Here is a 144179-nt window from a genome sequence, read left to right as displayed (position 1 = left end):
CAGCCGATGAGGCGGGATAGCTCACTGTGATGATGTGAAAGCAGACTATGAGTATCCTGCACATCAGCACAAATGAGAGCTGTCCACCTCACCAATCCGGCTTGCAGGGGTAGCACATAATCCCCGATGGCAACACCAGATGGTAAGGGTGGTGTCAGTCCAGGTGTGCCCATCAGCCGACACTGAGTGGTGGGTCTGGGTGGAGGCATCCCAGCATCCAATGGCACAGGGACTAGATTTTGCACAGGCACCTCCACGGTGGCCTACACAGCCTCATGCCCCTGGGTTAGAACTACAGTAGCCACCCCCACCTGACCCCATGGGCTGGGCTGCAATGGCCACCTCCTCTGCCTCCCCCTCAGCCAACTTGGATAAATCTGGGGTGTTTTCCGCCATGGATGGCCCTTGTATGGCTTCACCTGTCCCCACAGCTGCTGAGGGGTCCACTTCCACCTTGACCTTCTTGGACTTACCCCCAGTAGCCATGCCTGATGTCACCGGCGCTGCCAGAGCCAGATCACTCGCCGAAGATGAGCTTACAAGGGGTCGTGACTGAGCCCTGCACCTCTGCCTGGTGGAGGCAACCCTGATGCCAGGCTCCACAGCACTGGTTCCGTCCTCTTCATCAGATGAAACTGTGGAAAAGGAGACACAGAACAGAGACATCAGTATACTGCACCAATTTGCACGGGGATAACACCAACATTCACATGAACATGACTAGTCAAGGGAACAACCATCAACCGCCACACCCACACACATGGACATGCAATCCACATCCATGCAGACACCTGCCTGGCCATCTATCCACACATTCACATCAGGCTACTTAACACTGTCACAACCAATTAATTGCATATGCTACACAAATGCATCATTTGCACATGTACATGTCAGCATGCCACAGCAACAAGCACATACACAGTTCATGCACACACATCAACTGAGAGGCCCCAAGCAGTGTGATGACCAATCACATCAGAGTCCTGTGAACTATAATGCCTCTATGTGCCTAAGCCAGAAATCCAAATGCATGTGATGCATCCAGACGTGAGTGATGCCCAGTCACACATTTGCATCTTTGGTACATACACATGAACATCATGCATGCACGTGACGTGTGCAACACTACCTCAACTGTCACACTTCTCACCCTGCCACATCTCAGACACAAGTAACATTGAATATGCACGGTCTGAAAGACAGCACTACAACACACAATGGAAGTGATAGATCATTCAAAATACATATCGGTCAGAATGCACACATGGAGAGCAATGACATCCATCCCAGAAGCATACTTTCCACAAGGCTAAGGGGGTCACTGGCAACATGCTGCCACATGCACATACCACCTGTACCGTAGAGCATTGCACCACATGTCTACTCACCAGTCGACTCCAGACAATCTCTTAACTCGCAGACATGGGTGGGTAGCGCCAGGTAGAACTTCTCTAGGACCTGCATGTTGTTAGCTGACATCTGGCACCTGTTCTGCACGTAACACAGGGCCTTTATGTGGGTCCTGGATTTCAGGTCCTCCCAGCGTTTGTGCATGGTCTTGAAGGTGCAAGATGCCACCCCCTCCACTTTGATGGCATCTGGTAACCCCTTCCGTATCTGCTGATGTCCTTCTTTTCTGCATCAGAGGGTTGAAGAGGGCATCATAATGCTCCAGGAACTTCTCCACCAGGATGTCTGCTTCCCTGACGGTGAGGTTGACAGCCTTCTGCCTCACTGTCATGGGGTTGACGCTCTGGTCTGATGATGATGGTGCAGACATGGCCACCCGTGAGGCAGTTGTGGGTGGGCAAGGTGGTCCTGGAGCTTGGCTGTGGAGTTGTGGTGGTGGAATGGCACTGTGGGAGTCCAATGAAGCAACTGCGGTGGTCACAGGGCCAAGGACAGGAGCATAGGCAATGGCTGGACAGCAGGCACTCCAAATGCAGTGTAGGTGGGGCAGCAGGCACACACACTGGACAGGCAGCAGCAGATGGCTAAGTAGGAGGCAGCACAGGGCAGTAGGAAGCAGGTAAAATGGCACATAGGCAGGAGCATGGGTCTTCCGTCTATATCTATGATGGCAGCCAGAAACATTATGACGGGACTTTGCGTGTAAAAATGAGCATGGACACGTGAAATCTGAGGAAAGGTCCTCAACACGTAACTTACATGACATGCGCTGCACACAGGCGTTGAGCATGCCATAATTGGGAATACATTAGTATGTGTAGAAGCAACTCCGAACATGCATGTGAAGGGATAGAGATGGACGAGTGGAGTACTGTGTATTTTGGGGTGCCATGCAATCTGTTCACTTCAGGGACTGTACAAACTTCATATTTTGGTGGGGGATTTGCTTCCACGCATACTTGCATCTACTTTTGATTTTTGTGAGGCTAACAGTGAGTCACGTATGCATTTTTCCAACTCTGGGTGCCTCTGAGTATTGCATACCTCTATTCTTACCTTTCGAGTAGCTTCTCTATATTCGCATACGCATGTTTGTGTTGCTGAGTGCCACTGCCTATCGTGTACTGGTTTTTTCTTTTTCCGGAAGCATCCTGGTCTCACATACACATCAATTTTTTTTTTGGGGGGTGCCTGTGCGTTACGCATACCATATGTTTCACACCTGGGGTACTTTTGAGACTTGCTGGACCACAGAAGTGCTTCTTCCTTCACGTACACTGCCCCCTCACTCTAATTGCCCAGGACAATTGCTTGGTGTGCCTTTCATGTTTCCCTTACAGCTGGCACATGAGTGGAAAGGCAACAAGTAGGAAAGGGGGCAGAAGTGGCCGGGGTCAGGGACGTCCTGCGGATGTAGTTGTCCCAGACCCAAGGGTCCAGGGACGTGCAGAGGAAGCAGCTGTCCCTGCCCAAGGGGTTCAGGGACCTCTTGCGGAAGCAGCTGTCCCAGTCCCAAGGGTCCAGGTACGTGCAGTAGAAGCATCTGTCCCAGCCCCAAGGGTCCAGGGACATGCAGCAGAAGCAGCTCTCCCAGCCCCTGGTGATCCGTGGACCTGCAGCTGAAGCAGCCACTCAGCCCGAAAGGGTAAGGGACGTGCAGCAGAAGCAGCTGTCCCATCCCAGAAGGGTAAGGGACGTGCAGCAGAAGCAGCTGTCCCAGCCCAGAAGGGTAAGCGACGTGCAGCAGAAGCAGCTGTCTCAGCCAAGAAGGGTAAGGGACGTGCAGCAGAAGCAGGTGCCCCAGCGCAAAAGGGTAAGGGATGTGGAGCAGTAGCAGCTGCCCCAGCCCCACAGGGTAATGATATGCCCAAGCCACCAGTGGTCCGGCATCTGGACCCCAGAGTGGTCCCAGCCACACAGAGGCAAAACCAACACCTTGTGGCAAGAAGGCAAAGCCTGCACAGCCAGAACAGGCTCAACCCCATGGCACAGCACAGGACACTGGCACATTGAGGAAGAGGAACCTCCAGGATGAAGAAATCCAAATGCTCCTGGACTATGTGACCATGCGCCACTGTGACATGTGCCAGAAACCGGGGAGCACACATACACCTGCTCATCATATGGTGCATTGGCAGCATGTCACAGATGTGATCAATGACCTAGGGTTTGAGACGCGCACTGCTGCACAGGTAGTGACATGCTGGAATGATCTCACCTGTCGCACCAAGTCCAAGCTGGCTGTCAACCTCGCTTCTGCTCTGGCAAACTGGAGGGGGGGTCACCAGTTGGAGGAGCAGCTGACCGAGCATGAAGAGTCTATGAGCCAATTCATTCTACTGGAGCAGGTACAAGGCGTGGGAGGCCTGAAAAATTATGAGGACTTGTCCGGTGAGTCACAAAGATTGTGCATCCTGAGTACTTGTAGTGACGCATCACCAAGATGTATGATTGTGGTGTGCATCTGGCTGCATTTGAATAACTGCCCCTGGTGAACCATGTCATGGTTTACTGACTCCTGTCCAGTGTACATAAGAGTGGATACAACCCATGTGTTGTATGTCAGTTGAACATGGCCGTGTGACAGTGCTCTTCTCACACTAGCATACCCCCCAACATCTGCAACATGATACCCAAACGTGCCTTCTTGTTAGTTGCATCCTTGATGTCAGTGTCTCTGCTCTGCTAGGCATGTGCTTGTGTCTGAAATACGAGTTACTCTTCATGCCCTGCAGGGTACAGATTCTATTTTCACAGGTCTCAGGAGAATAGCTCAGGGGCAACGTGCTCACCTTGGAAGCAAGACAACGCGGAGCAACACAGGTTCGATCCCTGGGTCCACGCTTAGAAACCTCTGGGTATTAAGCACATTATAAATAACAATTACAATTACAATTCAAATTACACATGTACGTAAGTTCTTCAATGCTAGATGGAACATCCAAGAAGACCACCAGCCTGCCTTATGGCATGCCCTGAGTGAGTGTGCATATGTCTAGACTGTGCACATCTCTGCTGCCCCAATGGCGATTGACTCCTGAAGTAAATCATTGTGAATCCTGATCCCTGTTACCCTCCCAAACTCAGCACACACTCAATGGGTCCATGCCCCTCTCCCTTTCGTGGGTCACTGTACCTTGTGCATATTTACAACTTCATTGACTCTTTTTTCACACACTAACGGTATGTTCCCATTGTCTACAGTCCCTGTACCAGGTCAACAATGGTGTGGCATGTGATGGATACAGACTAGGATGTCGATATGTGTGTCTGTCTGTTACCATGTCATGTAATTGCACTTCACAGCGCCACATAGCCATGCACATGTCACTGTTATTAGTCAATAGTTAGCTGTGCCATGGCCATAATGTGCTTGTTAACGACCCTGTTTGTTGTCAATGTGTCCACAGGCAGCATGGCCCAGAGCAGGGAGTGTTGTTGCCAGTCTGCATATGCCATGATCAGATAGCTTCCTGTACATAGTGTGTTGATGCTGTTTTTCTTAAGGGGACATGCCCTGCATTTTGTTACATAACAGCAATGTGATACGCCTGTTTACTGTAGACACGTTGCACATGCCTCCACATGTCTTTTTCTGTCCATGTGCAGGTGAGGAGGCACCAGATGCAGATGAGGAGTAAGAGGAGGAAGAAGAGTCTGTGGTGCGTCACACCACCAGTGGAGGAAATAGGTGTAGGTGTGAGAATCTACTGGTGCTACTGCGCATACTGATCTGTGCTGCAGACAATTCTGACTCTTTGGACACCAGCAGCTCTGATGCTGAACCGGATGTGCAGACCTCAATGCTGGTGGAGGTGAGTGCAGCAATGGGTGGAGCAGTTGGGCCCCAAGTGTCTGCAGAAGGTCGGGTGTCTTCACAAGGCCAGTCAGTGGTGTCACCCCCGTCTGCTGCGGATACGATTGCAAGGCATACTCCCATGTATTGGTTTTTGGTCCTGGGGGTGATGGCCAAGGGAGGGTTGCAGTCCTGCAGCCATAGACAGGGCCAACCTCCCATAGATCAGGCCAGGTACATGTGCAGGCTGGACATACAGTGTGGTAGCAGCCGATGTTGCGTTCCGCACACTGACAGGGTGCTGCCTATGAGAGTTTGGCTGAGGGAATGGATAGGGTGGCCAGTTCTATGATCCCCCTGCAACACAGGTAGAGCAACAGCTGCAGGTAATGCGGTCCATATTCCGCTCCCACAGGCTGCACATGGAGGCTAACATCAGGGGCCGACGGGCAGATCTGGAGTGTCTGCAGGTTACCCTGCTTGCAGAGGGTCGGACACACAGGGAAGCCCTCTGGCTAGAGTTGTTGGCCCACAAAGCTGCAATCCATGAGTAAGAGGCAGTCACCAGAGGACAGTTCAGCCTGGAGATACTATCATTGAGGCAGCTTATTGTAGTGGAACTCTGTGCAACCTGTGAGGTTGTGCATGGTGACCTCCAAGCCCTCAGTCTGCTGGTGCATTCATCAGGTATTCATCTGTGTCACGTATGGCCGATGCTACTAAGGACCAGGCCAGGGCACTGCATGGTGAGTCTCCACCATCACACCTTCGGATTCAACGCAGGATGTTGGTGCAAGCAGAGACATGCCTCCCGGTCCACCGTAGCTGTGTGGTCAGTGAGCCCATGGAGGGGAATTTTATTTTTTTTAACGTCTATCCATGTGGAAGAAGACATGCACCCTGCCCCTCCTCCCTCAAGGCTGGATCCCCGCCCCCTAGACATTTTTGATTTTCTTGTTACATTTTTGAAACTTAAGTTGACCCCAGGCCCAGATGTTTGCAGATGTTTGCATGTTATTTTTGAGTTGCCCTTTCCATGTATTATTTTTATTATTTTACTTGTTTTCCTTGAGTTGTGCTGTTAACCTCTGAAGGATATGACATTTGTAGTGGTGGACATGCAGGCATGCACAGTGAGGTCAACTTGCATGTTTGCATGGTGGTGCCATGTTGCAAGGATGGCATGTGCAGATAACCATGGGTTAAGTGTCACAACGAAAACATTTGTGCTGTATGCCCTGATGCCTGCAGACTTTCGGCGGGTAACAAACATAAAGTAAAGTAAAGTAAAGTGTGAATGGTACTTCACTATGTCTGTTGTAATGTCTTCTCCCATGTTGTTTCAGTAATCCGTGATGTGGCGGTGACTGCTGTCTTGGAGGATACATCCTGCACCCTTTGACGTCCATGCTCCCCATGCCCTCCACCAGGCACTGTCCCCCCTGTCCCTAATTTGGAGGCACAGTTCCGGGTGAAGGTGATGCAGGATTCACACCATGCTGGCACTGTCAGCGGGTAAGCACGAGCACTGTCTCGCATGTTGAGAGGGCATCATTGGTCACCATGTTTGATGCATGTGTAACTTAAATTATATATGCTTTACATGCTGCCGTGCAGGTATGGTTATTTAAGTGGTACTCATGCTACTGTGTTACCTCCATCGGTCAATTCATCTATGGCTGCATGTGCTGTGGTGTATTGCATGTCATTGGATATCTCCAATCCAGGCAGTGTACACCTTGATTTGGCTTTTACTTGGCCTTCCCTCTCAGTGTCACTCTCCCGCCCTCTCTCTGTTGTGGTGCGCTGCACTTATGGGCAGATCACAATCTATGTCCTGTCACCCTCTTGTCTTGTCTTGTGGGGCACCAGTAATTCTTCATGGGTACATGTTTCACAGGGTGTGGTTCTGTTGATAGGACTGGACATGGGCTTATTTGTATGGATTGGTGGGGCCACTGGTTTCATGTTCAACATTGTGCGAGTTCAAACTGTGTGGGCCTTTCTTGGGTGTTTGGGTGTGGGTTACAGGGCCTGCTGTTTGTGGCCTGTGACAGGTGTTGATGTTTGTGCTGGTGTGTGTCTCATTGCACTTTGACCATGTGTACCGAGTGACACTTCACATCCCTTGCAATGTTTGTGGTGTTATGAATCGACAGCACGTTTGGCCTCTTTTGCTTAGGGTTCTGCAATTATGGTGTGCAGCACCAGTTAAAAGCCATAACCATGTGAACATTGATGCACATGTTTGGGATGCTATGTTGTGTACCAGCACATTCTGCTCAGTGGTGTTGGTGTTTTCACATGCATTTCCCATGTGTTCTGCACCCTGGTGTTTGCAGCATTAAGTTGACCGTAGCTGGTGCATGGGACTGCTGCATTCAATCAAATGCAGTATTTGACCAATTGCATGTGGTCACAATGAAGTCTGCATTGGCCATGCACTTTTTGTTTGCATCCCACATTTAGCATGCATTTATCCTTGTATTCTGTATAACATTGCATTGTGTTGTCTGCTTATGTCTTCCATGGCAGTTGCCTCATTGTTCAGCCTTCCATTCTGACATCAGTCTCTGTGAATTGATGCGTCAAGCATGATCTTGCCAGGAGTACAAGAGGTGAGTATGTATGTACTTGCATTCTCGTGCTTTGCATCATGGCTGAACACTAGAAAATGTTCAGGGAACTTGCCAACCCATCTGCTGTATCTTCTGCCCCTACTCCTTCACAGTCCCTTCATAAAGCACTTGCCTCTCACTTATTTTAAAAAAACCCTGGGCATACTGAACATCCATGTCGCTCACCCTTCCAACACAACCCTGCCTCTTCTGCCCCACCACCACTCACCCTCCTCCTTCCTCTGAGTACTCCTTTGCTCCTATGTCCTCTGAAGAAGTCACCAGAGCTGTTAACTCCATAAAGGTCTCTTCCATACAGGTTAGTCCATGCTCCTCCAGAACCATCAAAAGGAACCTCTCTTCTCTTGCCCCTGCTCTTGCTGATCTCTGCAACTACATCTTTGCTACTGGTACTTTTCAATCCTCCCTCAAGTACTCCCTTGTGCACCACATCCCCCCATATCATCTTCATACCCTTTCTGCCCAGCCAACTACCACCATATTTCCATCACCCCCTTCCTGGCAAAACTGCATGAGAGGTTGGCCCTCCCCCAACTCAACTCCCATATGGAACTTGTTGGCATTCAACATGACCACCAGTGTGGATTCCAAGCTTCCTGGGCCATGAACACTGCTCTCCTAAACACCCAGAACTGCTTGTATAGCTCAATTCCAAATCCCCTGCTGACCTCATCTTCCTTGATCTCTCTTCTGTATTTGGCACAGTGAACCATTTCATCCTCATAAAAAGGCTTCATGATACACCTGGAATATCGCGGCAGGCACTGGACTGACTTCGCTCAATCCTAACCAACCATTCCTCCAAAACCATTCTAGGCCCGTTCTCCTCCCCTTCTTCCTCCTCCACCCGTGGCATCCCACAGGGCTCCATTCATTTGCCCTGCCTCTTTAACATATGCATTTCTCTGCTGTAACGCGTCTTCGCCTCCTTCTCCCTCAACTTACAGTGTGATGCTAACGACACACAACTCTTCTTCAAACTTTCTACTGATGCCCGTGCACCGTCCTTCATCCCTGACTGCTTCTCCACCATCCAGGCCTGGTGCACTGCAAATGACCTCTGCTTCTATGCTAGCAAAACTGAGAGTCTCCCTATTGGATCCCCTGCACCTTTCTTCTTCCTTTCACTCTGGCCTTTCTCCATGGGCTCTCCCCAGCCCCTCATCTGAAGCCCGGAATCTTGGAGTGATCTTCACCTCCACCCTTTCCTTCATCTCTGATATTAAGGACATTGTGAAGAAGTCCCACATTCAGCTCTTCCTTCTCAAAGTAACTGTACCCTTCCACAACTTCCCCCAGAGACTCAATGTTACCTTGCACTGTTTATCTCCAGACTAGACTACTGCAACAGCTTTCTCCTTAATCTTCCTTCATCCACACTCCGACCCCTCCAGCTTACCCAGAATAGGGCAGCAAGACCTATCCTTGGCCACAGGTCCAGGGATCACATCTCTCCTGCCCTACAAAGCCTTCACTGGCTCATGGTCTCAGAAAAGATTGAATTCAAATCCCTCTATATCATCCACAAGGCTATCTGAGGCCAGGCATTAGTCTATCTTCAATACTTCATGACCAAATACCCCCCCTTCTAGACTCCTGCATTCCTGTGGCACCAACTCCCTTGTGAAGCAGTTTGCTAAACAGAGAGCTGGTGGTCGTTCAGTTTCCTCGGCGGGCTGCCTTCTGTGTAATAGCCTCCCTCTCACTCTGCGTCTTGAGCCGGCCCTCCTTAAGTTCAGAAAAAGCCTCAAGAACTTTCTCTTATCCGATTCCTTCTCCTCCTCTCTTCCCTTCTAATCATACAGTAGTGGGACTGATATGCAGGGCCCTTATTTTACCTCGGTGCCCTGACCCCCAAATTTCTCATTCTTGCCGCAGTCTATATACTGCACTTGCTCAGCCTCACCACGGGAGGTTGCACTTATGTTTTTCTTTTCTTTTCTTAGCACTTCACCCTGTGCACTTCTCCATGTGCATCTAAGCACCTTTTCCCTTACCCCCCTCACTACACTTGTACGTTCTGAACACTCACAAGGCATAGTAGGTTTGTCTCCCCTCCCAGTTATTCTCATGATTTGTTTGTACAATTAATTTAATAATTGATCTGTGTTGTAATTCATTTTCTACCTTTCCCTGTCCCTACCCTGTTGTGCTGTGGGTGCTTTGAAGCCATTTTGATAATTGTATAAGCGCCTGACAAGTGGCCAATACATACATGAATAAATATATATGCTCCCATGACTGTGTTCAGTGAACTGTCCTAATACTACGCAGGTGATGGCATGCCTTGTCATGTCAATGGTAGTCTTCCATGGGTGTGCCTGCTTTTTGTGTGGGCTTAATTATCTGCATATGTGATGTCTTCTCATTTTCATGCAGCATATGCATGAAGCGTGCATTGTGTATGTGCCATTGGCGGTATCCCTACATAATACCCCCACCAAAAATATTGCCATACATATGGTCGTTTGTCTTGTCATAGGCGATCATTTTTGGGGGGATAATTTGTGGGATTGAGGGTTGCGGGGGTGTCCCTTGCACATTAAAAAATAAAGCAGGGGTGTCCCCCGCAGGGTCTATGGCTCAATATCGGCGCAAAAATATGGGATAATTTTGTATTGTGATATTTTTGAGGGGATATTAACACATGGAACCCCATTGTCTAGTGAATGTGGATATGTGACATGCACATTTGCTGCATCTCATTGAGGGGGACAGGCAGTGTGCGGGATGTTGTTGTTTGTCAGTGTGTGTGTTTTGTGTGTTTGATTTGCATGCAGTGTGCAGGTGTTGCTGCCTGTGTGCTGGGACACATGTTGATGGTTGTCTTGTGAGTTGTTGTTTGCATGTGTTGTATGTCACTGAGGGGAGGCCGTGGGTCTTAAAATTTTGGGTGCATGGATGTGTTAGCTGCACTTTGTTTCATTTTGTTTATTGCCTGCAGATCCTCGATGGCTATTTGTTGGGATGAAATTTGACTGTTGTCTGCATGCCAAGGGGAAACGTAAGATGAGCATTTATCTTGATTGTTATGGAATAGCTACTTTAATGTCTGCATGTCTGAATGTGTTAATTCTGTTGGGCCGCACTCTTTGTCACAATTGTCTATCACCTCTCTTTAATAGTTTTTGTGCGGATGTGGTTCATTGTGGTCACGTTGACATGTTGAGTAACGTGTGGGTCAATACTGCACTGCTTTTCTACACCCCAAAATAGGGACTTGCTTGTGCGCATCATACACATTGTAGGACATGTGTGCGCTATGTGCAATTGTGCTTGTTGTATTTTGTGTCCATGTAAATTGTGAGGCCATGTATGGCTTGCAGCTCAGACATGATGTTTCAGGATTTATCGATGTGTTCACATTTGACAGGTATGTTAGTCAGATTCGCCAGAGCGCCAGGGGACCACTACAGTGGTGCTACTGTGCAGTATAAATATCCTTTAACTTTACATGTGAGATGGTTTTGGTGCCAAAGAGGTGATTGAATTGAATGGCTGGTATGGTGGTAGTGGTGTCCTCCCTCCTCAATGTGTTTCTTTTGGAAACACAAAAAGAAACGTCTTTTTTAGTTCTAAGGGAGGCACACTTATTTGAACTTCCAAGAGCACTTTCTCAGGGTGGTGTTGTGGGCACACTGGATTGGCCCATTGTCATCATCCAATGGCACCTGGGATTTGGTTGGATTGTGTGCACTCCACAGGAGAAGGATTTTAGGTTAAATAAGATTGCACAAGCTTGGTACGTGCAGCCTCTCCATGTGCCCTTTGCCCAGCCATACGCAAGCAGTGTGCCTGCGGGTGTGGGTGGGGTTCCAACACCATGTCCACCGGGACGCCACGCTGTGTTGTAAAATTGTGGAGGACATATGCTGTCAAAATTATCCAGCAGACTACTGGTGGTGCATATAGCGACACACCACCGGAGTGGTCAAGGGAGCAAAAAAGTGACTTGAGCACTCCGAATGTGCACTCCACTATGCCCCAAGTTGCAATATGGGCATCAGTGTACTTTACCTCAGCAGGTATATTGGGGTGGTGTATGGGCATCATCATGTATGTGCTCAGAGGGTAGGCACTGTCCCCTTTAGAGGTGAGAACGGTTGTCATTGTCATTTGTTGTGTCTATCGGTCTGTGTGCAACACGCATGCGTGTGCATGGCCATTCGTTCTCACCAATCAGCCATGTTTTGCCATGATTCCAAGCTTCCAGGGCCTGGTGTAGCAGGAACATCCAGAAGATATAACTACAATGGGTGCTGGCAGGATAGTTGGCCTACACTTTAGTAATGATGCTCTTAGCATCACACGCAACCTGAAGATTGATGGAGTGCCAATGATTCTGGTTGTGGTAGATGTGCTCTGTTGCTCGAGGTGGATGTAGAGCGACTTGTTTTTTTTCACTCTTCCTGTGTCTCCCTGGGCTGATACTCCTCTGCAGGGATCCGTCGGACCTTCTCTTCCCCAGCCACATGCTCCGGAGAGCAGACACAATTTGCAGGGTAAGCCCGAAAATTAGCTTACAGATAGTGTGTGTGATGCCCAAATTTCTTGTGCATTGTGCATTTTTATTTTCTACATTTTGGATTTATGTCCCGGCTGATGGCGGACTACATCTCTTAGCAAACAATCAATTGAACTGTACCTATCTAGTGGGTTTGTGCCTTTCAGACTGTGGAAATCCATTAGGCAACACTGTTCTTTGAGGCCCCATATTGCTTCTGTGTCTGATTTCTTCCTGCCTAGCCTGACTCTCACCCCCATTGGTTACCTGGGGATTCATTGCCCAATTGGAGCAACCGGGAGACAGGAGCCGGCACCATCTACAAAGGCCCACTTCTAAGGCCCCTGTCAGCTTCCTGTCTGCTGACAGGCCGCTACCTGAGACTTCTACCATGGCCCAATGCTCCTTGAGGTTGCTACCCCGGTACACCAGTCTACCGTGACTCTCTTACCTCACTCGGCATGGGTTAGTTACTTCCTCATGACTGCCCTTTACTCTCATCTCTGTCAGTACTCTCTGCTCTCCTTGTTATGTACTAAATGAAGTACCTCCTGCACTCACTTTTACCATCTTACCATCTTACTTCCCTTACTGCTTTGCCGTACTTTTAACTTGAAAGTCTAATTTGGGTGTATTCTGCATTTAACTTGAAAGTCTAACTTGGGTGTATTCTGCATTTAACTTTGGCTATTGATTGTAACCCACTAGCCCAGTGACTATTCCTTACCACTGTACTGATTTACTCCTTCCGCTGCCTCCTCTCGCTTCACACCCATGGTGCTTTCTGCTTCTCCCATCTTTTTCAACTGCTTCTCTATCAACTATCCTCACCTTCTCACTAAGTATGGAAAAAAGAAGTTTAAAAAGGATCTCTTGGCCACCAACCCTGGTCTCCCTATCGCTGATACCTCTTCCAGCGCCTCTTCCAGACAGACCCTCACCGACATCCTCTTTGTTGTTCGTTTGCCAGATCTATGGACCCCCCATATGATCTCTGTGCTCTGTCCTGTCTCCTCCTCTCCAATTAATGGAGGCACTCGCTGGGAAGTCCTCGTGGCTTCTTTCGACTCCTACAGAGTCAACCTTATTGTCTACCTAAAAGGCACTGTCATGGTCCAAGGCCCTCAGGCCAATCTCTGCCTCTTCAATAGGTGGTTCCCTCACCTCATCAACTTCCTTTCATCTCCGGCTGTCCCCTCCCCTCATTCCGCGGCTACCTTGCCCACTCTTCCCACCTCCTCTACCCCTCTTCAGGCTACCTCCACAACTCTGCAGGGTGTACCTCTGATTTGTACCCCTCCCCGGATGGTCTTTAAGGCAGGCAACCTTCTTCATCTTGCCACTCTCAACTCTTGCTCTACTGTCAAACATTCTTCTGACACCTGCCACCTCCTTGAAGAACTGGACCTTGATATCCTTGGTCTCACCGAGACATGGTTCACAGTGAGCTCTGTCACAAGCTTTGACACTCTCCTCCCTGATGGCTACATGATCCTCTCCGCACCCAAATCCACTCGACCTGGAGGGGGCGTAGCCCTGATCTTTCCTGAGTGGATTCCTGCCACTATCATTCCCACTCAGATGTACTCCTCTTTTGAATGCCTTGTCTGCAGGCTCTCTTTCTCTCCTAGCCACTCTCTTACTGTTGCTACTCTATAGCAGCCCCTTGGTCAAATCACCTCTTTTCTTTCTGAGTGGGCTGACCTCTCCTCCTCCCTCCTGGCCTCAACCACACAACTCCTCCTCCTTGGTGACCTCAACAACCACCTCGATTCTCCCTGCCCCTCCTCTTTGCTCTTTTGCGAGCTCTGCGTTTCCCTCTACCTCTCTATCCTCCCCTCTCGGCCGACCTATTCTGCAGGACACACACTTGATGTCTTCATCTCCTCTGGCCTCCCTCTCTCTATGCCTCTGACCACTCCCCTCTCCTGGAGTGACCACTGCCTTCTCTCCTCTCATCGCTGACTCTCTTTCCCCTAAGCCAAGCCTACCCCAACACTGCCACCTACCTTCTCGGACATCTGGCCCATGAAGCGTGTGTCACCTGAGGCTTTCGCTGCCATCTTCTCTTCCCCCCTCCTCCTCCAGCTGTCTCACACCCGGACATAGCCCTGTCCCTTCTCTACTCTTCTATTTCTGATACTCTTGATGCTCTTGCCCCTGTCATGAGGATCGGCTTGATGTCCAAAGCCAAGTGCAATTCCTGGTATAACTCTGATCTAGCTACACTTAAATGTAAGTGTAGGGTGTCTGAGAGGAAATGGAGGACTTCTTGTTCATCCTCTGACAAACTGGCAAGTTGCCTGCTGCAAAGGCAATACCGACTCTCTGTCCGCACCAAGAAGAGAGCCCACATTCAAGCCTGTGTCTCTGCGGCATCTAACAACTAGGCCAAACTCTTTTAAATCTGCAAGGAGCTTGCTGCAGTATCGACCCCGCCTCTTGCCTCTCAGGCTCTCTGTAATGCCCTTGCCTCTCACTTTATCTCAAAAAACCAGGACATCCTGTCCACCCGCTCATCCCCTACCGCTCCTATTCCTTCTCAGGCTCAGCTTGCTGACCCTCTTTTAACCACTCCCCCACCTTCTCGTTCTTTCCTCTTTTCTTCCCAGATGAGGTCGCTAGACAAGTCTGATCTATGAAGGCCTCATCAAAACAGGTTCATCCCTGTTCCTCTAAAACCACCAAGGACCACATTGACACCCTTGCTCCGGCCCATGTCAATTTTTGCAACCACTCCTTTGCCTAAGGATCATTCCCCTCCCCCTTGAAGCACTCCCTTGTGCATCCTCTTCTCAAGAAACCTACAGCTGATCCCTCTTGTCCAGCAAACTCTCACCCTATTTCCATTACTCCCTTTCTTGAAAAACTCATGGAAAAGCTGGCCATCTTTCAGCTTAACCTTCATTCCTATTCTGTTGGCTGTCTCCATTACCATCAGTCTGGCTTCAGATCTGCCAGAAGAACGGAAACTGCTCTCTTGAACATCCGTGAAGATCTGCTCTCCAACCTTGACTCTAACATAACCTCTGTCTTCATCCTTCTCGATCTCTCTTCTGCCTTCGACACGGTCAACCATGCCATCCTGCTCAACCGTCTCCGTGATAACCTGGGTATCACTGATCAGGCTCTAGCCTGGCTGTCCTCTTTCCTCTCTGCACGACCCTCGCAGGTTCAACTTGGGTCCTTCCTATCATCTATCTTTCTCTCTAGCTGTTGTGTTCCCCAGGGGTCTAACCTCTCGCCCTGGCTTTTCAGCCAATACCTGGTAACTCTCGCCCACTGCATTGCCATTTTCTGCTCAAACTTCCAGTGCTACGCTGACAACACTCAACTCATTTTCAAGCTTCCCTCAGCCACCTTCTCTCCCTCTCTCATCTCTGATTGCCTAACCGCCATTCAAATTTGGTGTGTCGCCAATGATCTTTGTCTAAATGCCAGCAAGACGGAGATCCTCCTCATAGGCACACTCTCACCATTCTTTCCCCTCACTCTCTGGCCAGCCTCCCTTGGCCCTCCCCCTACCCCCACCTGCGAGGCTAAGAATCTCAGGGTCATCTTTGACTCTACACTTTCCTTCTCCGCCCACATCTCTAAGGTCTCTAAAAAGTCAAATTTCCTACTGCACCTCCTCAGAGGTACTCTGCCTTTCCTCTCCTTCCCCAAGAAGCTCACTGTCTCCAAAGCTCTGGTTCTCTCTAGGCTGGGCTATTGGAACATCCTCTTTCTAAATCTACCTGCCTCTACTCTCTGCCCTCTGCAACTAATCCAGAACAGGACTGCGAGACTTGTCCTTGGCCTCAAGCCCTGGGATAGTATCTCTCCAGCTCTGAAATCTCTCCACTGGCTCCCAGTGGATGCAAGGATTAAATTCTAAACACTCTGCATTGTCCACAAGTTTTCTGGGGCCTGGGCCCAAAATACGTTCAGCTATCCCTCAACAAACACCTCCCCTCTCAAGCTTTTGGCTCGTCTACCACTAACTGCCTCAGAATTAGTAATTTTTCAAAGAAACAAGCTGGGGGTAGATCTCTGTCTTCGGCTGAGATCTCGCTCTGGAACAGCCTCCCTGCCATTCTAAAACTTGAGGAGAACTATCTCCTGTTCCGGAAGCTCCTCAAGGCCTCCTCTTTGCTTCTGCCTTCGCTCCCCCTCTCCCCTGCTGAACTGCTCTCTAGACACCATGCACCTGGCCACCCTCTGTCCCCTGGACCCAGGTTGCAAAGAAGGGGGGTATCCAGCCTGTGGCAGTTTGGTAATTGCAATGCGATTCAATGCAAATTAGTCAATTGTAGTTAAGGACATTAGTAGGCAATTGTTACTTTTACCGTGTAACGTCTAATCGTGCAAAAATACAAACATACACTCAATTTTGGTGATTTATTTCAGCTTTACAGTGTGCTGAACTTAAATACATTTTTAGATTGTTGACTAATAGGGAGAAAAAGTCAATCTGTAGTCAAACGAGGGTGTCGTGGTTAGTTCCCTCTGTACACGTATCAGAATTACTTTGTACAACAAAAAAATGTGAACAAAATAAGCAAGGAGTTCACAACAAGCATTAATTCATGCAGGTCAAATTAGTGCAGAACAATGCAATGTTAAAACAACACTGTGGACCATATTGACAGAGAGAAAAGTCCACAGTAGACATTACTTCATGCAGAAAGGCAAATTAGTGCAAAGCAATGTGACATGTATCAATAAGTACACATATATATTGACCAAATTGGAGCACCTAATACTGCAATGTTGTAACCTATGTAGACACTTATGCTGTATTAATTGGCAACATCCTAGAGAAGGCATAACTGATATGGATAGTCTAGGAAGGAAAAGACCTTGGGAAGGTCTACCAGAGCCAGGCTAAAGGGTGACCTTGTAATGGGTCAACATCAGGAAAACAAATCATAGTCCAAAGTTCATAAAGACACCAAATGGTGCTGGAATTTGCAGCCATTTCGGCTTTAGAGATATGACAGCCTTCTTCTGGAGCCAAGGAGTGGATTCCCCTACAAGAAGCGGAGGGGGAGGAGAGTTATAAAGGGGGATACTCTAATGATATCCTATCAAGTACTAGTTGCAACCTGAGTGGTATGAGAGTGTTTGCAGAGAGTAAAAAAGTTAAAAAGAAAACTCAAATTCGGTCCTTTACTGACCTTAACAATGGTGGCACCCAGCGTAGGCGCCTTCTGGCTAAACAGTGGAGGTAGTGTGGGTAGTCTCCACTATAGATATGGTGTAGTGGTTTCTCCTCTAAGTAAGCTAGAGGTAGGGCACTGGAAACTGAAAAGAGAATAGAATTGTGCCCATGTAAGTATGGATTCTTGGGGCAGTGTTGCGCACATATAGGGTGTGCATATACACAAAGAACATAGGTGTTGAAAGGTAGGCTTAATTTGAGACTTGGTACCTTGACAGCAGATAGATGTAGGTGAGCCTATTCCTGGCTGGTCTCTGAATGATGACACGGTCTGCTGCACTGTAAGTCTGTGATTTCCATGCTGGTCAGGAAATGGCGTGTGGATAAAAATGAAGTAGGTAGTTGTGAGCGTTAGAAGAGCAATGCTAGGGGGCTTAATGCCAAAAATCACAGCAGTGTGGAAAGTGCCGCTGGATGCTCGCAAAGATCTTACCTAATTTGTAGGGCAGTAAGAGGAGAGGACACACTCCCAGCGTGTACGAGCACGAGTGAAGTAATGGGAGGCGCCTATCTCCTGTGATTATATGCTCACATAGAGCTGTGCCGAGTAGAGGGACGGCGCATGTGTGGAGGAGTAAGGTTGCTAGTCTGCAGACATGCACAGTTGCCTGTAAACTTGCCGTTAGCATGGGGACGGGAAACCCAAAGCTGCGCATGTGCAGGATGTGCCATGGCTGCTCTCTGCACATGAGTAGTGCAATATGTACATGCCGTAGGGATGGAAACGAGGGATGCTCTGGGAGCGTAGCTTCCGCAGAGGAATGGAGCGATGGTAGAGCTGGCACTGGGTGATTAGCAAGAGAAGACTGGTTTAAATGGAAAGACAGCGAAAGAGCCAACCAGGAGCATGGAAGCTGTAGGGCAAATGGTTAGATTCCCTAATGGACACAGGCCGTACTTAGCCTGACAGGTATCTGCGTGTTGTTACAATGAGAGGGGGGGGATAGGATGCGTGCGGGGTATTGGTCCGGGGGTTGGAAGTTCCCAGTAGTTAATTCACATAATCTCCCAGAAGTCTAAAGAGTACTTCATTGTTCTGTGTGTCTGGTGGCAGAAACAAAGGCTGCCTGGGGTAAGAATGTTGGAGGAACTCACATATTTGTTTGTTGATTACAGCGCCCCAGAGTGTGGTGCATGGTGGACGAGATACAGAAGGCACTGGGCAGTAGTGGCAATAAAAAATATATAGTGAAGGCCTATGGGTGCCTTATTGGAATGGGCTGCCTAGATGGAGGGAAATTTGTGTGAGGGCCCAGCAGGGTATACTGGGATGTTGGATGTCGAGGGGTAATGTCTGGGCCCAGGTACCTGCTCACCCTGCCACCCTCCTGCACTGCCTTCTGGCCACCCCTTGCACTGGGAACTGTATCTGTACCCAAACAGTTCCCACACCCCATGTCCTTCTTTTTTTCTGCACTTATCAGACTTACCCAGTCTGCTGCCTTAACACAGCACTTGCCACTTGCTGGCTGCACTACCACTTTATATTGCCTGTATCATCTATTTTTTTTATTTACCACTGCTTGCCTTTCTGCTGGTGTTCTGGGCATATAGATATGACGGCGGACAGAAGGACGTGCAGTTATGATTGACAACACCTGGTGACCTACGATGGTGGTGGTATGCTGGCATGAGCCAGTGGCCAAAATATCCAGAACAGTGAGCACCTTTTCCAAGGGACTCAGTGCTTGGGAGTACATGGTGGGTGATGTGAGGTCATCTTCCCACTATAGGGGGGAACCTATACTTCCCCTAGACCTGGTTGTCACTCATCCCAAAAATGCTGGTCCTTGGGTGGAAGATCTGGGCCCTGCCCATCCTTCTCTTCCTGCGGTGTCCCAGGATGATTGCTGCACCAAATGGTGTATTCATTGTGGCTGTATCCATGTGTTTATTGACTGTGTCCATGTGTTTATTGACTGTGCTTGTTCACGTTTACACCTGCTTTCGCGTGGCATAGGTGTTTCTGAATGTACGCATGTTTTTTCGTGTGCCAGCGTTCCCTGTTCAATTCCATGAATACGTTTGTTTTGTGCGTGTATGGGCGGTGCGATTGTTTGACGGTGGAAGGTCTCTTGTAATGCCCACATTTTCACTTGTTCTTCCTCATTCCACATGTTTCGCCGCTTTTTAGGCGGCTGCACAGGCCCGGCCGGCCCTTCCCTTGGAGTCTCAAGCAAGGTGTTTGTCAGCTCGCAATGACTCATTGCAAGACCGGGTAAGCCCCACGCATTGTGTTCCATGAATCGAAGAACGGGGACTTGAATTTGATTTTGCGCACAAGTCCCCTTTTTTCAGCGCAGATTATTCCATGAATCATGCCCACTGGGTATTGTGTGTAAAGTCCCCAGCACAAAGCACAAACTCACAACACTTGCTGCTCATGTTGCAAAACTGCTTCAAGACTTTGCTTCCGACTTCGCACGTGCCTTTGCACATGTCAGGCAATACTTTTGGAACCAGTTACTGCTTGTGGATCAATGAGGACTGCGCAGCTCCCAGGTGTTATTAGATGAATTCTGCAAATTCAGAGCTCAAATGTGGACACAGTGGGTATTGCGTGTAAAGTGCCCAGCACAAAGAACAATCTCCCAACACTTGCTGCTCCCATTGCAAAACTGCTTCAAGACTTTGCTTCCGACTTTCCGCCTTGTTGAATGCCCAAGGATTTAAATCAACATATATTGCTGTTGGGAGCCAGTGCAAGAAGGTTATCAGAGGCATGATTTTGTCAAGTTTCCTGAATCTACATCATAATCTGCATGTTAAATCACTAGTGTCATGATTACAGGCACTCTGAAAGGAAAAGTGAGTAGGGTAATTATAGCCCTTAATCTATGTAACCATTTTATCACTGACAAAACTTGGGTGAACATAGACATTTCAGTGGCCACCTACATTTTTACATTTTGTTGATGGAGCTGCGCAAGGGCCCTGTTTCCTATGAAAAATATGTGAGGAACAGATCTGTGACAGATCCACTCTATGAGACTCTCCTACTATTTTAGTTGGTCGAGTTTCAGTAGGATACTGCCCTTCTGGGAGTTGATGAATGGTAAACATTCAACATAGATCAGAAATGAATCTGATCATTCATGTTTTCTCTGGTTTTAAAAATTAGTTGGGTTTTATCCAGATATAAATATATTTTTTTATTGGATAGTTCATGCATTAGTTTTATCAATAGAGGTAAAACTATGCATTGAACTGTAGTGGAGACTACACAAATGAACTCTGTGGCACACCACACTCCAAATTCAGAAGAGGAAACATGGTGATCGCTACTTTCTTTTGTCTGCTAAAAAGATTTTGATCGAGTCCAAAGCCTTATGTGGCCCTTCATTTTGTAAAGTCGCGAAAGGAGGACCTGGTGATTGTTAGGGTCACATGTTGACAAGTCACATAATGCAAATGCCCTGACATCACAAATCTTCATCAACCAACTGAGGTCTTCAAGCATGGCACTTTTTAAAACTAAGTGACCAGGGAAAAGTCTACTTGAACCAAGGATAATCCCTGTTTTCCTAACTGAAGAGCTGCATGTGTGGATGACTATTCTCTCGAGCAGCTTTGTCTATAAGTGAGATTACAGGTAGCTCTAAAATTAGAAGATTCTGCAGCATCAGCCTGAATTTGTTAAAGTGATGTTACTATAACCCACTTAAAATGTGTAGACACCCTTTCTTTAATCAATGAATTATTTAACACTTTTCAGATGTGTTTAACATTAATCAGTACCCGGCGAGGTCGCAATCAGAATGAGAGAACCTTTCTGATTGGCCCTCGCCGAGGCATTACCCGGCCGTGAATCCCTCGGCCGGGATTCCACGGCCATTGTTCCTGGCGAGGGGCGTGGCAGCCCCTCAGCCAATGCCGCTCCGAGCCTCCACGGCTGAGAATTTGCCTTTGCTCCCCGTCGTCAGGTAAGCTTCTTTTTTCTCCTCCTCCCTGCCCCTTCCCTACACCACTTACCTTTAGCCTGCTTTGTCACTGGTGGGTGTCCACGGCTGGAGGCTTCAATCGTATTTTTTATTTTGTTTCTCTTTCCCCCTCCCCCCCTTCCGCCCTCCTAACCCCAAACCCACTTACCTTCTTGCCTTTATTTTTCGGGAGCAGACGCGCTGGGAACAGAAGTGTTCCCAATGCATCCACTCCCGATGGCCGCCATGGAAACAGAAAATGGACTCTGTTTTCTGTTTCCCGGTGGCCATTTTCTTGTTTTTTTGTTTTTTTCTGTCCCGAAACGTTTCGGGACAGAAAAAAATGCTTTTAGTGCCACGGTCACGCAGATCTTGCGGGCCGGGGTACTAAAAGCAATATGACCCTTGCGGCGGGGCATTTCCGACTCAGGTAATGCCCCGGGACCTTCGTTAACTATGGGCCCCAGGGCATTACCTGAGTCGATAATGTCTCCGTCGCTTGGGTCATATTGCTTAAGTGTTGTTCTTGTTAGTTAAATAAGAGAAATCCTCCCTGTTTATCACTTTTTTTCTCAGAAGGTCATCTTGCACAACATCTAGCAGTTGATAAGAATTCCCTATAGCAGTGCAAAGATTTTGCCAGGGAATGATAATGCAGTTCAAGGCTTTTAGACTGCGATGTTCATTTATAATGTTGAAGCAGAGTTTTTTCGGGTTTTTTCGGGTTTTTTCTTTGAAATTGACGAGCATGCAAACGTGTTGATAATATAAGAATTTGGCTTTCTGATTCTTAAAATATTTTTTCAAAACGTTTGGACAGGTAATATTTAAACCCAAATTCTGTATGTCCATAAAAGCTTAACACATTGTTGTAGGTGATAGTTCTTTCCATTAATAACCCAATTTCTCTAGGGTCCTAGTATGATCCACCAACCAGAGGATCTCTTTGTACATCAAATGATATGGCATAGTGGACCATCCATTCTAAAGGTAGATAGAAATGGGGAGAATACATTCTGCTAAAAACGAAAAAACTGGAGTTTACTCTAAATCAGTGAGATTATATAACAAGTTCCTAGAGCAAAGAAGGCTATCACAGGCATGATGGGATCCATATTCCTGAGTCTAAGTCATTGGCCCTCATTACGACCCTGGCGGAAAGTGACTGACCGGACCGCCACAGCGTAAATAGCGTTTCCGCCATTGCACGAAGGAGCAAAGTGCGGCCCATTCCGACCCATCGGGCACGAGCACCACGGCATGGCGGAAGTGCAAAGTCCGCGATGGCGGAAATGACCCCAAAACGGCCCACACCGCCGCCGTACGGCGCCCTAGGTGCAATACCGCCACCCATCACAGCGGACACCGCAGTGTGCGCCTACCGGAAAGTACGGTGACCGGAAATATACGGAAACGGAAGTTAAAACATGGGCCCGGAACGGGAAACATCCCGCCGTACACCTATAAAACCACTAAAACCACACAACCACTAAAAACACTACCCTGAGACACACCCCAACCCGTCATCCACCCTAGCGAAACCAAGAAAAATGGGAAAAGTAGCGAAGAAAGCGTGCGACCGCAAGCGGCAGGTCCACTTCTCCCGTGAGGAACTCACCGTGCTAACAGAGACCCTCCAGGAGAATGCTGCCGTCGTCTTCTGCACGCAAATGACCAGGACGGCACTTGCAAACAAGAAGGCCATATGGGCTCTGGTGGCACAGCGGGTAAGTGCGGTGGGGACCGCACCCCGCACCCCACAGCAATGCCGAAAGCGATGGGACGACCTGCGGATACGCGTCCGCAGCATACTCTCTGCCAACCGCAACATTGCCACAGCCACCGGGGGAGGTCCTGAATCACCCATCAAGTTGACCCCCTGGGAAGAAATCTGTGCCTCCACCATCGGAATGGAGAGCATAGAGGGAGTCGGAGGGATGGAGAAAGGAGTGCAGACATCCGAAGATTCAGGTAGGTGGGCCAGATAAAACAATGCCAAATCCACAAAGTCCATCCATGTGAAGTACCATGTGTCCACATAGTGCAACAGAAACACATGTCCAGGAGAACGTCCACACACATCGGCCTGATAGCGCACGTTAAAACCCACAATAAATACATAAATAATTAAAAACCCCTAAAACACGCACTACACGTGCAGCAGGCACACCCTAACTGCAGGCTGCCAAACAACTGCACCCTCACTCCACACACAAATGAAAGCACCTCCAAGGCCCCGACCCAAATCACCCTCAGGTACCACCCCAATGCATGTGATACAATGCCATTCCAATTCCCACAGACCCATCAATAACCCTCGCCCTCCTTTACTCCACCACAGGGTCCGATCCAAACGACGAGCATCAGGACACCCCTACCAGCACACCTGCAAAGAGGGCCAAGACCAACGGCCAAAGACCTTCCACCTCAGCTGCACGCATCAAGACACGGCAGCAGCACAAATCAGGTGGCAGCACAGAGGAGGGAACATCAACAGGCACCCCAGCAGCCAGCATGCCCACACCACCACCACCACAGGTCCCCCCAACGGATGCCACAGAAGGCACTGCCTCTGGTGGCAGCAGCACCATAGGTGACACCCCATTGATGGCAGCATGCTCCGACACAGAAGACGGGGATGTCGAAGTCAGATCCATCCATGACCTGTCTCAATCCCCCTGTCTGTTCCATCCCGTACACCATGAGGATACCACGCAGGGGCACCCACAAGACGACGACTGGCCATCCCCCACAAGCCCTGTGGCAAGGCAACATGAGGTCAACAGCCCCTCTGTGACACCCCCGCAAATGGCCATGGCCCAGCAGAGGCAACAGTCCCTCGACCAGTTAATCGTGCAACAGCAGCAACTGGCCACGCTCCTCAAGGACCATGCCGATGAATGTGGGGGCACTAAGGCAGACATAGAAACATCAACTGAGACACTTAGGGCAGAAATGGAGAGAGGTACAGAGACACTAAGGGCACAAATGGAGAGTAGCACCGAGAGCCTGGGAGTCCAAATGGAGAGAAGCACCGAGAGCCTGAGGGGGGAACTGCATGCGACGTCCAAGGACGTATGTGCCGAACTTGCCGCAGTGCGCCGTGTGCTCACTGAGCTCTCGCAAACCCTTAGGGACATGCATGGACGTGAGCAGGCAGAGACATCATCCGTTGCAAGTTCCGTCCAGGGCAGCCCCCAACGTAGATCTGGGAGGAACCTGCGCTCCACAGGCAGGGGTGCCCCTGATACCCGCAGAGGGGGCTTGCAATAGCGACTTTCCACTGACAATGAGCATCTTTGGACACTGGTGTTCGGGGGGGAGGTAGGAGGGTGGAGGGGGTGTGTTGGGCTCACTTGGGTGGCGGGTCGATAGGGTGTACAACATGATATCACATATGCCATAAACAGTGCACGATCAACCAATGAGATGTGTGGACATTGATCTTTGTGTACTAGGCCATCATAGGCGTACAGTCCATATTGTGCATGTCCCAGACACACACAGTGCCACGAGTCCCGTGTCCATGTATCAGCCACCAGGCGTGAGTGCTAGAAGCATACATCAATGAGATGCTGACGAATGTCACGGCCCTCCGGTGCCTCGCAGACTCCTTGAGGTGCTGCCACATCCCCACCCTCATCATGACCATCATCAGGTGCTTGCAGTTCTGCGTCAGGGGGCATGGGCACATTTCTACGTACGCACATGTTGTGGAGCATGACACATGCCATCACCATCTTTGCAACCTTCTCATGGCGGTACAGGAGTGCCCCGCCAGACCTGCTGAGGCAGCGGAAACGACCCTTCAGTAGGCCGAATGCCTGTTCAATGACTACACGGGTACGTGAGTGGGCATGGTTGTAGTCCTCCTCATGCTGGTCCCGTGGGTTCCGGACTGGTGTGAGGAGCCATCTCTTCAGTGGATATCCAGCATCACCTGTATGTGGACGATAAACGTATGATGTGGAATGCCATTGCTACGTACGCACACCCCCCCCCTTCCTGCCAGGTCATTGCCGAATCACATACCCCACATTATCATGCATGTAATGAGACTCACCGAGTAGCCAGGATCTGTTCCCTGCGTGTCGCTCCATGTAGCGTGGTATTGTAGAGTTCCTCAGGACCATAGAATCATGGGTTGATCCAGGGAATCGGGCACAACAATGTGTAATGATCCTGTTGGAGTCACACACCATTTGTACATTCAGAGAATGAAATTGTTTTCGGTTGCGGTACTGGGCCTCCATGGCATGTGGGACGACCAATTCCACATGGGTGCAGTCGATGGCACCAATGCAACCCGGTATGCCGGCAAGTGCATGGAATCCCACTTTTGTGTTGGTAATTTCCTGCTCCGAGCGTGGTAGGGAGATGTAGTCGTCTGCGTGCTGCAGGAGGGCATCGAGCACTTGCAATAGTGTCCGTGAGAACAGTGGCTGAGAAATGCCATGCAACTGTCCGACTGTGTGCTGGTAGGTGCCTGTGGCCAGGAAGTGTAGTACAGACACCACCTTCAGTAGGGGTGGGATGGCGGTTGGGCTATCTATCATGCTGACAAGGTCAGCCTGTGTCATGTCCACAATGGCGGCTATGGTGTCCCGGTCCAGACGGTAGAGGGTGTGGATCTGCTCATCAGTGAGGTTGAACGGATGTGCTCAGAGGCGTGGGATTGCGGGCTGCCTGCGTGGTGGTAGTGGCTGTGCTGGCGGCCCTTGCTGGCCCTGCCTTGCCCTCCTCCTCCTCCTGCGTCTCCTCCGTGCGGCCGGTTGTAGTTGGTGTTCGTCTTCTTCTTGGAGTTGGAGTACTTGCAGTGCTATCATGTCCCCCAGGGCCAACATCGCGAGTCCTGCCGGTAGCATTTCGGTGTGGTTGTGGGAGGAGACTGGGTGTGCAATTTATGTGTTTTCAGGCTGTATGGCCTCCACCTGTGGTGATTCATTCCACCTGTGCAAACTGCTCTCCCCTTTGGCCGAGCACGTCCCGCACACAACGCTGCAATTCGGGGAATGGCATCTTGCTATTGCAATCATGTATTTGTACCCGATGGCCGTGTAACATTGGTTGATATGTTCATTCTGCTGTGGTCCCATTGTTTCACATACTATCTGTGCAGTCGCGAACAGACTTGTGAAGGGTCAGTGGAACGTAGTACTCGAGTAACGGTGGACCCTCATGCATCACTGTACCGAGTTGCAACGACGGGCGGGGCGTCCCATTTGTGGGTGAAGGCAGTTGCCATTTTCACACACAGCCGCACTCGATGGATTTATTAGTGATTTCAAACGGCCACAGATGCCTCTTCGACGTGATGTTGCAAATGAGGAATTCGAAGGGCGGTGCTTTCGGTTTTCAGCTAGCGGCGAGGAAATGCCCACAGGTCTGACTGCAAATATAACGTACTATTGTTCAATGTCCTTGGGACAGGGGCCATGGCGAGGATGCAATGATTGATATGAATGGTTTGGGATGCGCAATAGCGACGTGGGCGATGAGGCCGGACGTTCCCAAATACATGTTACTTCACTACACTGGAATTACGGGCTGGGGCACTGTGGATTTTGCAGGCTGCATAACGCACAGACTCAATGGATATTTCTAATGTTATGTGAGTAAATATTCAGGCGTTTTAATCCCGGGATGAGGGAATGATGAATGGATGCATGGCCAGGTGATTTGATACAGAGTTTGCCATGTACAGGGCTTCTTGGAATCTATCCGCCTCCCCTACGCTATGTGATGCAGGGCTGCCATAGTGGGACCATCGTCTATCTGGCCTTGTTGAGCCCTCCCTGTCTCGACGCGCCCTCAGACACTTGTGTCCATGCACGTTACCAATCCCATCTGATGGATTCTGTTTTGACAGACGCATGCACAGGTACACTCGTTTGTGATGGTGTTTACACCTCGATATAGATAGTTATGAGTCGCAAGTGGTTTTTGGGTGGTGATGAACCTTTGGAGTGGGCTAGCATGCATATGGCTGTGGATTTAGTGTGATCATTGAAGTGAGTTGTTCGAATGTAGTTCTGATGGCCATTCTGTTCTTTTTCTTTTCTTTTGGTTGACAGGTATCTCCTCCCCTTTTGCCACTGCCATCTGTATGCCACTCCTGCAGATGGCTTTTACTCCCGACACCTGCTGCTTCGTGTTAATCAGTGGAGCAGCATTACGATCTTATGGGACGATCGCCAATGGGCCACATGCCCTTACGCAGTACTGGTGGCTCGGAGAAACATTTCGGCCTTTCAGCTGGACTAGTGCCTCCCCATTGGGACGGCCCTGCGGTTCTGTGCGCTTCCATGTTGCCTTTTCGTACGTGAATGTGGCTCTGTGTACCATGATGGAACAGGGCGTCACACAAGTAGTGGCTGGTCATTTCTTGCGGATGCAGCCCACAATGGTGAAATGTGTTTTGGAGTTCATGGCCTGATGGCTGTATGGGCTTGGTGATTTTGTTGTGCATTAAATTTCTATTCTGATTTGGCCCGTGTAGCGTTCTTCTTTGCAAGTGATGTGGCATATTCCTATTTGGGGAGCGATGTATTGTGAGGAGATCTGCATTGGGTTCCAGCTTCGGAGTTTAGTTGCGTGGTACTGTACTGGGCGCGTTTGCCTACGAAGCCCGTGAGGTCAGGGATGGGGGCTGCCAATATGACTGTTTGAATGTTGTCATGCTCAGGGGCGGGGGATTGGGTTTTGTGTAACAGATGCCGGTCAGCCAGGTGGACTGGTGGAATGATGTGATTTTCGGAATATTGCTGGTCACAGGTGCCTGTGTTTGCGTGCGTTTCTTGGTGGGGGACTGTGGTCATGTCCATTGGGATGGCTTCTGTATTCGTGCCATCTGTGCCCTGCAGCTCCCATTGGCCCCTCTTGTGTTTCATTTGTTCGTTGGCATGCATGGGTGACTTGTACATTTCAATGGTTGCATTGTGACTTCATTGCACCTACGGGGAGTTGTACTTTGTGGGCAGGGAGCGGTGTACAGGCACTCAGTGGGGCCGTTTACGGTTGATTCGCGATGCCGTACTTCTCACCATGGCGGAATGGTACATTCCGCCATGCTTGATGGCGTTAGGTACATGTCCGCTAGGGTCGGAATTGGCGTACCCTTGCGCCATGGTGGTGTTTACGGTTTGGCATGGCGCGCGCGCGCGTGCTTGGTGCAGTTAGCGTTGGCGTTCACTACGGTGTCGCTAATGGCTTCGTACTTTGCGGTGACGGGTCATAGTCGCACCGAGCGCTATTCGATGGCGGTATTGCATTTCCGCCATCGTTTTCCGAATTCCGCCAGGGTCGTAATGAGGGCCATTATATGTTACAGTCCATAAGCAACTCAGCTTTTGCTTATTCATTCATAGACTTCCACCCCATGAGACAACAGTCTAAACAGAGATAAACCACAACATACTGACATTTTTCTCTTTATGACCTTGAATTGTGTGATATTATTAAATTTCCATCATCTGCTACCATCCTAAAAAAAATATTAATCTGCATTCATTCAGTTTGACACTATGTGAACACTTACCTCACTTAACACCAATTAAACAATACATCCCCAGGTTGTGTGGTGGTTACATGCTAAAATGAAAATGTTATTTAATATATGCAGGACAGGGACAGTCATGCAAAAGACCGAGCCATCCTATGTTCTAGGCCATCTCGGACATACTTTTTATTGCAAAGAAGAATCAAGTTTACATCAGTTCGTTTTATCATAAATGGTTATCATGTTAACAAAAAAACATGATTAAAACATAAAAGTTCATGAAAACTACGCAGAGATAGTTGAAATGGAGGAAGAGGAGGTCAAATTCAAAACTGAAAAATGTAGAGACGAAAAGAACTATGAACAATTGAAACATTGAGAGAAAGAGCGAAAAACATAGTCCTACTAATCATGCAACCAGTTAATCTAAAGCTTGTTCGAGATTGTTTTGTGCCACTGATTATAAATTCATGAGCCTTAGGAGAGTGGAAATTAGAGGTGCTAGTACAAAGACCTGCTTCATGTCTCAAATTACATTCTGTAGATTTTCAACACAATGTTCACCAAATGGGGTATTACATTATGGTGAACAAAAATAAGGTGTCCCTGCAACCAACAAGGTAGTTGGTTCTCTGTATAAAATCATTTGATTTACTACCCCAGTCATTCATTGAATGATGGGGGCACAGACCCTTCTACCTACTAGGGACATTCTATGGTAATCGCTTTAAAGATTAACTGATTGAGTTGAACTGGCTGTCTATTGAAGTTAGTTGAACACAAACACACACTTATACAGTGATGCCTCTGCACATGTTATTCCAATTAATTGCTTTCAGGAAGAATCACACTAGTCCCTATACATGGTTCAAATTTGGTAATAGATTGATAAACAAGTGGGGCATCGATCTTAACCAAATTAACTCCCCAGCCAAATTGAAAGTCGTTTTTTATGTTGCCTTGTGCCAGAACATCCATGAAATAGGTCCTGTAAGCTCCCTGAAATCCCCAGAGCATAGAAAAATAATGAGAATGGTCTGACTAAACATTCTAAATCACTGATAGCTGAATTAGGGTGTTGAGTGGTCTCCCTATTAGGGGACAAAGCCATGCTAGTCCAGATCAAGCATTTTCTTTATGATCAAAAACAGTCTAGCTGCCGGTAGGTTTTCTGAGGGGATCTTACATTCAGCATTAATCCAGAAAATTGGACATTGCAACAAGGTCTTTCATTTTGTTTGTGAATTCTATGACACTATTTCAGTTTTATCATGTTGTTGTATTTCCCAACCAGGTTTTCTTTGCAAAGCTAGGAACTAATCCCATCTAAAAAAAAAAGAAAACATGAAAAGAAAAAAATGGTACTAATGTGGCAAAGCATGCAGTGGCTTACAGAGTCCTAATGGATTAACACTGCATCAGTTGTTTTAGCTTTTATTTCAGAACAGAAGCGATCATCATGTCAACACTTGCAGTCATATAACCATACATACTGCTGCTCTTTAGTTTGGGCTATTAGGTGGCACTTAAAGTGCTACCTTAAAAGCCGAAACTATTGTCATTAACATAAGAGCTTCAAATATGGGCTTTGAATGAGGGTCTGTAATGCTTTTCCAATGTACACGACATTTGAGGAGGGATACACTGTTGGAATCCCTCCCATTCCCTGCCCCTAGCCAATGTAATGCCTATAGCTAATCGCACTCATTCCTGCCCATCTTGGAGCTCTTTGATTTTGAGTGAGCTCTTGAATGGAGGCAGCCATCATGACTGTGTCTAAGGTAGCTCTCTGGTAATAATCTGGCCATCTTTGAATGGTAAATATACAATGCATCTCACTATCTGTTGAGACTCAAAAAGCAAAATGGTTGGCTTTGTCGATGCTTGTTTAAGGTCTAGTTTAAAAAAAGAGCTGTGTTAGGCATGCCAGGAGCAGCATAAATTTGAGTTTGTATTTTTATTTTCGAGTGTAAGCAGGTCTGGCAGGCACACACAGTGGCTGCCTCCCATACATTCCCAGCCTCCCCCACCTTTCTAATGTTTCCAAAATATTTAATTAAGGCATCCCCCTCAATATAGGGGCTTGCGCTGCTTTCAGGGTTGCTACTACACTTGATTGAGCTCTTTTTCTTAGCAAGACAACACAAGTGCAATCTCCCGGGCTGCACACACACATTGCATCACTTTACGTTACGTTTGGATGGGCTTGTTTGTGATTTGTTTGAAAGTGCAGTTGTGCTTACTTTGCCTGTTTAGTCAGCCAGCACACTGCCTGCTTCTCTGGAAGCCCTTATCTGGCTTTGCCATGTCAGAGGCTCTGCATTTGGGCAGGTCTAGTTGAGCTGTAGCCAGGCTGGGCACCACCTTCCCCGCTAAGACGCCAGACGGAATGCCATTCTTCAACCCCCGGCATCTGCTGTAAATGGATTGGATTAAGAACACAGCAGTGTTCTCGCCACTCATCTTCCCCACTGCGCCCGCTGTGCTGGGTGGGCCACCACTGTAGCTTTTTCAAGGTATTGATCCAGCACTTTCTCTCGCTCTGAATGTTATTGCCACACTCAGAAGGCAGCTTTCCTCTGTGCACCCGGAGTGTCTGAATGCTGCCATCTGCCTACTATCACTGTTCTTTTTAGGGCGTCCCTATGAAATCCAAAGTTCTAGTCCTGCCGCAAAGATTCCATACTGGCTTTCATTTTCAGAGCTCTGCCTCTGATCCCTAATCTACTACCAACAGGATTCATTTGGAGGCAGCCATCCCAATTCCAGCATCACTGACACAGGCTTCTGCTCCACAACAGAACCCAACACACACATTACTGGTGCATGGCTGCATCATGCTCATTCCATGTCTGGTTTCCTCCTGTGTGAGGCCACCTCTCATCTGTATGTGTCCTCTGCTGTGCAGCATTTCCTCTGTGCAAGGTCTAGAACACACACATTAGAGCCCAGCAGTCCACGGAGAGAAGGTTACCTAGAAGGTCTGCAGCAAACACTGCTTGAGATGTCGAATTAGCAGATGAGGTTCATCAAACCACCATTTGCTTCTTGTCAAAGTACACTGAAATAGAGAGTAGTGCAACATCCATCCAATTGCCGGAGCAGAAGAGCGATTGGTGTTTATTAAATAAAGAGAGTGACACAGCACAAGGTTTTAGAGCTGAGGAGAGGCATAGGTTTCTAGGGTTTTTGAAGGTTGGAGTAGGATGACCTTGGGTGTTCAGTAGATAACCATAGGAGGGGCATGAGAAGATTTAATTTTTAGGACGGACCACACAGTAGTATGCTTGATGAAGTCAGCGAAAAGGTCCTTTTTGAAAGAGACGTTAGAAATGTTGCAGACACTTGGGGGAAACATGTTGGAGAAATGTTGCAGAGAAAGGTAGGGAAGAGGTTGGAGAAAGTCTTAACAATGGACAATGGAATGAGGCTGGTGATTGAGTTCTAGAAATAGGAGTCAAATTAGAACAACGTCACTAGTAATGTATTCATCGAGTCTGGGTGCAACCTTAGTGTGTCAGTTTAAGCAATACCATTCCTTACATCTAGAGTTCTGTGGTCAGAAAATGGCAACATTGTTGCACAGACACTGAAGAAGCTTTAGATCCCAAGGCAGGTGGGTGAATAGAGCTTGAGCTGATCAAAATTATCTATTTTTTGCTGTTGCCCTGACATTGATTTCTTTGATATTAGAAGTTTTTCTTGGGGCTGAAAAAAACATATGGTATTGGGATACGTTTTTTTAGTTTGGGCCATTAGGTGTCAATTGCGACTCTTAAAGGGGTAGTTTGGTCAGAAATATTATTTGCTTAATGGATCAGGCATGTATTTCAGAGCATACATTTATAGTTCTTAAAAAATGTACAATGCAATTTACCCGAGTTTTTCTCACTTTTGATGTGTCTACATGGAAATTACAAGACGCCTCAATTAACAAAGTGTAAACAAATTCTTTCAGAGCACACATTGGAGTTTCCCTTTCCTTCGTGCCAGTGCATTTAATTTCGAGCTTCCCTGACTTGTTTCTGCTCTGTTCAGCTCTCTTCCTAGTATGACACACTGAGAACAAGTAATTATACAGCCAGTAGTCGCTTTTCATTTCTTATATTATGTACAGAGGTCTTTACCAAACCATATTTAAACAGTTTGAGATTATTGATCTTTCCTTTTTAAAATGTACTTTTGTGACATTGGTTGTTTCTTTGCTTGTCTTTCTTTAACATTCAATGTTAATGGGAAACCTCTTTTCTTTGCTTTACACAATCAAAAAGGTTTGTATTTGCCTCTCTGTTGATTCTGTGCTTCTCCACTATTCAGGAACTATGGCAACAATTCAGCCTTACATGTATGAGCCTAAATGCTGAGAAGTCTGGGATTTGGCATCCAAAGAGTAATATCTCCCAGTGTGGTTCGAGCCATTTGTGATGAATTTCCCAATGACAGATGACAATTCAGAGGATTTATGCTGCCAATACCTCGACTGCAGCAGTATAGTTTGTAGTGTCATTGACATCCACCTTACCAAACTAAATACAAAACACCATGTGCACCTCAAAGGCATCTTTCGTACTGCGACCATTGTCCAAATGGCCACTGTAAACCTTGTGCCTCCAGACTCCCCTTTGAAAATCCCGTCCCTGCAATCAACATATGTATGTGTCCCTTGAACATTGCTCTGGGCCTATAATGCTCGCCCGGTCCTCATCCCTCCCCCTCCAGTATCAATGGAAGTTCACACCTATGAGGGAGCAGCCCTGGCAAGATTGAGAAGGTCAAACATTGTGATAGAGGTCTGGTGGTTGCGAACGAACACATCAGACATTGACATACTGATCCACTTTAGTATGCCTTTATAAAGACTTTTGAAGTTACCAAGAGAACATCTTTGAAATTGACAGCAGATACCTGCATCTCTCCACTTCTTTCCTTGCTCACGGAATTGATTCATCTGTTGTTTCAAGTGGCGGTTAGTCAACTTTTAGTGTAGTTGTCTGTATTGTCAAAGATCTCCACTAGCACACTTTATATTGCTTTATACTCCAATGTATACCCTATTCTCACTTTATTTTATTTAAAACATCTACACCATTACATATGCATTTTTTTCTCTGAAATTAGCACATAACATTACAGAGTTTTGTTTTTAAATGTCGTTTTTAGTAGTGCATGTTTTCAATGTGCTTTCGGTGCCATTTTCTATAACGACAATTTGATTTTATTATCAGAGGGATGAGATATTTGGTTTGCTCACCGTGATACTTTTTAAAATTCTAATAATTTTGTATACTTATTTAACAGATTTTAAGGGCAATCTAACAATGCTTTCTTGTATCATTTTCGGTTGCAGTAATACCAGCCATGCTAAAAGTGATAGTACAGTCCTTTATGTTTTACCAAATGATTTAAATTTAATAAGAAAATGGCTCCTGAAATGTGGATGTCCAGTGACTGAAATTGAAAGCAGAGCCCAAGGATGTCTTGGATGACGTGAGAGGCAATTGATTCCGTGTGTGCAGTATGCACTTCTTAAAAGATATGTACGCGCAATCACAGTACACCAAACATCATCGCTCCAGTGTACTTTGAAAACTACTGCCCAATGCAGTTCCAACTGAATTTCAGCACACATTGACCCAAGTAGTGGACGCTAAATATTTAAATATATTTGATCAGTTTCTAGGTTTCAATGTATAATAAGTCTTTGAAGTGAACACGCATATGGAACTAGTCTGTGGGCAAGGACCATAAATAACGGTTTTCAGTTTTTGGGGAATAATTTCATTGATATCTCATTGCATGTCTTTCCTTCTTGACACAATATTCTTTGGATTATACATTTCTTACTTTAGATTACTTTAGATTTCTTTGTGAGATATTCAAATAGCTCTGTGTAATGGGATACTTACCAAACACACACTACCATCACGTCTTTTAAAAACAATGTCATCTTTTTGGGTAAATGACCATATCTGTCTTTACTTAGACCGCACAGATGGAAGTATAGACCGTTACCATGGAGGAATCCACAGACACGTCCAACATTCTAATGGTGAGGCCAAGCGACTTTCACACAAACATATTTTTTTGTTTTTATGTGGTCTAAGTTATAATACCAATGTACATTTTCTAACCAACAATGTACTGACTATTTTCATTGATTAAAGGACCAGGATGCTAAATTGACCACTATTCCAGAATCCACAGCGACCTCACTCATCTTTCAAGTACATTTTTTAAAATAATCCTTCCGATGCCACTTCACAAAATATGTATTTGTTCAAGTTCCACCTAAAACATATTGATTATTGTTATGTATAATATTAACTGTTAGGCTTCTTTGTCAATATCGACCTTTTTAATGTCTTTTTAAAAAAAAGAAAATTGCTTTTATGTCGTTCTTATTTCAATAACCATTAAATAAGCAGAGCCTAGAACTTTGACAATGTACTATTCTTCTACTGCAACTGGTCCGGAGGATGAAGTAAGAGAAGTGAAAATATATTGATATATACTAATGATTATAGATGAACAATATATATATTTTTTTACATTTACGTTGCCATGTTGTGTTGATTTGCGATAATGTCAGCAAATTTCGATCTGAATGACACACTGCATAGTAAGATTGTTTCTCTTGTCCTGCCTCTGTATTCCCTTCCTTTCCTTGTTGTGCCTAGAAACACTTGTGTGCAGGCATGTTATAAATTACCTATCATATTGTCATGATGCCTACCTCTAAGGAGCCAGGCCGGGCCCAGCAACCCCAGAGGCAGACATAATTTTCCCCAGGGAAGTCTCAGCGGGCCCAAGTCGGGGCCCTTTGGACTCAGTCCTGGCGCCTTAGGCGCCAGGCTCATAGCGGACCCCAGTCCTGGCGCCTTAGGCGCCAGGCTCATAGAAGAGGATATGTGTTTAAGTGCTTGGGTGCACACTTACCTGATGCAGACCTTGCTGCTTCATCCAGGCCCTCTTGAGGCCTGAATGGGACTACTTAACCTGTAGGACTACTTCACCACCCGGGTGTGGTCGGGGAAGGATACATACCTGATTGGTGGAAGGATACATACCAGGAACTTCTTCCAAGGCTATTTAAACCCCACCCGAACAGCCACACATGCTTCGCGTTGTTCTGCACCTAGCAGCTGGACGCTCACCGTGTCAGCTCCTGCATCCTGACTTCAGCCACGCCTGCCAGCACCCTGGAACACCTGCAAGGGGAGAAAGGAAGAGAATAGGAGAAGAAAAGCCCTTACCTGCTAAATCTGCATCCCGGAGTCATTTCTCCAACGGCCCTGAAAAGGAAGACATCATTTTAAAGGCATTTCGTTTCGATCGCTGCAGCGCTGCATTTTACTCACCTTTGCAAGGCGCTTCCATCTTCAGCAGCGATCTTCCGGATTCAGCTACGCCCCGGCGCCTAGAGGAAAAAAGACAAGAACAAAGGTGAGAGGGAGAAAAGGAATAAGGAAAGCTCAGTTTCCTTTTAAGTCTTACCTGTTGGATTATTCCCACTGCATTTCGGGTCCTGCCGCTTCCTGGCATCTCCGGACCCCGGCCCCTATGGGGAAAAAAGACAAAGACATTGAATGAGCGAATGCAAAGACATTACCTGAGCGCTCATCCAGAACTGTTTCACTTCGGGTCGGCGCCATATCTCCGGCACTCCGAACCCCGGCCCCTAAGGGGAAAAAGACATAAGCATTAGCGCTTGCTGCAATTAGACAACGAACATTATTATTAAGCTTGAACTTTTGAACAGAACTTTTACAGCGCCTTACCTGAACAGTCAAGCTTACCTGAACTCCCATCAATCCTCAATCCAGTGAAGTAACTGGGTTTCAACGCGCCCCTGCATCAGAAGCAGGATGGAGAGCTCATCCTTCCAAACCCTAAGGTGAGGCTTCACGGGGAATCGTGGAGGAGGTATCGTGGAGGGTTGGAAGGGAGTGGGAGGCTTGAGCATTGTTCCACAGTTGGTAATACTCCCTTTTCACGCACAGGAGGGTATCCAACGAGCCAGGGAAGCCAGAATAGAGGGGCCCTTCCTGTCCATCTTCAGAGTTCTGCGCCTTTGACGCCGCGCCTCCGTGGGAACCGGGTGAGCGTTACAGAACGCGAAGCCTTACCACAATTTCCCACCTGGGCGCTATGGAGACTTCCGAGACAGATCAGCTGGCCCATCTTTTAGGGGAATTACGGGCAGAAGTGCATTCAGCCCGCCAGGAGACTAATGCTCTCAGAAGGGAACTAATCCTATCCAAGGAAAGAACTGATGATCTGGCCAAAAGGTTATTGCAGGGCAAGGCAGAGCACACTCCTTTACCTGTTTCCGTAGATATTTCTACAACAATGGGTTCGAATAACCCGGTACAAATCAATCTACCTGGACACATGCCTTTGGCCCCGCCGGAACGTTTTGCGGGGGATCCCAAGAAATATGCCATTTTTATGAACCAATGCCGTTTACACTTTTTATGCAGGCCCGGGGCCTTCCCCAACGACCAGACCAAAGTAGCCTTTGTACTATCTTACCTCAGTGGCTGTGCTGCCGATTGGTCTATTCCATTGGTAAATCAGGATGATCCCATTCTCCGGGATTTCCAGGGCTTCCAGGCCAGCATGGAAAGATTGTTCGCTCGACACTCGCAGGGACAGGCCCTTGACAACGAACTGCTATCCTTACGACAAGGTAATCAGGATCTTTTGTCTTATATCGCCACCTTTAATAGACTAGTTGTGTAAACCGGATGGCCTGAAAATAAAAGGATCACATTGTTTCATCGAGGTCTGCACGGAGAGCTTAAAGATGTTATAGCTCAGATAGTAGATCCACCCCAGGCCTGCGCAGACTACATAGACTTAGTGGTTCAACTTGATCACAGACTTCAAAATAGAAAAGCAGATCGGCTCAAGTATGAAACCAGAGTACCTATCAAGACCCACGTTAACTCCAAGAGTACTGACGTTTCCGAACCTATGCAAATTGGCAGTGTTAAAGGACCATTAACGCAGAAGGAACGAGAGAGAAGGCGACAAATGCAACTTTGTCTGTATTGCGGAACTTCCGGTCACTTTCTTCAAAGCTGTCCAGTTAAACCACCCAAGAAGGTGGTTGGAGCCACTGATAACGAGTTATTGACACCTGGTTCGGGAAACGACCTAGCCCGACAAGCGTAGGGGTCCGCTTGCCGAGCTTGAAAACAAACTCTTTGACCTCGCATTTTGTCATGCCAATGGTGCTTGTGAACCCAAAACAGCCTCAGCAGTTTCATGCTATAAAAGCATACATAGACAGTGGAGCTATTGGAAATTACATAGACCGTGAATTGGTTTCCAGGATTAAGCTTCCTCTCCGCCCGAAAGTAGCCCAAGATGTAATTACTACAGTTGATGGAACCGAAATAGCCTCAGGGCCTGTAACGCATTCCACAGTTGAAATCACTCTGGTGGGTCAGGACGGACATCGGGAAGCAATCGTGTTTGATGTGATCAAGGCCCCACAATTTCAAGTACTTCTTGGAATCCCTTGGTTAGAAACACATAATCCGAGAATAGACTGGCGAGCAAAGAAGATAACTTTTCCTGATTGTGAACCAACCTGTTACCCAAGGAATCCATCTATGGGTCTAGCCTCTGTAACTTCCACCCCTGTACAGCTACCATCTGAATACCAAGAATTCCAAGACGTTTTTCAGAAAGAGCAGGCTAACACCTTACCTCCCCATCGATTTTACGATTGCCAAATCGACTTGGTACCCAATGCACAACTACCTTGTAGTAGGATTTATGCTCTTACTGAACCTGAGAACCTGCATTTGCGCCAGTATTTGGATCAATACCTGGCCAATGGTTTCATTCGCCCATCAAAGTCACCAGTCTCTTCCGCTTTGTTCTTCGTACCTAAAAAGGAAGGAGACCTTAGGGCCTGTATTGACTACCGCGCCCTAAATCAGATAACGATTAAGAATCGTTACCCTTTTCCCCTGATTCCTGAGCTTATCAACCAAGTAAAAGATGCTCGTGTGTACACCAAGCTAGATCTCCGAGGAGCTTACCACCTGGTACGTATAAAAGAGGGCGACGAGTGGAAGACTGCATTCCGCACCAAATTTGGGCTCTTCGAATATCAAGTAATGCCCTTCGGTTTGTGCAACGCACCTGCCGCCTTTCAGTACTTCATGAATGATGTTCTTCGGGAACTTATCGATGTTTGTGTCATCGTTTATATTGACGACATCCTGGTGTATTCCTCCTCAGAATCTGATCACAGAAACCATGTTAGGGCAGTTCTTGAGAAATTGCGCAAGCACAAATTATTTGCCAAGCTCGAAAAATGCATTTTTCATACCACAGAAGTGGAGTTTCTCGGATTCATCCTGACACCTCAAGGAATCCGAATGGACTCGCGGAAAGTGGACGCCATTCTCAAATGGCCATCTCCTAGCTCTGTGAAGGGAGTGCAAAGCATGCTTGGCTTTGCCAATTTCTATCGAAGGTTCATCCCGGAATTTTCTCGAACTGTTCAACCCATCACAGCTCTCCTAAAGAAAAACAAACGCTTTGAATGGACTCTTGAGGCTGAACAAGCCTTTCAGGACCTGAAAACCAAATTCACCTCTGCACCTGTATTGAAGCACCCGCGCCCAGATCTCCCTTACATCGTGGAAACCGATGCATCCAGTTCGGCCATGGGAGCTGTCCTGTCGCAAAGAGACCCAGAAACTAACCAACTACACCCTGTAGCCTTTTGGTCCAGAAAATTCTCTCCACCTGAACTCAATTACGCAATTACCGACAAAGAACTACTGGCTATTAAATCAGCTTTCAAGGCTTGGCGTCACTATCTTCTCGGTGCAAGACACACCATCACCGTAATTACGGACCACAGAAATTTGCAGTATTTAAAGACGGCCAAAGCTCAATCTTCGCGACAACTCCGATGGGCTTTATTCTTTGCGGAATTTGATTTTGTAATTACCTATCGCCCTGGCTGCAAGAATGGTAAGGCAGATGCCTTATCCCGGATAGGCATGGAAGAACCCAATTCGAGTTTAGAACCTGTGCCAATCATACCGGAACAAAGAATTCTGGGCTTGACTTCATTGCAAACCATTGAGGACATCCAAGCTCAAGTAAAACAGCTTTTTGACTCTTCTGCCTTACTGGAATGGAGTCAAAAGGGTCCTCACTACACCGTTAAGGATGATTTACCCTACTTCCAAGAGCGGTTATTTCTGCCAAGTAAAGAATTGCAGGAACTTGTCATTACCCGTCATCATGAATCATTAATGGAAGGACACCCCGGTATCGCGAAAACAGAAGAAAAGATCAAACGCCACTTCTGGTGGCCTTCTTGGAGAAAAGACATAAAGTCATTTGTGTTGTCTTGCGGAATCTGTGCCCAAAATAAGAGTCAAAAGAAAAGGCCAGCCGGCCTACTTCAACCTTTGGACATTCCACCAGCACCTTGGCACACCTTGTCAATGGACTTTATAACTGACCTGCCTCCTTGTGGTGGTTACAACACGATTCTCGTAATAGTGGATCTATTCTCCAAAATGGCCCATTTTATCCCTTTAAAAGGATTGCCGTCAGCTTCCACCTTGGCCAAGGAATTTATGGAAAATATAGTGCGGTTACATGGTTTCCCTTCCATATTAGTCTCAGACCGTGGAAGTCAATTTATCTCCCACTTTTGGAAGAAATGTTGCCAACTAGCACAAATAGACGTGCGGTTATCCACCAGCCACCACCCCCAGACCGACGGACAAACCGAGAGAACCAATCAGACTCTCGAGCAATATCTGCGGTGCATGTTACACCAATCCGAGTTGAATTGGAAGGACATCCTTTGGATTGCAGAATATGCATACAACAATTCAGTGCATTCTGGAACCGGACAGACTCCTTTTTATACCCTGTATGGTCACCATCCTCGGACCTCTGACCTAGATCCACCTCTGACCCTGGAGATGCCTGCAGTAAATCACCTACATTCCACAATAACCCAAGCCTTCAAAAAAGCTACAACCCACTTACAGCAAGCCAAGAAAAAGTATAAAGAAAACGCTGATTTGCACCGAAGTAAAACTCCTCCTTACCAAGTAGGAGATCAGGTATGGCTAGCAACTAAACATCTACCCCTCAAGGGTCAGCGAACTTTTAATCCCAGATTCATTGGGCCTTACCCCATCAAAGCTATTATCAACCCAGTGGCCTTTAAACTCGATTTACCATCCAACATGCGGATTCATCCCGCTTTTCACGCATCTCTTCTAAAACCAGTACAACCTGGAACCAGACTGTCTGAGCCCCCAGGCCCTGTCCAAATTGATGGAGAATTAGAATTCGAAGTGAAAGACATTTTAGATTCCAAGATAGTTAAGTCGAAACTCTTCTATCTTGTTGATTGGAAAGGATATGGACCTCAGGAAAGATCTTGGGAAACCCAGTAACTATGTTCACGCAGCACGATTAATTCAAAGATTCCATCGAAGATTCCCGCACAAACCAAAACCCCCGGAGGAAAAGACCTTGGGAGGGGCCTTGAGGGGGGGTACTGTCATGATGCCTACCTCTAAGGAGCCAGGCCGGGCCCAGCAACCCCAGAGGCAGACATCATTTTCCCCAGGGAAGTCTCAGCGGGCCCAAGTCGGGGCCCTTTGGACTCAGTCCTGGCGCCTTAGGCGCCAGGCTCATAGCGGACCCCAGTCCTGGCGCCTTAGGCGCCAGGCTCATAGAAGAGGATATGTGTTTAAGTGCTTGGGTGCACACTTACCTGATGCAGACCTTGCTGCTTCATCCAGGCCCTCTCGAGGCCTGAATGGGACTACTTAACCTGTAGGACTACTTCACCACCCGGGTGTGGTCGGGGAAGGATACATACCTGATTGGTGGAAGGATACATACCAGGAACTTCTTCCAAGGCTATTTAAACCCCACCCGAACAGCCACACATGCTTCGCGTTGTTCTGCACCTAGCAGCTGGACGCTCACCGTGTCAGCTCCTGCATCCTGACTTCAGCCACGCCTGCCAGCACCCTGGAACACCTGCAAGGGGAGAAAGGAAGAGAATAGGAGAAGAAAAGCCCTTACCTGCTAAATCTGCATCCCGGAGTCATTTCTCCAATGGCCCTGAAAAGGAAGACATCATTTTAAAGGCATTTTGTTTCGATCGCTGCAGCGCTGCATTTTACTCACCTTTGCAAGGCGCTTCCATCTTCAGCAGCGATCTTCCGGATTCAGCTACCCCCCGGCGCCTAGAGGAAAAAAGACAAGAACAAAGGTGAGAGGGAGAAAAGGAATAAGGAAAGCTCAGTTTCCTTTTAAGTCCTACCTGTTGGATTATTCCCACTGCATTTCGGGTCCTGCCGCTTCCTGGCATCTCCGGACCCCGGCCCCTATGGGGAAAAAAGACAAAGACATTGAATGAGCGAATGCAAAGACATTACCTGAGCGCTCATCCAGAACTGTTTCACTTCGGGTCGGCGCCATATCTCCGGCACTCCGAACCCCGGCCCCTAAGGGGAAAAAGACATAAGCATTAGCGCTTGCTGCAATTAGACAACGAACATTATTATTAAGCTTGAACTTTTGAACAGAACTTTTACAGTGCCTTACCTGAACAGTCAAGCTTACCTGAACTCCCATCAATCCTCAATCCAGTGAAGTAACTGGGTTTCAACGCGCCCCTGCATCAGAAGCAGGATGGAGAGCTCATCCTTCCAAACCCTAAGGTGAGGCTTCACGGGGAATCGTGGAGGAGGTATCGTGGAGGGTTGGAAGGGAGTGGGAGGCTTGAGCATTGTTCCACAGTTGCTAATACTCCCTTTTCACGCACAGGAGGGTATCCAACGAGCCAGGGAAGCCAGAATAGAGGGGCCCTTCCTGTCCATCTTCAGAGTTCTGCTCCTTCGACGCCGCGCCTCCGTGGGAACCAGGTGAGCGTTACACATATCATATCATGGAGTTATCGCAGAAACACATGCAACAATGAAAGTACACCTTCAGAAAACTGTAATTTGTTACTGAATAACATAGACTGTTTCACCATATTAATTGTGCTGGTTTTAGTTTGTAAACTTTAGCTTCTTCGTGAAAAATGGAATAGGTGGAAAAAAAATATTACAATGCATTAAAGGGGATACATTTGAATCAATATGTTTTCCAGGGTGAACTCGAACAAACTCCTGGCGACATTTCTGAAGGTCATCAGGTACAGTTTTCATATATGTCTTTTTACACTCATTAAAACCACTTTTTCAAGATGTAGTTTGTGAGAAAGTTTTTAACTTTACATTGTTTAAAAATGTATTCAATGTTCTTTGAATTTATTGTGAACAAGTACTGTACTACTGACCAAAATTGAAGAGACACATGGTCAAGAGGCATATGTAACATATTGTAAAATATCAATTATCCTCCATTTTATTAGTAATATAACATTTAATATGTTTTAGTTGCTTCCGTAGTGACATTTTGGTATATTTGGATATTGGTATATATGATTCTTTAGGTGGAAAAGCTAATTTCAAGATTTATACAATTTAATAATGTGGTTTTTCAGCTTGGTCTGGTGGTCGGCAAATCCAATTTGACAGTTTCAAGGATAATCCGCAAAATAATGGTACATAACATGAAGGTATTTTTTTCAAACAATTTGTTTAGAACTTACTCCATTGATATTACATTTTCCGGTTGTAATAGATCCATTCTGTATGTGTGCTATATAATTAGGCATGCTGCTTTTGTCTTAAATTAGAGGCCTAGGATGAAGAGCAGCATACAGACCCATACAACTACACTAACCAATGATGTGGGTTGCCAAACAGACGTGACCTGGGAGCAGGTACATGTTGAGGCTAAGTATGGTTCATGCAAGATTCAGTGTCGAGATTTTATAGCCGAGTGGCTGGAATTTGAATCAAATGGTATGAGTGACCCATGGAAAATATGCCTGGATAATTTTTATAGCACACAACATCACCCAGAAGATAAAGACAACACAGGAGATGTTTCGGAATTGGTTGCAGAAACGCCCACACAACCATACCCTATAAACAAATTCTTTCTAGGAATCTGAAAAGGTTCCCTTTTTCACTAATACATGTGGACATATCGGAAGTATAACACATACAAATAACTGAAGCATCTTCACCACTAATTGACGATTGTGCTCATGACAAGGACTTCACTGTTCCTAGTGTTGAGGACTTATCCACCTCAACGGAATCGCAATCCACTGTACCTCTGGATGATTGGTTACTAAAGGATCCAACATACATTGCACTTGACTGCTGCCTGATCGAGATCATAAAAAATTGTTAATAATAATAGTTTATTGTGATATATTCCAACATTTGGACATTACACAACATATCCAATTCTTAATAGTATGCGAGACAACACACAGTACAAACACAGTTGACTGAAATGCAGTATAATGTAGCAGCATAACAGCAAAACACAGTGCATCATGTGATTCTATAGTACTATAGTACTAAAGTGCCTCAAAGCACTCAGAATAAACTTAATTCATCATCATACCAATACCAGTATACGATAGAGTAAAATAGTTAGGTAGATAGTTATAAGGTAAAATACTATATGCTTCCATATATTTCGATTCAATAACCAAATTCATCAATCAATTCAATTCGTAATGCAATTAATTAGTTCCCAAATACAAAGGAAAGGAGGGAGGAAGCAGTGGACAAAAGAAAAGGAAAGCATACACTCAGGTACCACTATCTCAGGTACCACTATATATTCAATAACCAAATTCATCAATCAATTCAATTCGTAATGCAATTCATTAGTTCCCAAATACAAAGGAAAGGAGGGAGGAAGGAGTGGACAAAAGAAAAGTAATGCATACACTCAGGTACCACTATCTCAATTTCATTAGTCAGGCAGTAAAGCTTTAACATGCTGCCAGACTCTAAAAAGGGCAAGTTGGGCTGAAATAGAATGCAAATTTAAACAGTAGTCCCAAAAAGAGTCTGCGGTAATTGTCTCATAAGAGTGGACCAAACTGCCTAACATACACTTATACAAAGACCCCAATTTTGGACATTGGGTAAGGACATGTCGGTCTGACTCCAGCTGGTCAGAGTTGCCACATATTCAGCAGGTCTTCAGTTCCACCGATACCTTCATGCGAAGGCCCAGCACAGCCAGTACCAGGAATGTATTTATATGTAGCTTTAGAATAAACTGCCTGACTTCAGGGGCCGGGGCAAAGCTGTAAATAAGGTTGGATCTTTCGATAGCGGTGCACCACGTGTGACACTGCCTCATATCCTTTAACTTTGCCAGATGCATGTAATTCTTGCACCAGTCCCATCTGTTGAACTTATGTTCGAACATTTTTTTCAAATGAAGAAATTGGTACCCTCTTGTTAGGCAGAAACCTGTGCAGTTCCCTTGGGGAACACTGCAAAAGATTTAAGACTACAGGTAGAGCAGTAAACCCCTTTGGTAGCAGTCTGTACCACCCAGATTTACCTGGTAGCTGTGGCTGAGCAGTCAGACTTCCCTCAAGAAGAGTTAGGCAGTATGTAAAGTATACACAATATGTACCAAAACACAATAGCACAAGCAAACACTGACCAGAGCTTGGTTTCAAAAGTATATAGTTATTTATTTAAAATCCACATAAGTTAAAAACACTCTAGCAAAAATATAGTAAAAGCACTTCAACACAGTTATAATGAAAGTAGATTCAATCCTTTCTCCTATCTAGACAACTCTAGGTAAACACCACTTAATTAAAACAGAGGTGAGGGCTTAACGTTAGATGACACTCTAGTAGTTTCCAAGAAAGGGAGAGAAAAAGCAGAAATAGGTTAGACACACCACTCTAAGGTCCAGAACACTTGCAATAGGCTTAAAGAAGAATAAAGTCACAGGTGAGCAAAAGTCACTAGGCAGGGCCCACTCTTAGAGTAGCCGGAGCGAAAATGTGCCCAAGATCACACTGTTAGTTAGAGATTCAAAGTCTTGCAAAGAGTCAAAAAGAGTTTAGAGTGGCTCAGAAAGTTTAGCCAAAGTGTCCCAGGCACTCCCAGGTTCGAAAGCCGGGGACTAAATCTACCCCGTACAGTCGGTAGCAAGGGAAGCCAGGCGGAACACAGTACCTTAAGCGGAAAGGATCCTCCAGCGGTGGCAGATGTTCCAGGCAGTGGCAGCAGGGCTCGACGTCGGTCAGGGGAGAAGAAGTTCTCGCTGAAGAGCAGAAGAAGAGGGTCGTTGCACTGCCCGGGAAGAAACCAGCCGCGGAGTCCTCCGGTTAAAGGGTTGGTACCGACTTTCGCGGTATGGGGGTAAAGTGTGGTATTCCGGTTGCCGGGGTGCTTGGCACAGGCAAGGCGGCCACGAGATACCTCAAAGAACGGAAAGAAGGCGAAAACTGGTTGTCCCCACCAGTCAAGGGAAGGAGCCACTCCGTTAAGAGTTCTCCTCGGTCGTCGGGAAAAAGTGGTGAGACGGTTCAGCAGGGCTCCACCGGGTGGTGTCGTCGAAGCAGGTCGGCTCAGCTCTTCCCTCGTCGGATTCTTGGTCCTGTGGCGACTTCTGAAGTCCCAGTCCCCAAAGCCCTGCTTTTATGCAGCAAACCCCCATTCACCCAGCCTAGCTGTCACTCAAACATGCTAAGTGGTGAGCCGGGCGGCTCACCACTTGGGCCAATCAGGACGGAGTGCGACTTGAGTTACCAAGGTAACTCAGTCCAGGGTGCCTAAATCCCCCTCCACCCCTCCTAAGTACCCCAGACAGAGTGGCACCACTTTGGAGGGCTTCTGTGGAGAAGCCCGCCAAAAGTGGAACAAAGGGCTCCACTTTGGGTCAGAGTTACAGAGGCGAACACCAACGCCATTTTAGAATCAAGTTTTGGCAAAAAGTCCCAACCGGAGTTATAAAAATAAATATATAAACCGGCGGTATGTTTAAGGCTACCGTAAATAAATAATTAAATGTGTTAGCCTAAAACAATGGGAAATCCCATAGGGAAATATTCGCGGTCGAATATAAAAAGTAGTTTCCACTGCCACCAGCCAAAACTCGATCAGGGGGGACGGAGACGTGCCCCCTCGACTAACAGACCCTGGGGCAATCGAATTGCCCCAGCCAGTACGTCCACAATATGATGGTTTGTACTGGTTCTGTTCAGGATTCAAGACTAGCAAAGTCTTTGGTGACTTTACATGCCCTGGGAGACAGTAGTCAGTCCCAGGGTATGGAGTCTATGTTGGGGAGTCCCTAGGACACCCCTGGGTCACGGCACAGAGGGTGCTGTGTGACCCACATCACAAAAATACATGAGGCCCTATGGAGTAAAAGACCCCATAGCCCATTCAACACAAGGTTTAACCAAGAAAACACACTTCAACATGTCCAAGAGTGAGGGTAAAAGAGTCTCACTCTTGGCAGGAGAAAAAAAATTAAACCCCAGAAATCCAGCAAAGCTGCTGGGGGACTCACTAGGTAGGGAAATTCAGCCTAAACAGAGAATTCTCCCTAACACTCGCCCCCCCCAGACTAAGGGACAGGAGGATTTAATCCACTCCTGGATGAACCTCATACCTCTAGTCGATGATATACATCCTAGAGAGTCCATCAGCATTTTGATGGTGACACCCTGACCTATGTTCAATGGAGAACTCAAAGGTTTTCTTTTGCAAGCTAACGGACCTACAGACCCTTTGAGGAACATCAGTCTTTTTGTTATAGGGGATCTGGTTGACCAGTCCCTCAGAAGTTGGTACAACTTCTGAACCTATGTTAGGCTTCTTGAAGGGGTCCTTATAAAGGATTCCCTTAGATCTAGAGGGGCCTCCAAGGTTCCTCACCACCTCTCTTGTGGGAGCAGGTTGGGTCTTAGGCCTCTTGGTTGGAGGGGTTGGGGTTAGGCAATGTACCTGCTTCCCCTTCCTCTTAGATCTACCTTTACCTATTTTAGGAGTTTCCCCCCTAATATTAGGATTGGAGTTGGGGTCTTCAGTAGAAGGTCCAACAGTCCGAAGGTTTTTGGCCTTAGACTTTTCTTTTCTGGTTTTCCACCAGCACTGAGAATTACCAGTTCTCTCAGGTCCAGATAGGGGCCTAGTTGGTCTATCCACCTCTTCCTCAGAAGCAGGGGGGGTCAGAGACTCGGAAACTAGGGGAACAAGGGTGGAGCTTGGTTGGGGCTCCCATGTTCCTAACATACTATCCTGAAATGTGCCTGGGTTAGAGGTCAACTTACTAACACCAGGGCTTGTAGTGGGGTTCTCAGTAGAGGGTCCCACAGGCTTAGAAGGGTCCTTCAAGGTAGCCTTTCTAGCCAATTTGGTTAAGTTCTGCTTCTCCATACTGGGAGGCCTGGGGGTATGTGACACTACTCCTAGAGTTCTTAGGTCATTCCCTAACAGGACCTTCCCGGGTACCTCAGCCTGAACACTGACAGGGATCCTTACTGTCATGTTGTTACATTGAATGAGGGCTGGTAGAATAGGAACCATTTGGACAGGGCCTCCAGACATCTTAGTGGGACCTTTGGGTGCTTTGGCCACATCCTCAGGTTGAAAGAAGCTTTCATCCACTACTGTTCTGCTGGCCCCAGTGTCTCTCCTGGCAGGAGTATCCTGGCCATTGACAAGAACACTGTCCACATAATACACCTTAGAGTTAACAGGTAGGGAGTTATACACAACCCTATTCTGGGGACTAACCAGACCCATAGGCTCTAAGTTTACAGTTGCTTGAAGACCCAAGGGTTCTTCAGCAAAGAGTTCAAAGTGGGCACTAGCCATCTGTACTTCATCCTCAGGAGTGAAGGCTAAGGAGACTGTGCTGATCCCTGCAGGTTTACCCTTGCACTTGGGATCTCCTTTGATATGGTCAGTACCCTGACAGACATAGCATTGTCCAAATGCTCTCTGGAAGGGTGGCTTGTTCTGACCTCCTTCTGGCTTGTGGCCAGAAGGTACAGTAGCCTGACTAGGTTTCCCATGTGGCTTACCCTGGTTATTTTGTGGTTTGGGGCCCTCTTTGGGATAGGAATTATTAGAACTCTCTTTGGAGTCTTTTTTAGGCTGTTTCTCCCCATCCTTCTTCTGAGTTACCCCAGAATCCTTGTGAGTGGCCCTGTTGGCAACCCACAAGTCAGCAGCCTTAGCTAGTTTCCGGGAATCCAATTCCCTGGAATCAGCCAAGTGTTGTCTGAGCTCAGGAGAGCAGGCATCATAAATAGTCTCCAACATAAACAAATTCTTCATACCTTCATAAGTGTTCACCTTGTAACCCTTAATCCATCCCTCTAAGTTTTTCAAACATTCACTCACCCAGGTAGCCCAAGGGGTACCATCATGCTTTTTGAGGTTCCTAAACCTCTTAAGATACTGGGAAGGGGTCTTCCCAAACCTAGCTATCAAAGCTAGTTTCACACATTCATAGTCCTTCCTATCCTCCTCCCCCATCTCCATTACCACATCAGTTGCAACAGGGGGGAGCCTAGAGAACAACCAGGTGAGTAAGTCATTTCCTGTGATGTTCTGGAGCCCATGATTATATTCAAACAGAGACAACCAATCCAACACATCCAACTTAGGCTCATACATACCAATCAATTCTTTAGGCATCCGGGGTCTTTTAGGACTGGAACTTCTAGAGGAGCCAGAGAGAGAAACATTCTCAACAGATAATTTCTTCATTTCTAAGTCATACTTGAGCTCCATTTCCCTTAGCCTTAGTTCTTTGTCAGTTTGAGCATTAAGTTTCTTATACTCCAATTCTAGCTTCATTTTCTCCAGTTCAAAGTACTGAGGACTAAATGTGGGACCTGGTAAAGGTCCAGTAGGCACAGCAGGTAGAGCAGGCAGAGGCCTAGGGGGGACAGTTACAACAGCCTCACCCTCCTCTTCTGACTCTTCCTCAGAATCATCAACATTTTGCTCCATGTTAACTTCAACACTGTCATCTACAGTTGCTGGAGTGGTAGGTTCCTCTGAACCATCACCCAGACTTTGGTTAGCTAACAATCTTTCAATCAGCTCCATTTTCTTGCCCTTAGTCAGGAGATCCTTATGTTTACAGAGCACTCTTAAACAATCAGCAGTTTTGGCTGCAAGGGACTCTTGACTATAGCTTTCTATAACTGACATGTTAGAGGTTTTACTTTTTCAGTGCTAAGCTTTGTGGTTAGTTGCACTAAGGTATCTAAAGCACAATAAAATGTATACTCAATACAAATCCCACCGCTGTACACCAGTGTTAGGCAGAAACCTGTGCAGTTCCCTTGGGGAACACTGCAAAAGATTTAAGACTACAGGTAGAGCAGTAAACCCCTTTGGTAGCAGTCTGTACCACCCAGATTTACCTGGTAGCTGTGGCTGAGCAGTCAGACTTCCCTCAAGAAGAGTTAGGCAGTATGTAAAGTATACACAATATGTACCAAAACACAATAGCACAAGCAAACACTGACCAGAGCTTGGTTTCAAAAGTATATAGTTATTTATTTAAAATCCACATAAGTTAAAAACACTCTAGCAAAAATATAGTAAAAGCACTTCAACACAGTTATAATGAAAGTAGATTCAATCCTTTCTCCTATCTAGACAACTCTAGGTAAACACCACTTAATTAAAACAGAGGTGAGGGCTTAACGTTAGATGACACTCTAGTAGTTTCCAAGAAAGGGAGAGAAAAAGCAGAAATAGGTTAGACACACCACTCTAAGGTCCAGAACACTTGCAATAGGCTTAAAGAAGAATAAAGTCACAGGTGAGCAAAAGTCACTAGGCAGGGCCCACTCTTAGAGTAGCCGGAGCGAAAATGTGCCCAAGATCACACTGTTAGTTAGAGATTCAAAGTCTTGCAAAGAGTCAAAAAGAGTTTAGAGTGGCTCAGAAAGTTTAGCCAAAGTGTCCCAGGCACTCCCAGGTTCGAAAGCCGGGGACTAAATCTACCCCGTACAGTCGGTAGCAAGGGAAGCCAGGCGGAACACAGTACCTTAAGCGGAAAGGATCCTCCAGCGGTGGCAGATGTTCCAGGCAGTGGCAGCAGGGCTCGACGTCGGTCAGGGGAGAAGAAGTTCTCGCTGAAGAGCAGAAGAAGAGGGTCGTTGCACTGCCCGGGAAGAAACCAGCCGCGGAGTCCTCCGGTTAAAGGGTTGGTACCGACTTTCGCGGTATGGGGGTAAAGTGTGGTATTCCGGTTGCCGGGGTGCTTGGCACAGGCAAGGCGGCCACGAGATACCTCAAAGAACGGAAAGAAGGCGAAAACTGGTTGTCCCCACCAGTCAAGGGAAGGAGCCACTCCGTTAAGAGTTCTCCTCGGTCGTCGGGAAAAAGTGGTGAGACGGTTCAGCAGGGCTCCACCGGGTGGTGTCGTCGAAGCAGGTCGGCTCAGCTCTTCCCTCGTCGGATTCTTGGTCCTGTGGCGACTTCTGAAGTCCCAGTCCCCAAAGCCCTGCTTTTATGCAGCAAACCCCCATTCACCCAGCCTAGCTGTCACTCAAACATGCTAAGTGGTGAGCCGGGCGGCTCACCACTTGGGCCAATCAGGACGGAGTGCGACTTGAGTTACCAAGGTAACTCAGTCCAGGGTGCCTAAATCCCCCTCCACCCCTCCTAAGTACCCCAGACAGAGTGGCACCACTTTGGAGGGCTTCTGTGGAGAAGCCCGCCAAAAGTGGAACAAAGGGCTCCACTTTGGGTCAGAGTTACAGAGGCGAACACCAACGCCATTTTAGAATCAAGTTTTGGCAAAAAGTCCCAACCGGAGTTATAAAAATAAATATATAAACCGGCGGTATGTTTAAGGCTACCGTAAATAAATAATTAAATGTGTTAGCCTAAAACAATGGGAAATCCCATAGGGAAATATTCGCGGTCGAATATAAAAAGTAGTTTCCACTGCCACCAGCCAAAACTCGATCAGGGGGGACGGAGACGTGCCCCCTCGACTAACAGACCCTGGGGCAATCGAATTGCCCCAGCCAGTACGTCCACAATATGATGGTTTGTACTGGTTCTGTTCAGGATTCAAGACTAGCAAAGTCTTTGGTGACTTTACATGCCCTGGGAGACAGTAGTCAGTCCCAGGGTATGGAGTCTATGTTGGGGAGTCCCTAGGACACCCCTGGGTCATGGCACAGAGGGTGCTGTGTGACCCACATCACAAAAATACATGAGGCCCTATGGAGTAAAAGACCCCATAGCCCATTCAACACAAGGTTTAACCAAGAAAACACACTTCAACATGTCCAAGAGTGAGGGTAAAAGAGTCTCACTCTTGGCAGGAGAAAAAAAATTAAACCCCAGAAATCCAGCAAAGCTGCTGGGGGACTCACTAGGTAGGGAAATTCAGCCTAAACAGAGAATTCTCCCTAACACCTCTCTTTTTGGCAAAGGGCCAGTCAATCTTTGAAAATAGTGTTTCATTCAAGGTCTTACAATTAGAACATCGAAGGACCCTCTCTGCTTAATAACTGTCCCAAACCATTGATATTAACTTACAGATAGGGTCAGTAAAAGATTTTAGGTAAAAGGACCTCCTGGCTCGAAGGGCCATACCACTTAGTGATTTTAAGCCTAGTTTTAGGCGGAGATATTCCATGGGGCGCGTCAGGCTTAATCCCAACATAGAACACCATTAGTGGCCCTCTAGTTTATTCAGCCAGGACAGATCCTGAATGGCAAGTACTTCAAGGCCATAAAGAATGGGCGGTACAAAACATTGTTGGTAAAGTTTAACAATCCCGGTCACGTTATACCCTGCCAAATCCCTAGCAAACTTACAAGCTTGCAAAGTAAGAATTGTGGCTGATTATAAGATCATAACTAGGCCGGGCCTCAAACTCCAGGCCCAGGTAGGGGTGAAATTGGGTATACTATATACTTCCCAAGGAAGTGTCCATTCCCGTCCGACCAATCTTATTTCTGGCCATCACTATGATGTTAATTTTGCCCAGGTTGATGGACAACCCCAGCTGAGATGCATAGGAGGCCAGCTCATTGAGCATTCTCTTTATCCCAGATATGGTCCTATCAAACAGGATCAAGTCATTAGCATAGAGCATGCCCACAATGGGAGAATTCCCTATTTTAGGGGGGCAGTTTGACTTTATAGCCATACAGGGGAGGAGATCAGAAATATATAGGTTGTAAAGCATGGGGACTGCCACACACCCCTGCTTCACCCCCAATTTTATATCTATGAGATCCAATGTGATCATAAATTGCATGGGAGGATTTGTGGGGAAGCATTGGTGGAGTTTATTCATGTAGTTAAGGGCACCAACATGCAGATCAAGGGTAGCTGTGTAAACCACCATATCTCATTTTCATGGTCTGCTCACCCTATGGTTAGAAAAATGCTTGCTGCAAATGTACTTTATTCATCTGCATTGTTGTTTAGTGGATCAACGTTCAGTACACTTTCAAGTTTTTCTAACTTTGTGGGACTCAAGTTCCTTTCAAAAACCCAACATTACAAATATCAGAAGGATTTCTTCATCCCCGCTATTAGACAGGCATAGACTCAAAACAGTTGGCAATAGAATGCACTCACTGCCAAAAGGCTCTGGCTTGCTGGTGATGCACAGTGTGACAGTCCTCGTTTTTCTGCTAAATACTGCACATAATATTTCCAAGACATGGAAACCAAACTAATAAGGGGTTCAGTGGTTGTGCAGGTTACTAAATGTACATCTTCTGTTGCTATGGAAAAATATGGTTTCATCAAATCCATTCACCGTCTGCAATCGAGAGGAATGCACATAGGCTTGATTTGGAGCTCAAAAACTTGTCAAGGATCTATTGATATTCTGCTTGAAAAATGGCATGCAGTGATGCACCATTGTTGTAATGCACACTCTTGGCAAGAAAATGAACATTTCCTTGAATGTGCACATGGACCATTGAGCAAGGAGCAGGAGCGTAGGAAGAGGTGGTTGGTTACAGGCTCCCCTCCTCACAAAGCACTTTAGAAGATTGATTCCGACAAACAATGCTTTCAAGAGATGCGAGGGGACTCACCGAATTCTGCCACATCAGTGATTTGGAGGTGTTCCACAATATGTGCCTAAATTACAGGCCTAAAAGGTTACATTTCTTGCATAGACGATATGGAGGCCAGAACAACAATGATTGTACTTGCACACAATGAGAACATTGGAAGAGAACAAGCAAAAACTGCAGGAATTTTCGGAATGCCTCAATAAATCTAGGAGTTTACCAAAAGAACCAATCAGTGGGTGGCAAAGCCAATCTACCAGTAGATGGATTTTGAATTCATGAAAGATCGGACATTGAATGTGCTGGCAACATAACCGCATGGAATTGATCTAGATTTTGTTTCTACGTCCCAGACTGTGGAGTGTAAAATTGGAAAAGAGGTTTGCCCTCCCAAACTTGAACTTGTGTAAAGGTTGACTTCGAGATTTAAATGATGTGTGGCTCGATTTACAATGTTTAACAACGGATATTTCAAGCTTTCTCACAGTGCCTGCAAGCTGTTTTCATTGTACAAAAAATTAAATAGAATATGACTTGAGATGTAATTTATAAGAAATGTGTTTTTTTAGTGAATTACTCTTTCTAAAGTAATGTCACTCGATAGGCCTAAAGATTTCTATATTTCATTGTTTTTCTCTTATTAACCATCAAAATAAATGATTTATTTTTCAACAAAAAATGCTGGTCTGATTAGTTCAAGTATTTCACTCAAATGATCTCTGTCTCAATGCCAGCAATACTGAGATCCTTTTTATTAGGACACATGTTCGTTCTTTCCTCAATTCACTTTGGCCAACCTTCCTGGGATCTCCTCCCTCGCCTTCATCTCAAGCTAGAAACTTTGGCGTCATCTTCGACTCCTCTCTCTCTTTCCTTCCTCATATCCTGAACCTTACCAAGAAGGCCATTTACCAACTTCACCTCCTTAGAGGTATCCTCAAATTCCTCACTTTTAACCAGAAGCTCAATGTTTCTAGTGCTCTGGAACAATCTAGGCTGTACTATTGCACCAGCTACCTTAAACTACCTGTTTCCTCTCTCGGCTCCCTCCAGCTAATCCGAAATAGCACTGCAAGACTTTACCTTGGCCTCAAGACTAGGGACCGCATATCTCACCCTGGCTGTCCAACCTTTACTTGGCACCTCTGGCCCGCCTCTTCTCTACATTCTCACCTAACTTTCAGTGTTATGTGGATGAAACTCAGCTTTCCTTCAGGCTCTGTGCTGCCTCCTTTTCTCTTTCACTTATTTCTGACTGTCTATCCATGATTCAGTAATGGTGCCTTAATCTCTGCTTTAATGCCAGTAAGACTGAGACCTTTATCATTGGGACCTCTGATCCCGCTTTCCCTTTTTCACTCCGGCTGCCCTCCTTGGTCCCCCTTCTGGCGAGGCAGAAAACATTGGTGTGATCTTCGACTCCACCTTCTCCTTCTCCCCTTACATCACAGATGTCTCTAAGAAGTCCCACTACCAGCTGCACCTCCTCAGAGGTATTCTTCCTTTTTCTCACTTTCTCCCAGAAGCTCACTGTCTCAAGAGCCCTAGTTCTGTCTAGGATGGACTATTGCAACTGCCTCTTTCTAAATCTTCCGGCCTCTACTCTTCCCCTTCTGCAACTTATCCAGAACATGACTGCAAGACTTGTCCTTGGCCCCAAGCCAAGGGATTGTATCTCTCCAGCCCTGAAATCTCTCCACTGGCTCCCGGTGGCTGCAAGGATCAAGTTCAAGACCTTCTGCATTGTCCACAGGGCTTTCTGAGGCCAAGGATCACACAACATCCAACTCTCTCTTCCTAAGCACGTTCCTTCTCAAGCCCTCCGCTCATCCACCTCCAACTCTCTGAGGGTCAGAGGCTTCTCCAGGCAGAGAGTGGGGTGTAGATCTCTCTCCTCGGCTTCTGCCTCCTCCTGGAACATCATCGCTACCTCTCTCAAACTTGAGCAGGGTCACCTCAGGTCCCGGAAGCAACTGAAAACCTTCCTTTATGCTTCTGTTTAATCTCTCTCTCTCCCCTGCTGATGTTCTCATTACGCTGCACTAACTGGTTACCCGGCCACCCTCCAAACCTTATGGGGACCAGGCTCCCTCATGACCAGTAGCTCCATGCACTACCTCCGTGCCTACCAAGCACTATGGACTGTATCTGCAAACCTACAGCCCCATGCCTGTTTGCATTTACTTAGAGCTGACCACCCCGGCAGCACTTACTCAAGCTTGTTTTTTGCGCTCTATCCTACCCTCCCCTGGTACTTCTCCTCTCACTTATGTGAGAAATCAGAAGGGGTCTCACCCGCTAGTCCCCGTGGATCTCTCCCTCAGGTGGCCAGGGCACGGCCATCACCTTTGGATCCAGTCCCTGGGGGTGGACCAGGTAGGATGCATGGGAACTCTACCCCCACCTTTCCCTACATGAACACTTTCACACTGACAACCCGCTTTGTGAGAAAACAGACTAACACCCGAGCAGTACACCTGACATGTCCCACTACAATGGTCACGCTAGGTCAGGCAATTACTGACGATTGCTCACACCTGACTTCCATTAAACATCCCCACATGGATAAAAGGTGTAGCACAAAGCACACTATGAGCGAGGCAAACCAGGGTGAAGAATCCTGCATTGTGTATCGGCGATATCGGAGACACTTAGGCAGGACTGGCCAAGATGGGGAGGATCAGCAGCCGCTGTCACATCGTCCTTGGCTCCAAGCACAAAGTAGCACCAGAGAGATCAACACAGCCAGTGAGTTGGGGAAACTGATGCAAGACCGGTCTGTGTTGAAGTCAAGGTTGCAAGCAGCAACATTGTATAACGAGTGCAGGAACAAGCATTGTTAAACCCTTGTGATGAAAGACGCGAGTAAAGCTAAACTATTAATGAATGCCTGAACTTGAGAAGGAAAGATATGATACAGATGACAGAGTGGTCCGGCACCGCAAAGGTGCTCAATCGAAAGTCTATGTAAGGTTTACAACCAAGAAGTGAGAAACAAAAGAAAAAGATTGATACAAACATTGTGTGAGTGAATCAAAGTTGTCTTGTGATGGTTTAAGCAAAACCCATTGCACATTCAAAAGTCTTTGATTTTGATATCAAGAGGAAAATGCAGAAAGTAAAATTGTAGGGTCCGAGCAAGGGAGACCAAATGAATATTGTGCTAAAGGCATCTGAGCCCGATTGAGGCAGATCTATGATCCTAGCCCGAACAATAGAGATCCATGATCCAAGCCCGAACAAGGAAGATCCATGGTCTGAGCTGATGGAGGGAGACCAAGAGTAAACATTGTGGTCAAAAGGGGTCCAAGCCTAAAGGAGGGAGGTCCAAGATGAAAATGAAAAGTGAGAAATTGTGCTTGTGAAAATCCTGAGAAGAATGGAACTTTGAAATATGTGTGTTATGACAGGCCCTCTGCAGTAAGAGACAGTTAATTGAAAAGAGGATTTGGCAGAAGGCCCTGAGATCTGTGTTTTTAACTGTTTCCTCGTGACCAAGAAGCCAGAGTGTGTGAATCTCAACGTGCCGCCTTGTCCCGTGCTGAAAACGTGGTGAAGGGAAGCCAACTGCTCAACTATCCTGACATATTATTTCTTGAACACTTTCCTTTTTGCTTACACAATTGTACCACACCATTTTGTATTTAGAAGTAAGGATTGGAAATAGGTTTATTAGTAGAGGTCCTTTTATTTTGACAGACTCAACTAGAACTGCGTTATTATTATTGATTCGCGTAGCTTGCTCCCATCTGTAGATTTAGGTTTAGATAGGAATTCAACCAACCCATTGAAGTTCAATAAACATCCTTGAACTGTGATAAATAGTATCTGTCTTCAATGTTTGATGCCATGGCTTCCTTACACTTTCCCTTGCACTTAAATGATCTGAATTACACTAGGCCTAGTAAGATTATTTGTTCTGTTCCCCTTTGTCTTCCCCTTCCTTGTCTTCTTGCGCCTAGAAATATTGTTGTTTTCTTCCCTGTCACCCCACACTTTTTTGGTCGTGTGGCGACTTGAAACATAATTTTTTGGTTTAGGCGCTTCACAAATAACCAATAAATAAATCAATAAAGTAAATTAAGTCTGAACACGCTAGAAATTAGGAACCATGATAAGTGGCTGCAGATTGCATTTGACCAAAGTTTTATGTGCCACAGTGTTAGCCAACATTGGCATAATGGGCAAAGGAATATATATTGCCAATGTGCATTATGAACATGCGCCTCTGGCCTTTGCTCAATTACATCTTATTGTGCAGGCACACATTTGTAGGACAACCAAGCACACCTGCATCAATGCAGAAATTGATATGATTGGCGGAATAGATCTAAACAGAAGCTAGTAAGCCTACTGACATCTGCCTCCTTCTTGAAGACTTTTATCTCTACGTCATCGCTCTCACAAAGATGTGGTTCAATGCCAGCTCTGTCACTGTTTTTGACATCCTCCTCAATGATGTCTACAAGATCCTCTCCAAGCCTCTGCCCAACCGTTCTGGCAGTGGAGAAGCCCTGATCACCCCTGAGTTGCTCTTTGCCTCCCTAATACCCAACCAGCGCTATTCATCCTTTGAAAGTCTTGTCTGCAAGCTGGATGTTGTCTCCAACTCTCTCTATCCCTTGCCACTATGTGCAGAACCTCTGGCCCGTGCCTGTCTGTCTTTCTGATTGGGATGACTTCACACCCTCTCCTGTGACTTCTGCCTCTGAACTACTCCTTCTTGTTGACTTCAACATACACCTTGATTCCACTGTTCGCACCTCTACACTTGTCCCTCATCCCTGTACCTCTCTCTCCCTCACTATTATCACTTCTGGCCCCAGCCATTCTGCCAGACTAACTTTGATACCTTCATGGTTGCTTCAAGGATCAAATTCAAAACCCTTTGCATCATCCACAAAGCCATCTAGGGCGTGGGAACACACTACCTGCAACTCTCTCGCAGACTACTCTCCTTCACGATACCTTCGATCCACTTGCTCTGACTCTCTGCTGGTCAAATGCTTCAGCATACAGAGAGCTTGGGAAAGATCACTATTGACATATAAGGAAATCTGTGCCTGTGTGGACCACACCTCAGGTGATCTTTGAAAGAAAACATACATGTAGTGGGAACAGTTGCGTTGATACGGTTAAAATGGAAGTAAATATTGTCATATGTGGTTTACTTTAAATATTTTGTTGTTTTTCAGTGCACTGATCACCACTAATATTGTTCATTTTGTGGCATTTGTTATCAAAAAACAAAACGGACCCAGGCACACTGTGAATGCTAGATAAAGGGTCCCATTCTTATGTGTCCTTGAATACACTGAACTAAGAATTTGAAGGACCAAATGTGTCAAAAATATACAAAGAAATTATAGGATTCACTATATTGAAAGCTTATGCTGGAAAATAGAGTTTCTATTTCAGAAAAGTGTCTTTCGAAGTGGTTGGTCATCCACCACATCAGAAGAATGGAATCTCAAAACATAATGTAAGCAAGACTTTAAATAACATTTATGCAATTGTGGATAGAAAGTGTGCTATGTGCTACATGAGTAATGTTGCGACAGATGAATGTTCAATTTGACGCAAAGAATAGGCATTGTGTGTGTTAATTGTAACTTAAATGTATCACCAACATAAGAATGTACTGTGTATATTCAATTATAAAGTGGGCACTCAAATATGTTTTTGCATTCTCGATTTTACATAGTTATATGATCCCAATGTGTGCCTGTCATGGGTACAGCCTACCGGCCGACGGCTTCTTCAACAGTATTTGGACAATAATCATCAACAACGCATCTGCGATAACGATCATCTGGGACGATGACCAGACAAAAATATTTCCTTTTGTGGTTGCAGTAAAAAGGAGCAACATGGCAGCCTACAGGTTCTAGAAATTTGAGGATGTGAAAGTGTTGCATTTACACAAGAAATGAGAATGATGCGAAGTTCGCTATCTATGAACTGAGTCCAAAAATGTTTGTAAAAAGAAACACAAGTTTTGCATTTGTTGTGGATGTGTGTGTTTAAGTTCCTGGTTCTGCTTTAGATAACCTTATGAGGTTGGTGATGACAGGGTACGTTTGGTTACTCTGCCCACTAACCTCATTGAAAAAGGGGGCACTCATCCTGAGCATCTAGTGATGTCAGCGTTAGGGGCGGGTGAACCAAAACAGTGCCGCGAGGGCACTAGAACTTAGGGCGATAGATCAACGGATATGACTAGCACAAGATAGCGGTACCAAGCCGGTTTTTTCGCATGCGCTAAAGTGAGAAAAACTTGGGCGACTCGCATTGGAAATTGTTTTAAGTGCGATTGATGTATGCTCTGAAATACATGCACTATCCATTGGGCCAATAACATTTCTGAGTGAACTAACCCTTTTAAAGCTGAAAATAATGCATCAGTGCACAGTAAATGCATATGAGGAGTGACACACAGCTTTTTGGTGTTTTTTGGGTAATTGCCTACCCTTTGACTGCCCATGCTAATTCCCTATTTACATACCCAGTTTCAGACCTTCCCTGCCCAAAACACATCATAATGCAACTCTTAGAGCTCCCTTGAACCTTGCCATCACACTTTACACTGGAAGTGGCATCCAGTGTTTTTTCAAAGCTGTCTTCTGAGAGTTAATTCATTAATTGGAGTTGTAAACCTACTAGTGGTGTAATACAAATGTCTAAACCAGGTTGCCTCCAGCCACTCCATTTTAAGCACTGTGCATGTCCTTTATTAAAGTCCTGATAAAAATAAACATTGGCAAAGCCAACAGTTTTGGCTTGTGTATAAGTATTCGGCATTTGCCAGGCAATGCTATTAGAAACCCAGTTACTCACACCATTTCGCACCTGCTACCATCAATGGCCAGTTAATGCCACTTCGGCTGTGCCTGGCAAGTGACTTTCCCATGCCTACACAAAAGCCCAAACCCTTGTCATTCCCAATACGTGTTTTATTTTATTTCTGGTGGCTTAGCTGGATGGCCATGATACCAGGATAAAGACCTATTCAAGGCATCCCCTCTTATGTAAATGAGACCAAGAAAGTCAAAGTTCTTGAGTAGATAATTATCAATGTTCGTTTTCAATAGAACGAGGGGCTCATCAAAACATGTAAAGGCCATATACAGAGCATACATGTTTAAAAGAGGTTGCAGCCTTGATTTTCCAGTTGGTGCCTCTATCCAATGTTCTTTCTAGCATGATGTTATGAGCAAGTTTAACATCACTACATATAATAAAGGGCCCCTCCTCCAGCTGGACTTCACCCAAATTCTGGGCACTATCCTCACTGCGTGCATATAATGTGGCTATAGTAAGGGCTGGATGCCTTTAGGCACAGTTGCACCACTCGGCTCTCCTCGTTATCCATTTTAATATTACCTACAGGTATAGTGTTATTGACAGCCAAGACTGCTACTCCCCCAATCCATGCAGTATTAAAGCTATCTGCATGGCCATTCTTGAAAGAGCTCTACTGCCTGTCGTTACTCTTGCGTGTCTCTTGTGATTCACACATCCCTTCACATTTGAAACAAAAGAAAATACATTCTATTGTAATTCTTTCATGAATGTAGCTCGTTCACTCTGAAGCTAGATAGGTTATATTTTCCTGCCATTATGGTTCAGAATTGCAGCCTGGTATGCTGTTCCTGTGTACATTACGTCATTCTGTCCCCTTGCTGTGATGATTCCAGCATGATTATGTACTTCACTCTTGTTCTTAATTCTGAGGCCATTCAGGAGCCTCGTTGTCAATTGGCTTTTCACTGTGTGCTTTTTATGAACTTCTAAGCCTCGGATAATCTCTTTTCACTCTGTCATGAGGCACATCGCTACCTCAGTACCTTCGGCTCAAACTAAGCTCCTTTTTGCCAAGCACTAGAGTCAATTCAGTAAGACACACAGGGTAATTTATCAACTAAAATATCTTCGCCAACCCTTCGCCATTTCATAGCTCCTGGTACATTTGGCAGATGGCCCTGTAAGTCTGCAGGGAATGCTGTCTTGTTCTGTATAAAAGAGCTTCGGTTTGAATCAGATTTTACTGGTTATATGTTTGTGTGTTTGTTGCTTAGCTTCTGCACAAGCGAAACATGTGTTCTCGTGTTTGTGAAAGGATAGCTATGCCCTGCCTGTTCTGTGTGTGATTGTCTTTGTTCATCTGTCTGGTACGTTTGGCTTTGTTCATCTGTCTGGTACGTTTGGCTTTTGGGGAATTTGTGGCAAAATTAACGAAACCATTGTTTCAGAAGAACAAGAGAGGGAATGGGCGCTCTAAACTGAGAACATCTTGTTGGTATTGCAATAGGCGATGCCATGGCATGAAACGGCCAAAACACTAAAAGCTCTTTTTCCAAAGTCCTCTGCCATACTACCCAATGCGAAGTTTCCTAACAATAGTTGCTCCAATCAGAAGCTTTGTAAGAAGCAACTCAGGTCTGGTTTTCCATTTCCCAGTTGTGCAGTGACTTCATATTTGGGCGATTTTAGGGCTAGATTTGTGGGACATTGGGCTACTTCTTGCCTACTTTTGCCAGCATATCTGTTTTGTTGTTGTCCTGATGTTGTTCTCCTGATGCATCCACACCACACCCACAACAACCCAAATCCACCCTCTCTACCCTCACCCACTCTATCCTCTCTCTCAACCACCACCCACTCTAACCCCACCTAGTCGACCACCTCCCACCCTACCCCTACTCTCTCTCTACCCCCACCCACCCTACCCTGCTCACAATATCAATATCAACCATATCCCCACCCACCTACCCTACCCCCACACTCTCAACCCCCTCTCTGTCTGCAGATACACACCCACCCTACTCCCATTAGTCTACCACCACCCACCCACTATAGCCCTACTATGTCTACCACAACCGACCCTAGCCCCACCGTCTCTATCCCCACCCAAACCCCACTCTCTCTACAACCACTGGTCCTACTCCCACTCTCTCTATGACCACCCTCTCTACCCCCTTCCACCATACCCCAACTCTTTCTATCCTTACCCACCATATCCCACTCTCTCTACCCCACCCACCCTACCCTCACTCTCTCTACCCCACCCACTGACACTACCCCCACTCTCTCTATCCCACCCAATGACCCTACTCCCACTCACTACCCTCATCCAATGGCCCAACCCACACTCTCTACAACCACCAATGACCCTACTCCCACAATCTACCCAAACCAACACTAACCACAGTTTGTCTACCCCAACCCACCCATGCTATACCCACTCTGTCTACCTCCACGCATCCACGCTTCACCCATTATGTTTACCACCACCCACCCACCTTAACCTCGCTCCGTCTACCACAACCCATCATACCCTCAATCTGTCTACCCCCTCCTGTGTGTCCTACTCACCCTCTGTCTACCCCCACCCACTCACCCTGCCTGCACCCACTCTACCCCACCCACCATTCCCACAGTCTCTCTACCCCCACCCATCCACCCTACCACCACTCTCTCTACCCCCACCCACTCTATCCCTGTGCTCTTTACCCCACCCACCCTACCACCACTCTCTCTACCCCAACCACCCTTCTACCACCACTATGTCTACCCCACTCTCTACCCACACTCAATCTACCCCACCCATCAACCCTAACCCCACTCTCTCTGCCCCCTCTTTCTCTGCCCCAACTCTCTCTACAGACACCCACCCTAACCCCACTCTCTCAACCACACCTACCCCATCCCACTGTCTCTATCCCCAATCACCCATCCTACCCACACTCTCTCTACCCCCACCCACCCTACCCCCACTCTCTCTACCAACACCCATCCTACCCCCACTCTCTCTACCCTCACCCATCCTATCCCCACTCCCTCTACCCCTATCCACCCACCCAACCTCCACTCTCTCGCCCCACCCACTGCACTACCACTCTCTACTGCCGCCCACCCTAACGCCACACACCTTACACCCACCCTCCCTACCCTCATTCTCTACCTCCACCCACTCTCTTTCCCCACTCACCCTACCACCACTATCTCTACCCTCTTACCCACCCTACCCCACTCTCTTCCCCACCTTTACTTTGAAGGATTGCTATAATGTTTTAAACTGGTCATCTCTGCTAGTAATTGAAACTTTACCTAATTCTATTTTCTATTAGCATGTAATGTAATGCTCTTTTTATTTTCATGTTTGCACAGACTGCTTTCATCTGAAGGGCATTCCACCCCACTGCACTTCAAAGCCATAACAATGGCAGTAGGCGCTATACAAATATCAAATCACATAGCATAATCAGGCCACTGCCCTTGTGGGCCCCTTACCGGGCAGCTGTACATTCCATCCATGGGACTCCCTCGCGGTAGCACTTAGCTGACGGTTCCACCCCTGGCACCTTCGGCACTTCACTCCCGGACTCTCATCTGCACTTGCCCATACCTTGCTCCCCCACTTCTCCTCACAGCACTTGCACGTCCGAATATCACAAGGCCTAGTAGGACCATGATTGTATATTGTCTGTCTTTTGCCATTTTTTTCCCTCCTCTTGTTCCTTCCCCACTATGCCTTGAAACACTATTTTGCTGTACAGGCACCTAACAAATGCTCAATAAATAAATAAATACAGCCTTTCTCAGGGCTATTGACATTGATAATTCCGTGTTCTCTTCCTTTTTCCATCCGTGCCCAGATGAAGACAACATCCTAGTAGTATACGCTATACAAGTACCAATAACATAACATAATTAAATTCAGTCTTCAGCAAGAAATACAATGATTTTGAGCATAGGATGTATGGGCAAAGGACATGCACTAGTTGTTTATTACACTGCATTTTCATATGTACACATATTAATCAACTTCCTCTTTATATATGTGCTGTTGTAATTCATAGTGGTTTTAATGTGCATTCCGTTTGTCACGTCACCATAAGACACTATTTGTGTGTACTGTAACATGCAACTATAAGCATTCCACCCTACACCACTTCGAAGCCATAACAATAGCAGTAGGCACTAAACAAATATCATATCACATAGCAAAACCAGGGCGCTGCCCTTCTGGGCCCCCTACTGAGCGACTGTGCATGCACCCCCATGGGACTCCCCTGCCCTAGCAATTAGCCAGCGGTTCCTCCCCTGGCACCCTCGGCACTTTCTTCCCAGGCTCTCACCAGCACTTGCACATACCTAGATCCCCCTTCCCTGCACTTCTCTTCACAACACTTGCACGTCCGAATATCACAAGGGTTAGTAGGACCACAATTGTATAATTTCTGTCTTTTGCCATTCGTTTTTTTTCTACCCTTGTTCCCTCCCCACATTGCTTAGTGGTGCTTTGAAACCCTATTTTGCTATAGAGGCGCGTAACACATGCTCAATAAATGAATGCATACATACAGCCTTTCTCAGGGCCATTGACATTGATGTTTCCTTGTTCTCTTCTTTTTTCCATCTGTGCCGAGATGCAGACTACATCCGCCCGGCACCCAGTGTTATGCACTACACACGTACCGATAACATAACATAATTAAATGCAGTCTTTAGGAAGACATACAATGGTCAGATTGCGATTTTGAGCATAAGATGCATGGGGGAAGGACATGTACTATGTGTTGGTTATTGCACTGCATTTGCATATGTACACATATTGCTCACCTTCCCCTTTATAGATGTGGTATTGGCATTCATAGTGGTTTTAATGTGCTTTCGCTTTGCCACATCACCATAAAACACTGTCTGTGTGTACTGTGATATGCAACTATTAGTTTTACCCACACACGTGTGGATGTTAATTATCTGACCATATAGTTGTGTCCCCATTTATGGTTAAATGGTAAGCTGATGAGTCAGACTGCGTGAGATGTTGTGCATCGTTGGTTAGCAACAGTGTTCTTGCTGGGACTTGCATCTGTGTGATACATGGCAGGATCATGGTGTCAAGTGTTGATCTTGGCAATCACATACATCAATGGCGTGGTGTATTTTTCTTTTTATGATCGGCTGCTCCCTGGTCGTTTGGTGTGGGGTGCAAAAATAAACGGGTGCAGTCCATAGCTGCAATCAAATTCAAGAATGTGGCTGTTTCATAGAAATTCGCTTTCACATGACTGATGGTCTGTAGTTATAAGAGGGACATGGTTTGTTCTGGCTCAGTCACCTGATATAAAATGGATATTGGTTGCTTTACCTAAAAAACTTGACCTACTGCCCATTTGACCTAATTTTGTTTACCTCATTTCTTTTTTTACCTACTGCAGAGGGAGTCCCATTGCAATCCCACCTAATTCGGGGGAGACCCCTTACATCCCCCTGGACTTCCCCCAACTCAACCTATTCCCTTACCCCACGCCAGAACTATTTTTTTTTGTTAAAGTGTATCATTTAACCTATCAAATTAGGTCAAGCAGACGTGGTCAAATGGGAGTAGGTCAAGTTGGCATTAGATCAGCTATGGCAATACCATATAAATAGCTTGAGAGGCCTGTGTACATATTCTGTAGATATTAATGTCCTTTGGTAGGATTCAAGACAATTTAGCACAGGGAGATATGTAATTTAAGCAGAGGAGTTAGTAGTGTCTGTTTTGACAATTCATTGGTTGGCAACACACTTTTGGTTTTTACCCTTATGACTGCCATCCTCTACTAATGTTTCTTTCTCCTTTGTCTCTGATTCCCCTCTTCCTCCACAAGAGGGGAATGCACTATCAATATTGATGTTTGACTTAAAGCTAGGACATATGTCACCGCTACCTCGACATTGCTATGTGTGTTGTCCAGGATCTCCTGGTGATTGCTCTCTGGTTTTGAGTGTGTTGTCCTTTAGTAACCGATGCAGTATTATCTGCCTGTGCTAATGTTGCCATGCTAAAGATACATGCTGGTGCAGTTTTATGGCACTAATTTATTTTTGTCACATGTTCCTATGTTGTACATTAGTCAGAGTACGTCCGACAGTATTAGATTGGCCTTCTGGGTCAGAACATTGGAAATGAACACAACATTAGAAATAACTCAGAAACAAAACAAAATATAATCAGAACAAAAAACATGTTTAAAAAACAATCTTAAAAAGAGGAACATTGGTGTACTGCGCTTGCTGTTAAAATCCTACCATGGATTTTCTTTTTTTTTTTTTTTTTTAAATCCATCGCCACTAAACATAAATTATGATTCTGCAAGAAGCAATTAATAATAGACGGAGGCACTGGTGAGATCACCGAGTCTTGCAAGGAAGAATATACAGCATCCGGCTCTTTGGACCCAGCCAAACTTCACCCTCCAGACAATGGCTCTGTCTGCTCAGGTCGTAAATCCAATACTAAGAGTGGTTATACTTCATTCGTTTATGCAGGGCGTCTGAAATGCATGTCACAATGAGAGAGCAAGAGCAGTGTCTGAGACTGGCGAACAACAGTCTTGTGAAAAGTAATTACTGGAGCGTACTGATGCACAATTTTAAATGAGTGTGCTGTGTTTGTAAATTGCATGAGTAGCAGCACTTCATCAGCACAAGCTGATTTATGGACTTCAGAATCACCCTTAAAGGCTATTGTTTTTGTCTGAGGTTTACAAGAGGCTCCTCTATTTAGATGTTGTCAAGATAACCAGCAACAACGTCTCTTCCTTTGTTCAGAGAAACAATTCAGGGCTTCTGCGCGCACAATTAGTTATTGATCTTTCTGGGCTGAGCAAGAGAATTGAAATGAGAGGGATTTCTCAATTTGGTTGGCGGTAAGACCGCATTTTAAAAATATTCTTCTGTAACAAAGTTTCGTACCAGTAGCACCTGGTAACTGGTTTCCTCCGCCATCTTTTCAAGCTCCAAATGCCACAAAACTGTAATTCCCTCGTTGTATGAAGCTGGACCTTTATGGTAAAATGTATGCACTCGTGCAAGAGAGAGTGGTAACAGTGAGCCTTCCTACTCTGCGTTTGCAATCTGAACTTAGTGAAAGTTATATCGTGTGCTTTTTCTGTATCAAATATATAGCAGATAGAGTCAGTGCTCTGTGTTGCAATTGAAGTGATACTGCTATCCTTGTTCTGAATTGGGGAAGGAAATGGGTTGCACCTACATGTATACTAGGGGGCAGACCTCACGCAGGATTTTGATGCATTTTGCGGGGAAAGGAAATGTGGTGTGCCCAAATGTATTTTGGGGGAAGGAAATGTGTTACAATAGACTTTTTGGAAAGATTAGCCGTACGTCACATTTAGCTAGATCTGTGAAGAATTGCCTTCGCTCACATTTAGAAAGAATTGTGGAGATTAGACATGTGTCACATTCAGGTAGATTTGTGAAGTTTAGCCACCTAGAAGAACTTTGAGAGTGCCCAGTGTACTAACCACCCTGCTCCTTCTCCCCTCCTACACACCTCCCTTGTACTATAGACACCCATGGGCTAGCCAAACTACACACAAACACACACCCAACATAACTAACACTGCATACATCAATCCAAGGCACTGGACCTTACCCCTAAGGACACAAGATAGCAGTGAACACAAACATAACCTTAAATACCAGCCAACCTACATATAAAACACACAAACACCACCCCAACATAATAGACATTCACATACAACCCAGGCTTTGGGCCTCACCCTTACTGATACAACAAGCCAGTGGACACAAACAACCTATCTGCAACCCAACACCCATAGTTGCCAGTTTCTCCTGGCTCTGGACATGTCCTATCCCCTCTACCGGAACTATCCAACCTGTCCTCTTTTTTGCAGAGCCATTTGAGCACCTGGAGACTGCCCCTGAGTGTTAGCGGTGTGCGTTATAAGTCTACATAACATAACATATTCTATAGATAAAGAAGATGTTAGTCTTACTTCAATAACTAATGAAAGGTAGTAAGAAGCAGCTGGAAAATAAATGCCACAATGAGGCACATGGACTGATGTGCCCCTGAAGGAACTGACCAACTGCAAAATAAAGCCTTTTGCAATACTCTACTGCTGTTTTGAGTTTATAAAGACAAAGTGAAGGTGGATTTCTGCAAGAATTTTCGATCTGCCAACAAACATACTATCTATATATACACGTTGTTATTAAAAAGCAGAATCAGTGGTTACACCTAAACTGACTTCTGCCTCAGGGAGTCAGTAACTTAAAAAAGTCTATCCACATAGTCAATACATGTAAGGCGTTTATATGCACAGTCCAAGACAATATACACCTGCAACTGAAAACTTAAATGGACACATTTCCGTCACATGCAGTTTCAAATTTGCAAATTAACACCTATGAAGCATCATTTTTTTTATGTTATCTTCATTTAAGAGCCGGAAGGCATTAGCAAGAGGGATCTTAATTAGGAAAGTCTGCCAGGGGCCAAACCTGCCAGGCAGCAATGAGTGTTCATCCAATGCATAAGGCCCCATGTTTGTTTATGTATTTATTTACTTATTTATTGTGTCATTTATAAAGCTCACCAATCCCCGGGGCATCTGGGTGCTGGTTTACACGAGGGTAGGGGTTACACATGGTTACAACAGGGTTACAGGCATAGGTAGTACATGAGTTTACAAGTAGTCGTTACAATGGTTATAAGCAAAATGCACAATATCTTACATGTTATCTAGTTCTAAGTTTCTGATCAGGGTGGAGTAGGCAGTGCCCAGGATTTGTCAGGTAGGGTGGGTTCAGTTAAATTTGGAGGTCTTGAGAAAAGAGCCTGCTTTTGAGGCCTTTGCGGAAGGACCAGAAGGAGTCATCAGATCTTAGGTATAGAGGGAGGGCATTCCATAGTTTGCTTCACCCTCCTTCCTGCAACCTGTATCTAGGAATGTTGAGTAAAGGCGAATAGGCAGCCCAGGTAGGTCTGGAGGATTGGGCCTTGTAGAGTTTTCAGGGCAGGTAGGTAGGGACAGTGTTTGAGATCCATTTGTGGGTCAATGCTACCGTTTTGAACATGATGCCTTCTTGGAACGGTAGCCAGTGGATGTTTCGTCTCTCGGTGGAATTGTTCTCTTTTTTAGAGATGTTAGAGCTGCTCTTATGGTGTTATTCTGAATGACCAAAATTTTGTTTTATTTTGCGGGAATTAGTGCTTGCAAAGAGGGAGTTACAGTAGTCAATCCTTGATAGTATGATGGCTCTAACGAATGCAATGCAGCTGTCAGTGGATAGGAATGGCTTGCAGGCATTGATCAATTTTGCAATGTATGCTGCTGCTGCGATAGCATTTACCTGTCTAGTTAGTGATAACATGGAGTCTAAGTATACTCCCAAGGTATTTACCGCTTTGGCAACGGTGATGATGTACGTGTCCATGGAAAAGGATTTGTATGAGTTATTGAGTGTGTTTAGCCGAGATTGTGTGCTGATAAGGTGTAGTTCGGTTATATCATCATTTAGGCATAGTATGTGTTGTGCCATTCACGCCTGGATGGTTTGGTATAACTTGCTTAATGCATTGGAGTCAGTATCCTAGTTGCCGCAAATGGGTAGGAGGATGTGTGTGTTGTCTGCGTAGTTAGTGTAGGTGACCAGACCTCCACCTAAGACTCAAGCACCCCTTGTAAGGATGACATGGTATCAAAGTAGGTAAGACACAAGTGACCACAGTTCAAGGGTGTTTATTGAACCATATCAATGGTGTTATAAATTCCTATCTAAGCCTAAATCTAAGATCAAAGATGGGAGCAAGCTACGAACATCAAATAATAATAATGCAGCCTAAAGGAGTCTTTGTCAAAATAAAAAGGGCCTATACTAAAAATATATTTGCCAAACCTTACAGCTAATTTTACAAATAATGTGGGCAAATGTTCATGAAAAACAAAGAAGTGTTCACAAAATGATAAGTCAGAATGTTTAGGCCGTTGGCCTCCTGTCCGCATGCTTTCAGCATGGGACAAGGTGTTTTCTCGAGCATAGTACAATCTTGGGCTTTTTCTGCACAAGGACACCGTTCTGTTACAAGCATCAGGGCCTTCAATGCCCAAGTCTCTTATGTAAACAAAGTATCTTGATTTAGAGGGCCTTATGTGTCAAACAAACAGAAAGTTACTTTCCAAATATTCACATATGTTGGTGACTCAAGGTTCACCCGGATCTCCCTCAGCCAGGCTCAGAACCCTTTTTCCAATTTGTCTCCCTCAGCCGGGCTCTGACCAATTTCAGTTTGTATACTTCTATTTCTACTGATGTCACATTGTCGAGGCCCCTACAGGGAATTGAAACCAACCATAGGCATGCCCATAATCGAGAAGTGATTGAGCATAAAAGGGAGATGTGGAAGAAGATCAACCAATTGAAAAAATGTAAAACAAAAAGGCCCACCCTATTTATAGAGGAAAGAAGGAGAATTTGTCAAGGGTATCAAACTTGGGTGAGGCAATCCAAAAGCATCATGTGAGCAATGGGGCGGAGAAGCAATGCTCTACTGTCTTAAGGACAAATAATCTAGAGCATTTTGGCTAATAATTTATACCAGTGAAGCTCCCCACTCATTGTTCCAAATAAATGGAGTTTCTGAATCAGATTAGGTTCCTGTTTTGGTCAGGTTTTCTCAACTCTGGGGAACTCAAGAGGGGAAAATGTTCTACCATTATGGGACTCTAGTTCAGTTTTGCAATTAGATTTTGGTGAAGACATGATCCTAAGAGATATTAATTCTATCAGCTCATCAAAAGCCCCGGGACCAAATGGCCTGGCAAACATTGTGCTCAGGTCATATAGGAAATCTTGGGCCAGTGCACCCGCTGTCTTATTTAGAAATACACTTGCTACAGAAACATTTCCATCTAAGTAGTCAACGTCCCATATTGTTCTGATATATGAAAGAGGGGATAGAGCTTACCCGGTGAACTAGCACCCGATAGCATTGCTTGACGTGGACAGTAAAGCATTTGCACCAATTGTACTCTTCCATCTGGAAGCAATGGCTAGTCGAGAAGGTGAAAATCTCTAAATGGCAAACTGGCTTTAGGCGCAATATGGGGACCTCACTTAATGGATTAGTGATCAACACAATACAGGATCTTGCACTGAATGGAAAATTTAGCACCTCTCTCGATTTAACAGCAGCCTTTGATGTGCCTGATCGAGAGCTACTCTGGAAGAAACTGACAAGCTGGGGAATCCCACAGGAATTCTCAACCTATTAATTTCTCTTCATCATAAAACCACTATTCAAGTTCAATTGAATAATCGTGGAATGCTATCAAGAGAGATCCCCACTGCAAGACGGGTCAGACAAGGCTGTATGGTTGCTGCATGCTTATTTCATCTAGCAGATATTATGGAAGCCCAAAAACGACGCTTCACTGATTGCACCAAAAAGTATGAATCTCTGCCTTCAATGGCTCTCCTACCCTGATGATTTCTTTTCATTTGACGTTACTATAATAGGTCGTCAGCGCTTGATTTAACATGTGTAGACTACATGAACAATCATGGGCTTTCTGTTAATACTGCTAAGTCTAAAATAATCAGATTCTTGAATAGTACGAAGCTATGTAAGTTTAAATAGCATATAAGCACCACACATATCCAGTGTGTAGCATCATTTGTTTATATGAGATTCCCAGTGTTTGCAAAACCAACCTTGCGTAACAGCTTGATGTGGTTGAACACTTTAACCTCAAAGTCAATCACTCAAATTAAATGATTGAAGCAAAATTTGGTACATTCTCGCTGAAACCGGCCATTTGGTACTATGAGGTAAGCATTTTGCCTAAATTGCTGTATGGTATTGAGACTCATCCTTTTTCAGCCGGTCAAGTGGCACAGCGAGTAGAGCGCTCACTTTGACATACATGCGGAGCTGCCAAACTCAGCCTTTCATCCTTCCGAGGTCGATAAATGAGTACCACACACTGTCGGTAATAATAAGCAGCGCTCAGATACCTGAGGGTTTGTAGTTCTATATAAATGCCAAATTATTATTATTATTCACTTCTAAAACATTTGCATATTGTGGAGGGAAGAATTTGAAAAACTGTATTCAGACTGCCCTTAAGTTTGCCAGGAGTGGTTGTGCAGTATGAACTAAGTATCTCCTCTATGCAGGTGTGTGTCTATTGGAAAATGATCTCTCTTACGTGGAATATTCTGACTCCAACTGAGAATTCTCTCTTTGAAGACTTTAATCATTTGTACACCTTGCAGGAGGGCTCACATATGAGAGCAATAATAACTTTATGTTCCACGATATTGGAATAAATGCTGTACTGCCCAAGATCTGATCAACACTGCCGAGTAGGTGAAAAAGCTGCTTTACCAGCATGATTGGACCTTGACTATTGATCAACTTCATTCTCATTTTTAATTTTGTATCCTCCTTTTGCACATTTGAAAGCAGATTACAAAAAAGAAAGGAGTCTTAGCTCCATGTCTTAGTATCTATCCCGATAAGGTGACTAGAACTAACTTTACTCACTTCCAATGGAATCTGTTAAAGTCCAAACAAATTCTAGTTAGATATGGCAGGGTTTGGCCAACTGATGGATCTGTAGATTCTGTAAAAATGAAGACATTATTTAATCTACCAAACACTGGGTGCTGGATTGATTGTCACAAGCTAAGGTCTGGGAGGTAACTCTATCTGAATAAACTGATCTGCACCTAAACTAGTGGAGAGAATTTTATTCTGGAACAGGCTGGTCGACTACAAGGCTGGTCGACTACATCTGTCGTAATAGGTATATTTAGCTTTATTTCAGTGCTTAATCTGGATGAGATCCCTCTGATCTGAAGGCAAATATCTGATACTCTTGAAAATGTTTTAAATTGAAAATAGAAATTAAGATACAAAATAAAATGTTCACTTTTTAACTGGTTGTTCTTTAGTATGTATTTGTGGTTGGTTAATGGGTCTTTGAGCCCTTCTCTCCTCCATTAAATTATGTGCAGATGTTTTTATGTAACAATCCAATTGGATCTCCTCCCTTACACTCTATCCGGTCCCATTTGTTTCACTTTCATCTCCGACCGGAGAGGGTGTATTAACCACCCCTGATCACTAGTCTAGGTTGAAAGGTCCAATAAGTTCACTTGCTCATCTAATAGGCCATTTAAGATTTGATGTCTAGTAGAGGATTGAAAATTCTGATCTTGCACAGATTCCTTACCTTCCTCCATTATTACGGCTGGTAGTGCAGTTGTCTTAAATTTGTTACTAGCTGCACCAATGGGCTTGTGATATGTCTTAGAAAACTTCACTGCATTACATATTCTTCTTTTGTTAGAGGGACATGTTTTATTTCTTTTCTGCTCTAGGCCATTATGCTTTTTCTAGGCGGGTTAGATTTGCTTAAGATCAAAATAGGGTGTGTTTCCACTGAGAAGGCCTGTTTCCCCTGTGGGAAGGGCGAGCCTGCACTATTAATAGGTTTTGTTTTAATAGTGATAGGCCAAGTTTCCTGCAACCCTTCCATGGGCTCTTGGGTTATTGGTTCCATTTGGCTCTGCCTGTCTTGCAAGGACTCTATTTCGAGTGCATCCGGATCTTGAGTCCACAATTTCTTCTGATGCCACCCTGGTGTTAATGTTTAGGTTTATCTAGTTCTCTGCTCTTTGATCTTTACTCAAATATAGCAAAGGGAGTTGTTTGTACGTTGAGTCCTGTACAAGTTCTGGTTGAGGTATGTTAGAATAAACTCTTCTTTTCCACTGTGTAATTTCCATCAATGATGCTAGAATCAATTTTTTTCCAGTCGTTCTGCTCCCAAAGTCCTTTGCATCAGTCTTTGAATTTGGCTTGCCGCAGTCGCCTCTTGAACCACCCTTGTCTGAAGGGAGGTAATAAAGGCCTAGATGTAGATTACTTTCGAGTGAATCATAGCAAGAAGAGTGGCTTGGTCGTTGAACCTCTCTTGCATAGGTTCATACAATTTTAAGAACAGTGCAAGAGATATTGTCAGTGCTGACATTAAGCTGTTTTAGATGTTAATGTTTGTAGCATTTAGCGGCTTTGAGTAAGCCTGATCATTTCTTGGGGAAGAGACTGAGTCTTCTAAAGATGTGGTTTAAAGAAGCAATCTAATCCATTCCAACTCTTATATTGGTCTGAAGTTTATGGTGGTAGATGACAGCTGAGCCTACCCTTGAAGGTCATTATTAGATGAGTTTACGTGTAATGTCTTTTCATCCTCACCAATGTCTTTTTTGAGTGTAGAATTGTGTCTATTCACCCGTTCATCTGAGTTTCCAGGAAGGGGTTTCTTGTTCTCTCCTTTCTCTTTTGATCGGAAAGGATCCTTGACCAATAGACAATAATGTATGCTATGTCTTCTGCCAGTATATGGGCCATGGGGGATGAATTTGATTTTAACTCTTGCAATGCCCCTAGCGTAGAGTATTCTTTCAGTGGTGGGTGGGTGAGGGGGTTCCATTTTTTCAGGGATCAGACAGGAGGTTGAGTATAAGGGTAATTTTTTTCCTTTTTAGGACTTTCGCTAGCCCTCCACATTCTGTGCCTTCTGTTTTGTCCTCTTTCCATGTTTGCGCATCTTGGTGACCATTTATGTCTGAATAACGAGGAGGCACATGGGCATGTGCCATCTGGTGTATTTTTGTCAGCCTCAGAGTAGGGGTTTGCTGTGTACTTTTTATGTTAAGTTTCCCTTCTGCAGAGCATTTAGTCTGTCTTCTGGCATGTGCAGGAGTCGGGCATCCCACTCCCTCGTGACCTGACATATTCTGCCGTGCCCTGATGACAGAAATTGCAACTTGAGTTCCCGGATGTCGTCTCCTTATAACCCACAAGAGGTAATGGGCGTTAAAATTCCTGCAACTGTCTCTCGGAACTGGCCACACCTACGGTGGTTTACGGTGGTTTACTGGTACAAACTTGCTTTTTACAGTTATGAGTAGATTAATGTTTCACTTTCTGGTAAGATTACTGTGCACACCAGAATCAATTCGCAGTTGAATTAAATTCTTCTCAACTTCCTCACTGCCATCATGGAACACACAAAGCACTGTCTCACTCTGCGACGCTCCGCATCATGGACAGTCTTTTAAAGTGTTTCAGGAGGCAAGGCAACCAGTGACAATCAGCAAGGAAAGACTGCAGCAGGGTCCCAAACACACAAAACACTCACTCTGCCGTGCTGCTCATAAGAGACAATGTTTTAAAGTGTTTCACAAGGCAAGACAACCACTAACAAGCAGCGAGGAAAGACTTCATCAGGATCCAAACACGCAAAACACTCTGTGTCACTCTGCGACACGCTACATCAGAAACAGTGTTTTAAAACTTTTCTGGAGGCAAGGCAACCAGTAACAAGCAGCGAGGAAAGACTTCAGCAGGGTCCCAAACACACATGTGTATTGTTCAGCTAAGACCTGATGTTTAGATAGCTATATTAAATATGCAAAAGACCTAGAATTAAAATGTGCTCACAAACAGAATCCGGTGTAAGGATTTTGAGACCTAAGAGTTGTTTCTGTAAATTGTACCTAGTCTATTTACCTAATGATATGCCATTTCTCATGCTTATGTACATAAGGAAGGTTAAATTACATGAAATAAGCCAAGTTGTGTTCTGAATTAATGGAAGAGTGGAGCATTTCAGTTATTAAGTGTCAAGTATATTTGGTGATCTGTGAAGGATTGCAATCTAATGATGGTGTAAAAGACTCAACATTGTATTTATAAACAATAAGATGTTGCAGACAATCCATCTCAGACGGATGGTCTGATAACCGGACTCCCCTTTCATTAAACTCCATGGCAACATCATAGAGTGCACTTGTGCCTGATGGATCAGTATCCTGATTTGCTCTGCAGCCCTTGTTCTCCATTGGCACAGAGCAGATATTGAGGTCACGGGTGACCTGTTTGACTGCCATGATAGGAAAATCACCTCAGTGCACTGGTTGCACTTAAATCTATCACAAACCCATGATAACTATGATAAGCTACCAACCTGATGGCAGGAATATCTGGAAATATAAGAAATATCTATGATTTGCAGACTACCAGTGTCATACCTGTGACATTGGAACATGCTATGGGAGGCTTTGTGGATTACAGGCACCTCCCTGTCTGCCTTTTAGTGAAAGGAACAAAGTCCATGACTCAGTTTACTCTTCTGGGGGTAAAGGTAAATCCTCACTTGCCAGGTCTGGGATCTCTCAGCTGGAGATGCCCCAGAGACTGACTTCAAACAGACAAGTCAATAAAAAAAACTGTGGGTTTGTGGAAGGATTCCTCCATCTTATGTTTCTGTGGGCTTTTCTCTCTTTCCTGTCCAGTCCACTTCCTGTGGAAGAAGGCACCATGGGTATGACACCAGAAGGTAAGGGTCACTTGGCACTAAGACGGGAAATGGACCCATTATAGCAGGATTGTGTTGTGGCCTTTGACCTGCAAAAGAGGGGGTTTCCTAGTACTTCTTTGATTCATTCCTGGACTAGAAGAATGAATCTGGATTTATTTTGAGAGAGTTCATTTTTCCAAGGTCCTCAGCTATTATGGTGAAGGAGTTGTCAAAGGCAGTGGAAAACTGTGTTCCCTACCCACTCCCAGGGCAGATTGAGGGTGACTCTTGCTTTGAACAAAAACCTTCATCTCTGCTTGTCAGCCTACTGAGTCTGGGAATGCAGAGACTGAAAAGGACTCATCTCATCCTGGAGTCGCCTGCAGTGGATCTCACAGCATCCTGAGAGTCAGAACAACCAGGATCACTGTTTTCTCAGTTTGAACAGAGTCCAGCCATCTTTGAACTATGTTCAGTATCTTCAAACCAATGGGACAAGCTGATGCTGCATTTGGCACTCACTCCAAACTTCAAAACTTTGCTCAACACCACCTCACCCCAACGGATTCTTGTCACCAGTCTACCTTGACCACCAGAAATCCGTGCAGATGACTTTGAAGCACTAACCCACTGAACTAAGCATTGAAACATCAGGACTTTGCATCACATCTCACCTCAAACCACAGGGTCACATCGACCCAAACCAGTGATAATCATCATTTCGAAGCATGCTCAATTGTTGAACTATTTCTGGTTGCCCATCGACTTGCGTCATTAGATGCCAAATTCTAACCGCACGGAGCACTAACTTGAACCTGACTTGATAAATACTTGATAAATATTTGGTGCCTGGGATCAATGTGCTTCAACAACTTCAAACTTGGTTCGGCCCATAAACACAACTATTTGAAGCCAGTTTCAACACTATCTATCCGACTAGCATTGGAATCAGGTTCTTTCAAGTGAGCTTGTCCCACTGCACCTCCCTTTGGTGTCTAGAGACTGGTTGAGTCCCATTTGCATCTTTTTCCAAAAAAACATATCCTTTTGAATAACATTGTTGCATGTATTGCCTGTTGTCTCTATGGCAAAGTATAAAGATTGCTTATTCTTTGCTTTTACATTCATGTTCTCCTTTTATAGTGGTGGGTTTTTTATAATGTTTTAATAGCTAGATGTATGATTGATTTGTTTAATTAAAGAATGCATATTTGTATAGAACTTGATTGGACATTTCATTTATTTTTAAACGTGCAAACTTGTAGAGAGTGATGTGACCCAACACTCATACGATAAACATAATCCAAGATGACCAAATGACCACTGCACTGCTTTGCAAGGAAAAACAAGGTTTATGATATGCAAAAGTCTCAGACGGTCCCGTAGAACCAAACAGACACAGCATTTCACCACCCAAGAAGTTAAAGTTAATAGTGTGTAAAACCACATATTATCATGCATAGGTCACACAATCATCCCACCACCCTCAATGGCTACCACCTATATGACATGCTAATAGCCCACTATAGTCCCTTGACCGATAGGACTCACCTTATCTAAGCCCATTTACGTATGCATGTGTTCCACTACATCGTCATCATTTATTCCTAGTACATGATTGGCTAACATGTACATTGATTCACTAATACAATTTAACATCGTGTGATGTGCACCCCTGCAACCCAGGAACGTTCAAAGTAAGAATGGCAAGGCCAACTCAACTTGAATAAGACAATAGGCCCTCTCATCAAACCAGATGCTGCAACACACGCAAGCTGCACTCCCGACCTTGGACAAAATTTACTGGAATCACCTCTGCTCTTCCTATCCCAAATCATGCTATGTTCCAGACACAGCTCCCCCTTATCTTATTCAAACACCAGGTGCCCAGTAATTACATGACCAGGACACCACTCTTGGGCTTCAATTTTAGGAATGTATTTAATTTGGTTACTCGTCTACTTGTAGCTCAAATGAGATGACCGCTCCTTGGGTGAGAGCAGTAGTGCTTTAAATCTTCTCCTGGCTTTTTGGAATCACAAAACCTACTGCCCTGTTCTCATGAATTTGGCCTTCAAAGGGTGCATGTATACCTTCCCCCCCATGTAACATTCCATTCCCTCTACCCGCACATTCTGCAGGTGGATACCATTAGCGTTTATCTTTGCTACACGGTGCCTCTGACCTTGGCTTCTCTCTTGGGGGACTTAAAGGGGATTTGTCTCGGAACTGAGCTAACCAGAGCCACAGCCCACACCTCCACATCATCAGGGCCTTTATTCTGTTCATCATGTAATAAGCCTTACAATCCAATATGGCGGCACTCTTGCCATCTCGACCCGCTGACCTTGCTTTTGCCACAATACATTTCTGACTCCATCTTCCAACTACTTGAGCTCCATTCTTGGACCTCACTTCAAAAGTAATGTTGTGTACCATTTCTAAACACAGGTCCTATAGCACCCTGCCCTATCTATAACCTCTGCAACAGCAGCAAGAATACATTTGCTGCTCATTCTGTGTTGCTACATGATGTATCTATTATGTGTCAAAAACTAATTACAATTGACACATGCTCTTTTGGGAGCATAAAACTAAACCTGCACACACTGCCGCAATTACTAATATGTTTTTATCAGCCTAAACCTATTTCCCTGGCTGAGACACTATATGTGCATCCCAACATTCCCCCTTTTAGTTAATACTCTATTAACTAACCCAGATGTTTCCCTTCTCCTGTAATCATCATCTTTGGGTTTCCAGGCACTAAACATGGTGTACACCTTTCTTCTTGAGTGCACCTTATAAAAACAACAACCCCCACCTCCTGCTATGTCAAACCAATGCTCTACATAATTTTCAGTGTCAGGTGGAGGGGAGGTCACTGTATCTGGGGGCCTGAAATCCTGCTCTGCCAACACCAATCTTGGCTTTACAACCATCCCACTTATCGGTCTAGGTGTACATGTGTCTTGTGAGTGGATGAGCTCTTCCCATTGTAATAGACACCATCATAGTCACACTCTCCGGCAGGGTCTTCGAACAGAATCTCAAAATCATCTTGCACGAACAAAAAATCACAAGTAGAAAAAACACAATAGGAACCAGTATATTTACTGCTATTTCCAACCACAAGAGAATTGATGAGTACATTGAAATGAACTAGTCATCAGCATTTACTCCTGCTTCCTTCTCCATGGCAATCCTCTAGTTTTGAAGGTCCTCTATCACACTGGTCAGTGACCCATTATCTGCATCACTTGGGGGCATAAAGGTGTAACAAGATCAGCTAATTTTCTTACACACACCCCCCTTGATAGCTGTGAGCAAATCCATGATTGTCATGAGTCTTATAGCCTGTAATTCAGTCTTAATAGTATTAAGACCCTACTCTGTCTGGTTCACTAACAGAAGCATCTCCTAATTGATGATCTGCAGCCACTTGGAATTTGTTGCAGTCTGGATGCCTGGCACCAGGATGGAGGCAAACATTTTTGGTCCTACTGAAAAGGTAAAACTGGTCTGGGACCACCTTCAATTTAATTGGATCTTTTCTGGTGACAAGGCCCTGGTGAGCGGCTGGTGCTCTTTCCGGGCGGGGTTTAGTTGTTTCTAATTACAGCATGTTTATCACTGTTAGAAGGGAGTCAGGGACTACCTAGGTTGCAGAATAGAAGGTGGTCAGTAAACAGATGCCCCTCCAAGATGGTGGAAGGTGGAGGTGCACATATTGTCCACACACCCAATTCACATCCATCAAAATCCCTGTGCCTTCGACAGATCAGGAATAAATAGGGTTTTGTTGCAATGAGTGTTCAGCCCTACACGTATAGTGACATTTTCTCAGAAGCAAAAGGAATTATTCACTGATATCTGCACTTTTGTCGGCTTCTCACTTAACTCAATCCATGCCAGCTTTGGCACATAATCTCCCCATATTTTGGCACAGTTCTGATTGATGCAAGACACTACATCCTCTGTGATCCTCAGTAAGCCCCTGCTGCACAGCACACTATTTCTGCCCCCCATCTATCGTTGGAAAACAATGTACCTTCCATTTTCAACAATGGTCTTATTTTACATCAGGCTTGTTCTTTTATCTTTTCACACACTTCTTCATCTCTGTGCATTATGACCGCTTGGACTATGTAGCCTTTATAAATACTTAGTACTCTGCATAGGGAAAGGTGTACTAAACTTTGGGCTTTAAGACACATTTGAGGAATACAGCTTGGGTGTACCCGCCACATGAGCTATCAAAGAGCATACATAGCAGCTTGTCACCCTGCCCAACTAATTAATGTTATTATACCACATGTTATATGTCGTGGGGTGGTGCACATCTGCCACAGTATCTAAAATCACTCCCTTACACTGATTTTACTCTATCTCTGTCTCAGTTTCCATCCCGGTCCATGTCATCCCCATCTGTGCCCAAATTCTGTACATCCGTGCCATTCCCAAAGCCCCTTTTATATGTCCCAACCATGTAAAATAAACACAGAGAAAAAATTGAAAGAAACAGAAATAAGACAACAGATGCAATACATCACATATATTACATGACGTTTGAATTCTTGAATCTGCAGAGGAGAGAAAAAACAGAAAACCACGCAGGAAAATCAACATTTTTAATCACCCTATACGGATTGATTGCCTGCAGTGTTGTAATCAAACAGGATGATACATTTACTGTTACATTAGTCAATGGATTCTTCATTTTGCTGAGAAGGTGCAGGGGTACATGGTGCTTTCCTAACATCAGATATGTCAACCCAATATCACAACTCCTTCACACATACTGCAAATGAGGTGGCATAAATAACAGTATACAGGCCCTAAAACCAATGCTCGTGCCACCACATCACAAAGTTCTAACTGTAGACCTGGGTCCTGGGGTACAACTGTGGCACTGGTAGGCTAACGTTATCCATTGATGATGTTTCAGCTATCTCTTCTCGTCTAGGAGAATACGTCGAGATAAGAGCTTAACAATCTTTGTTAGCCCTCTAAAATACCCCTGAAACTCCTCCCCCAATATTGCTACGGCCCTGTGAGCATCTGAGACTGTGCGTGTAGGTTTGAGAGGTGCATGCATTCTTCTCCCTGTCACTATTTCATGCAGGGACATGTGGTTGTCCTTACTTAGCTTCATTCTCAGGCTGAACAGAACCAGAGGGAGACAATGCAGCAAATTCCTTCTTAACATAGTGCAAAGTTTAGATAACCTTGTTTTCAACAGTCTTTCCAGTTACTCCACAATCCCGTTGGCTTGAGGGTGGTAAATCAAACACAACTTGTGATGTATCCCTAGTAGGGATGCAATTTCCTTGAACAAATTGTTAAAAAAGTGGGTCACGTTTTAGAACTTCACATATACAGAAGTGAGGAAAAATCGTGTGTACTAAAAATGTAGCTGCTGATTTAGCATTGGGCAAGGGACAGTCTAAATCCATTGGGAAAATCAGCAACCAAAAGCAATAAGATAACATAAATTACTGCACCTGTTTAACATGTCCACATAGTCAATGTGGAGTTCCAGGAATAGTCCAGTTGGATGGAGCAATGTGCTAACACAACCTCCTGAAGGTGTGTCCAGTACTGTAAAGGTGACAAGTAGTACAATTTTCCACACATTCATTAACATATTCATGCAAGTTGGGGTCAAACCAGTCCTCCTGAACATCAGCAGCAATGTGCTGCTTAGATGTAGTGCTGGTTAATGCAGTTGCTCAGGAGCAACCATGAGCAATTCCTGTGGCATTACTACTTTACCTGCAATGTTTTGTCTCTATACCAAATCAGTTGGTGAAAGGGAGCACCCCCATTTAACTCAGAGGTCCTTCTCATCCTGAGGTGCCTGACCTTGTAGTTCAAATATTTGTGTAAGCAATACTGCTGTAAACGGTATTGCTAACTGTAGCTTTTGAATGGCACATCAGGGTTTGCAGTGAGATCAGATTCTCGTAAATACGCTGCTTCTTTGGCGGCCCTGTCTGCAGCATTATTGGCTAATGAAATGGGGTCTGTATTTTGGTAGTGGGTGTCGTATTTAACAACTGCCACTTGTGTTCAGCGGGACAAGGCATACATGCCATCTGACCCCATAAATCCTCACCTTTTCCATCCAGACAACCCTGAATGTACTGTGGAGGTAATATATGTAGAATCAGAGTATATAGTTGATAAACACATGTGTTATGCTTCTAGTGCTTAAATTAATGCAATCAGTTTTGCTGCCTGTGCTGAATAATGTGTTGGTAACCTCTTTTTAAATAGAAAATTATAATCCCCTTCTACAAGGTGAACCACTGCTGCACCTGTATGCCTCTCTCTCGTCTCCTGATCGATCGTCGATGACCCATCAATGAATGGACCTCCCCTTCTTCAAGTGCATCCTCTATTGCCTGTATTAAATCATCTTCAGGACCTCTATATGCAACACAATCATGCACTTCCTATCTTGGTTGAACAGGTATTACAATAAATGTTGCAGGGTTTACTGTATGACACCTTACAATTTGGATGACAGGCTTGACAAGATAACTTTTTATGCAGGATCCCTTTATGTGGTTAGAGTGGATTTGGATCACTCAAGAATTGCAAACCCTGCAGACTCTACATATACAGGCCGATTCATGGAACAATTGTGTGCCGAATTCAGTGGTGCAAGTGTGAAAAATCCAGTGCACACGTGTGATTCGCACACAAGCGATTCACGGAAGTCTGTGCGCGTGTTAACCTAGGGAGCTGTGCTGAAACCGTGCATGGCGCACAAAGGTGCACACGTCACTGCGACATCCCAACCGCTGTGCGTGACGTGCACAGCCAAAGCGCACAACATGTAGCGCACACACCAAAAAGGGGGTGGAACACGCGGAATGGGGTACAACACATGAAAATGAGGGCATAACAGGGGGAGTACTGCTGGGAAATACACTGAACGCCCACACGCTCGTGAACTACACATATTCATGGAATCGAATAGGGGAAACCCGCACACAACAAAAGACACGCACAGGCGTAAACACGTCCGCCACACGAAGGCAGGCGGAAGCGTCCGCGGGCAATATAAAAGTGCATGCAAACAACAAACACATATATACAGCTACGATGAATGTCCCATTTCTTGCAGCACTGATCATGGGACATCGCAGTAGGAGGAGAATAGCCAGGCCCTGCATTTCTTTGCCCAAGACCAGCTTTTTGGTATGCCTGATGACCAGGTCTATGGCAGGTATAGTTTTCCACCTCATATCATCATAGACCTGCTCCTGAGTAGGAGGACGGCCTCACATCACCCACGTTGTGCTCTCAAGTCCTGCATTTTTTGACCACTAGGTCATTCAGTGGACAACTGCCATAGTTGGGGGTGTCTTACATCCCACGCAGTCACGCTGCCTACACCAGGTGTTGGTAATCATGACTCTGCGCCCCTCAATCCGCAGGCCCATATACATGCCCATAACACCAGCAGAAAGACAGGCCATGGTCTAGGACTTTTACAGGGTGGCACACTTCCCCAAAGTGCGTGGTGCCATAGATTGCACCCATGTGGCCTTACGGCCACCTAGGGAGACTGAGAACATCTACCACAACCGCAAGCACTGGAATTCCATCAATGTACAGGTTGTATGCGATGTCCATGGAATCATCACCTCTGTCTATTCAAACTATCCTGGGTCTATCCATGACAGTTTCATATACAGAATGTCCACCCTGAGCTGGGACCTGGAAGCTGGGAAGCATGGCGACACATGGCTCATTGGTGAGTAAAAATGTCTGTGCACATGCATGCATGTCACACACAGACAAATACACAAACCCAACTAATGACAACCATCCTCACCTCCCCCGGGGACAGTGTCTACCCTCTGAGCAAACACATGATGACGCCAATACGGAACCTCACCACAGCACCCCAGGTAAGATACAATGCAGCCCATATTGCAACCAGGGGCATAGTGGAGCGCACATTTAGTGTGCTCAAGTCACGCTTCCACTCCCTTGACCGCTCTGGCGGGCAGCTACTATATGCACCCCCAGTAGTGTGCAGGATCATTGTGACAGCATGTGTCCTACACAATGTTGCAACACGGCAATGTGTACAGGTGGACATGGTGGTGCCCCCACATCCCCAACCACAGGCACAGGCGCTGCTCATGGGAGGGGAAAGGGCATGTGGCGAGGCAGCCCGTACCCAGCTTGTGGCCACATTTTTCACCTAAACTCCCACCTAGGCAGAGTGCCCACAGGCCTGGGTCATGCCAGGTGACAATCAATGATGACAAAGAGACAGTCAATTGTCACAACCTTACCACCCTGAAAATGTTTCTGTGGAAGTGCTACATTGTGTGCATCCCTAGCTATTAAACATAACCAATCTGGTGTGACCAAAAGGAACACATGCAAGGTGCATATCCCACCTCCCGCCTGCAAAACAGGCCATGTAAATCACTGGTCTGTCAACCAAACCCTCCCAAAACCCATGACTCCTGTCCTCCATGCCATGCCATAGCATGTAACAGCTGAACAGTCAACCAAATGCACAACACATGACACTATCGTCATTAAGTGCAACGTGAGAAATGTAAACAGGCATGAGACATTCACAGCTTACATGGAACCTGATAAACTCACTTGGCAAAAATCTCCGACACATACAAAGGGGGTCATTATGAGTATGGCGGTATGCCATAGACGATGCCGGTACTTCACTGGCACCGTCCATAGCGTACCGCCATATTACAAGTAACCCTGGCAGTTGGCGGGCTGTGTGGTGGTCGCCACAGCTGCACCTGCAGCTACCACTACCGGTGGGCCCGTGTCAGCACATGTTACTTACTGTTGGGTCGCAAGGGTGCCAGGGTCCGATGCAACAACAGCATCAGCTGGTGCCGCAGGGGGTGGTGGCATGGCTGCACCAGCACGTGGCTGGACATCCTGCCCCTGTGGTGCACCCCTGCCTCTTGCACCTCTACGGCCACCCTGGCCACCCTGGACTCCACGTACTCCCTGGTCACCCCGGCCATGTGCCCGACCACTCCCAACACTGGCAGGATGCCCAGCTGAGCGCCCCCTTAACCTTTGGTGGCCTCACAACCATGGCACGGATGTACTAATGCCAATGGGAGCTGCACTGAACAGTTGTCCTGGTCAATTGGGGAGAAGGGACCAGGGTACGTGATGGTAGACACACCTGTGCTCCTGCAAGGCTGCCTGTGGACCCTGGGGATAAATGACGTTCACACAACACTCAGGCACCCCAAAAATACAAGAAAAATGTACATGCAAGCCCTGTAGCCCACGTGTGTGTAAAACAACCTCACACAGCATGCTGTGGCACCCAGGAACACAAAAAGGTGTATGCTATTAACAGGGGGGCTACTATGACCTCAATAAATGGGGTATGTGAAAAACAGGGGCAACTGCAGTGGGAAAAATAGCGTGCAATAGCGTGCGCGACTCCCTGTCTGTGTGGAAAAGAAATACGCATAGGCACTGTAACCGCTGCAAAGTAATCGCGTGTGAACCCCAAAGTAGGAAAAACACACGTGCCGGTCTCCACTGAAAGCACATACAGCGCGCTGCAGACCCGTGCAGACCCTTAACACGTGCAGAAGGAAACGCCTGTGCGCGTTATGTCACTGACATGCTTACGCGCTAAGGCCCTTTCCCCGAATTACACGCTGACTGGCTGTTTTTTCATGTGCCAATTCACTCTGCATCAAGCTGGCTGTGCGACAACAAACAGAAGACCTCGCTCTTGCCCAGAAGGCCATTTTCCCACCCACCAGAGCCCAGGGAGCCTCCTACAAGCCATCTGCTGCTGCCTGCTGCCAACAGTTCCCTGCATTTTGGTGCCTGCTCATCAGCCATCTGCAGTGGTCCAGATGCTGTGACCACCCCTGCTGGAACAGAAGACTCCCGACTGGTATTCCATTGCTCCACAGCCCAGTCCCAGGACCCAGTTGCCCACCCACACCTGCCTCGGGGGTTGCCATGTCCAACGCAACACCATCCGGCACCAGTGGCAACCCCACAGCAGAGGGCTGCCAGCTTCAGTGCTAATGAAGTTGGCATCCTGGTGGAGCAAGTCCTGAGGCATTATGATGCCCTCTTCACACCATTGCGCGCTGACAAGGAAGGACAGAAGAGGATCTGGAAGGACACAGTGGATGCCATCAAGTGGAGGGGGAGGCAACCCGTGACATCAAACACGTCCAGAAGCGCTGGGAGGACTACAAGTCTAGGACCCTCAAGAAGGCCCGGCACCTCTTGGATGCAGCGGATGCAGTGGGGCTTTGGATCCACCTTACCACCCAGCAGATGAGGGTCCAGGAGCGCATTCGCCCAGTGCTTCATCACCAGATCCTCAGGATACAGGCCCATCTGGAGTCGAGTGGTAAGTGCTCATGCATTCCTGTTTAATAAAGTGCATGTTGCAGTGTGGTGGTAGTTAGCTACTTGGCTGTATGTGTGACATGGGTCATGTATGGATGTGTGTGTGCAGGGACATGATGGTGCTGCATGTGAATCAAGTCAGGTGTGACCCACATGGATGGTGTATGTGTTACAAAGCGTCAGGTGGAGCCGCATGCGGAATGCACACATGTATGCATGCCTGTGTCTGTACTTTGACATGTTTGGGGTGTGAGAGATGGGTGCTGCTGTCATGGACGTGCATGGTGTAGTGTGAGTGACTGGTAAACGCCATGGATGCATGACACATGTCCGTGACGATGTGTTGATCCACTGTTACAGCCTAGTCATCCTTGTATCCACAGTGTCTTGGGGTATACAGGGCCAGATGCATGACCCCATGATGCATGTGAGTTTCAGCGCACCCTTGGATGTTTCTACGGTGCCTTGGACATGGATGCAAATGTTTGTTGCATGTGCCGTGCCTGTTCCTGCGTGTGTGTTGCCTGCACTGATCCATGCGTTGTGGAGGGACATGATTGGAGTGACGTGCCACTCATGTACTACTGCTTTGTCTCTAGGGGACTATTGTACAGTACCCTGATACCCTGATACTTGTGTTCAATGTCTCCCTTCTTTACAAAGAGGCGAGTGAAGAAGAGGGCGTAGACGGCGCTGTGGAGGAAAGCGGCTCGGATGCCTCCACCAGACGACAACGAAAGGTCCAGTCACCCTCCCTGGAAATTCCATCATCCGAGAGCGAGGGGACTGCTGCTGCATCCACCACTATGGCTGCAGCAGAAGGGGCGGGTGAGCCCCCACAAGGGCTGGCGACGGCGGAAGATGGTGCGGAGCCATCCATGTTGGTGGTGTATAATGAGGAGGAGGAGGCTGCTTCAGCACCGCACATGAGGCCTGGTGGGGGTGGTAGCACTGGTGCTAGTGGTGCAGTCCAGGGGCAGGAGGCAGCACAGGTCACCGCGGGGGGGCCTGTGCATGTCACTGTCCCTGACACTGTGACTGCATCACCATGCACCAGCAGGGATGTCCCGTCCCAGGCCCATCTGCAGGTAGAGGGGAGGTCCACGTCATCTGGCACTCCTCTACCTGCGGACGTGGGGACCCGTGACAGGATTGAGTCTGTCCTGATTGGTGTTGCGTTGCGCACACGTGTAATTTGTGAGGATGTGCATGCTTCCTGGAGGGACCACGCACGTCATCACGAAGAGATGTGTGCCAATGGGGCCCAGTTGCGAGGGCTCATGGTCGGGGGTTTCCTCCATGTGTCGCACTCTCTTGCGCCCCTCTCACCCTCTGTGCACACTATACGCTCTCTGGGCCATTTTCCGGCCCAGATGCCACCAGGGCCCCTGTGACCTGCCCCAACCAATGTAGCCAGGCTGGTGGAGATCCCATCCCTGCCACAGTCGGGAGTCAGAGCTCCAGCACAGGTGGTCACCCCAGCAACTGGACCCCTGGCAAAGGACGATGTGCAGGCACATACCAGCAGGGCACCTGCACGACGGCCCCGGGTGTTGCCATCTACCCGGAGGCAGTCGTGGTGGCTATGGCAGGCAGCAGAAAGGCGACAGCAGGATCGGCGTAGGAGGCATGTGGCCTCGGGGCCCTCTCCATCATCGGGTCAGGCATCAGCCGGCGGGCAGGAGGACCCAGGATTGGGAGTGTCTTCCGTGTGGCATCGGTTGGCCCAGCGAATATGTGTGGAGCGGCAGCGGGCGGAGAGGGCACCGCTCACAATGGTCATGGCGGAAAACTCCATGCACATGGCTTTGAGGTGGGCTGAGTGCCTTGAGGCAACTCGCAGGGAGTTGGAGGAGGCCATGGCTGGATCCATGTGAGACCTCGAGGTCAGGGAACAGGCCTGCCTCCGGCAGATCGACGTGGAGTTCGATGATGCTTTGGCCCGGGACATCAAAAAGTGAGCCGTCGGACTAGCCCGCCGCCTTTGTATATAGTTATTTAGGTTTAGGTTTCATTTGTTTTTTATTATGATTTGGAGTCCACAGACTTTACTCCACTTTGTGTATATAGTTGTATTTGTGATATGGTTTTTTGTAGGTGTCCTTTTGTTTTGGTATAATGGACCCTTCAGACTTTCATCTACTATTTTTGCAGACATGTACATACTTTCTTTTTATATCTTCACATGGAGTAATGTATTTTATGCTTTTCAGCTTAGGATTTCTTTATATGGACTTTGGTGATGGGCCACTTTTCTATTTTCATGTTTTGGATTTTTATTTTTCCTTGGATTTGACTTTATTTTTCAGATTCAGTATTTCTTCATTTGCATGTGTGGTTTTCATTTTGTCATTTGGTTTTCTTTTTAATACATTTCATAAATCTTCATTATTGGTGTGGTCTACTTTTATTTATTTCCTGCATGTCTCCATGAGCATTGGCTCAGTCATGGGTTGTATGTGCAGGATCATTGTGACAGCATGTGTCCTACACAATGTTGCAACACGGCAATGTGTACTGGTGGACATGGTGGTGCCCCCACATCCCCAACCAGAGGCACAGGCGCTGCTCATGGGAGGGGAAAGGGCATGTGGCGAGGCAGCCCGTACCCAGCTTGTGGCCACATTTTTCACCTAAACTCCCACCTCTGCAGAGTGCCCACAGGCCTGGCACTTGCCAGGTGACAATCAATGATGACAAAGAGACAGTCAACTGTCACAACCTTACCACCCTGAAAATGTTTCTGTGGAAGTGCTACATTGTGTGCATCCCTAGCTATTAAAACATAACCAATCTGGTATGACCAAAAGGAACACATGCAAGGTGCATATCCCACCTCCCGCCTGCAAAACAGGCCATGTAAATCACTGGTCTGTCAACCAAACCCTCCCAACACCCATGACTCCTGTCCTCCATGCCATGCCATAGCATGTAACAGCTGAACAGTCAACCAAATGCACAACACATGACACTATCGACATTAAGTGCAACGTGAGAAATGTAAACAGGCATGAGACATTCACAGCTTACATGGAACCTGATAAACTCACTTGGCAAAAATCTCTGACACATACAAAGGGGGTCATTATGAGTATGGCGGTATGCCATAGACGATGCCGGTACTTCACTGGCACCGTCCATAGCGTACCGCCATATTACAAGTAACCCTGGCGGGTGGCGGGCTGTGTGGTGGTCGCCACAGCTGCACCTGCAGCTACCACTACCGGTGGGCCCGTGTCAGCACATGTTACTTACTGTTGGGTCACAAGGGTGCCAGGGTCCGATGCAACAACAGCATCAGCTGGTGCCGCAGGGGGTGGTGGCATGGCTGCACCAGCACGTGGCTGGACATCCTGCCCCTGTGGTGCACCCCTGCCTCTTGCACCTCTACGGCCACCCTGGCCACCCTGGACTCCACGTACTCCCTGGTCACCCCGGCCATGTGCCCGACCACTCCCAACACTGGCAGGATGCCCAGCTGAGCCCCCCCTTAACCTTTGGTGGCCTCACAACCATGGCACGGATGTACTAATGCCAATGGGAGCTGCACTGAACAGTTGTCCTGGTCAATTGGTGAGAAGGGACCAGGGTACGTGATGGTAGACACACCTGTGCTCCTGCAAGGCTGCCTGTGGACCCTGGGGATAAATGACGTTCACACAACACTCAGGCACCCCAAAAATACAAGAAAAATGTACATGCAAGCCCTGTAGCCCACGTGTGTGTAAAACAACCTCACACAGCATGCTGTGGCACCCAGGAACACAAAAAGGTGTACGCTATTAACAGGGGGGCTACTATGACCTCAATAAATGGGGTATGTGAAAAACAGGGGCAACTGCAGTGGGAAAAATAGCGTGCAATAGCGTGCGCGACTCCCTGTCTGTGTGGAAAAGAAATACGCATAGGCACTGTAACCGCTGCAAAGTAATCGCGTCTGAACCCCAAAGTAGGAAAAACACACGTGCCGGTCTCCACTGAAAGCACATACAGCGCGCTGCAGACCCGTGCAGACCATTAACACGTGCAGAAGGAAACGCCTGTGCGCGTTATGTCACTGACATGCTTACGCACTAAGGCCCTTTCCCCGAATTACACGCTGACTGGCTGTTTTTTCATGTGCCAATTCACTCTGCATTAAGCTGGCTGTGCGACAACACACAGAAGACCTTGCTCTTGCCCAGAAGGCCATTTTCCCACCCACCAGAGCCCAGGGAGCCTCCTACAAGCCATCTGCTGCTGCCTGCCTGCCTGCCTGCTGCCAACAGTTCCCTGCATTTTGGTGCCTGCTCATCAGCCATCTGCAGTGGTCCAGATGCTGTGACCACCCCTGCTGGAACAGAAGACTCCCGACTGGTATTCCATTGCTCCACAGCCCAGTCCCAGGACCCAGTTGCCCACCCACACCTGCCTCGGGGGTTGCCATGTCCAACGCAACACCATCCGGCACCAGTGGCAACCCCACAGCAGAGGGCTGCCAGCTTCAGTGCTAATGAAGTTGGCATCCTGGTGGAGCAAGTCCTGAGGCATTATGATGCCCTCTTCACACCATTGCGCGCTGACAAGGAAGGACAGAAGAGGATCTGGAAGGACACAGTGGATGCCATCAAGTGGAGGGGGAGGCAACCCGTGACATCAAACACGTCCAGAAGCGCTGGGAGGACTACAAGTCTAGGACCCTCAAGAAGGCCCGGCACCTCTTGGATGCAGCGGATGCAGTGGGGCTTTGGATCCACCTTACCACCCAGCAGATGAGGGTCCAGGAGCGCATTCGCCCAGTGCTTCATCACCAGATCCTCAGGATACAGGCCCATCTGAAGTCGAGCGGTAAGTGCTCATGCATTCCTGTTTAATAAAGTGCATGCTGCAGTGTGGTGGTAGTTAGCTACTTGGCTGTATGTGTGACATGGGTCATGTATGGATGTGTGTGTGCAGGGACATGATGGTGCTGTATGTGAATCAAGTCAGGTGTGACCCACATGGATGGTGTATGTGTTACAAAGCGTCAGGTGGAGCCGCATGCGGAATGCACACATGTATGCATGCCTGTGTCTGTACTTTGACATGTTTGGGGTGTGAGAGATGGGTGCTGCTGTCATGGACCTTCCTGGTGTAGTGTGACTGGTAAACGCCATGGATGCATGACACATGTCCGTGACGATGTGTTGATCCACTGTTACAGCCTAGTCATCCTTGTATCCACAGTGTCTTGGGGTATACAGGGCCAGATGCATGACCCTCCGGTGATGTGTGTGCATCTGATCAGCATGTCCCATGATGCATGTGAGTTTCAGCGCACCCTTGGATGTTTCTACGGTGCCTTGGACATGGATGCAAATGTTTGTTGCATGTGCCGTGCCTGTTCCTGCATGTGTGTTGCCTGCACTGATCCATGTGTTGCGGAGGGACATGATTGGAGTGACGTGCCACTCATGTACTACTGCTTTGTGTCTAGGGGACTATTGTACAGTACCCTGATACCCTGATACTTGTGTTCAATGTCTCCCTTCTTTACAAAGAGGCGAGTGAAGAAGAGGGCGTAGACGGCGCTGTGGAGGAAAGCGGCTGGGATGCTTCCACCAGACGACAACGAAAGGTCCAGTCACCCTCCCTGGAAATTCCATCATCCGGGAGCGAGGGGACTGCTGCTGCATCCACCACTATGGCTGCAGCAGAAGGGGCGGGTGAGCCCCCACAAGGGCTGGCGACGGCGGAAGATGGTGCGGAGCCATCCATGTTGTTGGTGTATAATGAGTAGGAGGAGGCTGCTTCAGCACCGCACATGAGGCCTGGTGGGGGTGGTAGCACTGGTGCTAGTGGTGCAGTCCAGGGGCAGGAGGCAGCACAGGTCACCGCGGGGGGGCCTGTGCATGTCACTGTCCCTGACACTGTGACTGCATCACCATGCACCAGCAGGGATGTCCCGTCCCAGGCCCATCTGCAGGTAGAGGGGAGGTCCACGTCATCTGGCACTCCTCTACCTGCGGACGTGGGGACCCATGACAGGATTGAGTCTGTCCTGATTGGTGTTGCGTTGCGCACACGTGTAATTTGTGAGGATGTGCATGCTTCCTGGAGGGACCACGCACGTCATCACGAAGAGATGTGTGCCAATGGGGCCCAGTTGCGAGGGCTCATGGTCAGGGGTTTCCTCCATGTGTCGCACTCTCTTGCGCCCCTCTCACCCTCTGTGCACACTATACGCTCTCTGGGCCATTTTCCGGCCCAGATGCCACCAGGGCCCCCTGTGACCTGCCCCAACCAATGTAGCCAGGCTGGTGGAGATCCCATCCCTGCCACAGTCGGGAGTCAGAGCTCCAGCACAGGTGGTCACCCCAGCAACTGGACCCCTGGCAATAGACGATGTGCAGGCACATACCAGCAGGGCACCTGCACAACGGCCACGGGTGTTGCCATCTACCCGGAGGCAGTCGTGGTGGCTATGGCAGGCAGCAGAAAGGCGGCAGCAGGATCGGCGTAGGAGGCATGTGGCCTCGGGGCCCTCTCCATCATCGGGTCAGGCATCAGCCGGCGGGCAGGAGGACCCAGGATTGGGAGTGTCTTCCGTGTGGCATCGGTTGGCCCAGCGAATATGTGTGGAGCGGCAGCGGGCGGAGAGGGCACGGCTCACAATAGTCATGGCGGAAAACTCCATGCACATGGCTTTGAGGTGGGCTGAGTGCCTTGAGGCAACTCGCAGGGAGTTGGAGGAGGCCATGGCTGGATCCATGTGGGACCTCGAGGTCAGGGAACAGGCCTGCCTCCGGAAGATCGACATGGAGTTCGATGATGCTTTGGCCCGGGACATCAAAAAGTTAGCCGTCGGACTAGCCCGCCGCCTTTGTATATAGTTATTTAGGTTTAGGTTTCATTTGTTTTTTATTATGATTTGGAGTCCACAGACTTTACTCCACTTTGTGTATATAGTTGTATTTTTGATATGGTTTTTTGTAGGTGTCCTTTTGTTTTGGTATAATGGACCCTTCAGACTTTCATCTACTATTTTTGCAGACATGTACATACTTTCTTTTTATATCTTCACATGGAGTAATGTATTTTATGCTTTTCAGTTTAGGATTTCTTTATATGGACTTTGGTGATGGGCCACTTTTCTATTTTCATGTTTTGGATTTTTATTTTTCCTTGGATTTGACTTTATTTTTCAGATTCAGTATTTCTTCATTTGCATGTGTGGTTTTCATTTTGTCATTTGGTTTTCTTTTTAATACATTTCATTAATCTTCATTATTGGTGTGGTCTACTTTTATTTATTTCCTGCATGTCTCCATGAGCATTGGCTCAGTCATGGGTTGCCACTGTGTGGCTCTGTAGGACATTTGTTGATGGGCATGCTGGTTCTTTTCTGACTATCATGGAATGGGTAGTATACAAGGGAGTGGGTGCAGTGGATCGTTGGGTGTTTGTACTGGGGGGTGGGTGTGTGGGATTTGGGTTGGCATTAGGACCATGGGTCTGTATACTCATGACGTGGTGTTTGGGGGGACATGAGTCGGGGTCTGCTGGCAGGTGCCCGTCAATTGGAGGTGGCTGGGGGGACATGAGTCGGGGCCTGCTGGCAGGTGCCTTTCAATTGGGGGGTGGGTGGGGTCCATGATTCAGGGCCTGCTGGCAGGTGCCTGTCAATTGGGGGTGGGTGGGGGGACATGAGTCAGGGCCTGCTGGCATGTGCCTGCCAAATGGGGGCGGGTGGGGGGGACATGAGTCAGGGCCTGCTGGCAGGTGCCTGTCAATTGGGGGTGGGTGGGGGCGACATGAGTCGGGGCCTGCTGGCAGGTGCCTGTCAATTGGGGGTTTGTGGGGGTTACATGAGTCAGGGCTCCCAAGTGCATGGTGCCATGTGGCCTACCTGTGGGGTATGGGGAGGGTGGATGGGCTTCCTGTGGGGCATGGTCAGAGTGAATGGGCTGTCTGCGGGGCATGGTCAGGATGGATGGGCTGCCTGAGGGGCATGGTCAGAGTGGATGGGTTGCCTGCGGGGCATGGGGAGGGTGGATGGGTTGCCTGCGGGGCATGGTCAGAGTGGATGGGCTGCCTGCGGGGCATGGTCAGGGTGGATGGGCAGCCTGCAGGGCATGGTCAGGGTGGATGGGCTGCCTGTGGGGTATGATCAGAGTGGATGGGCTGCCTGTGGGGCATGGTCAGGGTGGATGGCTGCCTGCAGGGTATGGGGAGAGTGGATGGGCTGCCTGCAGGGCATGTCAGGGTGGATGGGCTGGCTGCGGGGCACGGTCAGAGTAGATGGGCTGCCTGCGGGGCATGGGGAGGGGTGTAGGGTGGACCCCTGTGGCGTGGTCTGGCTGCAGGGAGTGCATGTGGCTACTCACCACACTGCTGCGTGAATCAGGGGGTATGGGAGCGAGAATTAGACGCAATTGGAATGGTGCAAGCGGGGTACGCGTATTCCAAGGGGTGCACGGGGAGTTTTACACGTGATTTCACTGGCGCAAGCGGGGTACACGTAATCCGAGGGCTGCATGGGGAGTTTTACATGCAATTTTGCTGGCACGAGCGGGGTACGCGTATTCCAGGGGTGAGTGGGGAGTTTTACACGCGATTTTGCTGGCGTGAGCGGGGTACACGTATTCCATGGGTGCGCGGGGAGTTTTACAAAGGATTTCGCTGGTGTGAGTGGGGTACATGTATTCCGAGGGGTTCGCAGGGAGTTTTAAATGCAATACGCATAATCTGAGGGGTGTGCAGGGAGTTTTACACGTGATTTCGCTGGCACGTGAGGGCTGAGTGGCGTTTTTAGTGTGTTTTCATGGTTGAGGGGCTGTATGCTGGTCCACTGGTTTTGCACCATATAGGGGATTTGTGCGATGTTTTCGGCACATGGGGCGGTGTTGGGGGCATAACTGACACTGCTGCAGGGTCGCTGCACCACTCTGTGCCACGGCTGATTATGGATGTAAGTATCCATTAATATGCTGTGCGTGAACATGGGTTTTGGCCCTACTTCTGCGCTAAATTCTATTAATTACCCCCATAATGTTATTGAGCATCGCATAGTTATTCTGGTTTACTTTTCAGTTGCGAAGATTGCAGAGGCCAGTACTTGTTCACAAGGAGATTAACCCTGCATCAATAAATCTAATAGCCCACTGTTGAATGCCAAAGGCTTGTGTCCCATAGATGTTAACTGGGTCAACATTGCTGTCATGACCGGTTTATTGGAATGCAAACACAAATATAATGATTTCTTATAATCGGGCATTGCTACTATTGGTGCATTGCTTTTGGCATTCTTTAGTTCCTGGAAACATGTAATCAATGTAAGTGTTCCTTTGCCTTTCTGTGCTTCATTCAGTCTCTGCAGCAGAGGCTTTGTGTAACTAGAATATTAGACAATCCATGCCCTACAGTCCCAATGACCCTATGACCCAAGAAAACTGCTGAAATGCCTTAACTGTGGTTGGCTGCCGTGTGTTTTGTACTGCAGCTGCTCTCTGTGGGGTACCTCTTTTTCCTTCAGATGATATAATCCATCCCAAATACACCACTTCTCTCTGACAATATTACATGTTGTACTTGTCTACTTTCTATCCTTTCTCTGCAGTGTCAGCAGTGTCACTGAATCTCCTCTAAACTGATCTTCTGTCATGTTGCAGACTAGAATGGCATCTTCATACTGATTAATAGTGCTCTGTATGTGTATGTTACCCAAGTCCATATGGCGTACTCTGCTGAAAATGCTGGGGTACTCACAGTACTCCTGAGGAAGTCTTGTGTATTAGAATCATTGCAGCAATACGTAAATGCAGTGAGCCATTGAGAATCAGGGTGCAATGGATTGGAAAATAATTAATTTTTCATGTAAATCACAGTGAAATATGTGGCTGCAGTGGTTATGTTGCAAAGATTCCTTGCAGCATTTGGTACTACCGGAAATTCAGCTTCTACAATGTTATTCAATGGGCGGAGGTCCTGTATCATCCTCCAGATCAACCTTTTTGCTTTTTTGACATGATATATTGCTGTGTTGCACGGGACCCTGACGGTACTATGATGCCACAATTGTCTCATGTATTCCCTCATCTGCTTCTCTAGATAATGGATAATAGATACTGTCATACTCTGGGTAACAATGTACCCTGATTCATCTTAATACAGACTACTCCTATGCTCTTCAAGAATCCTACATCATAGGGATTGTCAGTCCATAAAGTGCTGGGTACCTTTACCATATCTTCCTGTGCATATGCAGGCATATATTGGACAATAAGTATAGGATAGGGTATGTGTCTATGTGGGATCATTATTTAACACACCGAATGTATATCTCAAAAAATAATCTCTCCATCATTAGCAACATCTTCAAACAACTGCCCATCTGACAGCCCCCTTGGTGGCTGGGCCAGGTCAATACACAAGATTGTATCCCACTCATCTCCCTCCTCATCAGTCCCTATTAAAACAACTTTGAAGTTTGTAATCATCACTGCTTCTAACTCTAGAGTGATAATGGTACCCGAGCATGGTTTTGGGGAACTGCTGGCTGAAACAAAAATTCAGACAGCACTCTGCATGGTTTGTTTGATGTCAGGCACCCAACCCAACAACACTGTTGCTCCATACAAAAACAAATCAGGGTGCAATGGCATTTCTCTAGTCACTCTGTCACTGTACAATGCTTGTATTACTTCCACAACCCTACATAACAAATTCCTGGTGTGGAACACACTACTCCATCTTCTGTAAATTAAATTGTCATATTTAGCTTGCTTAGCATGTCCCTACCTAACAGGCTCACTGGTGTGTCTATTGAAAATAATAGCAGGGCTGACACCTCTTTTAGAACCTACCTTAATAGGTGCATCTTCTGTAAAGGGAACCAATATGACTGCCCCAGAGGATCCCTGCTTCTCCATTACCTTTCCTGATAAGGCAAAGTGCCCTTCCTTTTTGCATGATTTTGCTGCACCTGTATCAACCATAAAAATGTATGATTTGTTACCTCTAACAGGGGTGCCTCTTCTGAGTCTGCAGTGATGGCAGGTCCATGCTGTCCTAATATGGATAAGTATTCTAACCTGGAAATAAGAAGGGGTTACCTCCTACAACAGTCATCCCTGCATAGTGTGTCACAGTGCTGTTCAGCAGAGCGTTTTTGTCCCATTGTTGGGGTACTGATAGTTGTGCTTTCTGCGGTGCATATGCTTGTGCAGCATTTGGAGATGGGGGTTGCATTTGTTGTGGTGATGATGCCTGATAGTGATATTGCGGGGGGCCTGTGCCTGGGCCATACAGGGTGCTCTGAGGCATCATTCCTGATGGCAGGTGATATGTAAGCAGAACTGCTGGTCTTCTGGGGTAGCCATGGGGATCAGAATAATATGCCCTATTCTTCCACATGACAAACACAGTCCCGGTCCTCCAAAGCTCAACCCCATCCCTCCATGTCCTCCTCCTCCACCTCCTTGAAATCCCCCCTCTCTTGTTGATATCCTCCCTGATAACCTTGGTTATCTAGATAACACTGATGCCCTTCTGTCCACCCTGGTGCCATCCTCACGTCTTCCTTCCCTACAGAGGGACTTGTAATCACTACTCCTTCTATACTCAAGTTTGCCAATTTCTTCTGCACTAACTTAGCATCAGCCTTCTGTGAATAATCAGCCACTTCTTTCTGCTTCTCTTGCCTTTGCCCACAATGGTGTACTATAAATACCCAAATCTCTGACCTTCCATTAGCCTCAATCCCCACCACTTTGTCCAAATCTTTCTGTACATCCTTTGGGAGTTTGTTTTTTAACATGTGAAAACAAATATTGCTATGTTTTTTGTCCCATGGTTCTCCTGTCTCCGCCCTCCATATTTCCTGAATTTGGTTTATATATTGTGCAGGATCTTCAACTGGTTTCATAGTGCACGCCAAATTTATGTCGAGTGTGTTGGGATATGCTGCCCTTAAGACAGCCCATACTTTCACCTGAGAATAATTAAAGTGTGTTCCATCATGACTATCATTGCCCATTTGTACCCCTCAGTATTCTGCTTTCCTCCACATATTGTCTGCTGCTGATAACACATATCCACATGCTTGCTCCTGCTGTGAGCAATGGCAGTGCCTTCATCAAACTGTTTTTATCCATTTAGGCCACGGCACGTATTGTGCTCTTCTGGGGCATTTGTGTAGCAATGAAAGCTGTGTTCCCTTCTGCTTTGCTGATAATGTTCTCCTCCCTCATTTTCCTTTTGCCACCGCCATGCAACCTGATCGCACTCTGAGTCTTGGACCCCATATACTCTCTACTCTTGGTGTCACCCTGGGTGGCATCTACTCCCCCTGCACCTCATCTGTTGTCCATTCCTCCTCTGCTACTGCAGCATCTATGTCTGTTCTAATCAATTCATAATCTAAACTGTCAGCATGCTACAACCCCACTCAATGCTTTCATCATGGGGCTATCATCTGTCATTTCGACATGTACGTTCCTAATCGCTCTATTGTCAATTTGAAATAAAGTATTTCCTACTCTCCATTCATCTGTATCTATTGACGTACTTTGCCCCTCTCCCTGTTCCAGCGTTACTCGCGCAAGCTATGCCTCTGTCCTTGGATGCACTGTTTCTAACTCTCTCTGCACCTCGTTCTCTGTCTCAATAATGAATGGATCTTGGGTCGCATTTATTGTTGAGGACAGTGGGACATTTTGTAGGTGGCAGTGGCTCTCAGTCATGGGGTTTTAGGGGGGACATACTCTGGATTAGTGTATCCTGTGGCTGCTTGCATGGGGTAACATCTCTGTTGGGGTGGCAGGGCTGTGGGGGTCATAGGGGCATTACAGGATGCAGTGGTCACCCAAGGTATAGGGGGTAACATAGGTTGCTGGTGTGGGCATTTTGCCATCCCTTTGGGTTCTTGGGACATCTTTCAAAGCCTCAGCAATCCTCCAGAGCTCATGAATGCCCTGCCTATTTATCAACTTCCTTCTTTTATACTTTGCAACTAAATATGTGTACATTTGGCCCAACACATCCTTATTATTCATTATTTCTTTGGTCCACAGATTATACATCCCTCTTCTCATTTTAGTGACCCACTCGTGATGGTACTTAACTATCTTTTACAGTACGGCGTGATAGCGGTACACACATATTCGAGGGGCGTAGTAGTACTCATAGTTCCTTCTGATTATCCACTTGTTACAATCTTTAAGCAATGGCCCAGCAGTGCTATTATAACCCACCCTCCCAACACTATCCAGACTCCACATTCCTCCTCCCCTTTCCTCTAACCACACACACCACACACTTCTTACACCACACCTCTCCTCATAAACAACCATCAGTCCACACTACAACAATTGCATAAACACCTTGAACCACACAATGGTTTAGACCTTTCTTCAGCCTCCTCTTTGAGATGAGGGAATTTACTTACTCAACCCCTTTATACCGGGTGAAGGGATCCCAGGTCTGCCATATAATGGACCTACACAACAAAACCACACTTGTTTACACAATGGTTTAGACCCACTGTTTGTCCCCTTGCCTCGGGACGAGGGAATTTAGCTTCTTACATCCCCTCATACCGTTTGAAGGGATCCCAGGTATGTCAAATAATGTACTTCTACTCTACTTGCAGTTCTGCCTTTTTCCCATCATAGAGGAAATCATGTCTCCTCCCTCTTCTCTTTTCGTCATACTATACTACTGTGATGTCACCTTTTCTCTCACCAGAGGAGATCCCTCTGGCCACCTCTATTGCTTGTTCTTTTACATTCCACACACACACTACAAACTCACTCCACATGCAGTCTCCTAGTGTTTTCTCCCACAAAGTTGCTCTTATATCTGTGTGTTTTCCAGAGTGCCTCAATACAGGGTCCCCGTAAATTCGCCTAAACAACTGGGCTCAGCACCCCACTCCAAGGAGCAGGCAGGCCTACTGGCAACATGGCACCTGCAAAACTCTTCAAGTCATTCACAGGTGACTGGTCACTTCAGACGGGCACCGCAATCCAGGATGCATGGCTGGGACACCACTGCCCTCACAGCGAGCCTGGGATCACATCGGGGTCAACACATTTTTAGAGAGAGACGTGAGCCAAAAACCCATATGATAAATAAAATCCAAGAAGGCCAAATGACCAGTGCCCCACTTTGCAAGGGATAACAAGGTATGCTATTTGCAAAAGTCTCAGATAGTCCCGTAGAAACAAATTGACATGGAGTTTGTCACATCCCAAGAGGTTACAGGTTATATAGCAGAAAACCGCACATTATCATACATAGGTTACAAAATAATGCCACCACTCTCATTGGAAACCACCTATATGACATGATCATATAGACTATTGGCCCCTCCTTTTTCTTATCATGTGTCACTTTTGTTTGTCTACAATTTCCATGTTGGCACCCTGATGCCCACGGGCTTCGGCACCTTAAAAATATATAAATAAATAAAAATAAATAAATAAATACCTACCTATAGTCCCTTGACTGATTGGCCACACCTTATCTAGGGCCATTCCCTATGCACTACATCGTCACTATTGAATCCTAGTGCATGATTGACTAATATGTATATTGATACACTAATAAATCTTAACTGTCATGTGATGTGCACCCCTCTAACACAGGCATATTCAAAGTAAGACTTGTGAGGCCAACTCTACCTTGTTAAGGCAATGGGTCTTCTCATTATACCAGATGCTGTGACACACACAAGCTGATCCCCAGACCTTGGATTAAATTTACTGGCGTCACCTCTGCTCCTCCTATCCCAAGTCATGGTACATTCCAGACACAGCTCCGCCTTATCTCCTTCAAACCCCAGGTTCCCAGTAATGACATGACCAGGGCACCACTTTTGGGCTTCAATGTCAGGGATTTATTTGCATTGGTTATGCATTGACTTGTGGTTCAAATGGGATAAGCACTCCTTGGGTGAGGGCAGTAGTCCTCTAAATCTTCGCCTGGCTTGTTGGCATCACTAAACCTTGTGCCCTGTTATCATAGATTTAGCCACTACTCACCTCTACACTCCTGCGGAGCAGAAGTCATTTGGTCACAGGATCCTTCTCACAGTAAGAAAACTGAATATAGAGTAAACTAGAAAAGCCTGTACTACTTCTCGCCCTATATATCTGTGTGACTATGTTGGGTTCCAATGGGCCTTATTATGAGTGTGGTGGTTTACAGTAAAGGGTTACAGGAGCAACGTGCTGGCACCCTTTCCAGACCACCACACTACAGGTCTGTGGGCAGAGGCAGTACTGGCACTGTTAGCAAGAGGAAAAGTGCAGTTTTTGAAGTGACACAGCACAAAATCCCATGTGACAGAACTGGACTAAATAGGACCAAATAGGAAACATTGGGGCACAAAGCATTGACTCAATTTTCTTGACTATTTGGGGGAATTCCATCCAGTAGATTTTTAAATATTTGACAGAGACATGGGTGTACCCCCTGTTCCTTAAAACCTTTATATACATCGACCTTCCAACTCGGAAAACAAGAATGCATCACAAAGACCAAACAGTGATGGCCAGGAAAAGGCCAGGGAGGAAATCAGCAATTGAGGGGAGTCAGCGGACTATGGGAAGAGGAAGTGGGCACTTGGTGTTTGTCTGTGTGGAGAGGGAATAGTTTTGATTTTCAAGCATTATCTGTGAAATATCAGGGAAATCCCATGGGGATGGGTAGTTCATTGTCACTGTATGTGTAGTTTGTGGCCACTTAGTGGGTTCAAAAGAAACATATCAGCGGAACATGTATAAAAGACATTGCCACTGGCCTGGTAGTGTTTTAAAATATACGGTGGCTACAGCCGAGGATGTGCTCACTTGTTCGGGCCAAAGGCCCTGACTAGTGACCCTGAAAGGCATGTCTTGGCACTGGCTAGTTGGCCTGAAAACATGTTTAGTGGTCATGGCCAAAGGCCAGCCACCTAGAGGATCCAAAAGAAACATATCAGGGGAAAATGTACAGTAGACATAGCCCACTGACCAGGCTAGTGGTCAGTAGAAAAAGGATGGTATAGAAAATCCTTTAAGTTCACTGAAAAAAACGTTAGTTGCAGGGGGATTAAGGTGAGAAATGAATGCAACAAACCCCCTGAAATTTGGCAGACAATTCAGGCAAAGCCACCTTAATTTCACGCCCCCTGATGCACAACGTATGACCACAATGATGACATAACATATTATATCACTGATGATATCACTGATTACATCCCTTATCATATCATTTATGACATCAGATATAAGATCATTCAGTAGGAATGTTAAAATATTTAGAGGGCCCCTACCTCGGTACATATTTGATTTCAGTATACTTAATGACAATTAGATAAATGTATAAAAAAATGAAACGGCTACACATGTATGATATCAGTACTTCTGACACTTTCATTTGTAATGTTTGGTAAAAGATGGAATTTAAAATATACATAAGTCATTTTTTTTTTACATTTCTTTAAATTCATCGCATAGCAATACATTAAAATTGCTCTTTGCGTAGAATCTGGCTGATTATGGCAAGTATATGTAAGATATGTGTAATATAGTATAATATGTACATATACTAAATAAAAATATATTAATATAGCTACATAGACATAGAAACATGTTGATACCTGATTGTTTGGTACATCTCAAATATACAGATTTAAATATTCGGTTGTGCTTATTATGTAGTAGTTTGTACATGTATCATTTTCTAAATGAGATGAAAAGTATTATAAAACAAAGAGGGTGTACGTAATGGGATATACTTTAAGAGTTCTAAAAATGGATACAACAAAGACATTATTATTACTACAAATGTACATATATCAAGGAAAAAATGATGTTTTGAAATTCAATATTTACTTGTAAATATGTAAGTAGATTTATATTACTTTCAGTTTTTCTTCTCTATATGTTGTATACGTTAATATTAAACTAAAACACTTGCAGGGTAATTCATAGAATTTCGCACAAAAGTGGCGCACGTGGCTGGCGCACAGTGTGCGCGTGCAAATGTCTGCGCCAGCCGCGTGCGCTAAAATTGATTTCTGCGCACAGCGTATTCATGGATTTTAGCCTCCAAAACCAGCCGTGGCGCAGAGTGGCGCAGTGACCCTGCAGCAGAGCCAGTTACGCCCCCAAGAACTCCCTCGCGCAAGGAAAAACCATCAAAATTCCCAATTCAGCGCAAAGGGCTGCGCTAACCCTGGACCAGTTTACAGGGCTGCCAAACAGCAAACGCCAAGCGGGGAACGTATATTACTGGGGTGCGCGTGAAGTTTCACACGCGAAAGGGCCTAGGCGAGTGGGGTACGTGTATTACTGGGGTTCGCGGGAAGTTTCACACGCGATTTCAGCAGGGTATGTGTATTATGGGGTTCACGGGAAGTTTCACACGCGAAAGGGCCTGTGCGAGCGGGGTACGTGTATTACGGGGGTGTGCGGGAAATTTCACAAGCGATTGGCCTGGGTACGTGTATTTCAGGGGTGTGCGGGAAGTTTCACCCGCAATTGGCCTGGGTATGTGTATTTCAGGGGTGTGCGGGAAGTTTCACACGCGATTGGGCTGGTTATGTGTATTTCAGGGGTGCGCGGGAAGTTTCACACGCGATTGGCCTGGGTACGTGTATTTCAGGGGTGCGCGGGAAGATTCACATGTGATTGGCCTGGGTACGTGTATTTCAGGGGTGCACGGGAAGTTTCACACGCGATTGGCCTGGGTACGGGTATTTCAGGGGTGCGCGGGACGTTTCACACGCGATTGGGATGGTTACGTGTATTTCAGGGGTGCGTGGGAAGTTTCACACGCGATTAGCCAGGGTATGTGTATTTCAGGGGTGCGCGGGAAGTTTCACACGCGATTGGCCTGGGTACGTTTATTTCAGGGGTGCGCGGAAGTTTCACACGCGATTGGCATGGGTACGTGTATTTCAGGGGTGCGCGGGAAGTTTCACACACGTTTGGCCTAGGTACTTGTATTCCAGGGGTGCACAGGAAGTTTCACATGCGATTGGCCTGGGTATGTGTATTTCAGGGGTGCGCGGGAAGTTTCACACGCGATTGACCTGGGTATGTGTATTCCAGCGGTGCGTGGGAAGTTTCACACACGATTGGCCTGGGTACATGTATATCAGGGGTGCGCGGGAAGTTTCACATGCGATTGGCCTGGGTACGTGTATTTCAGGGGTACACGGGAAGTTTCACACGCGATTGGCCTGGGTACGTGTATTTCAGGGGTGCGCGGGGAGTCCTACATGTGAATTGGCAGTGTGGGTCCTCCCAGGTGTCCCCTCTACCTCCTCCAAGGCCCCTGCAGGCAGCCCACACCACAGGGGACTACCCTGCACCCCTGGTCATTTCCCGCAGGCAGCCCATCCACCATGGGCATGCCCCCCAGCCAAGCCACATGTCACGTTGCAATATGATCACCAACTCATGTCTCCCAGCACCCCCACCCCCCAGCAGTGCAGGGCACCTGCCAGCAGGCCCCCACTCATGTCCCACACATGTCCCCCAGCACCGCCACCCCCCAGCAGTCAGGGACACCTGCCTGCAGGCCCCCACACATGTCCCCCAGCACCCCCACCCCCCAGCAGTCTGGGGCACCTGCCAGCAGGCCCCCACTCATGTCCCACTCATGTCCCCTTGCACCCCCACCCCCAGTAGTGTGGGGCACTTGCCAGCAGGCCCCCACCATGTCCCACACATGTCCCCCAGCACACCCACCCCCCAGCAGTCTGGGGCACCTTCCAGCAGGCCCCCACTCATGTCCCACTCATGTCCCCTTGCACCCCCACCCCCAGCAGTGTGGGGCACCTGCCAGCAGGCCCCCACTCATGTCCCACACATGTCCCCCAGAACCCCCACCCCCCAGCAGTCAGGGGCACCTGCCAGCAGGCACCCACAAATGTCCCCCAGCACCCCCACCCCCCAGCAGTCAGGGGCACCTGCCAGCAGGCCCCCACAAATGTCCCCCAGCACCCCCACCCCCCAGCAGTCAGGGGCACCTGCCAGCAGGCCCCCACTCATGTCCCCTTGCACCCCACCCCCCAGCAGTGCGGGGCACCTGCCAGCAGGCCCCCATTCATGTCCCACTCATGTCCCCTTGCACCCCCACCTCCCAGCAGTTTGGGGCACCTGCCAGCAGGCCCCCACTCATGTCCCACACATGTCCCTCAGCACCCCCACCCCGCAGCAGTCTGGGGCACCTGCCAACAGGCCCCCACTCATGTCCCACTCATGTCCCCTTGCACCCCCACCCCCAGCAGTGTGGGGCACCTGCTAGCAGGCCACCACTCATGTCCCACACATGTCCCCCAGCACCCCCACCCCCCAGCAGTCAGGGGCACCTGCCAGCAGACACCCACACATGTCTCCTTGCACCCCCACCCCCCAGCAGTGCGGGGCACCTGCCAGCAGGCCCCCACGCATGTCCCACTCATGTCCCCTTGCACCCCCACCCCCAGCAGTGCAGGGCACCGGCCAGCAGGCCCCCACTCATGTCCGACTCATGTCCCCTTGCACCCCCACCCCCCAGCAGTCTAGGGCACCTGCCAGCAGGCCCCAACTCATGTCCCCCAGAACCCCTGCCCCCCAGCAGTCAGGGGCACCTGCCATCAGGCCCCACTCATGTCCCCTTGCACCCCCACCCCCCAGCAGTGCGGGGAACCTGCCAGCAGGCCCCCACACATGTCCCCCAGCAGCCCCACCCCCCCAGCAGTTTGGGGCACCTGCCAGTAGGCCCCCACACATGTCCCACTCATGTCCTCTTGCACCCACACCCCCCAGAAGTGCGGGGCACCTGCCAGCAGGCCCCCAGACATGTCCCCCAGCACCCTCACCCCCCAGCATTCAGGGGCACCTGCCAGCAGGCCCCACTCATGTCCCACTCATGTCCCCTTGCACCCCCACCCCCAGCAGTGCAGGGCAACTGCCAGCAGGCCCCCACTCATGTCCCACTCATGTCCCCTTGCACCCCCACCCCCCAGCAGTGTGGGGCACCTGCCAGCAGGCCCCACTCATGTCCCACACATATCCCCGAGCACCCCCACCCCCCAGCAGTCAGGGGCACCTGCCAGCAGGTCCCCACTCATGTCCCACTCATGTCCCCTTGCACCCCCACCCCCCAGCAGTATGGGGCACCTGCCAGCAGGCCCCACTCATGTCCCACACATATCCCCGAGCACCCCCACCCCCCAGCAGTCATGGGCACCTGCCGGCAGGCCCCCACACATGTCCCCCAGCCCCCACCCCCCCAGAAGTCAGGGGCACCTGCCAGCAGGCCCCCACTCATGTCCCACTCATGTCCCCTTGCACCCCCTCCCCCCAGAAGTCTGGGGCACCTGCCAGCAGGCCCCCACACATGTCCCCCAGCACCCCCACTCCCCAGCAGTCAGGGGCACCTGCCAGCAGGCCCCCACTAATGTCCCCCAGCACCCCCACCCCCAGCAGTCTGGGGCACCTGCCAGCAGGCCCCCACACATGTCCCCCAGCACCCCCACCCCCCAGCAGTCAGGGGTACCTGCCAGCAGGTCCCCACTCATGTCCCTTTGCACCCCCACCCCCCAGCAGTGTGGGGCACCTGCCAGCAGGCCCCCACTCATGTCCCACTCATGTCCCCTGCACTCCCACCACCCAGCAGTGCAGGGCACCTGCCAGCAGGCCCCCACTCATGTCCCACTCATGTCCCCTTGCACCCCCACCCCCCAGCAGTCTGGGGCACCTGCCAGCATGCCCCCACTCATGTCCCACTCATGTCCCCTTGCACCCCCACCCCCCAGCAGTCAGGGGCACCTGCCAGCAAGCCCCCACTCATGTCCCCTTGCACCCCCACCCCCCAGCAGTTCGGGGCACCTGCCAGCCGGCCCCCACACATGTCCCTCAGCACCCCCACCCCCCAGCAGTCAGGGGCACCTGCCAGCAGGCCCCCACACATGTCCCACTCATGTCCCCTTGCACCCCCACCCCCCAGCAGTGTGGGGCACCTGCCAGCAGGCCCCCACACTTGTCCCCCAGCACCCCCACCCCCTAGCAGTCAGGGGAACCTGCAAGCAGCCCCCCACTCATGTCCCACACATGTCCCCAGGCACCCCCACCCACCAGCAGTCAGGGGCACCTGCCAGCAGGCCCCCACTCATGTCCCCTTGCACCCCCACCCCCCAGCAGTGTGGGGCACCTGCCAGCAGGCCCCCACTCATGTCCCACTCATGTCCCATTGCACCCCCACACCCCAGTAGTGGCACCTGCCAGCAGGCCCACGCTCATGTCCCACTCATGTCCCCCTGCCACCAGGTCATGAATATCCTCAATCATGGCCCTTATGGCCAGCCTCCCCAGCCCAAAGACCCAACCAAGTATTGCATCCACCCACATAGAAAAGGCAATTACATGATACAACCCCAATGGCAAGTACATAAATGAACACATGTCCGTCACACACACACAATGTTTGCAAGTGAATGTGAAAACCCATATCATAACATGCATGAAACCAATGAGAGAATACCACACATCGAAGTATGAAGAAATAAATGTATTAAACGCAACATGAATGGAATTAAAATCAAACAAACAATGGGAATAAAAAAAGAAAAGCTGCATGTCTGTAAAATAATGAAAAACAAGAAATCATAAACCAAAGGTAAGGTGTCCAAAGTCACAGTCCAACAAAGCAAATCCAAGGCAAAAACCATTGCTCCATGGGGAAATTCAAAAAAAAGAGATGAATCCAATAGTGAACTATATACAGATGAACAATCCAGGGTCCATGATCCCAACTGAAGAAATGAAACCTATCAAAAATACTACCTAATGAAAAACTATATACAGAAACGTGGTGCATTGTCCAAGCGCAACCAAAATAAAGAAAAAACCAAAGGAAACCTAACACTATCTAACTATTTACAAGGGCAGCGGGCTAGTCCGATGGCTCACTTTTGGATGTCCCGGGTCAGGGCATCATCGAACTCCTGCTCAATGTCCCGGAGGCGGTCCTCTTCCATGGCCCCAAGGGTTCGCAGGGATGACGACATGTTCTCCTCCAACTCCCTGCGAATTGCCTCGAGGCACTCGGCCCGCCTCAGGGCCCTCCGTATGGAGTTCTCCGCCCTGACCATCGTGAGCCGTGCCTCTTCTGCCCGCTGCCGCTCCGCATCTATCGCATGGCCTAACCGCTGCAACACAGAAGACACTTCCCGTTCTGGGTCCTCCTGCCCTCTGTAACGCTCACCTGATTTCCACGGAGGCGCTGGGCTGGACTGAGCTGTCGCTGTGTCTTCTAGTGTGACTCGTAGATCTCGGCCTTCTCCTAGGGCTGGTCCCCTTCTTACGATGTACCGGACGTGTAGAGTGAGGTGTCTGCAGACGGAAGAACAAGGATTTAGGAACTGGATTGACTGAACTTCTCCTTCCTCAGTCCTCTTATTCGAACCAAGGGCGTGGCTTGCTCACCTTAGATATATTAAGGCCGGGCTCTCCATCCTGCGTCTTTGCAGGGGCGCAAGCACCAGTTACTTCACTGGTTCACTGACAATCCTCTTGATTGCAGAGGTTGATGTTGGAAGATACCGCCGTTTACCGAACAAGCGGTTTCTTGATAGTTATTGGAGCACCCTTAATTTAGTCCCTTGCTCAGTCTCAGGGTGTCAAGATTGAAATTGTAGAGGAATGATGCGGCGAGCAGGAGAGTAGGAAAGATGACCGGTTGCTGTCACCCTTTCTAATGTCTCTCTTTGTCCTGCAGGTTTAGGTGCAATGGACGCTGATGAATAAGTGCCCAGGATCGTGCAAGCGCGTATGTACGAAGAAGATGAAGCGCGGTGCACGTAAGTAAAATGACTGCTGTTTGTTTCAAAAGCACGCCTTAATGTCTCTTTTATCCTTGCAGATCGTGGAGGCAGAGAGCGTTGCTAGATGGATGCCGGCGAACGTGCGAGCGCGTAAGTAGAAAGTTTATGGTTGGTTTAGAATGCGCCTTAAAATGTCTCCCTTGTTTTGCAGATGCCGGCATGCAGCGCTTCTTGAAGTTCAGAACGTGCGGAGCGCAGGTAAGCAATTCAAGAATGCAATGCTTAATCAAGTCCTTTTCTTTGCAGATGTCGATGGGGAGCTGAAGAAAGCGGCGGAAGGCTTTGGAAGATGCCGCCGTATTTGGTAAGTAAGAGCGCTGCTCTCGAATTGAATTCTGCTAACCTGTTGTTTTGTCTTGGCAGGTGCAGCTGAGGATCGGATCTCTAGCAGGTAAGGAATTCGTTTTCACAGGAACTGGAGCTGAAGAATCTCAGGAAGACTGGAGCTGACACGGTGAGCGTCCTGCTGCAGATGCAGAATAACGCGAAGCACGTTTCATCAATCGGGTGTGGTTTAAATAGCCTTCTGTAGTGCTTAGGCATCTTCTTCCACAGCCTCGCCCAGGTAAGAAAAGAGTTCCTGTGTTCTGATTCCAGGGAGTGGCTCCTGCCCCACCCAGACAGGAAAAGTAGTTCCAGGCAGAGAAGGATCAGAAGACCATCGAGCTGGTAAGTAAGCAGCATGGTCTGCTGCAGGTAGGTCCACCCAAGCACTCTTAAGCATTATGAGTCCGGTGCTTCCAGCGCTGGGACCGGTCATCTTTATGAGCCTGGTGCCACTGGCGCCAGGACAAGGTCCAAAAGGTCCCGATAGGGACTGGCTGGTACCCAGGATCAAAGTTATGGGCCTGCTTCCAAGGATGTGAGGCAAGTCCTGACCTCTTGGAAGCAGGGATCATGACAGCACCCCCCCTCAAGGCCCCTCCCAAGCTTGACTTCTCCGGGGGTCTTGGTTTGTTAGGAAATGTTCGATGAAATTTCTTGACTAAACGAGGTGCGTGGACATGTTCTGCAGGTTCCCAAGACCTTTCCTGGGGGCCATAACCCTTCCAGTCAATCAGGTAGTATAGCCTTGATTTGGAGATTTTGGAATCTAAGATGTTTTTGATTTCAAACTCGAGTTCTCCATCAACTAGGATAGGTTCTGGAGATTTAGTCAATCGGGTCTCTGGCTGCACAGGTTTTAGTAGCGAGACATGGAAGACTGAGTGCATTTTCATATGAGGGGGCAAGTCCAACTTGACTGCCACTTGGTTTATTATGGTAGTGATTGAGTAGGGTCCCAGGTATCTTGGGTTGAAGGTGCGCGGTCCTTTTAGGGGTAAATGTTTGGTGGATAACCAGACTTGATCTCCTACTTGATATTGAGGGGCCTCCTTCCGATGTTGGTCTGCTCCTTTCTTGTATTGTTCCTTAGCCCTTTGCAGATGAGAAGTGGCTTCCTTAAAGGCTTGGGTGATTGCAGAATGCAGGTGGTCTACTGCTGGTGTCCCTAGATCCTGAGGTGGATCCAGATTAGAGGTTCGAGGATGGCTACCATATAAAAGAAAAAACGGGGTTTTTCCGGTTCCAGAGTGGACTGAATTATTGTAAGCGTACTCGGCTATCCAAAGGATGTCCTTCCAAGTTCTTTCTGTTTGTTGCAGCATGCAGCGTAAGTACTGTTCCAAAGTTTGATTGGTCCTCTCGGTCTGTCCGTCGGTTTGGGGGTGGTGACTGGTTGAAAGCCTTACATCAATTTGAGCCAACCGACAGCAACTCTGCCAAAAGTGGGAGACAAATTGACTTCCTCTATCCGAGATTAAAACTGAAGGAAAGCCGTGCAACCGAACGATGTTTTCGAGAAACTCCCGGGCCAGGATTGCTGCTGACGGTAGACCTTTCAGTGGGATGAAGTGCGCCATCTTGGAGAATAAGTCCACGATTACTAAGATCGTATTATATCCGGAACATGAAGGTAAGTCGGTGATGAAATCCATGGAGAGAGTATGCCAGGGACGAGGTGGGATGTCAAGTGGGCGTAAGAGGCCTGCTGGTTTCTCCTTTTGACTTTTATTTTGAGCGCACACTCCACAGGACATTACAAAGTCTCTGATATCCTTTCTCCAAGACGGCCACCAGAAGTGACGCTTGATCTTTTCCGAGGTCTTGGCCATACCGGGGTGTCCCTCCATTAGGGAGTCGTGATAACAAGAGATGACTTGATTCTGTAAACTAGCACAGGGTAGATATAACCATTCTTGGAAGTACAATAGGTCGTTCTTCACCGTGAAGTCTTTTCCCTGAAGATGCCAATTCTGTATGTCTGCTGGAGTTATAAGTTGTTTAACTTTGGCTTCAACTTCTTCGATGGATTGTGTGCCGATTAGACCTAGGATTCTTTGTTCGGGAATGATAGGTACGGGTTCAGGATTGACCATGTGCTCTTCCACTCCCATCCAGGAAAGGGCATCAGCTTTACCGTTCTTGTTGCCTGGTCGGTAGGTAATGACGAAGTCAAACTCGGCAAAAAATAGTGCCCAGCGGAGTTGTCTGGAGGATTGAGCTTTAGCTGTCTTTAGGTATTGTAAATTGCGGTGGTCTGTAATCACTGTGACTGTGTGTCTGGCACCCAGAAGATAGTGTCGCCAGGCCTTGAAGGCGGACTTAATTGCCAGAAGTTCCTTATCGGTAATGGTTTAGTTGATTTCAGGAGCCGAGAATTTGCGGGACCAAAATGCCACGGGGTGTAACTGGTTTGTTTCTGGATCTCTTTGCGATAGGACTGCACCCATCGCAAGACTGGAGGCGTCGGTTTCTACGATGTAAGGAAGCTCTGGGCGGGGATGTCTCAAAACAGGAGCGGAGATAAACTTGGCTTTTAACTCTTGGAAGGCTTGCTCCGCCTTGGTAGACCACACAAAGCGTTTGTTTTTCCTTAGAAGGGCAGTAATGGGCTGGACTATTCGGGAGAGTTCTGGAATGAATCTACGGTAGAAATTGGCGAAACCCAACATGCTTTGGACTCCTTTCACCGACGTTGGTGATGGCCACTTAATGATAGCGTCTACCTTTCTTGAATCCATGTGGACTCCATTTGGTGACAGAATGAATCCCAGAAATTCGACCTCGGTGACATGGAAAACGCACTTCTCAAGCTTGGCAAAGAGTTTATGTTGGCGAAGCCTCTCAAGAACTGCCCTGACGTGTTTCCGGTGATCGGCCTCAGAGGACGAATATATAAGGATATCGTCGATGTAGACAACTGTACACACGTCAATTAGTTCTCTGAGGACGTCATTCATGAAGTACTGGAAGGCGGCCGGGGTGTTACATAGTCCAAAGGGCATTACTTGATACTCAAATAATCCATACTTGGTGCGGAAGGCCGTCTTCCATTCGTCGCCCGCTTTTATTCGGACCAAGTGGTAAGCTCCTCTGAGATCCAACTTCGTATAAATGCGAGCAATCTTGACTTGGTCTAGAAGTTCAGGGATCAATGGCAAAGGATATCTGTTCTTGACTGTAATCTGATTCAGGGCACGATAATCGATACATGTTCTGAGATCCCCTTCCTTTTTCGGAACGAAGAACAGAGCTGAAGAGGCTGGAGACTTAGAAGGACGAATAAATCCATTGGCCAGGTATTGGTCCAAATACTGCCTAAGGTGGAGATTTTCTGGTTCGGTGAGAGCATAGATCCTACTACATGGAGGAGTGGACCCAGGTACCAGGTCTATCTGACAGTCGTATGACCTGTGCGGGGGTAGGGAGTTGGCTTGTTCTTTCTGGAAGACATCTTGGAACTCTAGATATTCAGGAGGCAGTTGGGGACCCTCGGATGTAATTGCTGCCAGCTTAATGTCGGACTTCAGATAACAAGTGGAGGCACATTCCGGAAACTGAATCGTCTTTGCTCGCCAATCAATTTGAGGATTGTGTTTTTCTAACCAAGGGATCCCCAGGATAATTTGAAACTGAGGGGCCTTGATCACATCAAACACGATCTCCTCACGATGTCCATTTTGGCTTACTAACGTCACTCCCTCGGTGGTATGGGTAACTGGTCCGGAAGCTATTTCCGTACCATCCACTGTTGTAATAACGTCTTTAACCATTTTAGGACAGAGAGGTAGATTCATCCTGGATGCCATCTCGCGATCCACATAATTGCTGATTGCTCCACTGTCAATGTATGCCTTGATGGCATGCAAACGATCTGGCTTCTCGGGGCTTATTAGGACCATGGGCACGATGAAATGCGAGGTCAAAGAACTGGTTTTAACGCTCGGCAAGCGGACCTCTACACTTGTCGGGCGAGGTCGTTTCCCGATTCTGGCTTTTCGATGCTTTTGTCGGAAGCTCCCACGGTCTTCTTAGCAGGTTTCACCGGGCATTCACGAAGAAAATGTACTGAATTCCCACAATAGAGGCACAATTGCAGCTGTCTTCTTCTTTCTCGTTCCTTTTGTGTTAATGGCCCTTTCACGACTCCTATTTGCATGGGTTCTACGGTATCGACTCCTTTGGTGGAAGTCTGTGGTCTTGAAAAAACCTGAGCTTCGAATCTGGAGCGATCAGCCTTCCTATTCTGTAACCTGTGATCCAGTTGAACCACCAGGTCAATATATTCAGAACAATCTTGCAGAGGATTTATTACTTGGGCCAGGACATCTTTGAGTTCTCCACGCAACCCCCTATAAAACAGCGTAATCCTTTTATCCTCGGGCCATCTGGCTTCAACTACCAGTCTGTTAAATGATGCAATATATGCCAGAAGATCCTGATTACCTTGTCGTAAAGAGAGGAGTTCGTTATCTAAGGCCTGTCCCTGAGAGTGTCTGGCAAATAGTCTTTCCATACTGGACTGGAAGGCCTGAAAATTACGAAGAATCCGGTCATCCTGGGTTACCAGGGGAATTGACCAGTCTGCAGCACTGCCACTTAGATATGAAAGTACGAAGGCCACTTTGGCCTGATCAGTGGGAAATGCAGCTGGCCTACACAGGAAGTGCAGACGACATTGATTGATGAACACTGCAAACCTTTTGGGATCGCCTGAGAAGCGTTCGGGTGGAGCCAAAGGCACATTTCCAGGTAGATTAATTTGTACAGGATTAGTGGAGGTCGCTGGGATATTACCCCCCCGGGGGTCGGCAGCGGTGTTTGCCCCGCCTGCGTTTGTAACAACTGTCTAGCAAGATCATCTGTGCGCTCTTTGGACACAATTAGCTCCCTCCTTAGGGCGTTCGTTTCCTGGCGCGCTGCTAGTACTTCTGCTCTTAATTCCCCTAGCAACTGGGCTAGTTGGTCAGTATCTGAGGTTTCCATTGCGCCTGGGTGGAGGATTTGTGGTGGGCTTCGCGTTCTGTAATGCTCACCTGATTTCCACGGAGGCGCTGGGCTGGACTGAGCTGTCGCCGTGTCTTCTAGTGTGACTCGTAGATCTCGGCCTTCTCCTAGGGCTGGTCCCCTTCTCACGATGTACCGGACGTGTAGAGTGAGGTGTCTGCAGACGGAAGAACAAGGATTTAGGAACTGGATTGACTGAACTTCTCCTTCCTCAGTCCTCTTATTCGAACCAAGGGCGTGGCTTGCTCACCTTAGATATATTAAGGCCGGGCTCTCCATCCTGCGTCTTTGCAGGGGCGCAAGCACCAGTTACTTCACTGGTTCACTGACAATCCTCTTGATTGCAGAGGTTGATGTTGGAAGATACCGCCGTTTACCGCACGAGCGGTTTCTTGATAGTTATTGGAGCACCCTTAATTTAGTCCCTTGCTCAGTCTCAGGGTGTCAAGATTGAAATTGTAGAGGAATGATGCGGCGAGCAGGAGAGTAGGAAAGATGACCGGTTGCTGTCACCCTTTCTAATGTCTCTCTTTGTCCTGCAGGTTTAGGTGCAATGGACGCTGATGAATAAGTGCCCAGGATCGTGCAAGCGCGTATGTACGAAGAAGATGAAGCGCGGTGCACGTAAGTAAAATGACTGCTGTTTGTTTCAAAAGCACGCCTTAATGTCTCTTTTATCCTTGCAGATCTTGGATGCAGAGAGCGTTGCTAGATGGATGCCGGCGAACGTGCGAGCGCGTAAGTAGAAAGTTTATGGTTGGTTTAGAATGCGCCTTAAAATGTCTCCCTTGTTTTGCAGATGCCGGCATGCAGCGCTTCTTGAAGTTCAGAACGTGCGGAGCGCAGGTAAGCAATTCAAGAATGCAATGCTTAATCAAGTCCTTTTCTTTGCAGATGTCGATGGGGAGCTGAAGAAAGCGGCGGAAGGCTTTGGAAGATGCCGCCGTATTTGGTAAGCAAGAGCGCTGCTCTCGAATTGAATTCTGCTAACCTGTTGTTTTGTCTTGGCAGGTGCAGCTGAGGATCGGATCTCTAGCAGGTAAGGAATTCGTTTTCACAGGAACTGGAGCTGAAGAATCTCAGGAAGACTGGAGCTGACACAGTGAGCGTCCTGCTGCAGATGCAGAATAACGCGAAGCACGTTTCATCAATCGGGTGTGGTTTAAATAGCCTTCTGTAGTGCTTAGTCATCTTCTTCCACAGCCTCGCCCAGGTAAGAAAAGAGTTCCTGTGTTATGATTCCAGGGAGTGGCTCCTGCCCCACCCAGACAGGAAAAGTAGTTCCAGGCAGAGAAGGATCAGAAGACCATCGAGCTGGTAAGTAAGCAGCATGGTCTGCTGCAGGTAGGTCCACCCAAGCACTCTTAAGCATTATGAGTCCGGCGCTTTCAGCGCCGGGACTGGTCATCTTTATGAGCCTGGTGCCACTGGCGCCAGGACAAGGTCCAAAAGGTCCCGATAGGGACTGGCTGGTACCCAGGATCAAGGTTATGGGCCTGCTTCCAAGGATGTGAGGCAAGTCCTGACCCCTTGGAAGCAGGGATCATGACAGCACCCCCCCTCAAGGCCCCTCCCAAGCTTGACTTCTCCGGGGGTCTTGGTTTCTTAGGAAATGTTCGATGAAATTTCTTGACTAAACGAGGTGCGTGGACATGTTCTGCAGGTTCCCAAGACCTTTCCTGGGGGCCATAACCTTTCCAGTCAATCAGGTAGTATAGCCTTGATTTGGAGATTTTGGAATCTAAGATGTTTTTGATTTCAAACTCGAGTTCTCCAACAACTAGGATAGGTTCTGGAGATTTAGTCAATCGGGTCTCTGGCTGCACAGGTTTTAGTAGCGAGACATGGAAGACTGGGTGCATTTTCATATGAGGGGGCAAGTCCAACTTGACTGCCACTTGGTTTATTATGGTAGTGATTGAGTAGGGTCCCAGGTATCTTGGGTTGAAGGTGCGCGGTCCTTTTAGGGGTAAATGTTTGGTGGATAACCAGACTTGATCTCCTACTTGATATTGAGGGGCCTCCTTCCGATGTTGGTCTGCTCCTTTCTTGTATTGTTCCTTAGCCCTTTGCAGATGAGAAGTGGCTTCCTTAAAGGCTTGGGTGATTGCAGAATGCAGGTGGTCTACTGCTGGTGTCCCTAGATCCTGAGGTGGATCCAGATTAGAGGTTCGAGGATGGCTACCATATAAAAGAAAAAACTGGGTTTTTCCGGTTCCAGAGTGGACTGAATTATTGTAAGCGTACTCGGCTATCCAAAGGATGTCCTTCCAAGTTCTTTCTGTTTGTTGCAGCATGCAGCGTAAGTACTGTTCCAAAGTTTGATTGGTCCTCTCGGTCTGTCCGTCGGTTTGGGGGTGGTGACTGGTTGAAAGCCTTACATCAATTTGAGCCAACCGACAGCAACTCTGCCAAAAGTGGGAGACAAATTGACTTCCTCTATCCGAGATTAAAACTGAAGGAAAGCCGTGCAACCGAACGATGTTTTCGAGAAACTCCCGGGCCAGGATTGCTGCTGACGGTAGACCTTTCAGTGGGATGAAGTGCGCCATCTTGGAGAATAAGTCCACGATTACTAAGATCGTATTATATCCGGAACATGAAGGTAAGTCGGTGATGAAATCCATGGAGAGAGTATGCCAGGGACGAGGTGGGATGTCAAGTGGGCATAAGAGGCCTGCTGGTTTCTCCTTTTGACTTTTATTTTGAGCGCACACTCCACAGGACATTACAAAGTCTCTGATATCCTTTCTCCAAGACGGCCACCAGAAGTGACGCTTGATCTTTTCCGAGGTCTTGGCCATACCGGGGTGTCCCTCCATTAGGGAGTCGTGATAACAAGAGATGACTTGATTCTGTAAACTAGCACAGGGTAGATATAACCATTCTTGGAAGTACAATAGGTCGTTCTTCACCGTGAAGTCTTTTCCCTGAAGATGCCAATTCTGTATGTCTGCTGGAGTTATAAGTTGTTTAACTTTGGCTTCAACTTCTTCGATGGATTGTGTGCCGATTAGACCTAGGATTCTTTGTTCGGGAATGATAGGTACGGGTTCAGGATTGACCATGTGCTCTTCCACTCCCATCCGGGAAAGGGCATCAGCTTTACCGTTCTTGTTGCCTGGTCGGTAGGTAATGACGAAGTCAAACTCGGCAAAAAATAGTGCCCAGCGGAGTTGTCTGGAGGATTGAGCTTTAGCTGTCTTTAGGTATTGTAAGTTGCGGTGGTCTGTAATCACTGTGACTGTGTGTCTGGCACCCAGAAGATAGTGTCGCCAGGCCTTGAAGGAGGACTTAATTGCCAGAAGTTCCTTATCGGTAATGGTGTAGTTGATTTCAGGAGCCGAGAATTTGCGGGACCAAAATGCCACGGGGTGTAACTGGTTTGTTTCTGGATCTCTTTGCGATAGGACTGCACCCATCGCAAGACTGGAGGCGTCGGTTTCTACGATGTAAGGAAGCTCTGGGCGGGGATGTCTCAAAACAGGAGCGGAGATAAACTTGGCTTTTAACTCTTGGAAGGCTTGCTCCGCCTTGGTAGACCACACAAAGCGTTTGTTTTTCCTTAGAAGGGCAGTAATGGGCTGGACTATTCGGGAGAGTTCTGGAATGAATCTACGGTAGAAATTGGCGAAACCCAACATGCTTTGGACTCCTTTCACCGACGTTGGTGATGGCCACTTAATGATAGCGTCTACCTTTCTTGAATCCATGTGGACTCCATTTGGTGACAGAATGAATCCCAGAAATTCGACCTCTGTGACATGGAAAACGCACTTCTCAAGCTTGGCAAAGAGTTTATGTTGGCGAAGCCTCTCAAGAACTGCCCTGACGTGTTTCCGGTGATCGGCCTCAGAGGACGAATATATAAGGATATCGTTGATGTAGACAACTGTACACACGTCAATTAGTTCTCTGAGGACGTCATTCATGAAGTACTGGAAGGCGGCCGGGGCGTTACATAGTCCAAAGGGCATTACTTGATACTCAAATAATCCATACTTGGTGCGGAAAGCCGTCTTCCATTCGTCGCCCGCTTTTATTCGGACCAAGTGGTAAGCTCCTCTGAGATCCAACTTCGTACAAATGCGAGCATTCTTGACTTGGTCTAGAAGTTCAGGGATCAATGGCAAAGGATATCTGTTCTTGACTGTAATCTGATTCAGGGCGCGATAATCGATACATGTTCTGAGATCCCCTTCCTTTTTCGGAACGAAGAACAGAGCTGAAGAGGCTGGAGACTTAGAAGGACGAATAAATCCATTGGCCAGGTATTGGTCCAAATACTGCCTAAGGTGGAGATTTTCTGGTTCGGTGAGAGCATAGATCCTACTACATGGAGGAGTGGACCCAGGTACCAGGTCTATCTGACAGTCGTATGACCTGTGCGGGGGTAGGGAGTTGGCTTGTTCTTTCTGGAAGACATCTTGGAACTCTAGATATTCAGGAGGCAGTTGGGGACCCTCGGATGTAATTGCTGCCAGCTTAATGTCGGACTTCAGATAACAAGTGGAGGCACATTCCGGAAACTGAATCGTCTTTGCTCGCCAATCAATTTGAGGATTGTGTTTTTCTAACCAAGGGATCCCCAGGATAATTTGAAACTGAGGGGCCTTGATCACATCAAACACGATCTCCTCACGATGTCCATTTTGGCTTATTAACGTCACTCCCTCGGTGGTATGGGTAACTGGTCCGGAAGCTATTTCCGTACCATCCACTGTGGTAATAACGTCTTTAACCATTTTAGGACAGAGAGGTAGATTCATCCTGGATGCCATCTCGCGATCCACATAATTGCTGATTGCTCCACTGTCAATGTATGCCTTGATGGCATGCAAACGATCTGGCTTCTCGGGGCTTATTAGGACCATGGGCACGATGAAATGCAAGGTCAAAGAACTGGTTTTAATGCTCGGCAAGCGGACCTCTACACTTGTCGGGCGAGGTTGTTTCCCGATTCTGGCTTTTCGATGCTTTTGTCGGAAGCTCCCACGGTCTTCTTAGCAGGTTTCACCGGGCATTCACGAAGAAAATGTACTGCATTCCCACAATAGAGGCACAATTGCAGCTGTCTTCTTCTTTCTCGTTCCTTTTGTGTTAATGGCCCTTTCACGACTCCTATTTGCATGGGTTCTACGGTATCGACTCCTTTGGCGGAACTCTGTGGTCTTGAAAAAACCTGAGCTTCGAATCTGGAGCGATCAGCCTTCCTATTCTGTAACCTGTGATCCAGTTGAACCACCAGGTCAATATATTCAGAACAATCTTGCGGAGGATTTATTACTTGGGCCAGGACATCTTTGAGTTCTCCACGCAACCCCCTATAAAACAGCGTAATCCTTTTATCCTCGGGCCATCTGGCTTCAACTACCAGTCTGTTAAATGATGCAATATATGCCAGAAGATCCTGATTACCTTGTCGTAAAGAGAGGAGTTCGTTATCTAAGGCCTGTCCCTGAGAGTGTCTGGCAAATAGTCTTTCCATACTGGACTGGAAGGCCTGAAAATTACGAAGAATCGGGTCATCCTGGGTTACCAGAGGAATTGACCAGTCTGCAGCACTGCCACTTAGATATGAAAGTACGAAGGCCACTTTGGCCTGATCAGTGGGAAATGCAGCTGGCCTACACAGGAAGTGCAGACGACATTGATTGATGAACACTGCAAACCTTTTGGGATCGCCTGAGAAGCGTTCGGGTGGAGCCAAAGGCACATTTCCAGGTAGATTAATTTGTACAGGATTAGTGGAGGTCGCTGGGATATTACCCCCCCGGGGGTCGGCAGCGGTGTTTGCCCCGCCTGCGTTTGTAACAACTGTCTAGCAAGATCATCTGTGCGCTCTTTGGACACAATTAACTCCCTCCTTAGGGCGTTTGTTTCCTGGCGCGCTGCTAGTACTTCTGCTCTTAATTCCCCTAGCAACTGGGCTAGTTGGTCTTTATCTGAGGTTTCCATTGCGCCTGGGTGGAGGATTTGTGGTGGGCTTCGCGTTCTGTAACGCTCACCTGATTTCCACGGAGGCGCTGGGCTGGACTGAGCTGTCGCCGTGTCTTCTAGTGTGACTCGTAGATCTCGGCCTTCTCCTAGGGCTGGTCCCCTTCTCACGATGTACCGGACGTGTAGAGTGAGGTGTCTGCAGACGGAAGAACAAGGATTTAGGAACTGGATTGACTGAACTTCTCCTTCCTCAGTCCTCTTATTCGAACCAAGGGCGTGGCTTGCTCACCTTAGATATATTAAGGCCGGGCTCTCCATCCTGCGTCTTTGCAGGGGCGCAAGCACCAGTTACTTCACTGGTTCACTGACAATCCTCTTGATTGCAGAGGTTGATGTTGGAAGATACCGCCGTTTACCGCACGAGCGGTTTCTTGATAGTTATTGGAGCACCCTTAATTTAGTCCCTTGCTCAGTCTCAGGGTGTCAAGATTGAAATTGTAGAGGAATGATGCGGCGAGCAGGAGAGTAGGAAAGATGACCGGTTGCTGTCACCCTTTCTAATGTCTCTCTTTGTCCTGCAGGTTTAGGTGCAATGGACGCTGATGAATAAGTGCCCAGGATCGTGCAAGCGCGTATGTACGAAGAAGATGAAGCGCGGTGCACGTAAGTAAAATGACTGCTGTTTGTTTCAAAAGCACGCCTTAATGTCTCTTTTATCCTTGCAGATCGTGGATGCAGAGAGCGTTGCTAGATGGATGCCGGCGAACGTGCGAGCGCGTAAGTAGAAAGTTTATGGTTGGTTTAGAATGCGCCTTAAAATGTCTCCCTTGTTTTGCAGATGCCGGCATGCAGCGCTTCTTGAAGTTCAGAACGTGCGGAGCGCAGGTAAGCAATTCAAGAATGCAATGCTTAATCAAGTCCTTTTCTTTGCAGATGTCGATGGGGAGCTGAAGAAAGCGGCGGAAGGCTTTGGAAGATGCCGCCGTATTTGGTAAGTAAGAGCGCTGCTCTCGAATTGAATTCTGCTAACCTGTTGTTTTGTCTTGGCAGGTGCAGCTGAGGATCGGATCTCTAGCAGGTAAGGAATTCGTTTTCACAGGAACTGTAGCTGAAGAATCTCAGGAAGACTGGAGCTGACACGGTGAGCGTCCTGCTGCAGATGCAGAATAACGCGAAGCACGTTTCATCAATCGGGTGTGGTTTAAATAGCCTTCTGTAGTGCTTAGGCGACTTCTTCCACAGCCTCGCCCAGGTAAGAAAAGAGTTCCTGTGTTATGATTCCAGGGAGTGGCTCCTGCCCCACCCAGACAGGAAAAGTAGTTCCAGGCAGAGAAGGATCAGAAGACCATCGAGCTGGTAAGTAAGCAGCATGGTCTGCTGCAGGTAGGTCCACCCAAGCACTCTTAAGCATTATGAGTCCGGTGCTTCCAGCGCTGGGACCGGTCATCTTTATGAGCCTGGTGCCACTGGCGCCAGGACAAGGTCCAAAAGGTCCCGATAGGGACTGGCTGGTACCCAGGATCAAAGTTATGGGCCTGCTTCCAAGGATGTGAGGCAAGTCCTGACCTCTTGGAAGCAGGGATCATGACAGCACCCCCCCTCAAGGCCCCTCCCAAGCTTGACTTCTCCGGGGGTCTTGGTTTGTTAGGAAATGTTCGATGAAATTTCTTGACTAAACGAGGTGCGTGGACATGTTCTGCAGGTTCCCAAGACCTTTCCTGGGGGCCATAACCCTTCCAGTCAATCAGGTAGTATAGCCTTGATTTGGAGATTTTGGAATCTAAGATGTTTTTGATTTCAAACTCGAGTTCTCCATCAACTAGGATAGGTTCTGGAGATTTAGTCAATCGGGTCTCTGGCTGCACAGGTTTTAGTAGCGAGACATGGAAGACTGAGTGCATTTTCATATGAGGGGGCAAGTCCAACTTGACTGCCACTTGGTTTATTATGGTAGTGATTGAGTAGGGTCCCAGGTATCTTGGGTTGAAGGTGCGCGGTCCTTTTAGGGGTAAATGTTTGGTGGATAACCAGACTTGATCTCCTACTTGATATTGAGGGGCCTCCTTCCGATGTTGGTCTGCTCCTTTCTTGTATTGTTCCTTAGCCCTTTGCAGATGAGAAGTGGCTTCCTTAAAGGCTTGGGTGATTGCAGAATGCAGGTGGTCTACTGCTGGTGTCCCTAGATCCTGAGGTGGATCCAGATTAGAGGTTCGAGGATGGCTACCATATAAAAGAAAAAACAGGGTTTTTCCGGTTCCAGAGTGGACTGAATTATTGTAAGCGTACTCGGCTATCCAAAGGATGTCCTTCCAAGTTCTTTCTGTTTGTTGCAGCATGCAGCGTAAGTACTGTTCCAAAGTTTGATTGGTCCTCTCGGTCTGTCCGTCGGTTTGGGGGTGGTGACTGGTTGAAAGCCTTACATCAATTTGAGCCAACCGACAGCAACTCTGCCAAAAGTGGGAGACAAATTGACTTCCTCTATCCGAGATTAAAACTGAAGGAAAGCCGTGCAACCGAACGATGTTTTCGAGAAACTCCCGGGCCAGGATTGCTGCTGACGGTAGACCTTTCAGTGGGATGAAGTGCGCCATCTTGGAGAATAAGTCCACGATTACTAAGATCGTATTATATCCGGAACATGAAGGTAAGTCGGTGATGAAATCCATGGAGAGAGTATGCCAGGGACGAGGTGGGATGTCAAGTGGGCGTAAGAGGCCTGCTGGTTTCTCCTTTTGACTTTTATTTTGAGCGCACACTCCACAGGACATTACAAAGTCTCTGATATCCTTTCTCCAAGACGGCCACCAGAAGTGACGCTTGATCTTTTCCGAGGTCTTGGCCATACCGGGGTGTCCCTCCATTAGGGAGTCGTGATAACAAGAGATGACTTGATTCTGTAAACTAGCACAGGGTAGATATAACCATTCTTGGAAGTACAATAGGTCGTTCTTCACCGTGAAGTCTTTTCCCTGAAGATGCCAATTCTGTATGTCTGCTGGAGTTATAAGTTGTTTAACTTTGGCTTCAACTTCTTCGATGGATTGTGTGCCGATTAGACCTAGGATTCTTTGTTCGGGAATGATAGGTACGGGTTCAGGATTGACCATGTGCTCTTCCACTCCCATCCAGGAAAGGGCATCAGCTTTACCGTTCTTGTTGCCTGGTCGGTAGGTAATGACGAAGTCAAACTCGGCAAAAAATAGTGCCCAGCGGAGTTGTCTGGAGGATTGAGCTTTAGCTGTCTTTAGGTATTGTAAATTGCGGTGGTCTGTAATCACTGTGACTGTGTGTCTGGCACCCAGAAGATAGTGTCGCCAGGCCTTGAAGGCGGACTTAATTGCCAGAAGTTCCTTATCGGTAATGGTGTAGTTGATTTCAGGAGCCGAGAATTTGCGGGACCAAAATGCCACGGGGTGTAACTGGTTTGTTTCTGGATCTCTTTGCGATAGGACTGCACCCATCGCAAGACTGGAGGCGTCGGTTTCTACGATGTAAGGAAGCTCTGGGCGGGGATGTCTCAAAACAGGAGCGGAGATAAACTTGGCTTTTAACTCTTGGAAGGCTTGCTCCGCCTTGGTAGACCACACAAAGCGTTTGTTTTTCCTTAGAAGGGCAGTAATGGGCTGGACTATTCGGGAGAGTTCTGGAATGAATCTACGGTAGAAATTGGCGAAACCCAACATGCTTTGGACTCCTTTCACCGACGTTGGTGATGGCCACTTAATGATAGCGTCTACCTTTCTTGAATCCATGTGGACTCCATTTGGTGACAGAATGAATCCCAGAAATTCGACCTCGGTGACATGGAAAACGCACTTCTCAAGCTTGGCAAAGAGTTTATGTTGGCGAAGCCTCTCAAGAACTGCCCTGACGTGTTTCCGGTGATCGGCCTCAGAGGACGAATATATAAGGATATCGTCGATGTAGACAACTGTACACACGTCAATTAGTTCTCTGAGGACGTCATTCATGAAGTACTGGAAGGCGGCCGGGGTGTTACATAGTCCAAAGGGCATTACTTGATACTCAAATAATCCATACTTGGTGCGGAAGGCCGTCTTCCATTCGTCGCCCGCTTTTATTCGGACCAAGTGGTAAGCTCCTCTGAGATCCAACTTCGTATAAATGCGAGCAATCTTGACTTGGTCTAGAAGTTCAGGGATCAATGGCAAAGGATATCTGTTCTTGACTGTAATCTGATTCAGGGCACGATAATCGATACATGTTCTGAGATCCCCTTCCTTTTTCGGAACGAAGAACAGAGCTGAAGAGGCTGGAGACTTAGAAGGACGAATAAATCCATTGGCCAGGTATTGGTCCAAATACTGCCTAAGGTGGAGATTTTCTGGTTCGGTGAGAGCATAGATCCTACTACATGGAGGAGTGGACCCAGGTACCAGGTCTATCTGACAGTCGTATGACCTGTGCGGGGGTAGGGAGTTGGCTTGTTCTTTCTGGAAGACATCTTGGAACTCTAGATATTCAGGAGGCAGTTGGGGACCCTCGGATGTAATTGCTGCCAGCTTAATGTCGGACTTCAGATAACAAGTGGAGGCACATTCCGGAAACTGAATCGTCTTTGCTCGCCAATCAATTTGAGGATTGTGTTTTTCTAACCAAGGGATCCCCAGGATAATTTGAAACTGAGGGGCCTTGATCACATCAAACACGATCTCCTCACGATGTCCATTTTGGCTTACTAACGTCACTCCCTCGGTGGTATGGGTAACTGGTCCGGAAGCTATTTCCGTACCATCCACTGTTGTAATAACGTCTTTAACCATTTTAGGACAGAGAGGTAGATTCATCCTGGATGCCATCTCGCGATCCACATAATTGCTGATTGCTCCACTGTCAATGTATGCCTTGATGGCATGCAAACGATCTGGCTTCTCGGGGCTTATTAGGACCATGGGCACGATGAAATGCGAGGTCAAAGAACTGGTTTTAACGCTCGGCAAGCGGACCTCTACACTTGTCGGGCGAGGTCGTTTCCCGATTCTGGCTTTTCGATGCTTTTGTCGGAAGCTCCCACGGTCTTCTTAGCAGGTTTCACCGGGCATTCACGAAGAAAATGTACTGAATTCCCACAATAGAGGCACAATTGCAGCTGTCTTCTTCTTTCTCGTTCCTTTTGTGTTAATGGCCCTTTCACGACTCCTATTTGCATGGGTTCTACGGTATCGACTCCTTTGGTGGAAGTCTGTGGTCTTGAAAAAACCTGAGCTTCGAATCTGGAGCGATCAGCCTTCCTATTCTGTAACCTGTGATCCAGTTGAACCACCAGGTCAATATATTCAGAACAATCTTGCAGAGGATTTATTACTTGGGCCAGGACATCTTTGAGTTCTCCACGCAACCCCCTATAAAACAGCGTAATCCTTTTATCCTCGGGCCATCTGGCTTCAACTACCAGTCTGTTAAATGATGCAATATATGCCAGAAGATCCTGATTACCTTGTCGTAAAGAGAGGAGTTCGTTATCTAAGGCCTGTCCCTGAGAGTGTCTGGCAAATAGTCTTTCCATACTGGACTGGAAGGCCTGAAAATTACGAAGAATCCGGTCATCCTGGGTTACCAGGGGAATTGACCAGTCTGCAGCACTGCCACTTAGATATGAAAGTACGAAGGCCACTTTGGCCTGATCAGTGGGAAATGCAGCTGGCCTACACAGGAAGTGCAGACGACATTGATTGATGAACACTGCAAACCTTTTGGGATCGCCTGAGAAGCGTTCGGGTGGAGCCAAAGGCACATTTCCAGGTAGATTAATTTGTACAGGATTAGTGGAGGTCGCTGGGATATTACCCCCCCGGGGGTCGGCAGCGGTGTTTGCCCCGCCTGCGTTTGTAACAACTGTCTAGCAAGATCATCTGTGCGCTCTTTGGACACAATTAGCTCCCTCCTTAGGGCGTTCGTTTCCTGGCGCGCTGCTAGTACTTCTGCTCTTAATTCCCCTAGCAACTGGGCTAGTTGGTCAGTATCTGAGGTTTCCATTGCGCCTGGGTGGAGGATTTGTGGTGGGCTTCGCGTTCTGTAATGCTCACCTGATTTCCACGGAGGCGCTGGGCTGGACTGAGCTGTCGCCGTGTCTTCTAGTGTGACTCGTAGATCTCGGCCTTCTCCTAGGGCTGGTCCCCTTCTCACGATGTACCGGACGTGTAGAGTGAGGTGTCTGCAGACGGAAGAACAAGGATTTAGGAACTGGATTGACTGAACTTCTCCTTCCTCAGTCCTCTTATTCGAACCAAGGGCGTGGCTTGCTCACCTTAGATATATTAAGGCCGGGCTCTCCATCCTGCGTCTTTGCAGGGGCGCAAGCACCAGTTACTTCACTGGTTCACTGACAATCCTCTTGATTGCAGAGGTTGATGTTGGAAGATACCGCCGTTTACCGCACGAGCGGTTTCTTGATAGTTATTGGAGCACCCTTAATTTAGTCCCTTGCTCAGTCTCAGGGTGTCAAGATTGAAATTGTAGAGGAATGATGCGGCGAGCAGGAGAGTAGGAAAGATGACCGGTTGCTGTCACCCTTTCTAATGTCTCTCTTTGTCCTGCAGGTTTAGGTGCAATGGACGCTGATGAATAAGTGCCCAGGATCGTGCAAGCGCGTATGTACGAAGAAGATGAAGCGCGGTGCACGTAAGTAAAATGACTGCTGTTTGTTTCAAAAGCACGCCTTAATGTCTCTTTTATCCTTGCAGATCGTGGATGCAGAGAGCGTTGCTAGATGGATGCCGGCGAACGTGCGAGCGCGTAAGTAGAAAGTTTATGGTTGGTTTAGAATGCGCCTTAAAATGTCTCCCTTGTTTTGCAGATGCCGGCATGCAGCGCTTCTTGAAGTTCAGAACGTGCGGAGCGCAGGTAAGCAATTCAAGAATGCAATGCTTAATCAAGTCCTTTTCTTTGCAGATGTCGATGGGGAGCTGAAGAAAGCGGCGGAAGGCTTTGGAAGATGCCGCCGTATTTGGTAAGTAAGAGCGCTGCTCTCGAATTGAATTCTGCTAACCTGTTGTTTTGTCTTGGCAGGTGCAGCTGAGGATCGGATCTCTAGCAGGTAAGGAATTCGTTTTCACAGGAACTGTAGCTGAAGAATCTCAGGAAGACTGGAGCTGACACGGTGAGCGTCCTGCTGCAGATGCAGAATAACGCGAAGCACGTTTCATCAATCGGGTGTGGTTTAAATAGCCTTCTGTAGTGCTTAGGCGACTTCTTCCACAGCCTCGCCCAGGTAAGAAAAGAGTTCCTGTGTTATGATTCCAGGGAGTGGCTCCTGCCCCACCCAGACAGGAAAAGTAGTTCCAGGCAGAGAAGGATCAGAAGACCATCGAGCTGGTAAGTAAGCAGCATGGTCTGCTGCAGGTAGGTCCACCCAAGCACTCTTAAGCATTATGAGTCCGGCGCTTCCAGCGCCGGGACCGGTCATCTTTATGAGCCTGGTGCCACTGGCGCCAGGACAAGGTCCAAAAGGTCCCGATAGGGACTGGCTGGTACCCAGGATCAAGATTATGGGCCTGCTTCCAAGGATGTGAGGCAAGTCCTGACCCCTTGGAAGCAGGGATCATGACAGCACCACCCCTCAAGGCCCCTCCCAAGCTTGACTTCTCCGGGGGTCTTGGTTTGTTAGGAAATGTTCGATGAAATTTCTTGACTAAACGAGGTGCGTGGACATGTTCTGCAGGTTCCCAAGACCTTTCCTGGGGGCCATAACCTTTCCAGTCAATCAGGTAGTATAGCCTTGATTTGGAGATTTTGGAATCTAAGATGTTTTTGATTTCAAACTCGAGTTCTCCATCAACTAGGATAGGTTCTGGAGATTTAGTCAATCGGGTCTCTGGCTGCACAGGTTTTAGTAGCGAGACATGGAAGACTGGGTGCATTTTCATATGAGGGGGCAAGTCCAACTTGACTGCCACTGGGTTTATTATGGTAGTGATTGAGTAGGGTCCCAGGTATCTTGGGTTGAAGGTGCGCGGTCCTTTTAGGGGTAAATGTTTGGTGGATAACCAGACTTGATCTCCTACTTGATATTGAGGGGCCTCCTTCCGATGTTGGTCTGCTCCTTTCTTGTATTGTTCCTTAGCCCTTTGCAGATGAGAAGTGGCTTCCTTAAAGGCTTGGGTGATTGCAGAATGCAGGTGGTCTACTGCTGGTGTCCCTAGATCCTGAGGTGGATCCAGATTAGAGGTTCGAGGATGGCTACCATATAAAAGAAAAAACGGGGTTTTTCCGGTTCCAGAGTGGACTGAATTATTGTAAGCGTACTCGGCTATCCAAAGGATGTCCTTCCAAGTTCTTTCTGTTTGTTGCAGCATGCAGCGTAAGTACTGTTCCAAAGTTTGATTGGTCCTCTCGGTCTGTCCGTCGGTTTGGGGGTGGTGACTGGTTGAAAGCCTTACATCAATTTGAGCCAACCGACAGCAACTCTGCCAAAAGTGGGAGACAAATTGACTTCCTCTATCCGAGATTAAAACTGAAGGAAAGCCGTGCAACCGAACGATGTTTTCGAGAAACTCCCGGGCCAGGATTGCTGCTGACGGTAGACCTTTCAGTGGGATGAAGTGCGCCATCTTGGAGAATAAGTCCACGATTACTAAGATCGTATTATATCCGGAACATGAAGGTAAGTCGGTGATGAAATCCATGGAGAGAGTATGCCAGGGACGAGGTGGGATGTCAAGTGGGCGTAAGAGGCCTGCTGGTTTCTCCTTTTGACTTTTATTTTGAGCGCACACTCCACAGGACATTACAAAGTCTCTGATATCCTTTCTCCAAGACGGCCACCAGAAGTGACGCTTGATCTTTTCCGAGGTCTTGGCCATACCGGGGTGTCCCTCCATTAGGGAGTCGTGATAACAAGAGATGACTTGATTCTGTAAACTAGCACAGGGTAGATATAACCATTCTTGGAAGTACAATAGGTCATTCTTCACCGTGAAGTCTTTTCCCTGAAGATGCCAATTCTGTATGTCTGCTGGAGTTATAAGTTGTTTAACTTTGGCTTCAACTTCTTCGATGGATTGTGTGCCGATTAGACCTAGGATTCTTTGTTCGGGAATGATAGGTACGGGTTCAGGATTGACCATGTGCTCTTCCACTCCCATCCGGGAAAGGGCATCAGCTTTACCGTTCTTGTTGCCTGGTCGGTAGGTAATGACGAAGTCAAACTCGGCAAAAAATAGTGCCCAGCGGAGTTGTCTGGAGGATTGAGCTTTAGCTGTCTTTAGGTATTGTAAGTTGCGGTGGTCTGTAATCACTGTGACTGTGTGTCTGGCACCCAGAAGATAGTGTCGCCAGGCCTTGAAGGCGGACTTAATTGCCAGAAGTTCCTTATCGGTAATGGTGTAGTTGATTTCAGGAGCCGAGAATTTGCGGGACCAAAATGCCACGGGGTGTAACTGGTTTGTTTCTGGATCTCTTTGCGATAGGACTGCACCCATCGCAAGACTGGAGGCGTCGGTTTCTACGATGTAAGGAAGCTCTGGGCGGGGATGTCTCAAAACAGGAGCGGAGATAAACTTGGCTTTTAACTCTTGGAAGGCTTGCTCCGCCTTGGTAGACCACACAAAGCGTTTGTTTTTCCTTAGAAGGGCAGTAATGGGCTGGACTATTCGGGAGAGTTCTGGAATGAATCTACGGTAGAAATTGGCGAAACCCAACATGCTTTGGACTCCTTTCACCGACGTTGGTGATGGCCACTTAATGATAGCGTCTACCTTTCTTGAATCCATGTGGACTCCATTTGGTGACAGAATGAATCCCAGAAATTCGACCTCGGTGACATGGAAACGCACTTCTCAAGCTTGGCAAAGAGTTTATGTTGGCGAAGCCTCTCAAGAACTGCCCTGACGTGTTTCCGGTGATCGGCCTCAGAGGACGAATATATAAGGATATCGTCGATGTAGACAACTGTACACACGTCAATTAGTTCTCTGAGGACGTCATTCATGAAGTACTGGAAGGCGGCCGGGGCGTTACATAGTCCAAAGGGCATTACTTGATACTCAAATAATCCATACTTGGTGCGGAAGGCCGTCTTCCATTCATCGCCCGCTTTTATTCGGACCAAGTGGTAAGCTCCTCTGAGATCCAACTTCGTATAAATGCGAGCATTCTTGACTTGGTCTAGAAGTTCAGGGATCAATGGCAAAGGATATCTGTTCTTGACTGTAATCTGATTCAGGGCGCGATAATCGATACATGTTCTGAGATCCCCTTCCTTTTTCGGAACGAAGAACAGAGCTGAAGAGGCTGGAGACTTAGAAGGACGAATAAATCCATTGGCCAGGTATTGGTCCAAATACTGCCTAAGGTGGAGATTTTCTGGTTCGGTGAGAGCATAGATCCTACTACATGGAGGAGTGGACCCAGGTACCAGGTCTATCTGACAGTCGTATGACCTGTGCGGGGGTAGGGAGTTGGCTTGTTCTTTCTGGAAGACATCTTGGAACTCTAGATATTCAGGAGGCAGTTGGGGACCCTCGGATGTAATTGCTGCCAGCTTAATGTCAGACTTCAGATAACAAGTGGAGGCACATTCCGGAAACTGAATCGTCTTTGCTCGCCAATCAATTTGAGGATTGTGTTTTTCTAACCAAGGGATCCCCAGGATAATTTGAAACTGAGGGGCCTTGATCACATCAAACACGATCTCCTCACGATGTCCATTTTGGCTTACTAACGTCACTCCCTCGGTGGTATGGGTAACTGGTCCGGAAGCTATTTCCGTACCATCCACTGTGGTAATAACGTCTTTAACCATTTTAGGACAGAGAGGTAGATTCATCCTGGATGCCATCTCGCGATCCACATAATTGCCGATTGCTCCACTGTCAATGTATGCCTTGATGGCATGCAAACGATCTGGCTTCTCGGGGCTTATTAGGACCATGGGCACGATGAAATGCGAGGTCAAAGAACTGGTTTTAACGCTCGGCAAGCGGACCTCTACACTTGTCGGGCGAGGTCGTTTCCCGATTCTGGCTTTTCGATGCTTTTGTCGGAAGCTCCCACGGTCTTCTTAGCAGGTTTCACCGGGCATTCACGAAGAAAATGTACTGAATTCCCACAATAGAGGCACAATTGCAGCTGTCTTCTTCTTTCTCGTTCCTTTTGTGTTAATGGCCCTTTCACGACTCCTATTTGCATGGGTTCTACGGTATCGACTCCTTTGGCGGAACTCTGTGGTCTTGAAAAAACCTGAGCTTCGAATCTGGAGCGATCAGCCTTCCTATTCTGTAACCTGTGATCCAGTTGAACCACCAGGTCAATATATTCAGAACAATCTTGCGGAGGATTTATTACTTGGGCCAGGACATCTTTGAGTTCTCCACGCAACCCCCTATAAAACAGCGTAATCCTTTTATCCTCGGGCCATCTGGCTTCACCTACCAGTCTGTTAAATGATGCAATATATGCCAGAAGATCCTGATTACCTTGTCGTAAAGAGAGGAGTTCGTTATCTAAGGCCTGTCCCTGAGAGTGTCTGGCAAATAGTCTTTCCATACTGGACTGGAAGGCCTGAAAATTACGAAGAATCGGGTCATCCTGGGTTACCAGGGGAATTGACCAGTCTGCAGCACTGCCACTTAGATATGAAAGTACGAAGGCCACTTTGGCCTGATCAGTGGGAAATGCAGCTGGCCTACACAGGAAGTGCAGACGACATTGATTGATGAACACTGCAAACCTTTTGGGATCGCCTGAGAAGCGTTCGGGTGGAGCCAAAGGCACATTTCCAGGTAGATTAATTTGTACAGGATTAGTGGAGGTCGCTGGGATATTACCCCCCCCGGGGGTCGGCAGCGGTGTTTGCCCCGCCTGCGTTTGTAACAACTGTCTAGCAAGATCATCTGTGCGCTCTTTGGACACAATTAGCTCCCTCCTTAGGGTGTTCGTTTCCTGGCGCGCTGCTAGTACTTCTGCTCTTAATTCCCCTAGCAACTGGGCTAGTTGGTCAGTATCTGAGGTTTCCATTGCGCCTGGGTGGAGGATTTGTGGTGGGCTTCGCATTCTGTAACGCTCACCTGATTTCCACGGAGGCGCTGGGCTGGACTGAGCTGTCGCCGTGTCTTCTAGTGTGACTCGTAGATCTCGGCCTTCTCCTAGGGCTGGTCCCCTTCTCACGATGTACCGGACGTGTAGAGTGAGGTGTCTGCAGACGGAAGAACAAGGATTTAGGAACTGGATTGACTGAACTTCTCCTTCCTCAGTCCTCTTATTCGAACCAAGGGCGTGGCTTGCTCACCTTAGATATATTAAGGCCGGGCTCTCCATCCTGCGTCTTTGCAGGGGCGCAAGCACCAGTTACTTCACTGGTTCACTGACAATCCTCTTGATTGCAGAGGTTGATGTTGGAAGATACCGCCGTTTACCGCACGAGCGGTTTCTTGATAGTTATTGGAGCACCCTTAATTTAGTCACTTGCTCAGTCTCAGGGTGTCAAGATTGAAATTGTAGAGGAATGATGCGGCGAGCAGGAGAGTAGGAAAGATGACCGGTTGCTGTCACCCTTTCTAATGTCTCTCTTTGTCCTGCAGGTTTAGGTGCAATGGACGCTGATGAATAAGTGCCCAGGATCGTGCAAGCGCGTATGTACGAAGAAGATGAAGCGCGGTGCACGTAAGTAAAATGACTGCTGTTTGTTTCAAAAGCACGCCTTAATGTCTCTTTTATCCTTGCAGATCGTGGATGCAGAGAGCGTTGCTAGATGGATGCCGGCGAACGTGCGAGCGCGTAAGTAGAAAGTTTATGGTTGGTTTAGAATGCGCCTTAAAATGTCTCCCTTGTTTTGCAGATGCCGGCATGCAGCGCTTCTTGAAGTTCAGAACGTGCGGAGCGCAGGTAAGCAATTCAAGAATGCAATGCTTAATCAAGTCCTTTTCTTTGCAGATGTCGATGGGGAGCTGAAGAAAGCGGCGGAAGGCTTTGGAAGATGCCGCCGTATTTGGTAAGTAAGAGCGCTGCTCTCGAATTGAATTCTGCTAACCTGTTGTTTTGTCTTGGCAGGTGCAGCTGAGGATCGGATCTCTAGCAGGTAAGGAATTCGTTTTCACAGGAACTGGAGCTGAAGAATCTCAGGAAGACTGGAGCTGACACAGTGAGCGTCCTGCTGCAGATGCAGAATAACGCGAAGCACGTTTCATCAATCGGGTGTGGTTTAAATAGCCTTCTGTAGTGCTTAGGCATCTTCTTCCACAGCCTCGCCCAAGTAAGAAAAGAGTTCCTGTGTTATGATTCCAGGGAGTGGCTCCTGCCCCACCCAGACAGGAAAAGTAGTTCCAGGCAGAGAAGGATCAGAAGACCATCGAGCTGGTAAGTAAGCAGCATGGTCTGCTGCAGGTAGGTCCACCCAAGCACTCTTAAGCATTATGAGTCCGGCGCTTTTAGCGCCGGGACTGGTCATCTTTATGAGCCTGGTGCCACTGGCGCCAGGACAAGGTCCAAAAGGTCCCGATAGGGACTGGCTGGTACCCAGGATCAAGGTTATGGGCCTGCTTCCAAGGATGTGAGGCAAGTCCTGACCCCTTGGAAGCAGGGATCATGACAGCACCCACCCTCAAGGCCCCTCCCAAGCTTGACTTCTCCGGGGGTCTTGGTTTGTTAGGAAATGTTCGATGAAATTTCTTGACTAAACGAGGTGCGTGGACATGTTCTGCAGGTTCCCAAGACCTTTCCTGGGGGCCATAACCTTTCCAGTCAATCAGGTAGTATAGCCTTGATTTGGAGATTTTGGAATCTAAGATGTTTTTGATTTCAAACTCGAGTTCTCCATCAACTAGGATAGGTTCTGGAGATTTAGTCAATCGGGTCTCTGGCTGCACAGGTTTTAGTAGCGAGACATGGAAGACTGGGTGCATTTTCATATGAGGGGGCAAGTCCAACTTGACTGCCACTTGGTTTATTATGGTAGTGATTGAGTAGGGTCCCAGGTATCTTGGGTTGAAGGTGCGCGGTCCTTTTAGGGGTAAATGTTTGGTGGATAACCAGACTTGATCTCCTACTTGATATTGAGGGGCCTCCTTCCGATGTTGGTCTGCTCCTTTCTTGTATTGTTCCTTAGCCCTTTGCAGATGAGAAGTGGCTTCCTTAAAGGCTTGGGTGATTGCAGAATGCAGGTGGTCTACTGCTGGTGTCCCTAGATCCTGAGGTGGATCCAGATTAGAGGTTCGAGGATGGCTACCATATAAAAGAAAAAACGGGGTTTTTCCGGTTCCAGAGTGGACTGAATTATTGTAAGCGTACTCGGCTATCCAAAGGATGTCCTTCCAAGTTCTTTCTGTTTGTTGCAGCATGCAGCGTAAGTACTGTTCCAAAGTTTGATTGGTCCTCTCGGTCTGTCCGTCGGTTTGGGGGTGGTGACTGGTTGAAAGCCTTACATCAATTTGAGCCAACCGACAGCAACTCTGCCAAAAGTGGGAGACAAATTGACTTCCTCTATCCGAGATTAAAACTGAAGGAAAGCCGTGCAACCGAACGATGTTTTCGAGAAACTCCCGGGCCAGGATTGCTGCTGACGGTAGACCTTTCAGTGGGATGAAGTGCGCCATCTTGGAGAATAAGTCCACGATTACTAAGATCGTATTATATCCGGAACATGAAGGTAAGTCGGTGATGAAATCCATGGAGAGAGTATGCCAGGGACGAGGTGGGATGTCAAGTGGGCATAAGAGGCCTGCTGGTTTCTCCTTTTGACTTTTATTTTGAGCGCACACTCCACAGGACATTACAAAGTCTCTGATATCCTTTCTCCAAGACGGCCACCAGAAGTGACGCTTGATCTTTTCCGAGGTCTTGGCCATACCGGGGTGTCCCTCCATTAGGGAGTCGTGATAACAAGAGATGACTTGATTCTGTAAACTAGCACAGGGTAGATATAACCATTCTTGGAAGTACAATAGGTCGTTCTTCACCGTGAAGTCTTTTCCCTGAAGATGCCAATTCTGTATGTCTGCTGGAGTTATAAGTTGTTTAACTTTGGCTTCAACTTCTTCGATGGATTGTGTGCCGATTAGACCTAGGATTCTTTGTTCGGGAATGATAGGTACGGGTTCAGGATTGACCATGTGCTCTTCCACTCCCATCCGGGAAAGGGCATCAGCTTTACCGTTCTTGTTGCCTGGTCGGTAGGTAATGATGAAGTCAAACTCGGCAAAAAATAGTGCCCAGCGGAGTTGTCTGGAGGATTGAGCTTTAGCTGTCTTTAGGTATTGTAAGTTGCGGTGGTCTGTAATCACTGTGACTGTGTGTCTGGCACCCAGAAGATAGTGTCGCCAGGCCTTGAAGGCGGACTTAATTGCCAGAAGTTCCTTATCGGTAATGGTGTAGTTGATTTCAGGAGCCGAGAATTTGCGGGACCAAAATGCCACGGGGTGTAACTGGTTTGTTTCTGGATCTCTTTGCGATAGGACTGCACCCATCGCAAGACTGGAGGCGTCGGTTTCTACGATGTAAGGAAGCTCTGGGCGGTGATGTCTCAAAACAGGAGCGGAGATAAACTTGGCTTTTAACTCTTGGAAGGCTTGCTCCGCCTTGGTAGACCACACAAAGCGTTTGTTTTTCCTTAGAAGGGCAGTAATGGGCTGGACTATTCGGGAGAGTTCTGGAATGAATCTACGGTAGAAATTGGCGAAACCCAACATGCTTTGGACTCCTTTCACCGACGTTGGTGATGGCCACTTAATGATAGCGTCTACCTTTCTTGAATCCATGTGGACTCCATTTGGTGACAGAATGAATCCCAGAAATTCGACCTCGGTGACATGGAAAACGCACTTCTCAAGCTTGGCAAAGAGTTTATGTTGGCGAAGCCTCTCAAGAACTGCCCTGACGTGTTTCCGGTGATCGGCCTCAGAGGACGAATATATAAGGATATCGTTGATGTAGACAACTGTACACACGTCAATTAGTTCTCTGAGGACGTCATTCATGAAGTACTGGAAGGCGGCCGGGGCGTTACATAGTCCAAAGGGCATTACTTGATACTCAAATAATCCATACTTGGTGCGGAAGGCCGTCTTCCATTCGTCGCCCGCTTTTATTCGGACCAAGTGGTAAGCTCCTCTGAGATCCAACTTCGTATAAATGCGAGCATTCTTGACTTGGTCTAGAAGTTCAGGGATCAATGGCAAAGGATATCTGTTCTTGACTGTAATCTGATTCAGGGCGCGATAATCGATACATGTTCTGAGATCCCCTTCCTTTTTCGGAACGAAGAACAGAGCTGAAGAGGCTGGAGACTTAGAAGGACGAATAAATCCATTGGCCAGGTATTGGTCCAAATACTGCCTAAGGTGGAGATTTTCTGGTTCGGTGAGAGCATAGATCCTACTATATGGAGGAGTGGACCCAGGTACCAGGTCTATCTGACAGTCGTATGACCTGTGCGGGGGTAGGGAGTTGGCTTGTTCTTTCTGGAAGACATCTTGGAACTCTAGATATTCAGGAGGCAGTTGGGGACCCTCGGATGTAATTGCTGCCAGCTTAATGTCGGACTTCAGATAACAAGTGGAGGCACATTCCGGAAACTGAATCGTCTTTGCTCGCCAATCAATTTGAGGATTGTGTTTTTCTAACCAAGGGATCCCCAGGATAATTTGAAACTGAGGGGCCTTGATCACATCAAACACGATCTCCTCACGATGTCCATTTTGGCTTATTAACGTCACTCCCTCGGTGGTATGGGTAACTGGTCCGGAAGCTATTTCCGTACCATCCACTGTGGTAATAACGTCTTTAACCATTTTAGGACAGAGAGGTAGATTCATCCTGGATGCCATCTCGCGATCCACATAATTGCTGATTGCTCCACTGTCAATGTATGCCTTGATGGCATGCAAACGATCTGGCTTCTCGGGGCTTATTAGGACCATGGGCACGATGAAATGCGAGGTCAAAGAACTGGTTTTAACGCTCGGCAAGCGGACCTCTACACTTGTCGGGCGAGGTTGTTTCCCGATTCTGGCTTTTCGATGCTTTTGTCGGAAGCTCCCACGGTCTTCTTAGCAGGTTTCACCGGGCATTCACGAAGAAAATGTACTGAATTCCCACAATAGAGGCACAATTGCAGCTGTCTTCTTCTTTCTCGTTCCTTTTGTGTTAATGGCCCTTTCACGACTCCTATTTGCATGGGTTCTACGGTATCGACTCCTTTGGCGGAACTCTGTGGTCTTGAAAAAACCTGAGCTTCGAATCTGGAGCGATCAGCCTTCCTATTCTGTAACCTGTGATCCAGTTGAACCACCAGGTCAATATATTCAGAACAATCTTGCGGAGGATTTATTACTTGGGCCAGGACATCTTTGAGTTCTCCACGCAACCCCCTATAAAACAGCGTAATCCTTTTATCCTCGGGCCATCTGGCTTCAACTACCAGTCTGTTAAATGATGCAATATATGCCAGAAGATCCTGATTACCTTGTCGTAAAGAGAGGAGTTCGTTATCTAAGGCCTGTCCCTGAGAGTGTCTGGCAAATAGTCTTTCCATACTGGACTGGAAGGCCTGAAAATTACGAAGAATCGAGTCATCCTGGGTTACCAGGGGAATTGACCAGTCTGCAGCACTGCCACTTAGATATGAAAGTACGAAGGCCACTTTGGCCTGATCAGTGGGAAATGCAGCTGGCCTACACAGGAAGTGCAGACGACATTGATTGATGAACACTGCAAACCTTTTGGGATCGCCTGAGAAGCGTTCGGGTGGAGCCAAAGGCACATTTCCAGGTAGATTAATTTGTACAGGATTAGTGGAGGTCGCTGGGATATTACCCCCCCGGGGGTCGGCAGCGGTGTTTGCCCCGCCTGCGTTTGTAACAACTGTCTAGCAAGATCATCTGTGCGCTCTTTGGACACAATTAGCTCCCTCCTTAGGGCGTTCGTTTCCTGGCGCGCTGCTAGTACTTCTGCTCTTAATTCCCCTAGCAACTGGGCTAGTTGGTCTTTATCTGAGGTTTCCATTGCGCCTGGGTGGAGGATTTGTGGTGGGCTTCGCGTTCTGTAACGCTCACCTGATTTCCACGGAGGCGCTGGGCTGGACTGAGCTGTCGCCGTGTCTTCTAGTGTGACTCGTAGATCTCGGCCTTCTCCTAGGGCTGGTCCCCTTCTCACGATGTACCGGACGTGTAGAGTGAGGTGTCTGCAGACGGAAGAACAAGGATTTAGGAACTGGATTGACTGAACTTCTCCTTCCTCAGTCCTCTTATTCGAACCAAGGGCGTGGCTTGCTCACCTTAGATATATTAAGGCCGGGCTCTCCATCCTGCGTCTTTGCAGGGGCGCAAGCACCAGTTACTTCACTGGTTCACTGACAATCCTCTTGATTGCAGAGGTTGATGTTGGAAGATACCGCTGTTTACCGCACGAGCGGTTTCTTGATAGTTATTGGAGCACCCTTAATTTAGTCCCTTGCTCAGTCTCAGGGTGTCAAGATTGAAATTGTAGAGGAATGATGCGGCGAGCAGGAGAGTAGGAAAGATGACCGGTTGCTGTCACCCTTTCTAATGTCTCTCTTTGTCCTGCAGGTTTAGGTGCAATGGACGCTGATGAATAAGTGCCCAGGATCGTGCAAGCGCGTATGTACGAAGAAGATGAAGCGCGGTGCACGTAAGTAAAATGACTGCTGTTTGTTTCAAAAGCACGCCTTAATGTCTCTTTTATCCTTGCAGATCGTGGATGCAGAGAGCGTTGCTAGATGGATGCCGGCGAACGTGCGAGCGCGTAAGTAGAAAGTTTATGGTTGGTTTAGAATGCGCCTTAAAATGTCTCCCTTGTTTTGCAGATGCCGGCATGCAGCGCTTCTTGAAGTTCAGAACGTGCGGAGCGCAGGTAAGCAATTCAAGAATGCAATGCTTAATCAAGTCCTTTTCTTTGCAGATGTCGATGGGGAGCTGAAGAAAGCGGCGGAAGGCTTTGGAAGATGCCGCCGTATTTGGTAAGTAAGAGCGCTGCTCTCGAATTGAATTCTGCTAACCTGTTGTTTTGTCTTGGCAGGTGCAGCTGAGGATCGGATCTCTAGCAGGTAAGGAATTCGTTTTCACAGGAACTGGAGCTGAAGAATCTCAGGAAGACTGGAGCTGACACGGTGAGCGTCCTGCTGCAGATGCAGAATAACGCGAAGCACGTTTCATCAATCGGGTGTGGTTTAAATAGCCTTCTGTAGTGCTTAGGCATCTTCTTCCACAGCCTCGCCCAGGTAAGAAAAGAGTTCCTGTGTTCTGGTTCCAGGGAGTGGCTCCTGCCCCACCCAGACAGGAAAAGTAGTTCCAGGCAGAGAAGGATCAGAAGACCATCGAGCTGGTAAGTAAGCAGCATGGTCTGCTGCAGGTAGGTCCACCCAAGCACTCTTAAGCATTATGAGTCCGGCGCTTCCAGCGCCGGGACCGGTCATCTTTATGAGCCTGGTGCCACTGGCGCCAGGACAAGGTCCAAAAGGTCCCGATAGGGACTGGCTGGTACCCAGGATCAAGGTTATGGGCCTGCTTCCAAGGATGTGAGGCAAGTCCTGACCCCTTGGAAGCAGGGATCATGACAGCACCCCCCCTCAAGGCCCCTCCCAAGCTTGACTTCTCCGGGGGTCTTGGTTTGTTAGGAAATGTTCGATGAAATTTCTTGACTAAACGAGGTGCGTGGACATGTTCTGCAGGTTCCCAAGACCTTTCCTGGGGGCCATAACCTTTCCAGTCAATCAGGTAGTATAGCCTTGATTTGGAGATTTTGGAATCTAAGATGTTTTTGATTTCAAACTCGAGTTCTCCATCAACTAGGATAGGTTCTGGAGATTTAGTCAATCGGGTCTCTGGCTGCACAGGTTTTAGTAGCGAGACATGGAAGACTGGGTGCATTTTCATATGAGGGGGCAAGTCCAACTTGACTGCCACTGGGTTTATTATGGTAGTGATTGAGTAGGGTCCCAGGTATCTTGGGTTGAAGGTGCGCGGTCCTTTTAGGGGTAAATGTTTGGTGGATAACCAGACTTGATCTCCTACTTGATATTGAGGGGCCTCCTTCCGATGTTGGTCTGCTCCTTTCTTGTATTGTTCCTTAGCCCTTTGCAGATGAGAAGTGGCTTCCTTAAAGGCTTGGGTGATTGCAGAATGCAGGTGGTCTACTGCTGGTGTCCCTAGATCCTGAGGTGGATCCAGATTAGAGGTTCGAGGATGGCTACCATATAAAAGAAAAAACGGGGTTTTTCCGGTTCCAGAGTGGACTGAATTATTGTAAGCGTACTCGGCTATCCAAAGGATGTCCTTCCAAGTTCTTTCTGTTTGTTGCAGCATGCAGCGTAAGTACTGTTCCAAAGTTTGATTGGTCCTCTCGGTCTGTCCGTCGGTTTGGGGGTGGTGACTGGTTGAAAGCCTTACATCAATTTGAGCCAACCGACAGCAACTCTGCCAAAAGTGGGAGACAAATTGACTTCCTCTATCCGAGATTAAAACTGAAGGAAAGCCGTGCAACCGAACGATGTTTTCGAGAAACTCCCGGGCCAGGATTGCTGCTGACGGTAGACCTTTCAGTGGGATGAAGTGCGCCATCTTGGAGAATAAGTCCACGATTACTAAGATCGTATTATATCCGGAACATGAAGGTAAGTCGGTGATGAAATCCATGGAGAGAGTATGCCAGGGACGAGGTGGGATGTCAAGTGGGCGTAAGAGGCCTGCTGGTTTCTCCTTTTGACTTTTATTTTGAGCGCACACTCCACAGGACATTACAAAGTCTCTGATATCCTTTCTCCAAGACGGCCACCAGAAGTGACGCTTGATCTTTTCCGAGGTCTTGGCCATACCGGGGTGTCCCTCCATTAGGGAGTCGTGATAACAAGAGATGACTTGATTCTGTAAACTAGCACAGGGTAGATATAACCATTCTTGGAAGTACAATAGGTCATTCTTCACCGTGAAGTCTTTTCCCTGAAGATGCCAATTCTGTATGTCTGCTGGAGTTATAAGTTGTTTAACTTTGGCTTCAACTTCTTCGATGGATTGTGTGCCGATTAGACCTAGGATTCTTTGTTCGGGAATGATAGGTACGGGTTCAGGATTGACCATGTGCTCTTCCACTCCCATCCGGGAAAGGGCATCAGCTTTACCGTTCTTGTTGCCTGGTCGGTAGGTAATGACGAAGTCAAACTCGGCAAAAAATAGTGCCCAGCGGAGTTGTCTGGAGGATTGAGCTTTAGCTGTCTTTAGGTATTGTAAGTTGCGGTGGTCTGTAATCACTGTGACTGTGTGTCTGGCACCCAGAAGATAGTGTCGCCAGGCATTGAAGGCGGACTTAATTGCCAGAAGTTCCTTATCGGTAATGGTGTAGTTGATTTCAGGAGCCGAGAATTTGCGGGACCAAAATGCCACGGGGTGTAACTGGTTTGTTTCTGGATCTCTTTGCGATAGGACTGCACCCATCGCAAGACTGGAGGCGTCGGTTTCTACGATGTAAGGAAGCTCTGGGCGGGGATGTCTCAAAACAGGAGCGGAGATAAACTTGGCTTTTAACTCTTGGAAGGCTTGCTCCGCCTTGGTAGACCACACAAAGCGTTTGTTTTTCCTTAGAAGGGCAGTAATGGGCTGGACTATTCGGGAGAGTTCTGGAATGAATCTACGGTAGAAATTGGCGAAACCCAACATGCTTTGGACTCCTTTCACCGACGTTGGTGATGGCCACTTAATGATAGCGTCTACCTTTCTTGAATCCATGTGGACTCCATTTGGTGACAGAATGAATCCCAGAAATTCGACCTCGGTGACATGGAAACGCACTTCTCAAGCTTGGCAAAGAGTTTATGTTGGCGAAGCCTCTCAAGAACTGCCCTGACGTGTTTCCGGTGATCGGCCTCAGAGGACGAATATATAAGGATATCGTCGATGTAGACAACTGTACACACGTCAATTAGTTCTCTGAGGACGTCATTCATGAAGTACTGGAAGGCGGCCGGGGCGTTACATAGTCCAAAGGGCATTACTTGATACTCAAATAATCCATACTTGGTGCGGAAGGCCGTCTTCCATTCGTCGCCCGCTTTTATTCGGACCAAGTGGTAAGCTCCTCTGAGATCCAACTTCGTATAAATGCGAGCATTCTTGACTTGGTCTAGAAGTTCAGGGATCAATGGCAAAGGATATCTGTTCTTGACTGTAATCTGATTCAGGGCGCGATAATCGATACATGTTCTGAGATCCCCTTCCTTTTTCGGAACGAAGAACAGAGCTGAAGAGGCTGGAGACTTAGAAGGACGAATAAATCCATTGGCCAGGTATTGGTCCAAATACTGCCTAAGGTGGAGATTTTCTGGTTCGGTGAGAGCATAGATCCTACTACATGGAGGAGTGGACCCAGGTACCAGGTCTATCTGACAGTCGTATGACCTGTGCGGGGGTAGGGAGTTGGCTTGTTCTTTCTGGAAGACATCTTGGAACTCTAGATATTCAGGAGGCAGTTGGGGACCCTCGGATGTAATTGCTGCCAGCTTAATGTCAGACTTCAGATAACAAGTGGAGGCACATTCCGGAAACTGAATCGTCTTTGC

This window comes from Ambystoma mexicanum, chromosome 11 (genome assembly GCF_040938575.1).
Source record: "Ambystoma mexicanum isolate Mex_15411 chromosome 11, UKY_AmexF1_1, whole genome shotgun sequence".
NCBI classification, from domain to species: Eukaryota; Metazoa; Chordata; class Amphibia; order Caudata; family Ambystomatidae; genus Ambystoma; species Ambystoma mexicanum.
The sequence above is the reverse complement of the archived record's forward strand: the minus strand, read 5'-3'. Positions refer to the sequence as shown.